Raw genomic sequence first — 121896 nt, 5'->3', positions numbered from 1 at the left:
GATGTCAGCCAGGGGTCCAATGAGCAATGCAGGCAGTCAAGGTTGGGAACAGCCAACCCTGCACAGAGGAGGTAGGTACAGAGGCAACAGAGAGACAGAAAGGCATTCCAGGTTCAGTGAAGGCAGCAATGGAGGCTGTTTGTTTATTTACTAAGTCCTATCTGACTCTTTTGCAACCCTATGGACTGTAGCTCACCAGGCTCCTCTGTCCATGGGATTTCCCAAGCAAGAATACTGAAGTGGGTTGCCATTTCCTTCTCCAGGGAATCTTCCTGACCCAGGGATTGAACCCATGTCTTCTGCTTTGGCAGGCGGATTCTTTACCAGCAGAGCCGCCATCAGACCTGCTCTAAATTGGGCTCATACTTTGAGTAACCTGAAGTCATGAAAATTAACAGTCCACTGCCCCTGGGGTGATGACAGAAAAGGCAGTGGGTAAGAGACCTCCGACTGGGTTCTCTCCTGTGGGCCCACATCCCATTAAACGGTGCGGGGAATCCCGTTCTCCCTCACAGGTCTCACGCCATGTGCAGCTCAGTTTCTCTCTCCACAGGCCAGGCCAGCCTCGAAGCCTCCCCAGAGGCCTCCATCTACAGCTGCTCTGCCTCAAAGGCAGGGCTCACAGACTCTTCCCATCTGCCCAGCTTTCCCTGTCTCTCCTCTTCTGAATCTCCCCCTTCAGCAGCTAATTATCCTGTCCGTCTTAATACAGTTTATTTACTACCCTCCTGCCTGGAATAACATATTTTCCCTCTCCCTATTTTCCCTTTGTCCTGATTGCTTCAGTACTTTGATTATATTGCAGGGTTTGTTTCTTGTTATTTGTTTTTCTAAGTTGCCTTCAGCCCTCTGTGGATCAAGACAAGTGCATGTAAACCCTTTGTTGTTCTGGGCTAGACTCTAAGCTTTTGAAACCCTGTCTGGTAACTACAATCACATTAGGCCCAGTGCCGTGCTGAGTACACAGTAGGTGCCTAATTCTTACTTGACTGGCAGTTTCATTAACATCACTTAACCCACTCCCAGCCAGTCCTCAATTACTGGCCCTTTCACACACAAGCCTGGATTATTGAAATCCTATCCCCCATCCCTTCCACTGACATTGTGACCCACCAGCTCTCAAGAGAGCCCAAGTAATTTGAGGGTTGAGATCCCGAGTCGATGCTTCCTGAGATTCTTGGATACCTTCACACAACCAGAAGTCACAAGACCCTGGACATCTCAACCAGGGCCTGAAGTTCCCGCAGCTCCTAAGGTCACTCTCATAGACTCAGCCATAGCTCACAGAAGACTCTGGGCATCTAGTCCGGAAGTCCAGCCTAAGGATCACAGTTCTGGTGTTGTCGAGGCCACAGGCCCCTGGGCACCGGGAGGCAGCCTCAGGAGAAAGGTCTGCAAGGAACCGGGCCGTGGGAAGCCGGCCTTCTCCCTAAGCAGCCGCCAGGAGCCGCCCTCGATGGCATAGAGCAGGGTGAACACGCGGTTGACTGTATAGACGGTGTCGCCGCGCACCACGGCAGTGAAGAGCGCGCCTTTGCTGTTGACGAACTGGCCGGGCAGCGCTGTCCACTGGCCCGTGGCTAGGTTGAGGCAGTCGATGGCGCAGTGCAGGAAGTCATCCTTAGGTCCGTTACGCACCACGTAGAGGCTGTCGCGGTGGGCCACCATGCAGTGGCCATAGCTCTGCGGGCGCCGCAGCTCGGCCACGGGAAGCCACTCATCAGCCCGCACAGCGTACTCCACTACGGCCGTCGTGTCTGCCGGCTGCCACAGACACACGAAGAGGCGGCCGCGGGCGTGTGCGCAGGGTACGCCGGCAGCTGGCTGCGGCAAGTCGGCCATGAAGCTCCAGCAGCCCGAGGCCGGGTCGTAGCGCTCCACTGAGCTCATAGCTGTCCTCTGGAACTCCCCCCCGATGGCGTAGAGGTGGCCCTCGAAGCCGGCCAGCGCCGTGTCGTAGCGCGGCTGGTGGGGGCTGGGGAACTCGCGCCACGTTCCGCCGTCGGGGTCGTAGCAGAAGCCCAGGTCCACCACCTCCTTGTTGGGGCCCCGCACACCGCCTACAATGTAGAGCTTGTTGCCCAGCGTGGCCACGCCGGCCAGGAGCGTGCTGGCCTCCAGGGGCAGCGCCGCCAGCGTGCGCCAGGTGTCCTCCTCCTCATCCAGGTAGCACATGGTGCGCGAAGGGTCCTCCAGGAAGCCGGGCGCCGGCGCATGTGTGCTCACGGCCACGTAGCTGCTGGGCCGCAGCTCCGCCACATAGGTGCGGGCCTCGGGCAGCGCCAGCTCGGCCGCCAGCTCGCGGGCGCCGTCGCGGATGAAGAGCGCGGCGCTGTGGAAGACGTCGTGCAGGCCGAAGGCTGCGGCCGCGTCGCACAGCAGCGCGCAGTTCTCCGACGTGAGGCTGTGCTCTAGGAAGCGCGCCAGCGCCGGCGCCTGCAGGAAGGCGGCGCACTCCACGGCCTGCAGCAGCTCGTCGGCAGCCGCCAGCGCTGGACGCTCTCCGCGCAGCACCCGCAGCGTGGTGTGGAAGCCGTCCGGGCTCAGCGCGCCCAGGTGCACCTCTGCAGCGCGCGCCTCCCGCATGCCCGAGCGAAAGAGGCCGCGGAAGAAGCCGCAGTGCTCCACTAGCAGGGCCCGGTCTGCCTGGAAGAGTTGGCTGCCCACCCACACCTGCACCAGGGTCTCTGGGCCCTGCGGCATGGCGGGCTCGAGGGGCAGAGGCCACCTCCGGGGGCCTGGACGCAGCGGCCACCCACAGTGGGGCTCCCCCGCAGCGACAGAAACTTCCCCCGGGGGATATAAATATCTCCCTGGCTAAAGATAGTAGGGCTCATGTGATGTGGTGGCCAGCGGGCTGGATGGCCGAGGGCCCGGAGGGCATCTGGACACCTGCCGGTCACTCACTTCCGTGTGATAAATAATAATAATAATAGTGACCATATAGTGTGCACCAACGGGCCTTAGGGCACCGTGAGGACAGTTTACAAAGATATCCCATTTAACCTGCACTAAATCAGCTGTAACCCCTAGTGCAGATACCCTAACTCTGACCCTCTGCTTCCTCAAAATGGGGCCAATAATTAACAACTATTGCATGGTATTTGGACAATATCTAAAAGTGTTCAGAATGAAGGTCAGAGAATTTATATGGCTTTTCAAGGTCATTCAGCTGGGAAAGTGCCAGGACGAGGTTAATACCTGGCCCACGCCTTGGTTGGTGGGGCAGGGGTATTTGGGCACCAGACAGACAGACAGAGGTAGAGTCTGTCCAGGACCAGGCTGGGGTCCAGGGCAGATTCTCCTTTGCCTTGGGCCTCTGCCCCTGAATCCAGCTAGTCCAGTCTCTTTTTGAGCCTTGATTTCCTACTCTGTAAAATGGATGGGTAACGGGTGAACGTTCAGTAAGTCCCTTGAGTGTGGAAGTAGTCTCTGGGGATGGGAATGGGAAGCTGATGTCTATTCCCTACTGGGTACTCCCTACTCATCCATTGCTGTATAGCTCAGATCTTGGGGGAAAAAAAGTGGCGCTGCTTAGGGGACTCTATGTCTGTGGATGGGAAGGGGACAGGCTTCTCCTGTTTAAGTGAAGCCTTAAACTGCACTGCAGGCCTTTTTGTGAGTACTTTAACTTCTATAATCCTTACAACAATCTGATGAGTAGACACTGTTATTTTCCCTCAGTTGATAGATGTTATCCATTTATTGCTTATAGCATGCATGAGTCAAATATTATTAAACTCATAGATGAGGAGATAGAGTCACCAAGAGGTTTGCTCACCTGGCCGAGGTGACGTGGCCAGAGAGCAGCACAGCTAGGACTGGAGTGCACCCAGTGTGACCCCAGAGCCTATACCCCTAACCGTTGTACTCTCTGTCCTCTCTGTGCTACAAATGCTGGGCAGTCACTTTGTGCCAGGAGGTCACAGTTGGAAGGAATTTCGGTCTCCTATGATTCAACCCCTTCATTTATAGTGTGAAAGTGAAAGTGTTAGTTGCTGAGTGGTGTCCGACCCTTTGCAACAACAGCCTGGACTATAGGCCATCAAACTCCTCTGTTCATGGAATTCTCCAGGCAAGAATACTGGAGTGGGTTGCCATTTCCTCCTGAAAGGGATCTTCCTGACCCAGGGATCCAACTCGGGTCTCCTGCATTGCAGGCAGATTCTTTACCACCTGAGCCACCAGGGAAACCTCAGAAAGGGAATTGCCCAGGGTTGCGTAGCTGGTAGCAGAGAGCCCCAGGCCTCCTGCTATCCATCTTACCTGGAACTTTCCTGGGTTACCAGCTAAGACTCTGGGTTCTAAAATGTCAGCCAAAGGGAGCTTAGTGGTTAACTTCTCTGCTACTTTGTGCTACAAGTGGGTTAACTGAGGCCCAGCCCTGTGTAGGATGTATCTTCCCCTGATACATCTGATGTATTTTCAGCTGCAGGTCTTCAGGAAGATGGAGTGGCTCAGTGGCTCATAGTGATAAAGCTGTAGTTGGGAGGGGAGCTGGGGAGCTTCCCTCCCCCCAAGACACACGCATGCATAGATCCTCACGTATCAATCTGTAGATCCAACACCAGTGTGCCTTTCTTGCCAGGGAACTCTCAGCCAGTTCATCCCATCAAAGCAGGGCTGGGGTGTGGGGACCACTTGTGTGAGCCTGGGAAGCCTGAAGCCTGGAGGCAGCAGCCAGAAATAGCCAAGACTCTCTGCCCCAGAGACCTGACAGGAAGAGGAGGAGGAGATAGAAGGGGTGGGCCAGAGTCCCCATGGATACCATACCAGGCCCTTTGTCAGCTTTTCTCCTTCCCCGGGGCTAGATGTTGGCTATAGGCATGACAGTCCCCCTCTTAAAGGAAAGTGGGCTCTGCAGTGCCCAGGCCTGACTCTGACCTTGCTGGTGGCCTCAAGGACAGGGAGAATGTCTCTGTTCCCATTTCATGGATGAGGAAAGGGAGGCCTAGAGATGGAATGGGACTTTCCTTGGTTATGATTGAAGATGTAGGATGGATTGAAGCCTGTCCACTTGACTCCAGGCCCCGGCCCAACTGCCCCTCCTCACCTGCAGTAGCCTTGTCTTTGGGAAGGGTAACTACTGCCTCCTGCCAGGCTCAAACAAAGGATCACAGTTCCCTCCCCAAATGGCTGATTCCTGGCACCTAGTAACTGGCAGACAGGCGGAACCCCACTTGTACCTCTCCGGAGAGCACAAGCCCCTCCAGGCTGAAGTTTGCCCACAAGCCCAGTTTTCCCACAAGTCCAGCCCCGGTCCAGTGAGTTGGCACTAGCACACACACCCAACCCCCACCCTTACAGCCAAGAGGGGAAGTGAGGAGGAGGTCACCCAAGGTGGGGGGTCTTGATTCTGAGACTAGATCCAGGATCTGCACTCTGGCTCTGTGCCCGAGGCCCCACTGGGGTGTTTTCTGCAGCTGGTGGGAGTTTCCTCCACCCAGACAAATGTCCCTTTGGGACTTGGAGAGGACAAGGAACTGTCATGGCTGTGGACAGCCCACGGAATTCCCAGGCCCTGCACGACCCCACACCAACCTCCCTCTCTACTTTGTGAGGTTGGGGGTGGGAGCAAGGAATGGGGCTCCGTGTCAGACTCTGAGCTTTTCCAGAGCGCACCCTGCCTTGTTTATCTCTTTCTCTGCAGTGACTGGGCCCTAACTTGAGGAGGAGTCCCCAGTCTGGTGGAGGAGACACAACCCCTGACCCAGGAGATCCTGCAGGCTGGTGGAGGACTGGGCTCAGCTCCTGTGCTGGGCAATTCCTTTTGATCCTCCACTATAAATGAAGGGGTTGAACCATATGAGACTGAAGTCGTTTCCAGTTGTATCCTCATGGCCTTCCTGCCTGATGAGTGACTCCTGGCCTTTCCCACCCATAGTGATGTTTCTGCACACAGGGTAGTGATGTGCTTGCCTGTACCTGAAGAAGAGCACTGTACTAGGAGTCAGGATTCCTACTGGGTTTTGCTGCTGGTATTATCTCTGACTTGCAAAAGCTACCCAAGTTGTCCAGGCCTCAGTTCTTTGTCTGTAAAGTGGAGCTTGTATCTGACTTCTAAGGTTTTGTTCAGTTTTCACATTTGACTTTATAATTGAAAAATCACAGAAGAGGTTATCATATTGTGCCTCCAGGGACTGCAGTGACATCTCAAAGGGAGCCAAAAATGTTAGCTTTATATATGGAATGGCTTCTGGGGCAGGGGGGGCGGGGTGGTGAGTAGCAAGGGCAAGACTTAGTCCTACCTGTCCAGACCTGTCTAGATGGGACTCATGCACTCTGGAGACATCTACTGAGCATCTCTTGAGCCCATTGCTGGGCGAGGAGCCAAATCCTCTGCATTTTGAGTGCCCGAGGGCCCCTTATAAGAGCCTCAAAGGTGATAAGGAGGGGTTGGATACTAGTTCTAGTAGAATCACCTCTCTCTTGACCTAAAGTGCCCAAACTTCTGGTCATTATACAGTTTTGACTTCTTGGTAGTTGGGTAAGAAGTGTGAGCTATTTGTGTTCTGGGTGAGTTCAGGAAGCTATCATTTGCTGTTTGGGGCTATGGGCCAAGCTCTGGGTGGAACATTCTCATGTTATCTCATCTAATACTTAATATTATCCCTGTTTTAAAGATGAGGTGTTTCTGTAATTCTTCCACTATGAAATGGGTGTGATAACCATCTCTTAGGATGATAATAAGGAACAGATGGATAAAAACAGAAAGTGTATTGTGAATAATTATAGGAGATTATTAACATATTGGCTTAGTCTAATAGATATTTAATTATATTGCAGCTCTGGGAATTCTAAATGAGTTTTGGGGTCTTTGAAAAATAGACCAAGAAGGCCATCTGAAAATCAATGATAATTTATCATTGATTTCCAAACACGTGTATTTCAAATCCTTTAACTCAAAGAGTCCTTTTAGTTCAACACTGTTCATAGATTTTTACAAAATCCCCAAGATAATTACTTAATTGGTTAATAATTTGGTGATGGTATTTGCATATACAAATAGTGAATATTCCTATTCAATAAATTCTACCCTCCAGGGAATGACATACGTGGAAAATGTTGAAATTTTTATATTTCAACCTGATAGGTTGGATCCAGTACTTCGTATTTCCTGTGTCAAATTTCCATAATTACTTGACGGTATTTTTGGTTGTTTTGTTTTGTTTGGTTGTTTTGTTTTGGCCACGAGATGTCACACTCTAGTTCCTCAATCAGGGATCGAACATGTGCCTCCGGGCAGTGGAAGTGCAGAGTCTTGGCCACTGGACCACCAGGGAAGTCCCTTGACTGTATTTTTGGATAGATTTTGGAACTGCTGGTAGTGTTTGAGAAAATACTGATGTGTGAGAAAAAACATGCAGAGAGTAATGTTCTTTAAAAAAAAAAAAAAAAGATAATGAACTGAGGCCCAGCTTATTCCATGGTTCGACAGTAAATGATGATTCCAAGGGCCTTTCTGGTCCAAGTGGGCACTTCTGGGTGCTGGACAAGCAGCCCACAGACGAAGAGGCTGAGGATGGAGAATGGGAGTGGTTGCAGCTGTGAGGTGGGCAACTGTTTTCCTCCTAAACCTCCTATGAGGGGCAGACTTAGCAGTCATTGCTGAGGGCCTGAGCAACCAGCTGGCAACCAGTTCAAATAATCTCTGAACTAGAAGGGGATTAAGGATCATCTCATCCCATCTTGCAAATCATTGTGGTATCTTCTTACAACAGCAGTCCCCAATATTTTTGGCATCAGGGACCAGTTTTGTGGAAGACAATTTTTTTCCACAGACCCGGGGGTGGGGATGGTTTTAGGATGATTCAAATGTACTACATTTACTGTGCAGTTTATTTCTATTATGATTACATCAGCTCCACATCAGATCATCAGGCATTAGATCCCAGAGGTTGGGGACCCCTGCCTTATAACACCTTGAAATCTCACCCCCATTTGCCTTTAGTGTCAGGAGGTTCATTTCCTCCAAAGACAGTAGTCCCTTCTAACTATGGACAGCTCAGGTGGTTAGAGTTCACAAAATCACTGAGCTGGAACCTGCCACCTTGAAGCTCTCATCTACTAGTTGGTCTGAGTCTTAAAGATAAGGAAAGTAATTCCTCCAAAATCCCATACGTAGAGAAGTAGCAGAGCCAAAGTTTATTCCCTGTTGTGCCTCTGGGGGTCCACAGCTTGCCCTCTCTCCAGCAGTCCTCCCGTGAGACCGAGTCTCCCCATAGCCCCACCCAGAACAAGTCTGTCCTCCCTGGACTCGGGCCAGCCCAGGGATGTGGCCAGAACTTGCCTCCCACTTTTTCTCCTTCTACAACTCAAAGGCCACTAGCTGTGTGAGCGATTCTGGCCTGTGGGTGTAATCTAAACAAATTCCTCCCAACACCTTAGAGTCTTCATAACACAGCTGCTTTACCATGATCTCCCAGAAACAATTAGGCTGAGTTGTTTATGTCCTGTCCTGGAAAATAATTTTCTCTCTTGGTTGAGAAGTTATTACCATCAGGCTCTGACTCCAGTCCCTCCATCTGCTGACCTGGACTTTCCTGGTTTCTTTTGTGCGTAGGTGGGTAGATTAGCTGTGGGAGGATAGGGGGGTTAGGGTGGGGGTTGGAGGGGGACAGATTGCAGTGAGAAGTCTCTTGAGACGCCCACATCTTTCCCCACTCTGGTCTGGGGTGTATTTCAAAAGAGAGATCCCACAGGGTTCTAGAAAGTACTTAGACCTGGAACCCAGGGTGGATTTTTGTCACTCTCCATTGGGCCTAAACCACTCATGGAATTTTGGATTCATTTCTGCCTTCCTTTAGCATTATAGATGGGAATGTGTGTGTGTGTGTGTGTGTGTGTGTGTGTGTGCACGCGCACGCATGTGTGTGTGTGTGTGTGTGAGTGTGAGTGTGAGTCACTTAGGTCGTGTCTGACTCTTTGCAACCCTATGGACTGTAGCCCATCAGGCTCCTCTGTCCTTGAGATTCTCCAGGCAAGACTACTGGAGTGGGTTGCCATGCACTCCTCCAGGGAATCTTCCCAACCCAGGGATCTAACTGCTGAGACTCCGGCATTGCGGGCGGATTCTTTACCACTAAGCTACCAGAGAAGCCCATAGATGGGGTCACCAAAGCCCAAAGAAGTGAGATGACTTGCCTAAGGTCACCCATTTAAGATCTAGCACTAGATCCTAAATGTCCAGATTCCTCATGTTGGTCCTTTGCCCTTTCTCCAGCAGGTCCAGATTTCCCCCTGGGTTTCAAGGGCAATGACAGGTGATCCCTGCCAGGTTCATTCATCAGTCCCAGAATCGTAAGCAAGAGGGAGTGCCAAGTTTTAGAACCAATAAATGCCCCTTTTGCATGCTAGGCCACTCATAAGCTCCCATCAGGAAGAAAACCGTAATCCCGGTTGGGTTAGGTCTCTTGAAGCTGGGCCCAGGTTGGCCATGAAATCTTAGTAAGGAGATCTTCCCTCGCCCCCTTCCCAGAAGCCAGGGTCCTTTATGGGTTCTGCAGGTCCCACATCGAAGGGGAGGGTAATGTGGTTGGGGAAGTTGAGTGCAAAGGCTGGGGGGGCTTGCGATCCAGAGAAAGCACATGGCTTGGAGTTGAACCCGGTAGGCTTCCTGGAGGAGGAGGCGGGGCCGATGGGTTAGACAAAGGGAGGGGTGGATCTTCTTGCTGATGGGAAAGGACTAACTGGAGATTCAGACCAGGCTGGAAACATCCTTCCCCCCAGTCCCTATACCCCGTTCTTCCCTCTCTCTGGTCCTTGCCCTTTCCCGTCGGGTCCTGGGGGGCGCTGCGGGCGGTGACGGCTCCTAACCTTCGAGGCCCAGCGCAGCCGTGGGGCGCGCGGCAGGCGGGGAGCTGGGTGAGCGCGCCCCGCAGGGGTCTTCTCGGCCCTTACAAGGAGTCGGCGGCGCTCGGGGCGGCCCCGCCCGCCGGCAGCCCCCGCCCTGGCCCCTCCTCCCCGCCGGGTCTGGCGGGGCCGCGGGAACGCCGCCCGCTGGGCGCCGGGCCCGGGAAGCGGACGCCGACGCCGCCGGGCCCGCGAGTGCCAGGGGGCCCGCCACTCGCTCCCGAGGCCCCGACGGGCTGGCACGCTGCTCGGGGCCCTGAGGCGGGACCCGCGTCTCTCTCCGCAGCGTCGCCATGGCCTCGGTGTTCGGGAAGCCCCGCGCGGGCGGCGGGCCGCAGAACGCGCCCCTCGAGGTCAACTTGGCCATTCTGGGGCGCCGCGGGGCGGGCAAGTCCGGTGAGTGGGGTGCGGGCGGAAGGGAAGGGGTTCTGCGGGTACGGGAGACACGGGGAGCGGTGGAGAGAAGCGGGAGCTCGGGGTGTGCAGGCAGGCTCTCCCACTGTCTTTAGGGGCTTTCTGCGCCCAGGTGAGCTGGCTGAGACACCGTGATTTTCCTCTTTGCCTCAGTTTCTCTGTTGCTTGGTTCTCCCTCTTGTTTTGTTTCCAGCTCCTCCGTGTCTCAGCTGTCTTGGGTTCCTGGCCTGTCTGTCCCTCTGTGTCTCCCCACTGACTGTGTCCTCCTTGTCTGTGATCCCAGCTGTCTCCTCTCGTGTCTCCGGTCCCCTGCTGGTCTCCTCCGTGCCCTGTACCACCCTGTATCTCCTCCTCCCGGCCAGCAGACAGCCCCAAAGGGATCTCTGAGGCACTGATTCCCAGCCCCGTGCCCCTATTAGCTTAGTCGCAGGGGTGAAGGGGCCCCAGACTCCTGAAGGGAGGTGATACTGACTTTGGGGATTTCCCAGGCGGAGAGTGCCACTCCCCACTCCCCACCTCAGTGCCCTAGAATTCTGGAACAAAGTGTGAATTCTTTTCAAATGTATTTGTTTCAAGCCAGACCCTTCTCCTGACTTTCTGGAAACACGTTGGACTGTAATCTCAGGTGCCTTGGACTGAGCCTGCTGGGGTCCAGCCCTGGTTGGATCCAGGGATTCCCTCGGGAGGATGGCGTTGATGAACAAAGCTCTTGGATTTCTACTTAGGCCATTTCTAGCAACACTGAACAGCCTTCATCACTTCTGGTAGCTATCACCCAGCTGGAGCTCAGGTGGTAGGGGTGTCACCGTAGGCAAAGATCCAGAAAAAGGATCTTTGCCTTAGCCACTCTCAGTCCCAGGCAGCTGAAGGTGGGAGGGCAAGGGGGCTCTTCCACTGTCAGTTTTCCAGTTACAGCCATTAGTGAATGGCCATCATGGACTCTGCTATGAGTTTCCTTCTTTGAGAGTCACCGGGGGCCTCCTTTCCACTTTTAAAGCCAGCCCCCTGACTCAGAGTGGGGATTCTGAATCATGCTGTCCTACAGAAAAGACTTCCCCTCGTCCCTTAGAAAATCAAACTGTTATCTGCAGCTCAGTCACTGGTACATTAGCCAGTGACTACATGAATGAAGGAATTTAAATGTTAAAATATGTGTTCCCTGGATAATTAGTTTGCAAACTGACGCTGTTAGGAATCCTGGGATAGAATTTTAAGGATTTTCTTTAAAATATTGTGCTTCTTTTTAAGAGTCCAGTATAGTAGTGGGCTGGTTCTTGGCTTTACGTGGCTAAAGTGAAATAGCTCAGTCGTGTCCGACTCTTTGCAACCCCATGGACTGTAGCCTACCAGGCTCCTCCCTCCATGGGATTTTCCAGGCAAGAATACTGAAGTGGGTTGCCATTTCCTTCTCCAGGAGATCTTCTCGACCCAGGGTTTGAACCCGGGTCTCCCGCATTGTAGGCAGACGCTTTACCATCTGAGCCACCAGGGAAGTCCAGGTGGCTAAAGTTCTGAACAAAATCAGTCTTGTGAATGCATTCCACCTGGAACCACTTCCCTGGGTTTTAAGTTCTGTGAGACTTGCATGATGAGTGTGGAGGACTTAGAGGCGAGACTTGAGGACTAAGGACTAGAGTGTGTGTACTTGGGACTCAGAGGGTTCCTAACCCTCCCAGAGATTACCCACTGATCAGCTCAACTTGTACTCTCTCTTTGGCTTATAGCCAAGACTGGGATAAATGCCCCCATACTTCAGAATCTCTGTGCCTCATCTCTGAAGGGGATGTCTCTCTTCAGTTTCAGTCTCACTAGGCTGACCCTATGGTAACTGGTTGCATGGGTCCAGACCCCTTAATTAGGGTCTTCATAAACACAAACACCCCTTAGACTTGCCTCTCATTTCTTTTCTTGCTGTCTCCCCCCCCCAAAAAATGCAACTGGGAAGGACGTGTTCTCCATATTTCTGGTTTCATCTGAGCCTCTCAAACCAGCTCCCCAGCCACATTCCCCAAGAGAGCAAAGGGGTTACATCACCTAGAAAAGTCTTCTCTAAAATGAGAGGAGCAGCCTCCAGTGTCCAGCAGCCAGACACAATGGGGATACTAAGCCAACTTCTTTCTACTTCTTGCAGCCCTGACCGTGAAGTTTCTGACCAGGAGGTTTATCAGCGAATATGACCCCAACTTAGGTAAGGACCCACCCACTCCTCCCCGTTCCTCTGGCTGTGTCCCATTGGACTCTCCCCTGCACACCCACATACACTGTGGTAGGTCCAGGCCTGACCAGAACCACGCATCTGGGGGCCAAGGGGAGGAGCCATCAGCATAACCCAGGCCATGGGCAAAATATTTTAGGTTCCAGCAATGTACCCTTCTACAGCACACCCCAGATGGCTTAGGGGTTAACCCAATTAAGAGAACTGAGAGAAGTTGATTTGCCCTAAAATATTAGGTATGATGAGACTTGAAAAAAAAAAAAAATCAAACATTGCAGAACATCCACCTCCATGAAGTGTTATTCTTCCAGATCGTCATTCAGTGTACTTTTCCAGATAAGCTGGACATTTGGAAAATTCCCTAGTGATACTGGGTTCTAAACCAGTTTTTTAACCACACAAGAAAACTAGTCTTGTTTGCTGGCTCTCTCATGGTATATTGGGAAAAGGGATGCCCTGGTGTCAATCAGAACTGAGTTTGAATCCTGGCTCTGTCACTTACTGGCTGTGCACCTTTGAAGCAGTCACCTAACCTCTCTGAACTTTTGTTTCCTTATCTGTAAAATGGGCATAAAAATAGCTATCTCAGAGAATTACTGTGAGGATTAAAGAAATAACATATGTAAAAGATCTAGCCTAAGGCTTGACCCACAGGAGACACTAAATGCATATTTTCTTCTCCTTCCTTCTTCCTTCTCAGATGGCTTCCCATCTGTGGTGGCTGAGATTCGCCCAAGTTAATCAAATCAGTGTTTCTGAAAATTAATTTTAGCAGCAGAATGCTTTCCTCAAGTAACTGCTTAATGGACCCCCAATATCTAAATAAATACAGAATTTTATTAGTATAAACATAATTTAAAGCTCACATTTATAGCATTTCTTATGGTCAACTTTCCACAGAGAAAAATGGGATGTCTGGATGCTCTCTGCTTTTTGGAAATGGGGACTGCAGTCTTAGATTATTTTCCCCATTCATGAGAATTGAATAAGCTTTTGTGGAACCCCCAAAGGCCCTCTGAGGAAATCCAAGGCTCTGGGAGGACCCTTGGGGTCCCACAGTGAAGCAGCACCCACAGCAGGCCTTTGATGGAATGTCCCTGTGACACCAAAAGGAAAGAGCTCTTTAGCCCCTAGGTGTCCATCAGCCCCTCAGTCCAGGCTGGGATATTTAATCCCAGTGTCAGACCAGGAAGGGGACGTCATGGCTATTTGGTCCAATGGCTTTTAGAATTTATTCCTTAATCAGCAGAATCTCTTCTTTCAAGGAGGTCTTACACAAAGCCCTAGGGTGTCAAACAGAGAAAGCAAAAGGGGTCCCTGGCTAAGTCAGGAGTGCAGGGCAGGCAACTCGCTGACAGTCCCTAAGGGGTGGCAGGGGGTGGTGTTGGGAGAGGCCAGACTTGAAGTTGGTCACTGAGGGGAGTGGGAGGGAGAAAAGTCACACAGCAGGGATGTCTGGGAAGGAAAAATGGAGATCCCCAAGGACAGTGCCTCAGAAGACAGATTCTGGCTGCCTCAATATAAGTATGGGGCATACTTATAACTATTAGCTGTTTATCTGAAATTCAAATTTAACTGGTCATCTTGTATTTTATTTGACAACCCACCTCCAGTGTCTCTCCTTCCTGTCCCCCAATTCATACACTTCAGGCAGGGTACCACCAGGGGCGCCTAGTACAGTGATAGTTTGAGCCTCCTGATTGAGCAATTTTGGAGTTCTGAGCGAGTGGAGGAATTTGAAGTCAGACGGCTGAGGGGGCGGCAGCTGCGCAGTGGTTAGTCACCTCAGCCTTTGGTCTCTTACCCCGCCCTCAGAGCTTCTGAGCTGGAGAGACAGCCGGACGCTCTCCTGTCAGCCATTGGGAGGCCAGCGCTGCTCTTTGGGGCGCCTGTCCACTGTCTAAACATTCCAACCACTATCCCATGGCTAGTTCCAGCAACAGCGGGGACTCTCTGACCAGATCCTCTTCTGTGCAGAAAGGTCTGAGCATCTAAGGGAGAGGTAGCCATGTGGAGATGTAAAACCACCCTTTCATCCTCTGGAGAAGGAAATGGCAACCCACTCCAGTACTCTTGCCTGGAGAATCCCATGGAGGGAGGAGCCTGGTAGGGATCGAAAAGTCGGACACGACTGAGCAACGTCACTTCACGTCACTTCACTTCTAAGAGCTTGAGCCCAAAGAAGCCTTTTGGGGGTGGAGACCTCCAGCTTGGAGTGCAGTGTAGGCACAACATGCTGCTGCTGCTAAGTCGCTTCAGTCGTGTCCGACTCTGTGCGACCCCATAGACGGCAGCCCATCAGGCTCCCCCGTCCCTGGGATTCTCCAGGCAAGAACACTGGAGTGGGTTGCCATTTCCTTCTCCAATGCATGGAAGTGAAAAGTGAAAGTGAAGTCGCTCAGTCATGTCTGACTCTTAACAACCCTATGGACTGCAGCCTACCAGGCTCCTCTGTCCGTGGGATTCTTCAGGCAAGAATACTGGAGTGGGTTGTCATTCCCTTCTCCAGGGGATCTTCCTGACCCAGGAATCAAACTAGGTCTCCCGCTTTGCAGGCAGATTCTTTACCATTTGAACCACCAGAGAAGTCCAGACCTCCTATTATTATCCCCATTTTACAGGTAAAGAAACTGAGGCAGAGAGGGCTCAGTGTTTTGCCTAAGATCATGGAGAATTTCAGGTGTGAAGGAAGATAAGACACCGCTCCAGTTGTCCTCCATTAAGGGTAGCCTTATGCTATTGAGGACTTCCCAGGTGGCTCAGTATGTAAAGAGATATGGGTTTGATTCCTGGGTTGGGAAGATCCCCTGGAGGAGGACATGGCAACCCACTCCAGTATCCTTGCCTAGAGAATCCCCATGGACAGAGAAACCTGGCAGGCTACAGTCCAGACTGAGCATGCATGAGTGGTATGCTACCGAGGGCCTGAAGTCAGAAGCCTGTGGGATCTCTGAGCCTCAGTTTTCCCATCTGGAAGATAGGACTAATAGACTGTGCTCTGTGTGTGAGCTGTGCCTTGTTATGGGTTGGGAGCTACTGGAACCAAGAGATTCAGTGCCTATGTGCCTGTGCTGAGTACTCCAGGAAGGGATCAGGGTCTCCAGAACACCCTCTTCTCACAGAGGGACTGGGGGAATCTTAGCTGGTTCGCCTAGGGCAGAATGACAGCTTCTTACCTCTCTTCCCCCACAACCTGCTCCAATAAGGATACAGGTACCATTTCGGAAGCATCATCCTATACTTACTCTGACAACAGCTCCTTTGGTGGTGCTTTAAAAATTATTAGTGTAAATGAGAGAAAAACACTTTGGGGAAAGAAACTTCTCTCAGCATTAAAGTCCTCAGAAATTCATTTAGAACTAGGAGTTGTGCTGTGTGCTCAGTCACTTCAGTCGTGTCGGACTCTGTGACCCCTTGGACTGTAGCTCACCAGGCTCCTCTATCCATGGGATTCTCCAGGCAAGAACACTGGAGTGGATTGCTATTTCCTTCTCCAGGGGAATCTTCCTGACTTGGGGATTGAAGCCGCGTCGCTTATGTGGCTTATTTCTCCTGCAGTGGCAGGCAGGTTCTTTACCACTAGTGCCACCTGGGGAGCCCTAGGAGTTATGAAGCCCCTATTTATTAAGGGACTCCAGAATGTCCTGAGGGCAGGGAATTTGTGACAGGAAGGCAGGACGTGACTACATCTCGAAAAGGAGCCCCTACCGCCCCCCCAGCCCCTGGAGTCACCTCACTTGCAAGGGAGCGAGGGAGCTGGGTGAGATGATCTCATGACCTCTGAGCCTTCTGCACTCCCCCACGTATGTTCCACAGTTGCGGTTGGATGGGCAGCTTCTGCTCTGCCCAGTCAGAGCTGGAGGACTGGCAGGTCCACTGAACAGAGGGCGTGAGAGGGTCTCACTGTGGAGCCCTGAGTTCACGTTCTTTCTGGTAGGGTGCTGCGTGCCTGTGACCGAGGTCTCTTCTCTGGGTCTCAGCTCCTTGTCATCTCTCTTCAGCAGAGCTAACAGGAATCTCAGAAGGCTATCGTGTTGTACGGGGCTACAGTAGACCAAGCCTGGGCTAATATTTCCCCCCAGGCTGGGCACAGCAACGGTGCCTCCTTGGGCCCAGGACTTGGGAAGCACCTAAAAGGCATGCATCAGACAACTCTGGCAGGAAAATAAAGACAAATCTGAACGAGACGTAGGCATCCACTCTTCTTGCACCAAATATAGTTAAACATTTGGGGCATATTTTCCATTAGATTTTTTTTTTTTTGTCTTTGAATAAGAGCGGCTATTTATCCAAGTCCCCACAGCAGGCTGGGGATGGGAGCTGTCTGCGATTTCTGCTGGCTGCTAGTGGGCCTGGCGTGTGTCCAGGCCTGGCTTGTCTGCCAGTGACCCTCAGAGAGAAGTGTTTGTGAATTCCGCCAGAGTTGGGGGGGACTATTCTCACAGTGGATTCTGCCAGCAAGGCAGAGAGGACCCCAGTTCTGCCCAGAGGGTTCTTCTTTGGGGTCATCTGGGGGCCCAGGGCCCCCCCAGGGAAAGGTGAGGGCCAAGTGCACCCCACATGTGGGCCAGTGGCACAGGGGAAATTTGGGGGTGGGGAGAGCAATTGTCTGTGACAGTGAGGTCCTCTTTGCAGGCTCGGCCACTTGACTCTTTCTCAGGTTTGAGGTCATGAGAACTTTGGGGAAAAAAAAAAAAAACAAACGAATTTGAAATCCAAATAAGATCAGTGGTTCAGCTCATAGTATGGCACCAAAGTCAGTTTCCTAGTTTTGATCCTTGTACTATGGTTACGTAAGGGGCTAACACTGCGGGGAGAGGTGGGGGATAGGGTACACAGGAACTCTGTGTACTGTTTTGCAACTTCTACATGAGTCAAAAATTATTTCAAAATAAAAAGTAAAAAAAAACATCACCTAGGAATGTGAACCTGCCCTGGAAACTTTGGAGCATCATGTCCCCAGCATCCTTTCCCAGGCATTTGTGGAGGGCCAGGTATGTGCCTAGGGGCCCATCCAGTCCTCCCACAGCCCTTTGAGATGGCATAGGGACAAGCCTTTACCACAGTGCCTGACACAGAGTTAAAACTTGAAAACTGTTAGCCAGTGTTATCATGTTATCCCTGCTGCTGCTGCTGCTGCTGCTGCTAAGTCACTTCAGTCGTGTCCAACTCTGTGTGACCCCATAGATGGCAGCCCACCAGGCTCCCCCGTCCCTGGGATTCTCCAGGCAAGAATACTGGAGTGGGTTGCCATTTCCTTCTCCGATGCATGAAAGTGAAAAGCGAAAGGGAAGTCGCTCAGTCATGTCCGACTCTTCGAGACCCCATGAACTGCAGCCCACCAGGCTCCTCTGTCCATGGGATTCTCTAGGCAAGAGTACTGGAGTGGGGTGCCATCACCTTCTCCGTCATGTTATCCCTATTTACTTTTAAATTTTTTTATTTGGCAGAGCCAGGTGTTAGATGTGGCATGTGGGATCTAGTTTCCTGACCAAGGGTCAAACCCAGGCCCCCTAGCCACTGGACTACCAGGGAAGTCCCATGTTATCCTTATTTTAAAATTAGAAAACAGCCTCAAAATGTTGAAAAGACTTGGCCAAGCCACACAGCTTAAAAGTAGCTGACACTGGGTTTGATTTCCATATCTCCAACCTAAAACTTTCAACTCTGCTAGATTCCTCTGCATTTATTTTGACAAAGATTATGTGTAAAACTTCCTTGGAACTTCTAAACAAGATCTGACTCCCCAGCCTCAATCAGGTTGTGTGTTTCTCCTTTCATGTCCCTTCCCCTACTGAGTGCGAGAGGATTGTCCTGACCGTCCCTGAGGGGCTTCCTGTGGGCAAGATACTGTGCTAGGAGAAGAGGGTGGAGAAGCTTGGGGATCAGGAGGAAGGGGCTAGCAGTGTAGTTCCCGAGGCCTCTGCCGCTCACTGGGCCCAGGAGCGCACACCTCCTTCTGCAGGCGTGGTGGGTGGGCCCAGCACACAGTCCCGTCCTCTGTGGCATGTTCTGTGAGTGACCTCTGATGCTCTGAGCCCTGACAGGTGCAGCAGCATCTCCTTGGTGGGAGGTTCTGCCCGTGTCCTCTATGTGGGTGAGAGCCAAGGTCTTCTCCTGTGGTCCCAGCTCAGCCAGCCCCAGAGCCAGCCCCCCAGGGGTGCACAAGGTCTAGCAGAAAGGCAAGCTGGGAGTCAAACCTAGCTCCCCCTGGAGTGGCCGGCCTGCCTCTGACTGGGCTGACCGTCTGTTACAGAGGACACCTACAGCTCCGAGGAGACCGTGGACCACCAGCCTGTCCACCTGAGGGTCATGGACACTGCAGACCTGGTAACATTACCCCCCCGTTACCCCTGAGGAGCTGAGAGCCCATGCAGCCTCTGGAGGAATCCTGCTTCCAGAGTGGGAGCCTCGGATGGGAATCTGTAAACCTTTTCAGCCCCAATCTGTTGTGTGTCCCTGAGGTGCTGACCTCTCTGGGCCTGAATCCATTGATCTGCCAAATGAGAAGGGATAGGACAGGGCCTGGGGAGAACTGATGATTGCAGGTGTCAGTTCTGAGATCCTGTGCTCCAGGGTTTGGTGCCTGTGTTCACAGGTGCACACATGTGTTTACAGATGCCCCTCTGACCCCAACTCCCACTCCCCACCCAGTACATACATCTTCCTATGTTCTCACCACCCCCTACCAAGGCCCGATGCCAGTTCTTCTCAGAATCTAAAGGGGCACCATGAACCTGACCCCAAATCAGCAGTGCCCAGGCACAGCCAGGTCTCAGTAAGGGCCATGCCAGAATCTTGGCTCTATGCCCCAGAGGCCAAGGTCTCCCAGTCTGTGGTTGGGTGGTGGGAGTGAGGCTCAGAGACAATGTCTCCTTTCACATCAAGCCAAATCCACACTCAAGTGCCCCTTTGAAAAGGGCCCTGCTGGGGAACAATGTACAAAGACCCGGGGAGCAGGGAGGCGGGGAGAGGCAGCTTCAGGTGAAGTCCTTTACCCACGTCTGTTCTGCCCCTGACTGAGGCTGCCTGCTTTGTCCCAGGACACCCCCAGGAACTGTGAGCGCTACCTGAACTGGGCCCACGCCTTTCTGGTGGTGTACAGCGTCGACAGCCGCCAGAGCTTTGAGGGCAGCAGCAGCTACCTGGAGCTGCTAGCTTTGCACGCAAAGGAGACGCAACGCAGCTTCCCGGCTCTGCTGCTGGGCAACAAGCTGGACATGGCCCAGTACAGGTGAGCACGCACTTTGTCCCACAGCCTGGAGCTCACTTTCTTCATCTAGGAGGTGTCATCTTCAGGGATTATTTGGCTGCTAAGAAGAGTGATCCCCTCTCATGTAGGTGGAAGGGAGGGGGCGTGTCGTAAGGGTACAGCGTGGGCAGGTCTTCCAGGCAGTGCCGGGCAGGAAGGGAAAGGCATCCAGGCTGCACAGGGGCTGGACCCTGAAGGTTGGAAGAGAGGCCACTCCTTCCATCTTCCCAGGCCTCTGAGGTTTCTCTTGGCTTCACCCTTTCTTGCCTGAGACTATATGACCTTCTGTTTCCACACCCTGCAGCTGGCTGGTCATCCAGGGCCCAATTCCAGTTCTGGAGAGAGAGGCTCTGATAGGCAGCCTGAGTCAGGCCTGTCTGCTCTGGTTCAGCCAGCTCTCACCTACCCCAAGTGAGGTCCCCAGGCTCACTCCCACCGTTGGCTGTGCCGAGGGCAGGAGTCTCTTAGAAGGGCTGGACTTCAATCAAAGGCCACAGACTGGGCCAGGGGGCAGATGACCACTGAGTACTGCAGTCATATTTTGTTTGGCCAGCACAGTGTTTTAAAAGACCTGGAACTGGAATGCTTTAGGGCGGGGTGTGCTCCCTCCAGCTGACCACAGGCCTCACAGTCCCCATGGCTTACCCCTCCCCACACATCCAAGTTGCCTGCCTGGCCCCTGAGGTGTTTGAGACTATGATGCCTTCACCTGATAAGTGACCCCATTGGCCCTCTCCAGCACAGATGTCCATCCCTTGTGGCCGGTCTACCTGGGAGGTGGGGCAGCCTTCCTCCACCCCTCCCTCCTCAAGGCCAGTCACCCCTGCTTCCCAGATGCCAAAGGCCCATTGACTGGTGTTAGAAAGGCGGGGATGCTTAATATAGACCAGAGCTGATGGGCAGTGGGGAAAAGAGATGTGGTCTCATGAAAGAGATTCACAGGAGGAGCCTTCAAAGGCAGGCATGCCCTCACATCCAGACAAATTCCATCTCAGGGAATGAGGGAAGTTGTGTGAACTTAAAGCCAAAAGGTAGTCTTTGTGGAGTCAAAGAGCCCCCAGAACCTAGAGGAGGAATCAGAAGACTGTATTGAGAATAAACCAGTTTTAAATATGAAGGAAAAAACTAGGCCACTATTTTGGTCCCAATATTTGCCCAAGGGATTGTCTGAAAGTGGTTTGGGAGCAAAGAGCAAAGCAGCATCAGTTCCCTAAGAAGGAGTCATGATGATTTGTCCCCATTTCCTTCTTTGGTTGAGTCCCGAGGTTGGTAGGTCAGGATTTGACAGGCACAGTCAATCTAACTTTTGCTGAGCAGTGGCCAGTGTCTCCCATGATTGTCTTGCAGCTGAAGGGTAAAATGTGGGTTAGGGCAGTGGTTCCCAAACCACTGATACCATTTTTGCTAGGCTATGCCAAAATAAGCAAAAAGGGTAATAATGTTACATGCTGGGTCAGCCATTCACACACCTGCATGGGCACGTCCTTGTTTCTGAAAGCTCATTATTCAAGCCCCACAATGACAAAGTTTCAGATTCAAGTTCATCACAGATGCATGTAATACAAAGTATTCTTTCAAAAGGAGCTCCTCAGGAAACTGAACTGACAGGACACCAGCCTTGGGTGGGGAATGGATTCTGTGCTCTGCCCTGACCCTTTTTGTCCTAGATGCTCTCCCTGTCTGATGGGCTAACCTGCTTCTAGCCCTTGCTTCTGCTAGATTACCCTTGGCTCAGAAATCTTTTCCCTCCATACTTGCCCTGGGGTCTCCTCTAACCTCACAGGCTGTGTCCTCATGGATGGTGGGTGAGGCCACTCAGCAGTGGGATTTGGCCATTGAAACTTTAATCTCCAGCCTTTAGGGATTGCCCCTACCGCATCTCTTCTGGACATCTGGTCTACCAAAGGGCCAGTATTTTTCTCTCATCTGATGTCCATGCTCTCAGGACCTTCCTGAAAGTTACAAATACTTGATCCCACCATCAAGAGAGGTGGTTACAAATACTTGATTCCACTGTTATGAGTTGTTGTTCAGTCATCCAGTTGTGTCTGACTCTTTGAGACCCCATGAACTGCAGCACGCCAGGCCTCCCTGTCCCTCACCATCTCCTGGAGTTTGCCCAAGTTCATGTTCATTGCATCGGTGATGCCGTCCAGCCATCTCATCCTCTGAAACCTTCTTCTCCTGCCCTCATTCTTTCCTACCATCAGGGACTTTTCCAGTGAGTTGTCTGTTCACAACAGATGACCAAAATACTGGAGCTTCAGCATCAGTCTTTTTTTTTTTCTATTTTATTTTTTTAAAATTTTTTTATCATCATATAGCTTTTTTTTTAAATTTTATTTTATTTTTAAACTTTACAATATTGTATTGGTTTTGCCAAATATCGAAATGAATCCGCCACAGGTATACATGTGTTCCCCATCCTGAACCCTCCTCCCTCCTACCTCCCCAATATTCAGGGTTGATCTCCCTTAAGATTGACTGGTTTGATCTCCTTGCTGTCCACGGGACTTTCAGGAGGCTTCTCCAGCCCCACAGTTTGAAGGCATCAATTCTTTGGTGTTCTTCTTTCTTTACGGTCCAGCTCTCACAACTGTATGTGACAACTGGGAAGACCATAGCCTTGATAAAAGACCTATCGGACCTTTGTTGGCAGAGTAATATCTCTGCTTTTCAACATACTGTCTAGGTTTGTCATAGCTTTCCTGCCAAGAAGCAGTCATTTTCTGATTTCATGGCTGCAGTCACCATCCACAGTGATTTTGGAGCCCAAGAAGAGGAAATCTGTGACTACTTCACCTTTTCCCCTTCTATTTGCCATGCAGTAATGGGGGCGGATGCCATGATCTTAGTGTTTTTAATATTAATCTCAAGCCGGCTCTTTCACTGTCCTCCTTCACCCTCATCAAGAGGCTCTTTAGTTCCTCTTCGCTTTTTGCCGTTAGAGTGGTATCATCTGCATATCTGAGGCTGTTGATGTTTCCCTCTCCTATCTTGATTCTTTGGGCAGAAAACTCCCTTGATGTTTCCAGTTTTCCTGTAGAGATCTCTCATCTTTCCCCTTTTGTTGTTTTCTTCAATTGTTAAACACTGTTCATTGAAGAAGGCCTTCTTGTCCCTTCTAGCTATTCTTTGAAACTCTGAGTTTAATTGGATATACCTCTCTCCCTTGCTTTTTGCTTCTCTTCATTCTTCCGCTATTCCTAAATCCTCCTCAAATAATCACTTTGCCTTCTTGCTTTTCTTTTTCTTTGGAATGGTTTTGTTCACTGCCTCCTGTACAATATTATGGACCTCTGTCCATAGTTCTTCAGGCACACTGTTATCTAGATCTAGTTCCTTGAATCTGTTCATTACCTCTACTGCAAATTCATATAGGATTTGATTTAAGTCATATCTGGCTGGCCTGGTGTTTTTCCCAGTTTTCTTTAGTTTAAGCCTGAAGTTTGCTATAAAAAGCTGGTGATCTGAGCCACAGTTAGCTCCAGGTCTTGTTTTTTGCTGACTGTATACAGCTTCTCCATCTTCGGCTACAAAGAATATAATTGATTTGATTTTGGTATTGACCATTTGGTGATGTTCATGTGTAAAGTCATCTCTTGTGTTGTTGAAAAAGTATTTGCTATGACTGATGCATTCTCTTGGGCAGAATTCAGTTAACCTTTGCCCTGCTTCATTTTGTTCTCCAAGGCCAAACTTGCCTGTTACTCCAGGTATATCTTGACTACCTAGTTTTGCATTCCAATCCCTGATGATGAATAGAACATATTTTTTAGGTGTTAGTTCGAGGAGGTCTTCTAGGTCTTCATAGAAATGATCAACTTCAGCTTCTTCGGCATCGGTGGTAGGGGCATAGACTTGGATTATTGTGATGTTGAATGGCTTGCCTTGAAATGAACTGAGACCATTCTGTCATTTTTGAGGTTGCACCCAAGTACTGTATTTCAGACTCTTTTGTTGATTATGAGGGCTACTCCATTTCTTTTATGGGATTCTTGCCAACAGTAGTAGATACAATGGTTATCTGAATTTGCCCATTCCCATCCATTTTAGTTTGCTGATTCCTAGGATGTAAATGTTTATTCTTACCATCTCCTGCTTGACCACGTCCAATTTTCCATGATTCATGGACCTAACTAACATTCCAGGTTCCTATATAATACTGTTCTTTGCATCATCGGATTTTACTTTCATCACCAGACACATTCACAACTGAGTCATTCACAACTGAGTGTCATATCTGCTTTGTCCCAGTCACTTCATTCATTCTGGGGATATTGGTGAGTCTTTTTCACTCTTCCCCAGTAGCATATTGGGCACTTTAAGACCTGAGGGACTCATCTTGTGGCATCATAATTTTTTGACCTTTTATACAGTTCATGAGAGGTGGTTGCAAATACTTGATCCCACCGTCATGAGCTGCTGCTGCTGCTGCTGCTAAGTCATGAGAGGTGGTTACAAATACACGATCCCACCATCATGGGAGGTGGTTACAAATACACGATCCCACCATCATGGGAGGTGGTTACAAATACACGATCCCACCATCATGGGAGGTGGTTACAAATACACGATCCCACCATCATGGGAGGGGGTTACAAATACACGATCCCACCATCATGGGAGGTGGTTACAAATGCATGATCCCACCATCATGGGAGGTGGTTACAAATACACGATCCCACCATCATGGGAGGTGGTTACAAATACACGATCCCACCATCATGGGAGGTGGTTACAAATACACGATCCCACCATCATGGGAGGGGGTTACAAATACACGATCCCACCATCATGGGAGGGGGTTACAAATACACGATCCCACCATCATGGGAGGGGGTTACAAATACACGATCCCACCATCATGGGAGGTGGTTACAAATACACGATCCCACCATCATGGGAGGTGGTTACAAATACACGATCCCACCATCATGGGAGGTGGTTACAAATACATGATCCCACCATCATGGGAGGTGGTTACAAATACACGATCCCACCATCATGGGAGGTGGTTACAAATACACGATCCCACCATCATGGGAGGGGGTACAGGATAAAGTGGGAATAGGTGCTGCTCCCTCTCTTGTGTTGTCACCCTTGCTGTCTCTGGCATGGCAGACAAAAGTTCCCATGAGCCATGAGAGCTCTGCCGACCACAGGCGTCCTGAGTCATGACCATAGCCCACCAGGCCTCTGTAGACACCGTGGTCTCACATCCTTCTGACCAAACCACCACCTCGCTCCAGAGCTTAATCCACACCCCAGGGCTGAGGGCGGCTCATTTCCTGACCAAGGAAATGAGCTGAGGAGACATGGGGCTGAGAGTGGCCATCTTCCTCTGGCCACTGGCAGGGTCTAGCCAGGGACTTTGGGCCAGCTTCTCCCTTCCCCTGAGCCTCGTTCTGACATTCTGGCTTAGGTGACATCAGCTGCCATTTAGTGAGCAGGGACTGTGCTCGGCCCTTGACACAAATCGTCTTTCTTAATCTGAACAACCCTGAGAGGCAGCTGTCATTCTCCCATTTTACTAATGAGTAAAACTGAGCCTCAGAGCGATGAAGATGGCTCCAGGTCATGGAGCTGGTAAGTGAGGAGCCAGGAGTAGGGCCAGGCCTGCCTGACTCGGATGCTCCTGACCCTGACTCCCCCTGCTTCCTCGCCAGGCAGGTCACCCAGGCAGAGGGCGCCGCCTTGGCGGGCAGGTTCGGGTGCCTGTTTTTCGAGGTCTCTGCCTGCCTGGACTTTGAGCATGTGCAGCACGTCTTCCATGAGGCAGTACGGGAGGCGCGGCGGGAGCTGGAGAAGAACTCCCTGGCCAGGCCGCTCTTCATCTCGGAGGAGAGAGCTGTGCATCACCAGGCCCCACTCACAGCCCGCCACGGGCTGGCCAGCTGCACCTTCAACACACTTTCTACCACCAGCCTGAAGGAGATGCCTGCTGTGGCACAGGCCAAGCTGGTCACTGTGAAGTCATCCCGGGCTCAGAGCAAGCGCAAGGCACCCACCCTGACACTATTGAAGGGCTTCAAGATCTTCTGAGGCCCCTGCTCAGGATCCCAAGCTCGGCATTGGGAGGTCTGCCAGGCAGGGGCTGGCTTTTCACCACCGGCTTTCCTTCTGATGGAATAGTAGCCCTCACCGTCCGGCAGACAGCTGACCCCTCCTCCAGCGCCAGACAGTGTCCCTGACACCCAGATCACTGTAGGAGCCGTAGGGACAGACAGGAATGCTGCTCCTGTTCCCTCCAGGCCTTAGTTTCCATGGTAACCACTGTATCCCTCACCCTGAAGGAAACACCACTGTGACAACGTGGAGACCTGGGGTCAGCCGGAAATGGAAGAAAATGGCAACATCCGTCATGGTGCCATCATCCCCTTTCCTGCTCCAGCTACAGCCAGGCCTGATGTGGCCCCTAGGGGATGGCTCTGGGTGGACAGCTTCATGAGGCCTTCATGAGGCTTGAGAGCAGCCCACCCTGAAGTCCCAGCACCTCCTGGTGGATGGGCAGGGCAGGGCAGGGGCAGGTTTTGCAGGGCTGGAGCCTGACCCTCCCCTTGTCTTCTGACCTCGCAGAACCCCCAGGCCACAAACCCCACAGTTTACTCAAGTAAAATCTAGTTGAGAAATCCTACTCAGCCTGTGAGAAGCAAAGCTGTCTGGGGAAGGGCTATTTCCAGTGCTCTGCCTCTCAGTGAAGGTGGAGGGAAAGTGCTGCAGGCTGGCCAGTGCGGGGAGCCTCCGGGGTATTTCTCCGGGAGGCAGGGCCCCTGTATTTTCCAACCTTAAATCAAGGACTCTGTCCACAGACCCTCAGGATCAGGCTTCTCAAGGTGACTGATCAAAACTGCAGAACAAAGTCATCTCCAATGACAATCACCCAGGACTCCAGGGACCCCACACTGGGTGTACCAGGCATCCAGTAAGGAGAAACAGTGTTCTGCGTATTCTGTCTCTAGTCTGGGATGGCAGGACCTAGGATCTTTGGCAACGGGTCTGTGTGTTCAAAGTCCCCTTTTGGAAGATAGAACCTACAGCATTTTGGGTTCATAAATTTTGCATAAATTATTTGGGGTTGCCATCCCAGTTTGTACTGCAGCATGGTGGCTCACACACAGGATCCTTTGGGATCCCATGGTTAGTAAGAGAAAGGTCTCAGAGGCAGGGGCTTTCATAGTTTTCTAGCTCTGTTTACCGCAGGGCCCCTGGCCCAGAGGAAGTCTTTCATGGACCCTCGGCAGATCAGCAGGTAAAGGAGAGGGCTGCAGTGGAGGGAAGGGAGTGTATACATGCTAAGTCACTTTAGTCGTGCCCGACTCTGTGCGACTGTAGCTACTGTAGCCCACCAGGCTCCTCTGTCCAGGGCTTCCCTGGTGGATCAGATGGAGGGAAGGGAGGGGAAAGGAATTCTGAGCCCAGAACCCTGCCCCTTCCTTACTCAGCCCTTCCAGGAGCTTGGATTGAAAACAGGAGCTCCAGCCCAGGCTTCAGCCACATTCTACAGATGGAGAAGCCGAGGTCAGAGGGAGGCTGGGAACTCCTCAAGACCATGTGAGGAGTCTGACCAGGCTTCCTGACCCACAAGCTGGCTCTGGATTTCGCACTTTCACTCCAAGCCACTTCTGTGTGGCCCACCGCCATTTGAACAAACTATGCAATTCCAACTGCCCACATCCAGAAGCATTTTAATAAAAAGATTTTGTTCATTTTTTTCAAAACAGGGTTTTAGTTTGATTGCAGTTCACTCACTCTGTCTGCGAACACTCCAGGGGCACTGCCCTGCACCCTGACTAGCTTTCAGGTTCTTGTGGGTCTGGAAGATGGACCCGCGGCACATCACTGCATTTTGCCTCCATTTCTCCCTGGGCCAAAGTTGGCTTTTCAGAGAGCAAAGTCTCTGTTAGGCTGGTCAGGTTCTTGTCATCTTTGTTTCCACCCTCAGCCAAGTACAGGACTTCTGGAGTTTGTTTTTCCGGTGGCAGCTTCTTTTGATTTCTGGGAGGAGAGAAACACTATTGATTGTGGGTTCCCTGTATGGGGGTATCTAGTGGTTGGAGCAGTGGTTGGGGCTCCCAAGTGGGTTAGCAAGTTTGAGGCGGTAGATCCAGTACACAGTTCTGGAAACAGTCTGGGGAGAAAGCTGAAATGGTTTGATAGGTTTTCAGCAGAGAAACATCTTAGACTTCTCCATGCATCATCTTACCAAACCCGCAGTGCCATCCGTGAACTCAGCTACTGTTGCTTCTCTTGCAAGTGACATATCTCAGAGGGGCCTGAGGAGCATGTGCCTGGGTCATGCATTTCTCTCCTGACTCCCAGTCCTGTGTTCTTTTCACCAAGCTATACTCTCATCCTGCTTAGTATAGTCCTTATACCCCATCCCTACCCTCACTCCACTCCATCCCTAGATGGAAATTCCTACCTAATCCTTCTGCCTCTAGGTGCTTATGTCTCCAAACCGGCCCACACACACCAGCCATGATTCCAGAGTCCTCAGCTCAAGTACCTTCACTGGCTCCCCACTGCCCACTTCTGGAACCTGGCATCCAAGATCCAGCCTTCCTACCAGTAACTTACCCAAACATCTTCCCTCTGAGGTGGTTCTACTCCAAGTCCCCACCCCTAGATCTCCTAGTGGAGAGACCCCGCCAGGGTTTGAGCTGACTGCCCAGACAATCTGTTTGGGTCACAGTCAGATGGGGAACATCTGACTGTCTGCTGCTCCTGAGGACAGCTGCCTTGTCTCCGAGGTGACTTTGCCGAGGCGGATGCTTCCTGACAGTCTGAGAGAGGAAAATTCACTTTCTCAGAGGCACTACCCCTCTGGGTCCTTCTAGCAGACTGATCTCACTAAAACATAAACCTTTCATGTCCCTGTACAAAGCTCTTCTCTGGCTCCCCAGTGCCCATGAGCTAGAACCTGAAAACTCCTTAGGGATCCCCCAGGGCGTGTACACTCTGGGCCCTGCTGCCTCTTGACCTCCCTTTCCTCCCGCCCCCAGAGTCCACACTACAGCCCCCTGGGCCCTCCTGCTCCTCCCTTGAGCTTGGGGTGTGCTGTCCCTTGGTCAGCACAGCCTCCATCTCTTTTTTGCCCTCAAGTCCCTAGATCCCACCTCTGTATATCCCACAGTTATCACCTGTCATTCTCAACTACAGTTGTCTCCGTACCAAACTGTCAACTCCATAAGACCGAGGCTGAATCTATCTTGTCTAGCCCTGTGGTCCCCATTCTCGGCATAGAACCTGGCCCACAGCAGTGCTCGGCTTATTCTGTGGAATGAATGATGACTGAGCTGTAGCAGTTCATAACGACTAGTTACTGATGTGAACGAAATAACTGAGTTCTTTCTTTCTGGCTTTATATCAAAACTATGAGGAGGATTCATAGATGACATAAGATACAGCATAGGAAGAAGAGCTTGGACGTTGGCCAATCCTTCCATGGATCCTCAGTGAGCTTAATCTGTACAGTGGGACTAAGTAACTTGTGCCAGCCCCACTTTACAGGGCTGGTTTGATCAAGTGAGAGAATGTGCAGGTGCCTTCAAAATTGCAAACCATGATACAGATCTGAGGAGGGATTCTCAGTATTACTGTTTAAAAGTTACTGCTAGTTACTGCTGCTGCTGCTGCTAAGTCGCTTCAGTCGTGTCCGACTCTGTGAGACCCATAGACTGCAGCCTACCAGGCTTCTCCGTCCATGGGATTCTCCAGGCAAGAACACTGGAGTGGGTTGCCATTTCCTTCTCCAATGCATGAAAGTGGAAAGTGAAAGTGAAATCCCTCAGTCATGTCTGACTCTTAGCGACCCCATGGACTGCAGCCTACCAGGCTCCTCCATCCATGGGATTTTCTGGGCAACAGTACTGGAGTGGGGTGCCATTGCCTTCTCCCACTGCTAGTTACTAGGATATAGTAATTATTGAATGAATGAAGGAATGAGTGAACCAATTATTTGTTGAATAACTTCTAGAATCTGACACTGAGCCAGTTGCTTGGGGAAGCAAAGTTGAGTCAAATGTAGTTCCCACCCTCAAGGAGCTTTCAAAAGTTAGTCCTGGACTCATCCAGAGAGTTTAACAAAATGCCAGTGCCCAGGTCCCCTCCCCCACAGACCCTCTGCATCAGAATCTTGTGTTTAACATTCTTCCGCAGGTGATTTGTTTGTTCATCCAGGGTTAAGGAGTATTGTTGTCATAAAAATGTCAGAATTACCCAGGAGTCCCAAGTAATCTCAGGTCTCTATCCATGCCCTGCATTTGGCCTTGGAGTAGCACAAGGTTTTCCCATGTAACCACATCCCTAATTCTGCAAAAGCCCCCACTGAGCACTCCCCACAATCCTACAAGGAAAGAATCCATCACGGTTGCCATTTATAGAAGGAGAAGCCAGCCTGGAGGTACTGCGTGTCTTGCCCAGCTAGTGAGTGGCAGAACTGGAATCTGAACCCAGCCTGTATGACTCCAGAGCCAGGGATCCTGATTTCTGAGACACACCAGCCCCCGCCCTGCTTGCTGGCCAGGGAATGGTCATCGGGGATAGCTGCTAGTTTTTCTGCAGCTTTGGGTTCTCAAACAAACAAAACCCTGCAGGCTGCATTTTGTTGACCCAAAGGGTGGACAGCCAAGGTCTCTAGATGACCCCTCTTTAGATTTCCCCACCCTTCAGAGACCACCCCTAGACCAGCTCCTCACCTGTTTGCCTGGATGTTCCTTCCCAAGAGGATGAAGCTTATTATGGCCACCAAGGCTGCCAGGACGAACATGGAACAAGTCCAAGGAGTTGCTGGGGAGGGACATGCAGGATGGAGCCTTGAGGACAGGCCGGGTGCCCCTCAGGCCCCTAACAGACCAACTCACAGCATCAGCTTCCCCCTGCTGTGGGCCACATATTGTAGAGAGAGACTAACCAAGCTGAAGATGAGCCAGGGAACTCCTGATCCAAAGTAGGGGATAGGGGGAGAAGAGATCTCTGCTCCAAAGAAGTTCTCATCTACCTGGGGGAGACAGCACTGCAGTGGGATAATAATAGTGGGGAAAGGAGGTGTGTAGTGAAGATAAACTTCACCATCTTCAGAGTTTTGCTAGGGGCTGGCCAAGTGCAGTACAAGGGAAAGGAAGGGAGGGAGGAAGGGAAGAAGGAAGCAAGGGAGGGAGGAAAGAAGTGAGGGAGGGAGGGAAGAAAGGGTGGCAGTTAAATTAGATTTGACAAGCTGCCTGCAGATAATATATAAAGTAGCTCATCTGAGTTTGGAGAATCAGGATCTGTCCATACCATACCCAGATGAGGCAGCATCTAGCTTCAGAGCTTTTGCATTTACTGTTCACTCTACCAGGAATGCCTTTCCCCACATAATCTGCATGGCTAATTCTGTCACCTCCTGAAAGCCTTTATTCAAACATCAGCTTCTGAGGGAGGCCTTCCTTGACCACATTACATTCCATGGCTGCACACTTCCTATTCCTTTCTTGGCTTAAATTTTCTCCTTATTACTCATTTCACCAGCACGCTATGCATTTTAGACATTTGCTGGTTTTCCTCTTTCACTAGAAGGAATGCTCTATGAGGGCAGAGATTTTTGTGTTTCCACTTCTGTAACCCCCATGCTGAGAACAGTCCGTGGTGCACAGAAGGAACTTAATAAATATTTGTGAATGACAGGATGGATGAGTAAATGAGCGACCGGACCCGAGGAAAGGAGAGCGCAGTTTAGCCAGGCCCCTCTGGGTAGTGCGACCCTCAGCCTCAGTTCTTGCCCTGGAGGAAACGTGCAGCCTGCCGTGGAGGAGAGGACCATGATGGGGGCTTCAGCCAGGAGAGCGCACCCCCACCACTCATCCCCGCCGCTTACCGTCCTCTACTCGGAAAAACCAAAGCATTTCTTCCAGCAGCTCCAGAGGCACCTCGGTCATGGGTGGGGCTCCGGTTAGCTTCTCACTGTAGTTCATGCCCCTGCTCCTGGTTGGGATATGTTTCTGACAAGGAAGTTCTCAGACCCCTTCGCTCCCAGCTGCTTTCCTGGCCTACTAAGGTTATGACCCTTGGCAAAGGCCTGAAGACTCCTGGAAACGAAGAACGGAGCATGAATGGATATCCCACCCCAACTTACTCTCCCCTCCCTGCCCAAACCCTGGGCCCAAACTCTGCCTCTCCCTGGGCCCAAAGTTACAGGACTGAAATAGCTGGAACTCCCGGAGCAGGTGGGGCCTGAGCAGAGACCATAGAAGTGGGAGCCACTCAAATCTTTATTAAAACTCATTACACGTGGGGAGGAGCACTGACGCGGGTGTGGGAAGGACTGAGCCACTGATGGGCTGTGGGACCGACTCTTGCAGGGTCTCTCCAGTCTCGCCTGCCGAGCATCCCCTCCAGCGTCTGCAGTCCACCCACTCCTTCACCAAGTTTCCTTAGCAGCGGATTTTCCTGTGCTGGCCAATCACAGTGCCTGTCTCCCCCACGTGATGAAGGCTGGGCCTATCACCGTCTCTCTCCTGGATATCAAAATACCCAGGACCCAGAGTGGAGAACGGTAAAGTGCCAGACAAAGGTAGCTGCTGGTTAAATTTGGACCATTACAGTTTAATATAGTCCTAGAGATCGGAGGAGCATGGTAGGCTGCAGTCCATGAGGTCGCTAAGAGTCGGACACGACTGAGCGACTTCACTTTCACTTTTCACTTTCATGCATTGGAGAAGGAAATGGCAACCCACTCTGGTATTCTTGCCTGGAGAATCCCAGGGACTGCGGAGCCTGGTGGGCTGCCGTCTGTGGGGTCGCACAGAGTCGGACACGACTGAAGCGACTTAGCAGCAGCAGCAGCAGAGGTCCTAACAAGTGCTATAAGGAAAGAAAAGGAAGTGTAAAACTTGATAAGAAAGAGTTAAAACTCATAATTTTCAGATGACAAGATCATCTATTAATATCTAGAAAAATAAACAATAGAACTAATAGACGCATTCACTGAAGTTGCTGTATACAAGCTCAAAATAGTATTTCTCCCATTATTAGTGAAACTGGAAAATTAAATAAAAATAAGATCATTCACAGTAGCATCCCAGCATCCCACAGTAGCACAGTAGCATATGAAGAATTTTTGGGAGGTGGGGGCTGTGCTGCAGGGCATGTAGGATCTTAGTTACCCAAACAGAGATTGAACCTGTGACCCCTGCAATGGAAGCATGGAGTTCTTAACTCCTGGACCACCAGGGAAGTCCCTTGAAGAACATTTTTTAACTCTAGAACAAGATAATAATAATAAATGATCTGAATAGAGTGGGATTTATGTTTTCAGACAGGATAAACTTACTAAGATATCAGTTATCCCCAACTAAATCTATAAATTCAATGCAATCTCAGCCAAAATTCTAACTGGATGTTTTTTGAGGACCTTGATACACTTATTCTAGTATTTATATAGACAAAGTAAACTGCAGAGTCAGACAGAACTGAGCACCTAAACATCGAAAAAAAGACTAAGAGGGGAGACTGGCCCCATCAGATGTTGAGATGTATTATAATAAAAAATGTGGTTTTGACATAAAACCAAGTCATTATACCAAGGCATGGGAACAGAGATTTCATAGAGACCTATATTCATGTAGAAACTTAATATTTCCAAGGTAAGGATAGCTCTGCTGACCAGTAGGGAAAGGAGGAATTGTTTAGTAGATGGTGTCAGGAAAACTGGCTCACTCTATGGAGAAAGGAAGACCAGTTGCACATCTAGGGGTTTCCCAGATGGCTCCAATCCACCTGCCCATGCAGGAGATGCAGGTTCAATTCCTGCGTTGGGACGATCCCCTGGGGGTGTAAATGGCAACCCATGCTAGTATTCTTGCCTGGGAAATCCAAGGACAGAGGAGCCTGGAGTCCATGGGGTCACAAGAGTTGGACACAACTAGCACACATCACGCACAGATGCACATCTAATGAACAACACACACAAAAACAGACTCCAATATTAAAGGCCTAAATGCAAGAGGAAAAAGTGCAAAGTTAATAGAAGTATGCTGCTGCTGCTGCTAAGTCACTTCAGTCGTGTCCGACTCTGTGCGACCCCTCAGACAGCAGCCCACCAGGCTCCCCCGTCCCTGGGATTCTCCAGGCAATAACACTGGAGTGGGTTGTCATTTCCTTCTCCAATGCATGAAAGGGAAAAGTGAAAGTGAAGTCGCTCAGTCATGTCCGACCCTCAGCGACCCCATGGACTGCAGCCTTCCAGGCTCCTCCGTCCATGGGATTTTCTAGGCAAGAGTTCTGTAGTGGGGTGCCATTGCCTTCTCCGAGAAGTAGGGTAGCACTTCTTAAAACCATACAAGCTTAAGTCACTGGATAACAACAGAAAACTGTTGAATTTGATTACATCAAAATAAGATGATCTGTTCAATGAAGAATACTATCAATACAGTAGTAAACACATTTCTGATTGGGATAAGATACTTGTGATGCTTAAAACCCAGAAGAAACTGATATCTAAAATGTACAAAGAATTCTAACAACAGGAAAAAGACTAGAATCCTAATAGATAATATAAACAGGCAGTTTACAAAATAGGAAACTCAAAAGGCTAACAAGCATATGAAAATATGCTTAAACTCTTTGGAAATCAGAAGAATGACAATTAAAATGAAATGAAACACCACTTGACATCTATTAGACTGGCGTAGTTTGGAAGGTGGATAATGCCAGGTGTTGGTGTGGTTCTGGGGCTGTAGCCTTATGCACTGCCAGGGCGTGTAGACTGGGGCAGCCATCTAGAGAGCACATTAGTCAAAGTAAGTGTACACATGATCCAGCAGTTCTTCTCCTGAGTGTATTCATATCCTGAAAGTATCCCCAAGGATCATAAGGGAGCATGCAACACCGTTTATGAAAATTCAAAATACGTGCATACAAAACAACAATACACATTTTACAAAGACATATTTTTAAAAAGAGACATTCAACACATTAGATAATTATCTCTGGTTCGGGGATGGGCATGGGAGGGAGAGGGGAGGAAAAGGGGTCAGAAGTGGAGATCAAAGTAAAGGGTTTTGAACAAACCAATCATGAAAACATGTCATAGGGCTAAGAGGACAACAAGGCAAAGAGAGGCCAGAGGCCATCTCAGAATCCCCCCAACTCTTGATGTCCAATCCAAAATAGCCTTTGCAGGCTCAGCCAGGAACATCCAAAAACAACTGGATGGCAAGCAGCCAAACAAAAAAACAAGGTACTAATAAAAAGACTGACGTCAGAGTTTTCTCCAACTCTAAATGCTCTGAGAAAACTGAACAAACATCTACAGATTTTGAAGGAAAATATTTTGATACAAATATAATACTGAGCCAAGTTTTCCATATATGAGTCATCATTCACATGCCAAGGGCTTCCTGGGTGGCTCAGTAGTGAAGAATCTGCCTGTAATGCAGGAGATGCGGATCTGATCCCTGGGTCAGGAAGATCCCCTGGAGAAGGAAATGGCAACCCATTCCAATATTCTTGTCTGGGAAATTCCATGGACAGAGGAGCCTGGAGGGCTACAGTCCATGGGGCTGTACATGAATCAGATACAACTTAGCAACAAAAGCGTCACTACACTACTAATGTGCCAAGACAGAGATGGAAGTCAGGGAAAAAGAAAGATTTTTTTTTTAAAGAGTTTCACAGACTCAGATGCCCACTACCTACTTACACATTTGAAGGAGATATATATATATATATATATATATATATATATATATATATATACACACACATATATATACACTGAATAATGGAAAGACAAATTACAGGGATGGCCAATCGATGTGATCTTGTATTCCAGCTCCAACTTCTCCAGAGCACTTGTTAAGGGTTGTGATCTTCTGTCTAGTCTCAGATGCAGGAATACCTGGATTAATTGGTAATATTGGCCACAGACCCTTGTTGCATATGCGGAACATGCACCCCCTCCCCCGATATACACCCACAGAGAAAAGAACACGGAGGTCAAAATGTCAACACCAGCTCCCTCTAGGGAAGTGGGCTGGGGTGTAGACCCATGGGACATCCACTTTGAACACTTCTGTACTGTATACCGGAGAAGGCAATGGCACCCCACTCCAGTACTCTTGCCTGGAAAATCCCATGGACGGAGGAAGCTGGTAGGCTGTGGTCCTTGGGGTCGCTAAGAGTTGGACACGACTGAGCGACTTCACTTTCACTTTTCACTTTCATGCATTGGAGAAGGAAATGGCAACCCACTCCAATGTTCTTGCGTGGAGAATCCCAGGGTGGGGGGAGCCTGGTTTGCTGCCATCGCAGGGGTCGCACAGAGTCGGACGCGACTGAAGCGACTTAGCAGCAGCAGTACTGTATACATTTCTCCTGAGTACCTACTACCTTTGTGAAAATGATACATGTAATTACATTTTTAAATGTATATATTTTGTATGTATATTCTAAAAACACATATTTTATATATTTGTGTGTATTTTAAATGTATGCAAATATTAGCCAAAGAAAATGAAAACACCAATTCAAATGATACATTCACTCCGATGTTCATAGTAGCATTATTTACAATAGTCAAGATATGGAAGCCACCTAAATGTCCATTGACAGATATGGATAAAGATGTGGTACACCTGTACAATGGACTCAGTCATAAAAAAGAATGAAATCTTGCCATTTGCAACAGCATGGATGACTTGGAGGTATGAGGCTAAGTGGAATAAGTCAGGCAAAGAAAGACAAATACTGTATGGTGTCACTTGTATATGGAATCTAAAAAACAAACTAGTGACTATAACAGAAAAGAAAGAGACTCACAGATACATAGAGAACAAACTAGTGGTTACTAGTGGGAAGAAGGCAAGGGAGGGACAAGAGGGGGTAGGGGATTCAGAGATACAGACTACTGTGTATAAAATAAAGAAGCTACAAGGATATATTGTACAGCACAAGGAATGCAGGCAATAGTTTATAATAACTATAAACAGAGTATAACATTTCAGAACTGTGAATCACTATGTTATACGCCTGAAACATATAATATTGAAATCAACTATACCTCAATTAAAAAAAAAGTATGTATCAATTGTATTTATACCTTTCTGGACCAAAATTCCAATTTTGGATGTTAAATTAGTGGAACTAATCAACATGTCAGTTCTTCCCAATGTGATCTAAAGATACAGGCAGCCCAAATCAAAATCCCAGCAAGTTATTTTATGGATATTGACAAACTGAATTTCAAGTTTATAAGGAGAAGCAAAAGGCCCAGGATACTCAACACAGGATTGAAGGAGAAGAACAAAGTTAGAGCACTGATGCTACCCAACTTCCAGACTCACTTTAAAACTCCAGTAATCAAGACAGTGTGGTACTGGAACTAATCAAAAAATGTACACATCTGCATGTGGACTGATGCCCACAGTGGAATGTATGTTTTTAAACATGCATAGTATTGTTATAATAAAAATATAGCAACACATGAAACAAAATGATAAGATGGATACACGTTGGCCCTCTCTATGTTAATGCTACAGAAACAAAGGCCACATTCCCCTCAAAGCACTTATCCAGTTTTTTCTACAGAGTATAGCAGTAATATCTCTGAATTTTTAAAAAATTATTAGCTAAATGTCATGATTTATTTGCATTTCACTTTTCTGTTATTGTCTTTTTCCTGCTTCTGGTTCCCATCCAAGATATCGTATTGCATTTAGTCGTCATGTGCTCTTAGGCCCCTCCAGGAGATTCCTGCTTTATTTATATTTTTATCTTTCTTTTTTATTTTTCTTTTGAACTTTTAATTTTGTATTGGCGTATAGCTGATTAACAATGTTGTGACGGTTTCAGGTGAACAGAGAAGGAACTCAGCCATACATATACATGTATCCACTCTCCCCCAAACATCCAGGCTGCCACATAACATTGAGCAGAGTTCCCTGTGCTATACAGTAGGGCTTTGTTGGTTATCCATTTAAACATAGCAGTGTGTACAGTGTCCATCCCAAACTCCCTAACGATCCCTCCCCTGGGCAACCATAAGTTCTGTTTTCTCAGTCTGTGAGTCTGTTTATTTTGTAAGTAAGTTCATTTGTATCATTTCTTTTTAGATTCCACAGATAAGGGATATCACAGGGTATTTCTCCTTCTCTGTCTGACTTACTTCACTCAGTATGAGATGCCTGCATTTTAATCAGAGCTTAACCACCTGCCCCTGGACATGATTCCTGCCAAACACCTGGCACCCGCCACCCCATTCCCGCGGCAGGCTGAAGACACTCACCCTGGGTCCCGGGTTCTGAGGACTCGTCTGGTCTGCTGGCGGGAGCAGCACTGATTTCTCTCTTCCTCCTCCTCCTTTCAGGGGACACTGGTTGGTCTCTGCACCGGAGCTTCCTGCATAGCTGTCACCTGGGGGGCAGTGCGGCAGAGCCTGTGGCAGCCAGGCCCATTTGGGAGCTCTGCATTTAGCACACGCCCATGCCTGGAGCCTCCTTTGTCACTCCGGGGTGACTGACCTCTTGAATGAGTGGCCGCTGATGGCAAACAGGCTCCATCTGACTTTCACAGTCAGCAAGAACCAGGAGCCCGATACTTTCCTTCTTATCTGTTGGCCTCAGGTAACAGGAAAACATCCAAACCCTCCTGCCAGCCCAGAGGAACGGGCTGGGGAGGACCCTCTGTCCGGAGCGCCATCATTGCAGGGGGATGTGTGCTATGCCCACGCTGGGGCTCTATTTCCTGGTGTTAGCAATATTTAACCACCGAGCAGGGAGCCAAGGCTGGCCTTTTACAGCCTCTGCTTTCTCACAGCGAGGGTCATGGCCTCATGTGATATCCTCACAGGAAGCTATAAAATAAGACCTTTGGAGGGCTGGGGGTGGGGAGACAAGACACGTGAGGCTGTGTGGGTGACCCAGAGAGGAGGAAGCAGGTCAACGCTGTGTAGCAAGGGCTTGGTGGGGAGGTAGGAGCGAGGTGTCCCCCAGCCAAGCCAGACACATTCAATTCTGATCATCAGTGGGCTTTTCTACCTACCAGCTCCTTGCATCTCCAAAAATCCTTAGAGCTGGCTTAGCAAAGAGTAGGGTTCCCATTTCCCACATGACAAAAGAGGTTGAAAGAAGTCACATGACAGGTGCAAGCTCCTCTACGAGTTAATACTGGCCAGCGGTGTGGACAACAGAGAAAAGGAGGTGCAATGGGGACCTAGGGCCTGAATGGAACTCCAGCTCCTCCTCATTCCGTCACTCATTCATTCAATAAATATTACTCGAACACCTACTGTGGACACAAGGTAAGCAAGACAGGCAAGGTATCTAGTCTCCTGAAGCTCATACTCTAGGGGACAGACAGCCCACAAAAAAGTAAGTAAAACAAATAATTTCAACTAGTGACAATTTCTGTGAATAATTTCAACAGCAAAATGATGCAGAAATAGATGGGGGCTGTGATTACTGAATTACGTTACTAAAAACTGAATGATGAAGAATTAACTATGCAAAGACTTGGGGCAGCAGGTGCAAAGGTGCTGAAGAAATAATGAAGTTCACGAGTCTGAGAAATGCACAACAAAGGGCAATGCAGCTGAAGCACAGAGGTGGTTGGAGGTGGCACAGTAGTTACAGGGTAGGCAGAAGCAGCTCATGCCACAAAACAGGATAAGGGATATGGATGTAGAGCGAAATCACTGGAGGGTGACATCCTTGGACTGACATTTATCCAGGATCAATTGGCCTGCTGGGTGGACAGTGGTTTGTCAGGGAGCAAGAGAGGCGATGGTAGCCTGTTGCATTCATCCAGGCAAGAGACAGTGGTGGTTTGGACCAGGTTAATGCAGCGGAGATGGTGAGAAGTGCTCAGGTTCAGGATGTATTTTGGAGAGAAAGGCAGCTCATAGATTTCAAAAAAAGGACCGCAATTCTAACTTTCTTAAGCACAAAAGGAATTTAAAAGGAATTCATTGGCTCGTATAATTGGGAAGAGCAGAGTGGAGTCGACCTTAGGGATAGCTGGAATCAGGAGCCTGAAGATCCTTCGCTCTTTCTCTCTCTTGGTCTCTCCCTGTTCTCTCTGGATATCACATTCTTTCCTACAGGCAGGCCATCTCCTGGCAGCTGGACCAGACTGTGGGAAATCCAGGCTCACACTGTCACAGCCAGAGGGGGAAGGAATCTCTTTTCTTAACTCCAGTTTGACAATTCCTGGGACGGGACCCTAATTATCCAGGTCTGGGTCACAAACCCACATTTTGGATCAGTTATTGTGGTCAGGGGTGAAGTACTATGAATGCTGGCTCAAATCTCATGCCCACTGAGTAGCCAAGAGAGAAAGGCTGTGAGCTGGATGGGCATGTCAGTGTGGGTCCCTAAAGTGACCCTTGACCACAGTCATCTGAATCTGCCCTGGGGGCTGTCCCTGAGATTGTGTCCCCTTCAAGATGTGCCTTCCCCAGCCAAGGCTTTCCACTCTCCTGCCTGTGTCTCTTTACTTCCTCCTCTCATTCAATTCTTTCTGCTATAACTTATCCAATAACTATTATTCCATGTCTGCCCTGTGCCAGGATTTATGCTACTAATAAACAATCACAGGCATTGTCCCTGACCTCATGGAGACTACAGTCTTGTGGTCACACCAGGGATCATGCAATTGATAGCTGTGTGATAAGTGCCATGAAGTACACACAGAGATGTGAGTTCATTACCAAGCCCTCCCTTCTGCATAGCGTCAAATGTACCTCTGGACAAATCAATCTTACCTTGAACTCTCTTGACCTCTCCAGTCCCTAGTCTCCCTGCCTGGAAGACGGTGGGCAATTAGTGGTGGAAGGCAATTGAAAGGGCTTTGGACTTTCCCCTGCTACTCTATCTGCCACCTCATAATCTGTCTAGTCTCAGCTTAAACATTATCTTGTCAGGGAAGCTTTCCATATCAGTTAAGAATTGTGATTGGTTCCGGGTAGCAAAGACCCAATTTCAATGGTTTAAATACATAAGGGCTTATTTTTTCATATAGAATTTGAGAAGTAGCCAATTACTAATTTAACTGCTCAAAAGCTCAAAGAAATCAGTGCTTAGATTTCTGAGATTTCCCTCATGGCTAATGCAGCTCTTGCTATGATGTTCAAGTTCCAAGGAGAAAAAGAAAAAGGGGAAAAAGAAAAAAAAAAGTGGCTATCAAGTATCATGGACAAATAATCTGACAAAGAGTAAATCCAGACAACACAGAGAATTACAGATGATGATGGCATTCCCACAGCAGGCTAACCAGGGAACTTTATTGCCAGGGGAACCTCACAGGTCATGCCCAGCGGGATAACGGTCATGGACCAGTGATGGCTGCACAGACTGTAACGGAGCCTTCTAACCGTCTCTAGAATACATTGTTACCTTCTTCCTTTTCATAAAAGAACCCTCTGAATTTCAGAGTCATATGGCCACCCAGCTAGAGACCACATTTCCCAGATCCTTTGCAGTTTGGGGTGCTCCTTTGATTCGGTTTTGGACAAGAGGTGAAAGACAGTAGTGTAGTACTTTTGAATTACTCTTTTTCTGCAACCTTCTAATTGATGTGTAACCTATACACAGGAAGGCAAACACATATTAAGCTGTGGTTTAGTGGGTTTTCATGTGTGAACCTACCCACGTGTGGGAACTTACATCCTCCAGATCAGAATATTGTCAGAAGCTAGAAGCCTTCTTGTGTCTACTTCTGGTTCCTGACCCCAGCCCTTCGAAGGCAACCACTACCCTGACTTTTAATATGTTAGCTTGCCTGTTTTTATATTTTCCATAAATGGAATTAATCAATATGTAATCTTTTGTGTCTGGCTTCTTTTGCTTAACATTATATTGTGGTATTCATCCATGTTGTGTGTGGTTGTGGTTCATTTATTCTTATTTTCAGAATATGCCATTGTGTGACTATGCCACACTATTTTTAATTTATGGATTTTGTTTTTATAAGAGAAATTTCAACCCATCCACTTCCTTTCTCTGTCTGGAACATGAGTATGATGGTGGAAAGAACATCTAAAGGCAGGAGTCATTAAATTACAACCCATGGACCAAGTCTAACCTGCTTTTGTAAATACAGTTTCATTGGAACACGGCCATTCCCCTTTGCTTATGTAATGCCTATGGCTGCTTTGGGGCTTTGAGGGGGCTCAGTGGTAAAGAATCCCCCTGTAATGCAGGAGACTTAGGTTTGATCTGTGGGTTGGGAAGATCCCTTGGGGAAGGAAATGGCAACCCCCTCCAGTATTCTTGCCTGGAAAATCCCATGGACAGAGGAGCCTGGTGGGCTACAGTCCATGGGGTCACAAAAGAGTTGGACACAACCTTAGTGACTAAACAACGATATGGATGCTTTTGCATCACATTAGCAGAATTGGGCAGTTGTGACAAAGATTGCACAGCCTGCAAAGCCTAAAATATTTACCATTTGGATCTTTACAGGAAATGTTTGTGGACCCAGACAACAAGTCAGAAGGACCTGGGTCCCTGGATGACCTCATGGAAAAGAGCAGCCTATCTACCCTGGATCAGTTGCCCACCTCTGGAGTGTTATGTGTGAGAGAGGCACACTTTGGTATGATTTGAGGTGCTGTGTTTGAGATTTCTTTGTTACAGAATCTTAGTCTATACTGTAACTAATACATACATTATTTATGCTCAGTAACTGTTTAATTAGTGAATGCAATGGCATCAGAAGAACTCAGTACTAGTCCAGTTCACTTTTACTAGGACCAGGCATATGTCCTTGGACCTTGGACTTCTTTTTCTTATCAAACCATATAAACTTCAAAGAGGAGTAAAAAGGAAAGGTTAGACATTATTACCATGACAAAACCCAGACCCTTTAAACTCAGGAGGTTTTTTACCTGGGGCTAACCAGTTAGCTTTTCCACTTAATAAATAAACAGGTAAAACCCAATATGAAGAGGGGAACCCTTTGCCTAAGAATGAGGGTAGTGAAGGTAGGGTAACACCAACTGAGCTGTCCAGGGTCCTGATCCCTCAGTTCAGGGCACTTCAATATTCGCCCAGGATTAAAGTGTCAGGTAGGGTCCTCCCCTGAGCTCCAGGGACTTAGGGGTAAGCATCTTTCTGCTTCTCAACCTCCTTCCTCCTTCCTCCCCACATAAAGATGTGATGCTTGCCAAGGCTGACAGCAAAGGCTTCAAGGTGGTGGAGACTGCTCTATATTTTCAGAGCAGACTGTTCTGTTCTTTGGGGTGAGCCGAAGAATTGATGCTTTTGAACTGTGGTGTTGGAGAAGACGCTTGAGAGTCCCTTGGAATGCAAGGAGATCCAACCAGTCCATTCTGAAGGACATCAGCCCTGGGATTTCTTTGGAAGGAATGATGCTGAAGCTGAAACTCCAGTACTTTGGCCACCTCATGCGAAGAGCTGACTCATTGAAAAAGACTCTGATGCTGGGAGGGATTGGGGGCAGGAGGAGAAGGGGACGACAGAGATGAGATGGCTGGATGGCATCACTGACTCGATGGATGTGAGTCTGAGTGAACTCTGAGAGTTGGTGATGGACAGGGAGGCCTGGCATTCTGCAATTCATGGGGTTGCAAAGAGTCAGACACGACTGAGCGACTGATCTGATCTGATCTGATCTGATTCATTATCAGCTGAAGCCAAACGAGATGGTCATGCCCTTGACTAGCTGTTTGTTCTTTCCTTCATTTTCACAAATATCGCTTACACTCAGAAGCCAATTTAGTCATTAAAACAATACTTTTTCCAAGTCCCCCAAAGCAGCACATTCTCTTCTCAGTACACCTCACAGAAAATGAAATGAAATCCGGAGGGAAATGACAACACACACGATCATGCAGTAGGGATACATGTACAAAGATGTTCACTGCAGCATCGTTTAAAGAGGTTTTTAAAAATCTAAATGTCCAAGAACAAGGGAGAGGTTAAATTATGGTACAATTGGAACCAATATTTCTTCTAAGGGCCAATTTTTATATTAAACTCAGAGGAGGGAAACATGTAGTAGATTTAGTGAGGAGATTTTCTGAAAAGACACTGCAATTAAATGTCCAAAACTATCGGTGTTTAATCACTGACCTGATGCCTCCATCTGCAATAGGGTGATTGAGAAAAAAGATCAGTATCCAAACGGAAGCCACCATTACACTGAAATAAAATCATCTCAGTGATTAAATGCTTTTTCAACAGACATAGGTTTTGCTGAAAGTATTTCAGGAACATTTGCAAAGTATTGGAAGTTTGGGCAGAAACTGGTGTGAAACAATGGCACAAAGTTTATGCTTTCTCCAAGAAAGGACATTCTGTAGCCAGCACTTTTACCTTAGCTATAACACTGGAAACTTTCTATGTCATTGACCCTTAATTCTATGTCATTGACCCCTTGCTCCTGGTTATAGTATAACCAGATATCTTCTTCAGTCTCTGACTAAATCAAAGTCCAAGAGTAGAATAAAGCCAAAGTCTCTCAGCCTTTCATTTTAATCATATGAGGTACTTGAAGTTTAATCATTCCCCTGCACAGAACACTGAGTAGTTTTATCCTGAAGAAAGGATAAAATAATCTGTTCGAGAAATGTCTAACAACTTGGTCAATAAGCATTGTGTGTTACTTTGTCTGAATTTTGTGGTTCTCACCTTCACAAGCAGGTAAGCATTCTTTCAGGAAACTAAGTAGAATATAGTTGAGAACTCTTGAGACTGCTTAGTTAGGACTATAGTTAAAGTTTTATCACCATCTTGCTGTCAGGGGAAAGGCCTCTGGTAGTCCCAGTTTGGAGAAGGCAATGGCAGCCCACTCCAGTACTCTTGCCTGGAGAATCCCATGGATGGAGGAGCCTGGTAGGCTGCAGTCTATGGGGTTGCTAAGAGTCGGACGCAACTGAGTGACTTCATTTTCACTTTCATGCACTGGAGAAGAAAATGGCAATCCACTCCAGTGTTCTTGCCTGGAGAATCCCAGGGACGGGGGAGCCTGGTGGGCTGCCGTCTATGGGGTCGCACAGAGCCGGACATGACTGCAGTGACTTAGCAGCAGCAGTCTCAGTTTAGAGGTGTACTTTCGGTGAGTAATTAGATAATCATTGTGAAACTAGATTTAAAACCAAAACCAAAACCATGTTCAATTAGAAAGTCACTAAGACTCTTGACTGATGTCAATTGTGTGGATAACTGACTAGGGTTTCCAGAATAAGTCTTAATCCCCCTAAGTTTATCAGAAAAATTTCTAATTTTTTTAATCAGAAAATTTAATTTATTTCCAGAAGGAAGTTATGAATTAAATCATTCAAAAAGAAAAAAATTCTATCCTGGACCATATTTGGGACAATTTTTCTCTTGCACAACTCCTCCTTTGGGCTCAGATAAGTTTTAAAGATCTGCCTTGGTTAAAAAAAAAAAAAGACTCTATGTCCATTAAGTTTCTTATCTAGTTGATCACGTTTTACTTTTTTGAGAAAATGGAGGCAAGTAGTCATATAAAAACATAATCATTGATGGAAATATTTGTATCCACATTAATATTATTCTTTTAAACCAGCTTCCTATCTTTGGAAGGAATTTCTTTTTATTTTTTTTTTCTTGAAATGTAGTTGATTTACAATGTTGTGTTAATTTCTGCTGTATCACAAAGCGATTATATATATACATATGTTATTTTTCATATCTTTTCCATTATAGCTTATCACAGAGTACTGAATATAGTTCCTGTGCTTATGCCGTAGGACCTCATTGCTTATCCATCATGTAACACTAGTATGCAGCTGATAACCCTAAACTCCCTCTTGACTCCTCCCCCAAACCTCTACCCGGCTTGGGAATCCAAGTGTCCTTTATGTCTGTGAGGCTGTTTCTGTTTCACAGATCAGTTCATCTGGGTCATATATTAGATCCCACATATAAGTGATATTATACGATATTTGTCTCTCTCTCTCTCTGACTTACTTCACTTACTGTGAAAATCTCTAGGTCCATCCATATTGTTGCAAATGGATGCAACATCCATTCAGTTCTTTTTCATGGCTGAATAGTTTTCCATTATATATTTGTATCACATTTTCCTTATCCATTCCTCTGTTTGTTGGCAGACACTTAAATTGTTTCCACATTTTGGCTATTGTTCATAGTGCTTCTATGAACATAGGGGTTCGCATATCTTTTTGAATTCTAATTTTATCTGGGTATATAGATATGCCCAGGAGTGGGATTGCTGGATAATATGGAAACTCTATTTTTAAAATTTTGAAGAATTTCCACTGTTTCCATAATGACTGCACCAACAGTGTAGGAGGGTTGAGAGGAATTTCTAAACAAATATGGTATGGTGTTTCATTCAGTCTGGTGGTAGCTGTCTAATGCAGTTTATGAACCTGAATTACATAAATATTATTCTACATGTCATGTTTTAAATCAGGAGTGCAACAAGAGATATCTATAAATGGGCAAAGCCTCCTCGCTGAGTGGTCAACAAAATCAGAGCCATAAGATTAGAAGCAGAAAGTTAACTTTTGCCTGTAAATGGTTACAAAGCTGTAGAGTTGAGTTTCCGTTTCTTCCACCAGAAGTGCTTGATACTGACCTTCTCAGTGTGTTTGCTCTGAGAACAGAAACCAAGCACCCTCTAATTCCCCTCGCCAGGTTTGGTCATCAGTTTCCACATCTCTTTTGCAGCCCAAGTTCCTCAATGTTTCTGGCCTGCCTAGTAGTGGCAGCCTGTATGACATGTAAGTTTGTGACTCTGTAAGTCATTTTCCCAAAAGGTTTTGTAGCATCATTTCCGTATATAAAATGCAGTGCTTGTTTCTTATCCATGGGAAGCTTTAAAACTCATAAAAAGACATTAATCTCTAAATATGACCCTCCTGACTGGATTTACATGTGTGGATCTTCCAATCATACTTTGGTGAGAAGGAGAACCAATTCTAATTGAACTTACGACGGGAAAGCAAGGGCCTTCCAGACGTCTCTTCTGGATGGTGCTGCAGAGAAGGACACTTTGTACATCCTAGTCTCTAATACAGTGTGATGGTGGGGCACGTATTCTGAGGCAACCAGTCCCTGGCTTCTGAAAACTGGATGATCTGAAGTATACAATATTATTTCTTTCACGAATTTTGATGGGTCAAAATAGGAATAGGATTTATCTGGAAAGTAATTAAAATGTTCTAAAATTGACTGAAATAAAACACAAACTTATAGAAGGATTCACAAAACTAATAATCAGGGAGATTTAGGGTAATAGTTCCTTTAACTATGTATGTTAAGGGAGAGCATTCCTGGACTTCCTGGTTAGTCCAGTCGTTGACTGTGCTCCTAATGCAGGGAGCACAGATTCCAGCTCTGTTCAGAGAATTAAGATCCTGCATGGTGCAATCTGAAAAACAAATGAGTATATCTTTCAGTTTGAACAGTTAAAGCCTGCTAAACTGAAGGTTAGAGATGCAATAAAAATGCCCTTAATCGTCATATGTATAGCAGAGTACAGAACAGCAACATTCCAAGACAATGCCATCCACATTCCATCACTGGTTTCATTCAGTCCTACATGATGAATTCTCTGTAGGCAACTATGGGATCAGCTGTCCAAATTTACAGATTTATCTGCTTCTAGATTAAGGAGTTTCAGAAGTTTTGATATTTAAGTGCTCTGGTACATCCTGCCAGGCAAAGTCAACTCACACCAAAAGGCCAGAGCTCATGAGTTAATGCTCTGTAGTATTAATAGTTAAAATTGCTGGCACACCATCGTACACTGCTGGTGGGAATATAAAACAGTGCAGCTACTTTAGGAGACATCTGACAGTTCTTCTAAAAGAAGACTGTGAAACTATCATATGACCCAGCAGTTCCACTCCTAGGTCTGTACCCAAGAAAACTGAAAACATACGTTCACACCAAAATTCGCACATGAATGTTCACAGCAGTATTATTCGTAATAATTAACAAGTAGAAACAACCCAAATGTCCCCCAGCTGATGAATGAGTGAGCAATGGAATATTCACCAGCTATTAAAAGCAATGAAGTACTGATACTTACAACAGATGAACCTTTAAAACTATGTAGTGAAAGAAGCCAGTCACACAAGACTATATCTGATATGACTCCATTTACATGAAATGTCCAGAACAGGCAAATATATGGAGACAGGAAATCAATTAGTGGTTGCCTAGGGGCAATGGAGGGGTTGAATAGGGGTAATGGAATAAGATTTATATAGGAAGTAACTAAAATGTTCTAAAAGTGACTGAAGTAGTTGGTGCACAACTCTGTAAATATACCAAAAGCCACCAACTTGTACACTTTAAATGAGTGAATTCAATAATATGTGAATTATATCTCAATAAAACTGTTAAAAATAATGAGTATCTGATACAGTCCTTGGGCTTCCCTTTGTGGCTCAGTGGTAACGAATCTGCCTGCCAATGCAGGAGACACAGGTTCGAACCCCGGGTCGGGAGGATCCTCTGAGAAGGAAATGGCAACCCACTGCAGTGTTCTTGCCTGGAGAATCCCATGGACAGAGGAGCCTAGTGGGCTACAGTCCATGGGTCGCAACGAGTCAGACACGACTTAGCAACTGAGCACATATGCATGATACAGTCCTTACGACCAAGGTTATAAGATTTTCCTTTGACATTTCTTGCAGAAGATCTCTGACTTATGTACAAGGGCATTTAGAGAAATGTGAAGAGAGAGCAAAACCCACATGTTGATGACAAGCCTACATATTAATAGCTCTGCTTTCACTTATTATTACAGTGTCAACTAAATACATCAGAACGAAAGAGAATGGAATTCCCTACTGGAGAGTAGGACGGAAGCAAGGGGCTTTTCCATAACTCTTACATAAAGACTTAATTGATCATCAGTCCCAGCAGGAAAGATGTATTAGACAGCGAAGGCTTTGACAGATCTCCAGGATATGACCCTCTGACTGTAAAGTGTAGAGTGGATATCACAATCACCTCCAACTGACAAAGTTATTATCATTCTAAGAGAAACCTTCTTAGAAATAAATTTATTGACAACCTTTATTCATGAACAGAAATATGCTACTATCCAACACAGGCTCTGTAATAATATAGCCACAGTGATACTTTACCTGTAGAAACTAATAGGGTAGTAGCTTGTGCTTCTCTTTTTAATTAGGCAGCTTTCTCCATATTCTGAATCCAATAAATAGAGAAGCATGCTATTGAGGTAACGGAAAACTATGGAGTGTAACTCCATATGCAACTGATTTCTAGCATCTCTCTTCTCTGTGAGTGATATCTGAGGGTAAAAGGTGAAAGAGGCTTTGGTGCTGTCTGGTAGCTGTCTAGGAAATAAAAAAGATGGGTTTGGGTGTAAAATCAGGCTAGCTATTTTATTACTTCAGATGTGGGGCCCAATTTCAGGGAAGAGCAATGTCAAAAAGAACCCAAGTGTCCAAGAACAAGAAATGGCCATTGCTTTAGTTATTTTACTAACCAGAGTTTTGCAATGCTTTAAACATTACAGCAGAAGGCAACACAACAAACAGGAATTCCAGCAGCTCAAGAAGCAAGGAATCTTTACAGTTCTGTTTGTTTGCTTACAGTCATTCATAGATTTTATATTCCCAAAAGTTTCGTGAAAGTTAATAGACTCCTTTAGGATTTCCCCAGTGGTGCGGTGGATGGGAATCCTCCTACCGATGCAGGGGACACAGGTTTGATCCTGGGTCCAGGCAGATTCCACATGCCATGGAACAACTAAGCCTGCGTGCCTAGAGTCCATGCTGTGTAACAAGAGAAGCTACCACAATCAGAGGCCTGATCAGGGCAACTAAAGTGTAGCCCCTGCTTGCTGCAACTAGAAAAAGGGCAGAAACAAAGGAACAAATTCTCCAAGCCAGGCTTCAACAGAACGTGAACCAAGAACTTCCAGATGTTCAAGCTGGATTTAGAAAAGGCCAAGGAACCAGAGATCAAATTGACAACATCTGTTGGAGCGTAGAAAAAGCAAGAGAGTTCCAGAAAAACACCTACTTCTGCTTTATTGACTATGCTAAAGCCTTTGACTGAGTGGGTCACAATAAACTGTGGAAAATTCTTAAAGAGATGGGAATACCAGACCACCTGACCTGCCTCCTGAGAAATCTGTATGCAGGTCAACAAGTAACAGTTAGAACTGGACATGGGACAACAGACTGGTTCCTAATCGGGAAAGGAGTACATCAAGGCTGTACATTGTCACCCTGCTTATTTAACTTATATACAGAGTACATCATGAGAAATGCTGGGCTGGATGAAGCACAAGCTGGAATTGGGATTGCCGGGAGAAATATCAATAACTTCAGATGTGCAGATGACAGCATCCTATGCCAGAAAGTGAAGAAGAACTAAAGAGCCTCTTGATGAAAGTGAAAGAGGAGAGTGAAAAAGTTCGCTTAAAACTCAACATTCAAAAAACGATCATGACATCTAGTCCCATCACTTCATGGCAAATAGATGGGGAAACAGTGGGAACAGTGAGAGAGTTTATTTTCGGGGGCTCCAAAATCACTGCAGATGGTGACTGCAGCCACGAAATTAAAAGATGCTTGCTCCTTAGAAGAAAAGCTATGACAAACTTAGACAGCATATTAAAAGCAGAGACATTACTTTGCCAACAAAGGTCTGTCTAGTCAAAGCCATGGTTTTCCCAGTAGTCATGTATGGATGTGAGAGCTGGACTATAAAGAAAGCTGAGCACTGAAGAATTGATGCTTTTGAACTGTGGTGTTGGAGAAGACTCTTGAGAATCCCTTGGACTGCAAGGAGATCCAACCAGTCCATCCTAAAGGAAATTAGTCCTGAATATTCATTGGAAGGACTGATGCTGAAGCTCAAACTCCAATACTTTGGCCATCTGATGCAAATAACTGACTCTTTGGAGAAGACCCTGATGCTGGGAAAGATTGAAGGCAGGAGGAGAAGGGGATGACAGAGGATGAGATGGTTGGATGGCATCACCGACTCAATGGATATGAGTTTGAGCAAACTCCAGGAGGTGGTGAGGGCCAACAAAGCCTGGTGTGCTGCAGTGCACGGGGTTTCAAAGAGTCGGACACGACTGAGTGACTGAATTGAGCAACAAAGACCCAGGGAAGCCATAAACAAACACTTTTAAAAAATAGACTCTTTTAATAGTATACATTTGGGAAGTTACACCAAAAACCTTCTAAAAGCTATGCAAAAGAAAAATACAGGCAGATTTCACTACTTCACATCAAGGACAGACCATATACTCACCACCAGGTATGTGGTTCCTATGTCAAGCTAGATTTTTAGTACTTTATTATACGTGTGTGTGCACGTGCACTCACTCAGCCTCATCCAACTCTTTGCGACCCTGTGGACCGTGGCCCACCAGGCTCCTCTCTCCATGGGATTTCCCAGGCAAAAATTGTAATGTGTTGCTACTTCCTTCTCCAGGGGATCTTTCTGGCCCAGGGATCCAACCCACATCTCCCGCATCTGCTGCATTGCAGGCAGATTCTTTACCTCTGAGCCATCAGGAAAGCCCATTTATTATACATAAGCTTACCAATATAAGCGTTTAATATAGCTCTATACATATATATTTTGAATGTGCAGCCTAAATGATAGGTACAATGTTATTTAAAGTTTAAAATTTTGGCTTTAAAAATAAAATTAGCCTAATAAACATACTTTAGCACATTTTTTACTGCATTGATTTTATTCTAACAATTTGAATCTAATGAAAAATTACATTCCATACAGACCAGAGTATGTTAAAAACATGTTTTAATAATTTTATTGAAATATAATTGATGTACCACATGATTCATTGATTTAAAATGTGTGCAAGTCAATGACTTCTAGTAAGTTCAAAGAGCTGTGTCACCATTTCTGTCTCTACATATCTGTCTATTTTGGACATTTGTATACATGGAATTGTACACTTCTTTGGTCTTTTGTGATTTTTTTTGTGACTGGTTGTAAAAGGGATTGTGTAACCTTCAAGAATTTGGATGCTGTCTATTCTTTTTAATTTCTTTAGTTTATTTCAGATAACCAAAAATAACTTATTAATTACTTTAATATGTCTAAGCTCTTAAAGTTAACTAGTGATCTGGGAATTACTATTTAAACTGACATTAAATAATGAATTAATCACTGTTGATATTAAATACACATCCTAACTTTTACTGAGGTATTACAAGCAGAGCAATTCTGTGGTTTCACATGGTTTGCAGTGTTGTCTAAATTTTACATATCACACTAGTCATTATAACTGCATTCAGTTGAGATGCCATGTTTATGTCTACATAATTTTACGTTCTTGGTGTAAAGAATAATTAGTTATGTAATCTATAAGATAAGCATGAGGAACTTAGAAAATTCCAATTAATTAGGCTTATCAGAATATAAATCCAAGCCTCCCATGAATTAAAATGCTATGTTGGCATTTTACCCACATTGTGATTAAATCTGAGTCTTTAAAAAAATTGAATTCCAGCACACACAGAACCCATTAATCATAAAAATAGAACTTGATGAATTGTCACAAACTAATCACACCTGCATCATCAGTCCCAGATAAAGAAATGAAGCCTGACCAAATACCTAGAAGCCGCTCTGTGCTCCTTCCCCAGTCACCACCACCAAACCCCCTCCAAGAGCAACAACTATCTTGAGTCTTTTTTTTTTTTGATGAGCATGCACTTGGCCAGCTTTAGTCTCCAAGCTTAGTCTTTTAAAAAAAATATTTATTTTTGGCTGCACTGGGTCTTCTTTGATGCTTGTGGGCTTTCTCTCATTGGGGTGAGTGGGGGCTACTCACAGTGGTGGTTTCTCTTATTGCTCTAGGCACAAGGGCTCAGTAGTTGTGGCACATGGGCTCAGTTGCCCCTTGGCATGTGGGAATCTTACTTCCTGGACCAGGGATTGAACCAGTGTCCCCTGCACTGGCAGGTGGATTCTTAACCACAGCCCCCTGGGAAGTTCACAACTATCTTGATTCTAACACTATGGGGTCGCAAAGAGTCGGACACGACTGAGCAACTGAACTGAACTGAAATGGCTTTAGTGTCTTGTCAGTTTCCTTGTGGCTAGGCAAGAGTAGTTTATGAAAAGACATTATATTCTCCCTTTGTTAATATTACACAGTTGTTTTGCTTGGGGGCAGGGGCTGAGAAACAAACCAAAGATTTTATGATTTGATTTATTTAAGCCTGTTTCAATATTTCTCTTGGTTTCCTAGGTTGACTGTGGGCAGCACAGAGAAACTTTCTTAGCCCTCTCTCTTATCCCTAAGCTGCGTCTCATTCCTGTAACATCTCATCTGGCTTCCCTCCCTGGGACTGTGACATTCTTCAGCTGTCGTGTGACCTCTCCAGTCTCGCTCCTCCAGGGCCCTCAGTCCTGTGGGTCCACGATGCTTCTTAAGCTCTCTCCCAAGGTGGAAAGGCACACAGATGTTGCATAGAATAGCCTCTTCAATATTTGTGGATCATCTGTAAGAGCTGAGGGCTTCCCTGGTGGCTCAGATGGTAAAGAATTTGGCTGCAATGCAGGGGACCTGGGTTCGATCCCTGGCTCGGGAAAATACCCTGGAGAAGGGAATGGCAACCCACTCCAGTATTCTTGCCTGGAGAATTCAGGCAAGGAGCCTGAGGAGCTACAGAGGAGCCTGGCCGGCTACAGTCCATGGGGTCGCACAGAGTGGGACACAACCGAGAGACTAACACTTGTAAGAGCTGGGGCGGGTGTAGGGATGTGGGGTGGTCAGCAGGTCCCGGTCCTTCCCCAGCGGGTGGCCTTGCAGACCCAACCCTGCTTTACAGAGCGGCTAGACAGATTAGGAAGTGACATCTGCTGAGAGTACGGATGGCAGTAAGAACAAAGCCGAAAGGGAGTCAGAAGCACGTTCAGGTATGGGAAATTAGTGCGCAGCGCCCCCTCGCGGACTTCTGATGCAATCACAGGCAGTAGATGGTAGGGTACCAATCTTCGCTCTAAGGGGCTGCATCCCAAAAGGCACCACTGGGCTGCGTCCCTCGGTTCAGTTCCCCGCGCTGACAGTGGCGCGATGCTTATATGTGGCAAACCTCTCCCTGGTTACATAAGCACGGCCTCCCGGGCCACAGATTCTTGTGCAATAAAGCATTGGTCACCTTGCTAACCAGAGCTCTGACCATTTTCCACTTGTGCCTCAGCTCCATCTTTCCCAGGGCTCTGACTGTTCCTCGTTAAACTCTCAATGCCAACGGGCTAATTTTATACACAGACACACACACACACACTCCCACAGTCTGTGGCAGGTCTCCTGACTCCTCAAAAATCACGTACGCATAGGTTTAGGTGGGATGATGGGGAACAAGGGACATTTCCTTAAACTCCTGGATCACCTCTCTCAACAGCTTCTCATGGAAGCCAGTCCCACATGCTAGGTTTCTACCAAACATCTCTGCTTGCTGGTCTCATCACTTCAGTTTCAAAGCATTCAAAGCTGAAATGTTGTCATGGTTACCACCAGGCAGTTCTTCCTCTGTCAACCACACTGCTCTTGTCTTGTCACCCAGACTCAGAACTTGGAGTAATTTCATTGATTCAAATGCACACATACTCCATTCATCAGGGGAGAGAAATTTCTGGAAACTGAAGCACCAGCCAAATTAGCACTATCTCGGTTCTATAATTGGAGAAGGCAATGGCACCCCACTCCAGTACTCTTGCCTGGAAAATCCCATGGATGGAGGAGCCTGGTGGGCTGCAGTCCATGGGGTCGCTAAGAGTTGGACACGACTAAGTGACTTCACTTTCACTTTTCACTTTCATGCACTGGAGAAGGAAATGGCAACCCACTCCAGTGTTCTTGCCTGGAGAATCCCAGGGACGGGGGAGCCTGGTGGGCTGCCGTCTATGGGGTCGCACAGAGTCGGACAGGACTGAAGTGACTTAGCAGCAGGTTCTATAATAGCCCAGAGTCCTCTTGGATATGCTTTCTGAATGTCTTAATTTATTACCTAAAACTGCTTGCCATTGGGGGCTGATGTCTTCATCTTTGTGTGCTCCAGCCATGGATTTGTCTGGGCTTGGAAATAGATTTCACCCCACTCCCACCCCGATACATCCCCAGTTTACCATCAAGAGTTTCAGAAAGATTTCCATGTTAGCATCCTGGGAAAATGTCAGTTGCTATAATAACATCATGTTCAGATTTTTTTTTTAAGAAATTTGCTAAAAATGAAAAGAATGCCTGCTAGAAACTTAGATGTCAGTGGTTCAGTTCAGTTCAGTTCATTTGCTCAGTTGTGTTTGACTCTTTGTGACCCCATGGACTGCAGCACGCCAGGCTTCCGTCTCCATCACCAACTCCCGGAGCTTGCTCAAATTCATGTCCATTGAGTCAGTGATGCCATCCAACCATCTCATCCTCTGTTGTCCCCTTCTCTTCCTGCCTTCAATCTTTCCATCAGGGTCTTTTCCAATGAGTCAGTTCTTTGCATCAGGTGGCCAAAGTATTGGAGTTTCAGCTTCAGCATCAGTCCTTCCAATGGATATTCAGGACTGACTTCCTTTAAGATGGACTGGTTGGATCTCCTTGCAGTCCAAGGGACTCTCAAGAGTCTTCTCCAACACTACAATTCAAAAGCATCAGTTCTTTGGCACTCAGCTTTCTTTATAGCCCAACTCTCACATCCATACATGACTGCTGGAAAAGTCATAGCTTTGACTAGACGGACCTTTGTTGGCAAACTAATGTCTCTGCTTTTTAATATGCTGTCTAGGTTGGTCATAACTTTTCTTCCAAGGAGCAAGCGTCTTTTAATTTCATGGCTGCACTCACCATCTGCAGTGATTTTTGAGCCCTCAAAAATAAAGTCTGCCACTGTTTCCACTGTTTCTCCATCTATTTGCCATGAAGTGATGGGACCAGATGCCATGATCTTAATTTTTTGAATGCTGAGTTTTAAGCCAACTTTTTCACTCTCCTCTTTCACTTTCATCAAGAGGCTCTTTAGTTCTTCTTTACTTTCTGCCATAAGGGTGGTGTCATCCGCATATCTGAGGTTATTGATATTTCTCCTGGCAATCTTGATTCCAGCTTGTGCTTCATCCAGCCTGGCATTTCTCATGATGTACTCTGCATATAAGTTAAATAAGCAGGGTGACAATATACAGCCTTGATGTACTCCTTTCCCGATTAGGAACCAGTCCGTTGTTCCATGTCCAGTTCTAACTGTTGCTTGTTGACCTGCATACAGATTTCTCAGGAGGCAGGTCAGGTGGTCTGGTATTCCCATCTCTTTAAGAATTTTCCACAGTTTCTTGTGATCCACACAGTCAAAGGCTTCAGCATAGTCAATGAAAGCAGATGTTTTTCTGAAATTCTCTTGCTTTTTCTATGCTCCAACAGATGTTGGCAATTTGGTCTCTGGTTCCTCTGCCTTTTCTAAATTCAGTTTGAACATCTGGAAGTTCTCTGTTCACGTACTGTTGAAGCCTAACTTGGAGAATTTTGAGCATTACTTTACTAATGTGTGAGATAAGTGCAATTGTGCAGTAGTTTGAACATTCTTTGGCATTGCCTTTATTTGGGATTGGAATGAAAACTGACCTTTTCCAGCCTGTGGCCACTGCTGAGTTTTCCAAATTTGCTGGCTTATTGAGTGCGGCACTTTAACAGCATCAACTTTTAGGATTTGAAATAGCTCAGCTGGAATTCTATAGCTTTATTGGTAGTGACACTTTCTAAGGCCCACTTGACTTTGCATTCCAGGATGTGTGGCTCTAGGTGAGTGATCATACCATTGTGGCTATCTGGGTCATTAAGAGATTTTTGGATAGTTCTTCTGTGTATTCTTGCCACCTCTTCTTAATTATCTTCTGCTTCTTTTAGGCCCATACCGTTTCTGTCCTTCATTGTGCCCATTTTTGCATGAAATATTCCCTCGGTATCTCTAATTTTCTTAAAGGGATCTCTAATCTTTCCCATTCTATTGTTTTCCTCTATTTATTTTCATTTATCAATGAGGAAGGCTTTCTTATCTCTCCTTGCTATTCTTTGGAACTCTGCACTCAGATGGGTATATCTTTCCTTTTCTCCCTTGCTTTTCGCTTTTCTTCTTTTCTCAGATATCTGTAAGGCCTCCTCAGACAACCATTTTGCCTTTTTGCATTTCTTTTTCTTGGGGATGGTTTTGATCACCATTTCCTGTACAATGTCACAAACCTCCAGCATAGTTCTTCAGGTACTCTATCTATCAAATCTAATCCTTTGAATCTATTTGTCACTTCCGTTGTATAATTATAAGGGATTTGATTTATGTCATACCTGAATGGTCTAGTAGTTTTCCTTCAGTTCAGTTCAGTCACTCAGTTGTGTCCAACTCTTTGAAACCCCGTGGACTGCAGCACGCCTCCCTGTCCATCACCAACTTCCGGAGTTTACTCAAACTCATGTCCATTGAGTCAGTGATGCCATCCAACCATCTCATCCTCTGTTGTCCCCTTCTCTTCCTGCCTTCAATCTTTCCCAGCATCAGGGTCTTTTCAAATGAGTCAGCTCTTCGCATCAGGTGGCCAAAGTATTGGAGTTTCAGCTTCAACATCAGTCCTTCTGGTGAATATTCAGGACTGATTTCCTTTAGGATGGACTGGTTGGATCTCCTTGCAGTCCAAAGGACTGTCAAGAGTCTTCTCCAATACCACAGTTCAAAAGCATCAATTCTTTGGTGCTCAGCTTTCTTTATACTCCAACTCTCACATCCATACATGACTACTGGAAAAACCATAGCCTTGACTAGACAGACCTTTGTTGGCAAAGTAATGTCTCTGCTTTTTAATATGCTGTCTAGGTTGGTCATAACTTTCCTTCCAAGGAGTAAGCATCTTTTAATTTCATGGCTGCAGTCACCATCTGCAGTGATTTTTGAGCCCCCCAAAATAAAGTCAGCCACTGTTTCCACTGTTTCTCCATCTATTTGCCATGAAGTGATGGGACCGGATGCCATGATCTTAATTTTTTGAATGTTGAGTTTTAAGCCAACTTTTTCACTCTCCTCTTTCACTTTCATCAAGAGGCTCTTTAGTTCTTCTTCACTTTCTGCCATAGGGTGGTGTCATCTGCATATCTGAGGTTATTGATATTTCTCCCAGCAATCCTGATTCCACCTTATGCTTCATCCAGCCCAGCATTTCTTATGATGTACTCTGCATATAAGTTAAATAAGCAGGGTGACAATATACAGCCTTGATGTACTCCTTTTCCTATTTGGAACCAATCTGTTGTTCCATGTCCAGTTCTAACTGTTGCTTGTTGACCTGCATACAGATTTCTCAAGAGGCAGGTCAAGAGGCGGTAGTTTTCCCTACTTTCTTCAGTTTAACTCTGTGGAGGAAAGCCAAGGGATTGGAAAGACTCTTCAGACTGAGCAGTTGCTGTGTGATCAGCAGAGGGGGCTGTGAGCAACTCAAGGCAGCTCAGTGGGGCGGGGCTATCAGAGGTGAATTTGGGTTGCTGAAAATTGGATCATAATGCAGTCTCTCTAATTCAAGGAGAAAAATTACATAAACACAAATATGAAGAGTCACACTCTAGACAGCAGCCAGATTCTAAGGTGAAAACCCAAATGACTATTTGACTTGTATTTATAGGTCATGTTGTATGGGAAAAGACCATTAAATAATAGTAGAGGAAATTCCCTGGGGGTCCAGTGGCTAAGACTCTGTGCTCTCACTGCCCAGAATGCAGATTCAATTCCTGGTTGGAGAACTTAGATCCAGCAAGCCCTGCAGTGTGGCCAAAAAGAAAAAAAAAATCACATTCCACTTACCATGAGAGGATATTAGAAGATAACTTGACCAAAGGAATAGAAGGTTGAGATCGTATCTTCATCCCTTTCTCATAGACAATCAGATGAGCAGAATCACTGGAAATACAGTCCCTCCCTTCCTCTTTGCCTATCTCTTTCTATTCAACACACAGGTGAATTTGTCAATGTCTAAGCATACATCAGACAACTTCCCTCAGTAATTCCAAACTGTGAGAAGCAGAGGTCCCCACAGAGCATTAAAAGGATACATAGAGGTACTTCCCTGGTGGGCCTGTAGTTAAGATTCCACCCATCTACTCCAGGGGACACCAGTTCAATCCTTAGTCGGGGAAATAAAATGTCACACAACCAAAAAGTAAAAAATAAAAATAAATAAATTAGGCCAAGATATTAAAAAAATACTATTAAAAAGGGAACATAGAGAAAAACACTAAATCCATACAGGCAGGAGCTCAAGGCTTCAGGGAGGATGTCTGACCTTGGCATTAAAGAATGGATAGTATTCAGAGAGGAAGTGGGGAGGGGAGCATAAGCTAAGGCACTGAAGCAGGGATGTGCAGAGCTCATAATTTCGGAAAAAGGACTGGCCCAGGGTCACTGAGCCTGAGGTTGTGTGATGGGGAGAGGTGGTGACAGTAAGTCTAGGAAGGAATCTGGTCTTCACTCTACAGTCAGGTTGCATAGGCCACTCAAGGACCTCAGAAATACAGAATCTAAGCACTAAAAGCTTTTAGATTCTTCTGAGGACAGCTTCCCCTGCCCATATCCTTGAGAATCTCTTCTGTGTTATCCCTCTGTGCGGAAAGGTACCCACAAGGAATGGAAAAAGTGGGCCTTTGAGTCACTAAAGTGACTCCAAACAAGAATTGGGGACACTGACTTCCCTAGTACTTGGGATTGCTGTGAAGGTTAGGATAACAGACTTTGGACCCACGTGGGGCTAGCCGTGAGGACCTTACATAGGTAACTCCCCTAACTTCACGTAGTCTCAGATCCTCTTCAGTAAAATGGCTGTAATATCTACCTGGTATGGGTGATATGAAGATTAACTAAACAAAGGGGATCTAGTAAATATTAGTTATAATGGCTGAGAAAATGGTACAGAAATAAATACATAAATAGAGATTTCGTCATCAGAAAACATGTATGATTTGTTTCTAAAAAGAGTTGTTTGGGGAGATTGGCTAAATCGTGCAAACAAATGCAACAAAAGTCATGAGCACTTCTGAACCTGCAAATTCCTTTTCCAGCTCCAACACTGATGGGGCACGCCTCCAATCAGGCAAGCCACGCCCCAGTCGCGGAAAGGCCTCGCGGGACGAGTTTCCTGCCCGGCCCCGCCCCTCCGGCCTGGCGCCGGCTCCCGCACCGCTACGCGCCTGCGCAGGGTAGGCCGCCCGCGGAAGAGATGAGGGTGCTGCTGCGGTGCTGCTGCGGGCACCTGCCAGTCGGGGGCGGCGCGGGCCGGAGGTCGAACCCACGCTGGCGAGCGCTGGCCAGGCTGAGCGCGTCCCCTGGCTGGGAGGACGGCCAGGGCGCTCGAGTCCGCGAGAAGCCGCCTTGGAGGGTGCTCTTTTTCGGCAATGACCAGTTCGCCCGCGAAACGCTGCGGGCGCTGCACGCCGCCAGGTACCGGGGCCGGGGATTGGGAGGCCCGGGTGTTGAGGGCGCGGCTATGGAAACTCTGCGGCAGGCCTCGAGGATTTGGGCTTCTCGTCGGGAAAAGCAGATGAGCGGGAGGAGCGTGAGCCCAGATCCCGGCGTCTCGGGCGCCCGGAAGGTGCGCCGCCCCCCTCGGCAGTCCTTGGGTGCCCGCCTGGTCCCGCCCAGCCGATCTACACGCCCCCGACTCTTAACGCGCTCTGAGCTCTACATGGCACTCCATGGTGTCGAGACCTTGCTGCCTGCTTTACCTGCATCACCTGTCTTGTCCCACCACCTCCCTGCCCCCTTTGCATGGAAACCGTGGCCCAGAGAGGTTAAGAGATTGTCCAAGGTCATCAGCTGAGTAGGCTGGGACTAAGATGGGGTCCGACTTCAAAGACCTCCCCTTTCCACTCGCTCCTACTCCTACTCAATATTATTTGTACCCTCTAATCCTTTGGGCTTCTTACTAGACACAGGCATCTCTCTGCACACGCTTGCCTTACACTTTGACTACCCATCTCCTCCCTGTATACAACCGGATCCAGTTTTCTGGGACTGAAACGAAGACATAGTCCAAAAGCGAACTGCTTTTCCAATGAATAAATTTATAAACCAGAACTCTTAGTTATACATTTAATATTTATTCCGCAGGGGGATCCTACTTCCCCGGCCAGGAATCAAGCCTGGGCTTGATTCAATCAAGCCTAGGAAATTCCCTACATTTAGTATTTCTAAAATTCAACAAATTGTGATTCCTAGGGGGGAGAATTATTTGAGATCTAGCCTGTCCGGAAGGTCCATGGTATGTGGTGGCTGTCCCCACATACACTGCTTTGCCTCCTTTCCCCTAGTCTGCATGTTTTGTTTCCCCATTCCTTGTTTTCCCCATGCACCCCAGACTCAGTTCTGTCATCTCCCTCCATCACGTCTTCCCTGCAAGTACTTCCCAGCAGACCCTCACGTTGACTCCTTCACGAATGCCCTTGTATTCCCGGTCCGCACACTCCGCTCTGTAACACACCCTGACACACTCCCTTCACACGTGCTCCCTTTGGACACTGTCTGTAACGCACTCTCTGCATGCGGCTTTCCTTGTGTGGTCTCCTGCGGCTCTCACTGCATGTGTCCTGATGCTTCTGCTGGTGCTTCACTTGGCGGCCCCAGTACTCCTGCACTTTCTGTTCTGGGCCCTCCTGTCTACTTCTTTTCTCATAACTCCTTAACATTTGATGCAATACCTGCCAAGTAAATGAACAGCCCCTGGCACTGGAATACTATGCAGCAGGTGGTGCTACATACAGTGTCATGGAATGATGCCCATGGGGTGTGTGTGTATGTACATAGAAATATATATATACATACATATATATTTTTAAAATATTGTTTGAATAATGTGGTTATAGTGAAAAAAGAAAATTCAAAAAATTTAGAAGACACACAATGAAAAGTCAGTTCCTTCCTTCTCGTTCTCTTCAGTTCCCAATTCTTCTCTTCAGTTTCTTATTCTAGAAATGTTTGATGCATACATAAGCAAATGTATGCTTAACCATTTTTTTAAAAAAGACTCACATAATATCATACAGTGTTAGAGAAAAAAACAAAATACAGGACAGTATATATAATATTCCAGTTGTGTAAAATGTCTACTGTATGTGTTTCAGTGTGCACAGGAAATTTCTAGAACCGTAACAGTCCAAACAGTAGCCAGTAGCCACTTGCGGCTCTTTGAATTTAAACAATTAAAATTAAATAAATAAACCAAACTTTAGTCTCTCAGTTGCACTAGTTTTAACCTTTACCCTTGAGTGCTTCGTGAATTAATCAGAAAAATGCCTTAGAAATGTATGAAGTAGTTTAACATTCCGTCATTGTCTTAACCCTGTCATATTTTCTTCTAATCTTTCCACCTTAGGGAAAACAAAGAGGAAGAGTTAATTGAGAAGTTGGAGGTGGTCACAGTGCCCTCCCCATCACCAAAAGGACTGCCAGTGAAGCAATATGCTGTCCAGTCTCAGCTTCCAGTGTATGAGTGGCCAGATGTGGGATCTGGAGAATACGATGTTGGCGTGGTAGCATCATTTGGCCGACTTTTGAGTGAGGCTTTTATTCTTAAATTTCCCTAGTAAGTTTTATTTGTAAGGAAATACAGTGCACAGACCTTGGCCTTTGTATATTGGACCTGGTATCTAAAGTGCAGTACAGTGTGACTTGAACTCTAATTCTGCTTGGTTCAGTATTTTCTTATCAAGTACAAGATTTCATTAGTGGCCTGAATTGTTTTGTTTTGTGGCTCAAAACGACACAAGTTTATTGCCTGGTAGTTCTGTAGGTTGGGAGTCTACCTATGGCTCAGGAGGTTAAAATCAGAGTGTTAGCAGGGCTTCATTCTTTTCTGGAATCTCTAGCGGAGAATCCACTCCTTTGCCCCTTCCAGCTTCTAGAGGCCACCAACTTTCTTTGGCCCGTGGTGCCCTTCCTCTATCTTCAAAGCCAGCGATGGAAGATCAAGTCTTTTTCACTTCACATCTCTCCATTCCATTATCACTTTCTGACCTTCAGCTAGGGAAGGTTCCCTGCTTTTAAGAATTCATGTGATTAGATTGGACCCACTGGATAATCCAGGATAATCTCTCTATCTCGAGGTCTTTACCTTAACTGTATCTACAAAATGGGTAAGGTAACATATTCACAGGTTCTGGGGATTAGGACATAAACATCCTTGGAGATCCATTATTCAGCTAACACTGGAGGAGATGCTATGATTGGTTTCATGAGTCAGTAAGCACTGGCTCCAAACACCCCTGAAATCCTCTCTGTGTTCCCATATTTTTAAGATACACTGCACAGTAATTTGATCAGTTCAGTTCAGTCGCTCAGTAATGTCCAACTTTTTGCAACCCCATGGACTGCAGCACACTGGGCTTCCCTGTCCTTCACTGTCTCCCAGAGTTTGCTCAGACTCATGTCTGAGTCAGTGATGCCATCCAACCATCTCATCCTCTGTCGTCCCCTTCTCCTCCCCTCTTCAATCCTTCCTAGCATCAGGGTTTTTTTTTTTCCAGTGAGTCAGTTCTTTGCAATACTTTGCATCAGGTGGCCAAGTATTGGAGCTTCAGTTTCAGCATCAGTCCTTCCAATGAATATTCAGGACTGATTTCCTTTAGGATGGACTGGTTGGATCTCCTTTCAGTCCAAGGGACTCTCAAGAGTCTTCTCCAACACCACAGTTCAAAGAAGCATCAATTCTTCAGTGCTCAGCTTTCTTTATGGTCCAGCTGTCACATACATACGTGACTGCTGGAAAAGCCATAGCTTTGACTAGACAGACCTTTGTTGGCAAGGTAATGTCTCTGCTTTTTAATATGCTGTCTAGGTTGGTCATAGCTTTTTTTCCAAGGAGTAGGCATCTTTGAATTTCATGGCTGCAGTCACCATCTGCAGTGATTTTGGAGCTCCCCAAAATAAAGTCTGTCTCTGTTTCCATTGTTTCCCCATCTATTTGCCATGAAGTGATAGGACTGGATATCCTGATCTTCGTTTTTTTAATGTTGAGTTTTAAGCCAACTTTTTCACTCTCCTCTTTCACTTTCATCAAGAGGCTCTTTAGTTCTTCGCTTTCTGCCATGAAGGTGGTGTCTTCTGCTTATCAGCTTATTGATATTTCTCCTGGCAATCTTGATTCCAGTTTGTGCTTCATCCAGCCTGGCATTTCTCATGGTGTACTCTGCATATAAGTTAAATAAGCAGGGTGACAACTATAGCCTTGTCATACTCCTTTCCCGATTTGGAACCAGTCCATTCCATTTCCAGTTCAGTTCAGTTGCTCAGTTGTGTCCATCTCAATTATGAAGTATGCAGTCATTGAGATTTCAATATTTGCACAAAGCCAAATGGCAAAAAAAGCCAAGTCAAATGCACAGCTGAAAATGAAAAACATGCCATAGTAATCTAAATTGTCTTACATGTCAGTTCTCATACTGACATTTCAAGTCACATGGGAAGATTAATTAACATTACTGGCATGAAGTGTTAAAATGTATGATGCCCTTTATCACTGTCTATGGGCTCTCACCCACCCTCATTTAAGTTCTGTATATATGCCGACAGTTCCTAAATTTGTCCCTCCAATTCAGATCTCTGTCTGAACTCGAGGCCCCTGGTACACACTGCCTTCTCTGCAGCTCTGCTGGATGTCTGAGAGGCACCTTACACTTAAGGTATCCTGAACCTTTCACCCCAAAGCCTGATCCTTCCCAAAATCTTCATTTCAGCACATGGCAACTCCAGCCTTCAAGACCCAAAACCTCGGCATTATTGTTAATTCCTTATCTCACACCACACATCCAATTCGTCGGGAAGTTCTGTCAGCTCTGCCTTTGAAATCTGCCTAGAATGACGGCCTCTCATCACTTCTGTGGCCACCACTCTTGGCTCTTGTACTGCATAACCTCCTAAGTGGTCTTCACTTCTGTCTTGGGCCCTCTCAGTCTTTGACCACCCAACACCACACGATCCTTTTAAAGTGTAAGTCAGTCATGTCACTCTGCTCAAAGTTCTCCGGTGGTTTTCCATCTTGCTCATAGTAAAAATCCAGTCTTTTTTTTTTTTCTTCCTGTTGGATTCATTATTGCTTATATCCCCAGTACTTAGTGCCAGGACATGAGTTGTACTTAGTAAATATTTGATGGATGAATGAGACTGGGCTGAACAGTGGAATTTAGAATATAGGAGGCTCATATATATAGGGGCTTCCCTGGTGGCTCAGTTGGTAAAGAGTCTGCCTGCAATGCAGGAGACCTGGGTTCAATCCCTGGGTTGGGAAGATCCCCTGGAGAACGGAATGGCTATCCTCTCTAGTATTCTGGCTTGGAGAATTCCATGGAGTATTCCATGTGGTTACAAAGAGTCCGACACAGCTGAGTGACGTTCACTTTCACTTTATATATATATGTGTATATATGTGCGTGTATATATATGGACAGGGAGGCCTGGCGTGCTGTGATTCATGGGGTTGCAAAGAGTCGGACACGACTGAGCGACTGAACTGAACTGAACTGATATATATATACACACACATACTCTCAAGTGCATACTCATGCTGATGGAAACATCATTAAACTAATGGCTGCTGCTGCTGCTGCTGCTAAGTTGCTTCAGTCGTGTCCGACTCTGTGCGACCCCATAGACGGCAGCCCAACAGGCTCCCCCGTCCCTGGGATTCTCCAGGCAAGAACACTGGAGTGGGTTGCCATTTCCTTCTCCAATGCATGAAAGTGAAAAGTAAAAGTGAAGTCGCTCAGTCGTGTCTGACTCTTAGCGACCCCATGGACTGCAGCCCACCAGGCTCCTCCATCCATGGGATTTTCCAGGCAAGAGTACAGGAGTGGGGTGCCATTGCCTTCTCCAAACTAATGGCAGATTAGTAAATTATTAAAATTGCTTATTTATGGGTGAAAAGCGTATTGGGATACACACCAATGGTGAATAAATCATTCAGTGGGGATCTAAGAAGCTTGTTTTAGGAACTCTATATAAAAATTTAGTAAATTGAGGGTAATTATGTAATTTGACTAAAAATATAATTTTACATTGTCCATGAGATGCACAGCTGGTTTGAGTGGTTCTTCTCATATAGTAAGAAAACACATTATATATGTTTATTTAAAAACTCCCAGATGTCACAAGCTGTTGTGGAACATCTTTGGAACAATGAATAGTTCTTGCTCTGTTATTGAGTTTCATGGGTCTCTTATGGCAAGAGAGTGTACTTAGCTCTGACTCCTGCTTTAGTTGGTTTGAGACTAGATTTAACTGTTTTTCAAATTTTCTGGCAACATTTAATGATGAAAAATAGCATATTAGTTTAGGTAGCAGTAAACTAAGGGGCTTCCCCGGTGGCCCAGCGGTAAAGAATTCGCCTGCAGTGCAGAAGCTGCACGTTTGATCCCTGGGTCGGGAAGATCCCCTGGAGGAGGGCACAGCAACCCACTCCAGTATTCTTATGTGGAGAATCCCATGGACAGAGGAGCCTGATGGGCTATAGTCCACGGGGTCTCACAGAGTCCGAAACACTGAAGCGATTGAGCCCACATATATGCAGCAGTAAACTAAATGGTGAAAAAGCCCACTTTCACACTAATTTCTGTCTTTTCTAACTCAGCGGCATCTTGAATGTCCATCCCAGTTGCCTTCCGAGGTGGCGTGGTCCAGCCCCTATAATCCACACCATCCTGCATGGAGACACAATTGCTGGAGTAACGATTATGCAAATTAAACCCAGAAGGTAGAGCATATTTTCTTGTCCTGAGACTTTTTGTGAGTTTTGGATGTTGATGTCATTCTGCCTGAGGGAAAGGGGAGGTGGATAAGTGGGTGCTAATCACTAATTTCTCTAACTCCAGGATGCTTTTTTCTTCTGTTTCTTCCTGGTTTGTAACATAAAACATATGTGTTTTAGAATTTACACAGTGTCTCTTTATACTTGTTAATGAAATAATGTTATTAACAGCTGGATTTCTGTAAATGACATTTATAAGTGAAAGATGGATTTTTGCATATTGGTTGTCACAATCTCAGTTTTCTGCTGACCTTGGTCTTTATGGTCAAAATTTTTTTGGAATCTGAAGTAATACGTTGTATACCAATGTGTTATATAATTGTCTTTAATATTTAATTTCTTAAATCATACCTACAATCTAAAAAACAGTTATTTTAAATTGTACCAGGAGAGTATCTTAATACTCTGCCTGTTATCACCTAATGTCTTCAGAGAAAAGAAAAATTCACAAGTTCACAAGTTCACAAGAATAAGTCAATATCTGGGATTTGCTTTAACTTCCAAAAAAAAAAAAAAAGAGGGAAGGGTCAGATGAAACAAGAGTGGTGAAACTTTGGTAGTTCTCAAATCTGAGTGATGGTGTGTATGGGGATTCCTTAGACTCTTCATTCTGTTTTTGGAATGTTTGTAACTTTTCATAATAAGCATTTTACTAAAGCTTATAGGTAAAAAAGAGTTTAACAGACTACAGAGTTACATATTTAAAACAAAATATATTTCTAATAGAAGTTGATAGCCAATATTTGCAGAGCTTGATATAAAATTCAAGACTTGTGGCAATGCAAATACATTTGCACCCACTTGTAATCACTATTGATTATAATTCAGGCAAAACTCCTGTCCTTTGAGAAAGGAAATATTGAAAGGAATGATTATAAATTCCTTAATTATACTTCCTTGGGAAATAAATTCTTTGCTTTGTGCTTTCATTATATAAATAGAGACTTTCTCATACTATTTATTACTAATGGTAGAATTATTTGTGGTTTTAATTAAATCCCTGATGTGCAACTTTATACTTTTTTCCTTTGGGAAAAAATAAAATCTAAATATAGGCCAGATTTGCTCTCCCTTCTTTCTTTCTTTTTTAATTTTATGGATTTTAATAGTTTAGTAAAATGACTATATTAGAATTTAATTTTGTTAAGCTCAAATATTGACTCCATATATGGCCTATATGACCAGAAAATGGTACTTAAGAGTAAAGCAGATGAAAACACAGAAAATGGTGAAAAGTTAATAGGCTTAAACTCTCTAGTTAATAATAAACTCAAGTGATATTAGTAACATGCTAATGTTGCTCACCCTTCTTTCAAACTCACATTTCTCACTTGCCGATGGCTAACAGTCATATTCATGGCCATGGTTAAACTACTTCCCTGGCAGTCCAGTGGTTAGGGTTCTGTGCTTCCACCACAGGGGGCCCAGGTTCAGTCCCTGGTCAGGGAACTAAGATCCCACAAGTCATACATGTGGCCTAAAAAATAAACAAAAACTATCCTTGTGGTATGTAAACACTCATGTAGATAGACATATTGATCTTAAGAAATAGTCAGTGATCATGTTACTATTTGCTTTTAATTTTCTTGGTAGGTTTGATGTAGGTCCAATCCTCAAACAGGAGACGGTTCCTGTGCCACCCAAGAGCACCTCAAAGGAATTGGAAGCAGTGCTGTCAAGACTGGGTGCCAACATGGTACACAATATCCCCCTGCTTGTTTCCAAAGTGTTTATGATGAAAAGAACACTTTTATGATATATAATTTTAGACTTATTTAAAAAAAATGATTTTTATCCCTGGCTTCCTAAAAATCAGCTTAGAAGTCTTTGAAAATTTACACAAAGGAGGTACTTAATCAAGGCTTTTGAATGAAATATGTGAGTTTATATGATCTACCGCATTCCATGGAGAGGCTTTTAGACTATTCCTCCAGTTTCACTCTTAGTCTCAGGGACATACCATTCATCCCTGTCAAACTGGACCAGGAGCATTTCCTCAGTGAGTCACAGCTTTCCTCCCACTTTTGCACCTATGTTCCAGTCGTCTGCATCCATGTGTTTTGGAATTCTGCTGACCCCCTTGCTGTAAATGAACTCTGGGACTTTTTCATTCAATCTGTCTGAGTAACTGCTTAATGACCCAATTAGTGATTTTCATCTGAACTAAACTTTCTGTAGAGAAAAACGTTCTCCCCTGGTTTATAGATGGTGCTCTCCATTCTAGGCAGTCCCCTCGGAAATGCTGTTATGGTAGTGTCTGTCATTTATGGAGCACTGGCTTGTGTGCCAAGGACTGTATTAGATACTGTTGTTGTATACTATTATAGATGCTCTTATGTCCTTTTTTTTTTACCTTTCCAACAAACCTTTTTCAACTGTTTTATAGATGATGACCTTGAAGGTCACAGACACGTGAAACAGTTTTTCCACAGAGACACAGCTAGTAGGCAGTGGAACTGGGATTTGATCCAGAACTCTGTGACTCCAGAGTACACTCTGTTTAAATCTCCACAGCTTTCCTTCATATAGAGTGGGAGTGTGGTTAGCTGAGCTCAGGCTGTTCTAATGGCCGGTCAGGGCTCAGCATTCTCAGAAAGGAAATCGGTGGCCTGTAGCCTGCAGAGAAGCAAGAGCTCCACTGAGACCTCACCAAGTAGATGGCTCCTCACGGCTTAAGCCGATTTATTGCCTGACCCCAATTTCATGGTACTGAGTTGTAATGTATTTCTGTTTTTGTTCTTTTCATCTTGAATATATTTCTCTCTCTTTTTTTTAAAGCTTATTTCAGTTTTGAAAAATTTGCCTGAAAGTTTGAATAATGGAAGACAGCAGCCAGCCGAGGGGGTGACACACGGTAAGTGCAGATGGCCCAGACTCTTACATCTTTCCTGAGGTTTTGCTTGTCGTGATTGGCATCTGAGCCCTCTGACTTCCTCACTGTACATTTCCCTTAATTTGACTAAGATCAAGTGACCACTGGCAGGTCTGTTTCCAGAGAATGATCGGTAAGGGATCTTTCTCCCTCTTCACATGTAGCCTTCAGTTCAGTTCAGTCTCTCAGTGTCCGACTCTTTGCGACCCCATGGACTGCAGCACGCCAGGCCTCCCTGTCCATCACCAACTCCCAGAGTTGACCCAAACTCATGTCCATTGAGCCGGTGATGCCATCCAGCCATCTCATTGTCTGTCGTCCCCTTCTCCTGCCCCCAATCCCTCCCAGCATCACAGTCTTTTCCAATGAGTCAACTCTTCGCATGAGGCGGCCAAAGTATTGGAGTTTCAGCTTTAGTATCAGTCCTTCCAATGAACACCCAGGACTGATCTCCTTTAGGATGGACTGGTTGGATCTCCTTGCAGTCCAAGGGACTCTCAAAGTCTTCTCCAACACCACAGTTCAAAAGCATCAGTTCTTCAGTGCTCAGCTTTCTTCATAGTCCAACTCTCACATCCATACACGACCACTGGAAAAACCATAGCCTTGACTAGATGGACCTTTGTTGGCAAAGTAATGTCTCTGCTTTTGAATATGCTATCTAGGTTGGTCATAACTGTCCTTCCCAGGAGTAAGCATCTTTTAATTTCATGGCTGCAGTCACCATTTGCAGTGATTTTGGAGCCCCCCAAAATAAAGTCTGACACTGTTTCCACTGTTTCCCCATCTATTTGCCATGAAGTGATGGGACCAGATGCCATGATCTTAGTTTTCTGAATGTTGAGCTTTAAGCCAACTTTTTCACTCTCCTCTTTCACTCTCATCAAGAGGCTTTTTAGTCCCTCTTCACTTTCTGCCATTAGGGCAGTGTCATCTGCATATCTGACGTTATTGATATTTCTCCCAGCAATCTTGATTCCAGCTTGTGCTTCTTCCAGCCCAGCGTTTCTCATGATGTACTCTTCATAGAAGTTAAATAAGCAGGGTGACAATATACAGCCCTGACATACTCCTTTTCCTATTTGGAACCAGTCTGTTGTTCCATGTCCAGTTCTAACTGTTGCTTCCTGACCTGCATATAGGTTTCTCAAGAGGCAGGTCAGGTGGTCTGGTATTCCTGTTTCTTTCAGAATTTTCCACAGTTTCTTGTGATCCACACAGTCAAAGGCTTTGGTATAGTCAATAAAGCAGAAATAGATGTTTTTCTGGAACTCTCTTGCTTTTTCAATGATCCAGCAGATGTTGGCAATTTGATCTCTGGTTCCTCTACCTTTTCTAAAACCAGCTTGAACATCTGGAAGTTTATAGTTCACGTATTGCTGAAGCCTGGCTTAGAGAATTTTGGGCATTACTTTACTAGCGTGTGAGATGAGTGCAGTTGTGTGGTAGTTTGAGCATTCTTTGGCATTGCCTTTCTTTGGGATTGGAATGAAAACTGACCTTTTCCAGTCCTGTGGCCACTGCTGAGTTTTCCAAATTTGCTGGCATATTGAGTACAGCACTTTCGTAGCATCATCTTTCAGGATTTGAAATAGCTCAACTGGAATTCCATCACCTCTACTAGCTTTGTTCGTAGTGATGCTTTCTAAGGCCCACTTGACTTCACATTCCAGGATGTCTGGCTCTAGATCATACCATTGTGATTATCTGGGTTGTGAAGATCTTTTTTGTACAGTTCTTCTGTGTATTCTTGCCACCTCTTCTTAATATCTTCTGCTTCTGTTAGGTCCATACCATTTCTGTCCTTTATCGAGCCCATCTTTGCATGAAATGTTCCCTTGGTATCTCTAATTTTCTTGAAGAGATCTCTAGTCTTTCCCATTCTGTTGTTTTCCTCTATTTCTTTGCATTGATCGCTGAGGAAGGCTTTCTTATCTCTTCTTGCTGTTCTTTGGAACTCTGCATTCAGATGCTTATATCTTTCCTTTTCTCCTTTGCTTTTCACTTCTTTTCTTTTCACAGCTATTTGTAAGGGCTCCCCATACAGCCATTTTGCTTTTTTGCATTTCTTTTCCGTGGGGATGATCTTGATCCCTGTCTCCTGTACAATGTCACGAACCTCAGTCCATAGTTCATCAGGCACTCTATCAGATCTAGTCCCTTAAATCTATTTCTCACTTCCACTGTATAATCATAAGGGATTTGATTTAGATCATACTTGAATGGTCTAGTGGTTTTCCCTACTTTCTTCAATTTCAGTCTGAATTTGGCAATAAGGATTTCAGGATCTGAGCCACAGTCAGCTCCCGGTCTTGTTTTTGCTGACTGTATAGGGCTTCTCCATCTTTGGCTGCAAAGAATATAATCAGTCTGATTTCACTGTTGACCATCTGCTGATGTCCATGTGTAGAGTCTTCTCTTGTGTTGTTGGAAGAGGGTGTTTGCTATGACCAGTGTGTTCTCTTGGCAAAACTCCATTAGCCTTTGTCCTGCTTCATTCCATACTCCAAGGCCAAATTTGCCTGTTACCCCAGGTGTTTCTTGACTTCCTACTTTTGCATTCCAGTCCCCTATAATGAAAAGGACACGTTTTTGGGGTGTTAGTTCTAAAAGGTCTTGTAGGTCTTCATAGAACCGTTCAACTTCAGCTTCTTCAGCGTTACTGGTTGCCTTATGAAAGATTAAAACAATTTCTTCTATTCTTTTTATTGAAAAGTACCAAACATAGAGGTAAGTTGAAAGACAGTGAATACCTGTTTAACCCAGAGTCAACAATTACTAATGTTTGTTCACCTTGTAAAGTCTCTGTCTCTCGTCATATTTTCTTCATATATATGTGTATATGTTTATATAGTATATATATTTTAATTTCTGCTATACCATTTGGGGTCTTCCCAGGTGGCACTGGTGGTAAAGAACCTGCCTGCCAAAGTAGGAGAAGTGAAAAAACATGGGTTCAATCCCTGGGTTTGGAAGATCCCCTGGAGGAGGGTATGGCAACCCACTCCAGTATTCTTGCCTGAAGAGCCCCATGGACAGAGGAGCCTGGTTGGCTGTGGTCCATAGGGTCACGAAGAGTTGGACATGACTGAAGCGACTTAGCACATACCATTTGGAAGTATGCATTATAACTTTTCATCCCTCAATATTTTAACATACATCTCCTAGGAAAAGTGAACATAGCCAATCCATATTTAAATTTTTCTGTCTAAAAACATATTTTATAGCTGTATTTTTTTCAGACTAGGATCCAGTTACGGTGAGTTGTGTGTCTCTTTAGTTTCTTTAGAGTAATTCCTCCACTGCTTTTTTTCTATGTCATTAACTTTTTGAAGAGACCAGGCCAGTTGTCTGTTCCCTTTCAGGATTTAGTTCAGTGTTTAGTTTTTCTAGCCCTGAAAGTTCCTGTAAATCAGAAGTTCTCAACACTTGATTAGATTCAGGCTTAAAGTTATGGAAAGAGAATTTCATAGATGATACTGTGTTCCAGTGATATTTGTTTCAGTTTGTTTTTAACCTTGTGTTGCTTTTTATTTTAACTTGTGATTTAATTTTATTTCTTGAATATGTGAGACATTTTCATGACTCAGAATTTAAAACTGTTTGGAGGATGTACTTGGGGAAGTCTCTGGAATTGAACATGACTGAGCACATACATGCACGTGGGGAAGTCTCTGCCTCTGTCGCTGCAGTTGTAGCATGTCGAATACCAGGTTGCATCAAAGCTAGTGAAGCTAAGTTTGATCACTTGGTTGAGATGGTGACCACCAGATCTTTCTACTGTAAAGCCATGTTTCTCCCTTTGCAAATGACAGGTAATCTGTGGGGTAATACTTTGATAACCGTGCAGATATCTGGTTTCCTAGAGGCTCAGCAGTAAAGAATCTGCCTACAGTGCAGGAGATGCAGAGACACGGGTTCGATCCCTGGGTCAGGAAGATCCCCTGGAGGAGAAAATGGTAAACCACTCCTGTATTCTTGCCTGGAAAATTCCGTGGACAGAGGAGCTTGGCAGGCTGCAGTACATGGGGCTGCAACAAGTTGAACGTGAATGAGCAACTAAACAGCAACAACCTTTCACAATTTCAGCAGGGATTGATGCGCCTTCCTTCAATGAATTATTTCAATGAAAACCAAAATGGTTATTTTCCAGTTCCTTTTATATTTAATGGTTGGCATTATTCTGTAAAGAGCTTTTCCTCATTAATTGGGGGTGAATTTTAATTCATCCTAGAAGGGCAGGATAATTTCTTAATTCTTTCTGTAATTATCAATTTTTAAAATAGGGAGTTGGCACCATAATCACCTTCAGTTATGATGGCAAGTGAATTTTTGTATCATTTGATTCGTGGATTTTTATTTATTGTGTTTTATAGTTAATCACATTCCTAATGCTTTGTGCTGCTCAAGCTGTCCCAAATTTGGCCAATGGTAGCCTCTTAAAGTTGGCTCCTGCATCCTTTTGATAACTCCCCACCCTCAAAATAGTTTTTGAGTGCTTCCTTGTTTTTTCACAAGATGCCCCAGGCTCACCTTATAAATTCTGTGCCCCATGTTGGAATCAGCCATCTCTCCCTTGTTCATTTTAGCTGGGGAGCAGTATTTAGAAGCCATCTGATACCATGATGTGTTCCAAAATGAGGTATCAGAAAAGGCTAGGTGTTATATATTTTTTAAAATATTTGAGTTGATACTGCTTCTAATTCAAATTTTAAAGTACAGGATTTTTCTTGTATTTTCTCTTACACACAAAAAAACTTTCAAAATCAATTCTGTACCATTTTTTTTTTGCCGTGCATAAAATAATTTCAAAATTGCAACAACAATATTACTGTGAAAAATTTAAGTACTAAGTAAGAGTTAAGATCTACAATTTTTTTTTTTTCGGTCCTTAAAATATATCCTTCTAAAGTATATAGTCAGAGTACTGGGTTCAAAACTTACTGGAGATAATTATTTTTTCCATGTGGCTTTGTTATCTAGGTTGATATTAGATTATATAGTTAAGTTTCTTTGTTTCAGTTTGGTTTTATTTTTCAGGGTTGCCTTTTTCCTTTTTACAACTAAATCTTAGTTTTGAATATTTGAAACATTTACATGATTCAGAGTTAAAAGCATTTGGAAAGGTTACACAGAGAAGTCTTCCATCCCATTCCTATCTCCTTGGATCCTGTTTCTCTCCCTCTAGAACTGTTAGTTTCTGATTTAGCCTGTTAGTTGTTTCCTTTATAAAAATAAGCAAAAATACATACTTTAAAACTGATTTTTTTTCTTTTTTATTCCACAAAGGATGGCTTAAAATATACACTCTTCTGATTCTTTCTTTTTTTCACTTTACAGTGTATGCTGGTGATCATCTATCAATAAGAAGTTTTCGTGTTATTTATGGCAGTATAGTTCTCTTTGTTTGGAAAAATTATAGTGTTATCAACAGACCCCCTTATTGGTGGACATTTGGATTTTAATCATTTGCTATTTCCAGTAATGCTACTATGAATAACTTTATGCATAGTTACCTCCTAATCTAAGAGATAAGAAATTGTGTCTTGGAGTAGTTTTAATTCACATTACTCCTTGAGTAAGGGTGAGGAACTTTTCGTGTTTAAGGACTATTTGCATTTTTTTTTTTTTTCTGAGAAGGGTCTATTATATCTTTTGCCATTTTTCAATCCAATTTTTGGTTTCTTTTGTCTCAGTTTTTGGGAGTACTTTGTATAATAGATAGAAATAAATCTATATAATAGATACAAAGTACTCCTAAATATAATTTAAATATAAGTAACACATATATATATATAATACTTATATGTAAATACTTATATTTATTAAATAGATACATCTCTCATTCAATATATGTAAATATAAAATACTATGATATAAATTGCAAATACCTTGTTTGTCATTTGTCTCCTGGCTTTATTTGTGGCATTTCATTTTGTCTTACAAAAGTTTTTTATGTAGTCACATTTATCATTCTTTAATTGCTTCTGGACTTTGAATCATAAAAGAACTTTTTCTGTTCCTACGTTATAAAGAAATTTACCCATGCTTTCTTCTGTGCTTAGTCACTCAGTTGGGTCCAACTCTTTGCCACCCCATGGACTGTAGCCTGCCAGGTTCATCTGTCCATGGGGATTCTCCAGATAAGAATACTGGAGTGGGTTGCCATGCTTTCCTCCAGGGAATCTTCCCAACCCAGGGAATGTTTTCTTCTAGTACTTTTATTTATTATGTATATACGTGTATGTATATATATACACATATGTATGTGTATATATGTGGAAAATGTAAAACATACAGAAGTTGAGAAAATAATATGATGAATTTTCTATCATTCAGATCATTCTCTCTGTCATTCTGTATCAATAATTACCAATTTATGGTCATTGACCTGATACTCATTCTTGCCATTGGTTTTCTCTCACAGCCCCTAAGATTTCTGCTGCTACCAGCTGTATAAAATGGGAGGAACAAACTTCAGAGCAGATATTCAGACTTTATCGTGCTGTTGGAAATATAGTAAGTTGGAAGTCAAATTGCAGTTTTACCTAATTGTGTGTGTGTGTTGTAATTCACTTTTAAAGTATTTTTATTTAGGAATAAATCTCATAAACAAAACCTAAGGATCCTGAAATTCATTTTTTCATTTAATTAAGTATTTTATTTTTGACTGCATGGGCTTCTCATCGCAGTGGCTTCTCTCGTTGTAGAGCTTGGGCTCTAGGTGCACGGACTAAAGTAGTTGAAGCATGTGAGCTTGGTAGTTGCGGCTTGCAGGCTCAGCTGCTCCTCAGCGTGTGGGATCTTCCTGGACCGGGGACGGAACCTGTGTCCCCTGCATTGGCAGGCAGATTTTTAATCACTGGACTACCAGGGAGGTCCCTGAAATTAATTTCTAAATGAACTTTTTCTTCATCTCAAACTGAAACTCTATAACCATTAAATAACAACTCCCCATTCTACCCATCCCGCCATCCCTGGTAATCACTATTCCACTTTCTGTTTGTGAATATGCCTATCATGCTGCTGCTGCTGCTGCTAAGTCGCTTCAGTCATGTCCATAGTCGTGTCCGTGCTGTCTGTGTGACCCCATAGACGGCAGCCCACCAGGCTCCCCCGTCCGTGGGATTCTCCAGGCAAGAACAGTGGAGTGGATTGCCATTTCCTTCTCCAATGCATGAAAGTGAAAAGTGAAAGTGAAGTCGCTCAGTCGTGTCCAACTCTTCGCAACCCCATGGACTGCAGCCTACCAGGCTCCTCCATCCATGGGATTTTCCAGGCAAGAGTACTGGAGTGGGGTGCCATTGCGTTCTCCGATGCCTATCATAGGCACCTCATATAAGTAGAATCATACAATATGTGTCCGTTTGTGCCTGGCTTATCTCACTTAGCATAATGTTTTCATTATGTTGTTTCATTCATGTTGTACCATGTATCAAAATGTCATTCTTTTTAGGGCTGAATAACATTCCATTGTATATATATGTAGCACATTTTGTCTATCCATTCGTCTCTTGATGGCCATTTGAGTTGTTTCCACGTTTTAGCTAATGTGAATAATGCAGGTATGAATGTGGATGTACAAATATCTGTTTGAGTCCCTGTTTTAATTCTTTTCTATATCCGACATTCATTTTTTAATAGAATCTTTTTTAACTTTTTTATTTTTTAGTTTATTTTTTGGCTTCACTGAGTCTTTGTTGCTGTGCATGGGCTTTCTTACTTGAGGCGAACAGGGTCTCCTCTCTAGTTGAGGCTTCTCATTGTGGTGGCTTCTCTTGTTGCATGGCACAGGCTCTAGGGCACGTGGGCTTCAGGAGTTGCTACACTCAGGCTCAGTAGTCCCAGGTCCTGGGCTCTGGAGAGTGGGCTCCATAGTTACGGGGCATGGGGCTAGTTGCCCTGGAGCGTGTGGGATCTTCCTGGACCAGGGATTGAACCTGTGTCTCCTGCATTGGCAAGCAGATTCTCAACCACTGGACCACCAGGGAAGTCCCAAGTTTGGGGTTTTTAATGGACTACTTTTGTTGGTTAAAATGGAGAACTCCTTTGAATATCTGTAACATGCCCAGTTCTTCAGTGAGGATTACAACCTTATGTTATGGGTATTATCCCATTTTAAGTTGACAAATTGAGGCTTAAAGTAGATGCTCAATGAATGGCTATTGAATGGTGCTGACGGTCACATTGTTAGTGAGAGTCAGGTTTTGAACTGAAGTCAGATCTGCCTGACTTCAAACCCTGTACTTTTCCCACTGTAATAGAATGGCATTAGGGAAAGGAACATTGACTTTAGAACCAGACAGAGCTGGATTCCAGCTTCTCTCTGCTACTTCCTAGCTTTGTAGACTTGAGAAAGTTATTTCTGAGATTTAGTTAGTTCATTTGAAAATTAGAATGACATATTGTATATAAAGCATCTAGTACAGTATCTGATACCTACTATTATTCATTCATTAAAAAAAAAAATTTATTGAAATCCTATTATGTGCCAGGCATTGTTCTAGGTGTTAGAGGTGATGTGGGAAAGCAAAAACAAATAAGCAAATAAATAAGGATAATATCAGATAGTGTGATAAGCTCTTCAGTGAAAATTAATGGAAGATAATGTGATAGATTCACTGGTGGCTATTTTAGGTTGGATATCTGTTTGGGGAAGGCCACTCTGAACTGACATTTAAGCTGAGGTCTGAAAGACAATAAGGAGAAAGTCATGCCCAGATCAGGAAAAGAGCATTCCAGGCAGAGGGAGCAGCTAGTACAAAACTCAAGTAAGCTAAATCAGATAAAGATTTACCAAAAAAGAAAACTACAGATCAATAGCCCTTATTAACATAGAGGCAAAAATCCTTAATAGAATTAACCAACTGAGTCAAACAACATGTAGAAAAGGATTATACACCATGGTTACGTGCAATGTAGCCCAGGAATACAAGGTCGGTTCAGCATAGAAAAATCAACGTAATACACCATATTAATAGAGTAAAGGACAAAAACCACGTAACTGTCTGCGTAGATATAGAAAAGGCATTTGAAAAATCCAATATCTTTTCATGATAAAAATATTCAACAGACTAAGAATAAATAGGAACTTCCTCAAACTGGTAAAGAACATCTACCAAAAAAAAAAACAACCCAAAGTCAACATCATATTTAATGGCAGAAGATTGAAATTGTTCCCTCTAAGATCAGGAACAAGATAAAGATCTCCACTCTCACTGCTTTTTAAAAAATTTTTGTTTTTAATTGGAGGATAATTGCTTTACAGTGTTGTGTTGGTTTCTGCCTTACAACAACTCACCACTTGTATTCAATATTGTACTGGAGGTTATAGCCAGAGTAATTAGACAAGAAAAAAAAGGAACAATGTAAAACTATGTCTATAATATTATATATAGAAAATTATAAAGACTCTGCCCTCCAACGGAGAAGGCAATGGCAACCCACTCCAGTACTTTTGCCTGGAAAATCCCATGGACGGAGGAGCCTGGTAGGCTGCAGTCCATGGGGTTGCTGGGAGTCGGACACCTGAGTGTGACTTCACTTTTCACTTTCATGCATTGGAGAAGGAAATGGCAACCCACTCCAGTGTTCTTGCCTGGAGAATCCCAGGGACAGGGGAGCCTGGTGGGCTGCTGTCTATGGGGTTGCACAGAGTCGGACACGACCGAAGTGACTTAGCAGCAGCAGCAGCAAACAACCCCCCTCCAAAACAAATAGAGCTAATAAACAGCAAAGAATTCCTAAGTAAATGGAAAGACCTCTGTGTTTGCGAATAAGAAGATTTAATATTGTTAAGATGGCACTGTTGCCCAAATTGATCTACAAACTCAACACATTTCCTATAGAAATCCTACTTGACTTCTTTGCAAAAATGGACAAGTTTATCCTAAAACTCATATGGAATCCCAAGAGGTCCAGAATAGACAGAAAATCTTGAAAAAGAACAAAATTGAAGGACTAATAGTTCCTGATTTTACAACTTACTACAAAGCTACAAAAATCAAGGCAATGTGATACTGAAAAAGATAGACATAAAGCTCAATGGGATAGAATTGAGAGTCTAGAAATAAACCCATACATATATGGTCACGTGATTTGTGATAAGGATTCCAAGACAATTTGATGGGGAAAGAATAGTCTTTTTACCACATGGTGCTTGGACAACTGGATATTCAGAATAAAATGGATTTGGATCCCTACCTCACACTACATATAAAAATGAGCTCAGTATGGATCAGAAACCTAAATGTAAGAGCTAAAACTATGAAAACTCTTAGAAGAAGATATATTAGTATATCTTCATGACCTTGAAGTATGCAGTGGTTCTTAGATATAATGCCTGAAGAATAAGCAACAAACTAAAAACAGAGAAATTGGATTTCAAAATTTAAAAGAACACTAACAAGAAAATGAAAAGACAGCCTACATAATAAAAGAAAATATGTGCAAATCATATATCTGATGAGAGTCTAGTAACCAGTATATATAAAGAACAAAGAACTCTCATAGCAAAAAGGTTAAGATTATTAGCAAAGATCTAATAACATGATAAGAAAATCAGCAAAGGATCTACATAGACATTTATCCTAAGAAAATATATAATTGGCCACTAAGCATATGAAGAGATAGTCAATGTCATTAGTCATTAGGGAAATGCAAATCAAAACTATACTGAGACACCACTTCACACTTACTAGAATTGCTGTAATTTTTTTAAAAAAACAAACATAATCAGGGTTGATGAGGATGTGGAGAAATTTGGAACCCTCATTCATTGTTGGTGGAAATGTAAAATGGGGCAGCTGCTTTAGAGAACAGTTTGACAGCTCCCCCAAAAGTTAAAACAGTTAAACACTACATAATAATGCTTATCTTCTGCAATTCACCTTTCCTCCCTGTAACAGAAGGTTGCTTATCTTGCAACCAGAAAGTGAAATTTGATTCCTAGAGCTGCTGTGTATTAATGAAGAGCAAGATTCTTAACTTCTCTGAGCTTCTGCATTTTACCTGTAAAATGAGGTTAATGAGCAGGTCCACAGCTGTCAAGATGAAAGGAGATAAACTGTCAATTTAAATCCATGCCAACGTATGATTTTGACAGTAATGATAGTGAACACAGAAGTGACTGTATTCTTACTATCCCTTTCCTTTCTGTAGTGCTCTGATGCTAAGGTGAAGATGAGCTTTACCTCCCCAAGAACAAGTACTGTATATTCTAATTCTGTACCTATATTGTATTTGTAGCCCTCTGTAAATATAAACGATTTTCAGTCAGTAAACGTGTTTCAGAAGTCTTTATAGAGTTCTTTGAAAGAGAAAAGGTTACACACATGAAAATCATTTCATGACTTACTGGAAGCTGGTGAAAGAAGAATCAGTCAGCAAATTATAGAAGAGGATATTATACCAAAATATGACATAGATAAAGTTGTGAATACTTTTCTTCAAATGTGTTTAATTCTCTGATTTAACCGTTCACATCTTTGAAACAGCCTATCTTATTCTGAAAGTTAAATGTCCTGTTGAGGTGGCCATGAAAAGAGCCCTGAGCTGAGAATGAGAAAATGTAGATTCTGGTCCTTGGCTCTGCCATTAACCAACTGTGTCTAAACGTGGGGAAACGGGTGCATTTCTCTGGGCCTCACTTTCCTCATCTATGAAATAGAGGACTGAACTGCAGTCTGCAAATTAGTTTATTTACTTCAGAAATTAGAAAGAACTTATTTTCCTGGTGTATGTTAATTTCTGTTAGCCTATTTAAATCAAAGTCTAATAAAAGTAGCATCTCACTGTGGGGAAAGGCAAGATGATGGATTATCCAATATATAGTGTTGGGATGGCTGGTTAGCCAAAAGAAAGGGAGCCTTCAAGTCTCATCTTTTAAAATCAGAATAAAATCTAAATGGATCAAAATGAAACCAAAAAGAACTGGGAAAAAGCATAGTTGGATAATTTTGTAATATTTGATAAATGTGGATAGGCCTTTTTAAGCATGATATGTACCAATGAAGTCATGAGAGAAAAGGCTAATAAATACAACTTAATAAAATAAAAAACTTATGCATGGGAAAAATTACCCAATATTAACAGTCAACAAACTAGAAAAATATTCATAATACATCTGAGAACTAAAGAGCTAATTTCCTAAAAATATAAAAGTGTTTCATGAATTAATGAGATGAACAACTCAGTTTTTTTTTTAATGAGCAAAGGGCATAAACAGGCCTAAGAAATAAAATGTGCAAGTGCAAGTAGATATGCACTACCCCTTAGGCTCATTAATAATAAACAGAAATAGACTGTCATTTTTTTCTCTTATGAAGATTGTTTAACAGTAAAATGTTGATGTTTTTTAAGTGGTCCACTTAAAAAAACAGCTATTGGGACTTCCCTGGTGGTCCAGTGGGAGCCCTGGGCTCAAACCCTGCTTGGGGAACTAGCTCCCACATGCCGCAACTAAGAGTTCATATGCTACAACTACAGACCCAGTGCAGCCAAATGAATAAATCTATTAAACAACAACAACAGACTATTCTCCAGAAATATAAAAGTCCTCAAAGATATATATGCCAGGCTACTTATCACATTTAAAGTTTTTTTGTAATTTTGTAATATGTTACGAAATGTCTATCATAAAGGCATTGGTTGCATAAATTATGGTACATTTTATAAAATGGAATATTGTCCAGCAGATAAAAGAGTGAAATAGATAAGTGTGTACTGATGAAAATTTGTCCAGTTTATGGTTAAGTAGAAAAAAAAATCCTTGTCAAACACTATGTTTTAGATTTTTGTGATAATTATATGTGTAGAAAAAATACAAGGACATACACATCAGGCTACTAACTGTGGTTACCTCTCCGGATGGGAGGTAACCTCTGGGCCTCACTTTCCTTGTCTATGAATGCGAGGACTGAACTGCAGTCAGTCCTTGAAAAACCCGATGAGACTGAACTGCTCATCATTTATGTTACTTAGTGCCATTTGCAGCCTGGATTTAGTGAAAAAAATTTTTTTTTCCTGTGATAAAAGTTTTATAAGCAAAAATTTACCACCAGTTTTGCCAGCACTGCATTTTCACTGTTTTTCTTCTGCCTTGTAGGATGACTGGATTGGTGTTTGATCAGTGATGCTTAAGAAAATTATTCATTTTCTAATTTTTTAACATTAATGGTTGTAACGCTTGCATTTTTATAATGAGCATGATTTTTAACTAGAAATATTAATAAAGATATACATTGATTAAAAATGGTGTTTAATTTTAAGATCTTGTAAATCCCTAGGGCTGATGCAGAGGGTCATGTTAAGTTCTGTTTCATAAGGTTTAGAGACTGAGTTCCCAGTTCCACTGTAATTGGGAGAGAAGTCAGGCCAGATTAACACAAAATAATAATTGAAAAGTGTTGGGGATTGAGTGTTTTTTTTAATTCTTCTTTCATTTTATTTGCAGATTCCGTTGCAGACACTCTGGATGGATAATACCATTAAACTTCTGGATTTGGTAGAAGTTGATAATTCAATCCTCAGTGGTACTTACTTTTGAATAGCTGTCATGGAAAATGTTTTCAGTATAGTCCGTTTGAAAATGTGTCTCTTTTACCATGAGTCACATTTACTAAAAATAAGGATTCTTTCAGTTTGTTTCAGCTCAGTAATTGTAATACTTTACATTCATTTGTAATGTTATTCTTTGCAGTGTCCATTCACATGTATTTCCTCTCTTAACCATTGTAAGAAACTGAGAAGTAGATACCAGTGTTACTATCCCATATTAAGCTCTGTGATTTCCTCTCTTAAGGTTTTCAGGGAATGCAGAATGATTAGGTTAATTTCATTCTGATGAATATCATAATGAAAATCTCTGGGCAGCTCGGTGAGAATCTTAGGCCAGGGTGGAGCATTTCATGATCTGGTCCATTCAGAGGCCCGTTCGTGTCCTCCCATCCTGGTAGATTGAAGGAATGTGAGCCACAGAGGGAGCTGGTGTAGTTCAGAGGGTGTCAGAGTTACCCAGGGATCTAGGAATTGGGATTTGTTTGGTCATGGATAGAGGGCCCAGCTTAGATCCTAAGTTTCCTTGTATATCTCTCCACTGCAAACTAGTTATTTCACCCAAATGGTCAAAACTTCTAGGTTCAACATTTTAGGTTGATCTCCGGGACACTGAGTAAAGGACTAATAGCTGCTTATGTGTATGGAAAGGTTCCCGTTGGGTTCAAGATACACAGAGCACCATGACTCTCTTGTAAGCTTTGGGTTACAGTCAGGGCATCAGCAGATGTGTGCTCTCCAGTATTAGTACTGTCTTGCAGAATGTTTCCTTTGATTTTTAAGAAGCACTATGAAGTTGTCTAATTATTTATTCTCTCTCTCATATCCCTGTTTTCCTCCTTCTCTTTCTTTAGATTCAAAATTAACAGGACAAGCTGTTATTCCAGGATCAGTAGTATACCACAAACAGTCACAAATACTGCTGGTTTGTTGCAAGGTACACTTTTCCTTTAGTTTCACGTTATTACACTTCTTTTGAGTTTATAGTTTATATCATTTGTCATTTTTGGTTAGGTCATCACTCAACTAACCGACTGTCCATCAGATTGTGATGAAGTTTTACCAAGGTGTTACTATTGCTCAGACAATGAAAAATGATTCAGTAACTGTGTTGTTGTTCAGTTGCTAAGTCGTGTCCAACTCTTTTGCGACCCCATGGACTAGAGCCTGCCAGGCTCCTCTGTCCATGGGATTTCCAGGCAAGAATACTGGAGTGGGGTGCCATTTCCTTCTCCAGGGGATCTTCCCAACCCAGGGATGGAACAGCATCTCCTGCATTGGCAGGTGGATTCTTTACCACTGAGCCACCAGGAAAGCCCATCATTTATGTTATTAGTGCCATTTGCAGCCTGGATGTTGAAAGATTTGTTTGTTTGTTTTTTGTGTGTGTGTTAAGAGTTTTATAAGTCAAACTTTACCACCAGTTTTGCCAGCACTGCATTTTCACTGTTGGCCTTTTGCCCTTTAGGATGACTGGATTGGTGTTCGATCAGTGATGCTCAAGAAAACACTAACAGCTACTGACTTCTACAATGGATATTTGCACCCCTGGTACCAGAAAAATTCCCAAGCTCAACCAAGCCAATGCAGATTTCAGACTCTCAGACTTCCACCAAAGAAGAAGCAGAAAAAAAAAAATTGTTGCTATGCAATAGTGCACCAAGTACTTTGGAAGAAGATGGACAAGAACCTACTATATACTTGTAATTTGTTAGAAGCCTTATTTACAAGGAATTATCTTGACTTTCAAAGAATTTGATGCCGTTGAAAGGGAAGATTATTGTCAAAAAGATGAATTACCTCACTTTGCATTTTCCGTCTAACACTTAAAAATAGCTTTTTCTGTTTGAATAAAAAGAGAAGTTTTAAATTAAATTTTTATTTATATCAGACTCATCAGACTGTATCTTTACCTGACAGTGAGTACGACTAACTGGTATGTGTATATACTGAAGAGAGTTTCTTTTAAAAAAGTGCATCTATTAAATTTTTAAAATCATACGTCCCCTCTGACCGTGTTAGCATTTCAGCAGTATTCAGTCTACATTTCGGATTTTTAACAGGGAGTAAAGTCAGATCTTTACATTTATCTACCATCTAGTTCCTACCAACTCATTAACATTCATAATATGTTATAATCTCTGTAAATTCACATTTTACACCTAGATTTCCTTAAAGTAGGAATATAGTAACATTCTTCAACATGCTTGTGCAGTAAAAGTTGTTGATCAGCTGGCCTGTGCAGACTCATCTTCTCTGTGTCCAGGAGAGTCAGGCACTTCTCTGGAGGAAGGGAGGTGAGGTGGCCAGCTGTTGAATTTTTTTAAGCCTTTATATTATCAGCTTTTCCTGCCTAGATTCTATCAGTTAAAATTCTTCTGCAGTCATTAATTCAGCAACACTTATTGATAGCATGATCAGATAATTGGTCATCTCTATTAGGACATGTTTATAACTAAAAGGAAGCACTTAGTTACCCCTGGATGACAGGTATCAACAGGACTCTCCGAAGCAAACCAGGTTGTGTAAACATTGTAGTTTTTAAAGAGTTTTTTAAAAACGTGAACCATTTTTAAAGTTTTTATTGAATTTGTTATAGTATTGCTTCTGTGTTACGTTTTGGTTTTTTTGGCCACGAGGCATGTGGGATCTTAGCTCTCCAATCAGGGATTGAACCCACGCTTCCTGCATTGGAAGGTGAAGTCCTAACCACTAGACTGACAGAGAAGTCCTTAAACATCCTCTTTATTGAACACTTGCAGTGTAAGCTAGATTTTATGCTGATTACTGGAGACTAAGAGATTAAATATATGTTTAATCTATTGGGGACACAAGCATAAGCAAATAGAATACTGTTTAAATGCCATAATGGAGATATTGTGGAAGCACTAAGTCTCCCCTCAAGGGAGTCAGTGGAGGCAAAGCTGAATCTGAGCTTCCGAATGATGAGTTCATTACGCAGACAAAGATCTGGAAGAACATTCTACTGTGTGCAGAGGAACAGAGACATAAAGAGAACACTATCTTACAGGGGGTTTGGGAACGTTCTTAAGCTGAGTGATGGGAACACGATTGCCTTTTATTATCATTCTTTATAAATTTGCTATGCACACTCTTAAGTGTATGAGCTAGTTATAGTTACATATGTGTGTATATAGCTGGCTGGGAGAGAGCTAATGGTGGATCATGGAAGAGAAACAAACGGCATGTTAAACAAATGGCAGGAAGAAAGTGTTTTAAAGGAACTGGAAGAATTGATACAAGTGGAGTAGAGTGATGGAGATGAGACTGGAGAAACCAGATCATGGAGGACTTGAAGACCATGAGAATCTGGACCTTTGTCTTGAATGCAATAGACAGTCAAGGAAGTGACACAACTACAGGCTTGCATTTTGGTAAGTTAACTGGTGGTGGCGTGAAAGGTAGGTTGGAGGTAAAACCTGGTGCAGGAAGATGTGTTAGGAGGTTACAAACATGATCTACACTATGGCAGCAGTTAATGGCGGTGGGTGAAATGGTTTAAAAGATTTTTGCTGTAGAAGTAAGAACTCGGGCTATCAGTTGGGTGTTTTACAGAGTTTTGGCTTCACCTGGGCTTCCTTTGTGGCTCAGCTGGTAAAGAATCTATCTGCCTGCAATGTGGACGATCTGGGTTCGATCCCTGGGTTGGGAAGATCCTCTGGAGAAGGGAAAGGCTACCCACTCCAGTATTCTGGCCTGGAGAATTCCATGGACTGTATAGTCCATGGGATCACAAAGAGTCACACATGACTAAGTGACTTTCATTTAATATCTGTTAATCCCATACTCAAAATAGTTTGAGAATCAGTGACTGTGAAAGAGCATTTTTGTTGTTTTTCAGTTAACATGTATTGAGAACTTACTTCTCCCTCTAGACACTAAGCTCATGTTACGGAATTCAGTGAGAAAGAGAATCACTGTCCTTTGGGGGCTTATGGGCAAGCATTATTGGTGATTTTTGCAGCAGATCTCAAGAGGTACCCACTCAGACACTGCCGTGGGGAGTGGGGAGCCTTACTGAGGGCACAGACTTATTCTTATAAGTTCTAATCTCTTACTACATGGTGGTGAGTGGTCTCAGGTCCACCATTCTGCATTCTGGGTGAAGCCTGTCTGCTTGTTTTGCGTATTACCATTCCCCTTGCTGGTAATCTTTTGTGCCAGACCATCTCTAGCCCATGAGGCAAGGCCCACCCCAGTCCAGTGAGTTCATCTGCATAAACAGTACAACCTAACGCCAAGTAGTGTGCTGTGGGTGAGGCCACATGAGCTGGACAGGAAAACTGGCCATTGTGATTGACATGGTTGCCATATTTAGGACAATTTTGTTGTTCAGCCAACTCTTTGCAACCCCATGGACTGCAGCACGCCAGGCTCCCCTGTCCTTCACTATCTCCCAGAGACTTAGGACAATATGGAATACCTTTTACACATGAAATCTTAAGGCATGAGTTCAGGGCCCATCTCACTGAGGGCAGTTTCCCATCCAGGGACCTCAAGCCCATCATGGGACTGGAGGACAAACCCCAGGTTTAGAATGCCAGCTCTATGTTGACAGCCCATTCTTTGAAAAATTAAATGGTGCACATCCCAAGTAGCCTTCAGGAAAGGAGATGACCCATTCTTTCAACCTCCGATAGAGACCGCAGCCCAGTATGATTGAGCAGTTTCTCATCTGAAGCAGAATCACTTGGAATACTTGTTTAAAATGGAGATTCCTGGGCCTTACTCCAGAGCTTGAATCAGAATCTCTGGATATGGGACTCTGCATTTTATTACAACTTGACAAATAATTTGTATGCTAGAGCAGTCGCAGCTGTAACTAGCTTAAGAGGTACACATGGAGCCACATGCAGGGCCTTAGGTCTGGGGTCCTCCCAGAATGGGTGGAACACAGCCTATTCTGCATTCTGGACGAAAGGGTGAATTTGCAAACACATTGCCTCCTTATGCAAGATACTTCTTTGATTCTTGTCATTGCTGAAAACACATCAGACTCAACAGAATTCAGTTACTTGTTGGTAGATGGGTGTCCCAGGACAAATGTTGAAAAGTTTAAATTCTGGGAATGTCCTGGTGGTCCAGTGGTTAGGACTCCATGCTTCCATTCCAGGGGGCATGGGTTTGATCCCTGGTTGGACCACATACTTCTCAATGGTCCAAAAAACAAAAATTTAATTCTGATTTCTCAGTTTAAAAACATGGGTAATACCTACGTTGCAGAATACAAATATATATAGAATATGCCCAGGGAAGCACATAGCACATAGTAGGGAATAAAAGGTAGTTATTTTTGTCACTGCAGTCTAACACTGCTAGGATGCCTCCTTGGGCCTGCAACAATATTTTCTCCTCTGGATGGCAGCAACAGCTTGCTGAGATGCTTTTAGACTAACAGAAGGAAAAGAATTTTAGAGTGGGAAAGGCTCTATGTTTTAGTACTCAAAATTCAGTTTGGAAATGATGAAATGGTGATCCAGCAAGCTAGCTAGTGACAATATTAGAAACTGAAGCCTACAGTAGCTTCTATTAAAAAAAAGATTTTATTCTTGGCTTGATTTGAGGAATGAAAGAAATGTTTCTGAGCACAAAATTGAACTCTTGAGAAAGGCTGCTGAAAGAATGCTTATTGCTTTTGAACTGTTTTAAAGGTGATACAACATATTTCCAGTTTTTCTTTATCAAGCAATTTCAAGACAAAGAGATACGATTTTGAAATTCAACCAAGGTGGCATGAGTCCTGCCACTGACCTTAAGCCTAGAATGATTACTCATCCTTTCTGAATCTGTTCCCTTATCTACGAAATGAAAAATGTACCTACTGTGCAAGGATTTGCATGAGGAATAAAAATAGTCTATGTAATGCATCTAGCACAGTGCTTGGAACACTGCAGGTTCACAGCACCGTTCTTATCAGCCCACACTTACTGATTGCTAGTCTCCTTTCTAAGGACCCAACCTGAGCTTTCTCATTTTATCTTTACAATAACCCTATGAGGTGGATAGTGTTATTGATCCTCCTTTTTCCATACTGTTAGATAGCTAATAAGCGGTAGAGCTAGAATTCATACTTGAGTAGTCTGACACCAGACTGTGGGACTGACCACTTTACTTCCCTGCCTCTATTACAAATGTTTTCTATCTGTGATCAAGGAATTAATGTACTAGGCCTTGGAGCTCAGAAATTAAGAAGTAGGAGCACATGTTAAATTGGCTGTCATATGCAGGCACTAGGCTAGACATTTCAAAAAGATTTTCCCATTTTAGTTACTATTTTTTTTTTTCAAATTTTTTTCAATTTAGTTACTATTTAATCACTGTCTTTATCACCTCTAAAAATTCATGAAATTTTCTAGAACCCTACAGATAGAAGCTGCTTTATTTTGAATTATAATAGTGCAGCTCTTGTTTCCCAGGATTTTTTAACTGCAGCTCTCCTTCCAGAAGGTAGGTTATCACATGGTTATTTATGGAAGAAACACTAATGAGATGCTAGGTTGACAGATGATACAAGATATGTGGTACCTTTGCTTCAGTTCAGTTCAGTTCAGTTGCTCAGTAGTGTACGACTCTTTGCGACCCAATGGACTGCAGCATGCCAGGCCTCCCTGTCCATCACCAACTCCCATAGCCTACTCAACTCATGTCCGTCGTGTTGGTGATGCCATCCAACCATCTCATCCTCTGTTGTCCCCTTCTCTTCCCGCCTTCAGTCTTCCTCAGCATCAGGGTCTTTTCAAATGAGTCAGTTCTTCGCATCAGGTGGCCAAAATATTGGAGTTTCAGCTTCTGCATCAGTCCTTCCAATGAACACCCAGGACTGATTTCCTTTAGGATAGACTGGTTGGATCTCCTTGCAGTCCAAGGGACTCTCAAAAATCTTCTCCAACACCACAGTTCAAAAACATCAATTCTTCAGCACTCAGCTTTCTTTACAGTTCAACTCTCACATCCATACATGACCATTGGAAAAACCATAGCTTTGACTAGATGGACCTTTGTCAGCAAAGTAATGTCTCTGCTTTTTAACATGCTGTCTAGGTTGGTCATTGGTTTTTTTCCAAGGAGCAAGCGTCTTGTAATTTCATGGCTGCAGTCACCATCTGCAGTGATTTTGGAGCCCCCCAAAATAAGGTCTCACTGTTTCCATTGTTTCCCCATCTATTTGCCATGAAGTGATGGGACCGGATGCCATGATCTTAGTTTTCTGAATGTTGAGCTTTAAGCCAACTTTTTCACTCTCCTCTTTCACTTTCATCAAGAGGCTCTTTAGTTCTTCACTTTCTGCCATGAGGGTGGTGTCATCTGCATATCTGAAGTTATTGATATTTCTTGCGGCAATCTTGATTCCAGCTTGTGCTTCTTCCAGCCTAGCGTTTCTCATGATGTACTCTGCATAGAAGTTAAATAAGCAGGGTGACAATATACAGCCTTGATGTACTCCTTTTCCTATTTGGAACCAGTCTGTTTTTCCATGTCCAGTTCTAACTGTTGCTTCTTGACCTGCATACAGATTTCTCAGGAGGCAGATAAGGTGGTCTGGTATTCCCGTCTCTAATAATTTTCCAATTTGTTGTGATCCACACAGTCAAAGGCTTTGGTGTAGTAATGACCAAACACTAACTTGTCTGAGAAGTTGAAATACTGTTTCCATAAAGAGCAGTTTTGTGTGCAGCCTACTTTTTTAAAAGTTTGATTGAAGGGAAGTAATGGTGGGGGGGTTATCAGAGAAGAGCAGCTTTGAGGAAAGGCTATTGTGAAGATTCTATAATATGGCTCTCATAATTACATGGAATCTAAAATCTTAGAATTGGAAAGAACTTGGAGATCATTTAGGGCTTCCCTGGTGGCTCAGAGGTTAAAGTGTCTGCCTGGAATGCAGGAGACCCGGGTTCGATCCCTGGGTTGGGAAGATCCCCTGGAGAAGGAAATGGCAACCCACACCAGTACTCTTGCTTGGAGAATCCCATGGAGGGAGGAGCCTGGTGGGCTACAGTCCATGGGGTCGCAAAGAGTTGGACACAACTGAGCGACTTCACTTAGAGATGATTTATTCTAACTTTGGACTCATTCTACAGAGAAGAAAACAGCACCCAGAGAGAGGAAGTGTCTTTCCCAAAGATAGAACTCGGGTTTCTTAACTCCCCTACTCTGTGGCCAATCCCTGTAATCCAGTATAAAATATGTATGTCACAGACTGGATCTGGCAATGAGGAAACAGTATTCTTTTTCAAACTTGGTTCTCAGCATAATTTGATATGTAACGCTGCAGTCAGTTGTACCCTGAAAAACTTGAAAGGATGGTATTCCAAGAATTGGTATTGTTTTGCTCCTCTTTTACTTTTTCACACATGTTTCCCAGGGGCAAAATAAGGGAAATTCAGTCTGGTGGGTAAAGTGGGGTGGGGCAGGTTTGAGACCCCGTGAGAAAGTCAGACCCCGCTGTAGTCCATACAGCTTGTATTTTAACTTGAAGGCAACGAGGAGCTATTGAAGGATTTAGAGCAGCATTTAAAGCATGAATATAGTTGCTTTTAAGTATTTTTTTTTTAATCACAATAACATATGGATTGTTGTGTGAATTCAGATGCTACGTCTAAAGCCAAGTTCTCCTTGTATTTCCAGTCTCCCCTCAGAGGTAACCACCACCACTCTGGTGTGTATACATGCATATGAGATATAGCTAGGATTATTTTGCACATGTGTTTTAAAACAAATATTATCCTGTCGAAAAAATCAATTTGAGGAAAAGAGCTTGGCTTTGGGCAGTTTTGAGAAGCAGCTGGCCACCTGTTTACTTTGCTTGGTGTTCACAGAGTATTTTGTGAACATTCCAGTTTGTAAGTGAGATTCTCACACAGGGACTGGTGCTGTGGGAACCATCTGGCAGACCCCAACCATGACAGCTGCAAACCCTCCAGCCACACCCACCAGGCCTGCTTGCCCCTTGGCTCGCCCTGGCTCCAGAGTTTGCTTCCTGCACTTGTGCGATTGTAGGGCAGCTGGAATCCACAGATATTAACTGTTCCTTGTTCACAGATTAGGGAAAGGACAATGTGCTTGCCATGTGTTATGGAACAACTGAAGGTCCAAATATGACCATGAGTTCCTTTTCTAAGGGAAACAAAAGATTCATGATTTGGGGTTTGATCTTTTAACAAAAGTATAAATATAACAAAATGTATCTATTTAATAAAATGGCTTTCCTTTATCAACAGTCAAATTAAAAGTTATTATTACCAAAGTAACCAAAATATCCTTATTACCAGAATAAGGATTTTTAATACATTGGAGCAAATCCATAATTCATGTCTCTTTAGTGTAGATACTCAAGTGAGGTCTGGGAGTGTGGGATATAAGCAATACAGCTTTAGGAATACAAGCAGATAGATTTATTTATTCACTAATTAATTCATTCAATACACATTTAGTGCTTATTATGAACCAGGTCATAATAATTAATGCACTGGTTAAATCACTGTTTGATTTTCTAAATTAAAACTCCCAACCCATTGCAGGAGACAGATAAACAATGTAATGAGTACCTATAATGGGTTTTACATACAACCAGTGATTTGCCAGTTATTCTATTCATTAAACTTCTCTAAATTTTTAAGAAAAACATCCAAGGTTAAAATTCTTCCACAAAAACATTCAGAACCGATGTGGTGCAAAAAACAGAAGACCACTTTCTGTTGTTGTATACTCAGTCGAGTCTGACTCTTTGTGACCCCATGGACTGTAGCCCACCAGGCTTCTCTGTCCATGGAATTTTCCAGTCAAGAATATTGGAGTGCGTTGCCATTTCCTTCTCCAGGGGATCTTCCCATCCCAGGAATGGTCTCTTGTGTCTTCTGCATTGGCAGGCAGATTTTTTAACCACTGTGCCACTTGAAAAGCCCACTTTCTGTTACTGATTTGAAATTCTGAACAGGTGATTTGGCAGGGGTTTAGGGGGGTGGATATGTTACTGTGTTCTTGGGAAATGTATCTGGGATTTGTCCCAATCCTAGACTGGGATCCAAGGCTCCTAAGCAGGAAGGCAGAGCTCATTACTTAGGATGCAGTTTACTCTGATTCTTTCCTGCCCCTAATCCCCAAAAAACATTTGCCAGGATAAAGGCAAAGGCCTTTAATCAGGTACAAGTTTTCCCTGAAACAGATTAGGTAGAGGTTTTTTTCAGCAGGATCTTACTGCGAGACTACTAAAAAGCTTTAAACAAGGAGCTTTATATGTTATTCAGCATTTTCATACCTCCAAATATTTTAATGAAAAGGAGAGTCATGTACTTTGCAAAATCTTACATAAGTGATTATAAATATATTCAGTTCAGTCGCTCAGTTGTGTCTGACTCTTTGTGACTCCATGGACTGCAGCACGCCAGGCCTCCCTGTCCATCACCAACTCCCAGATTTACTCAAATTCATGTCCATCACATGGGTGATGCTGTCCAACCATCTCATCCTCTGTTGTCCCTTTCTCCCGCCTTCAGTCTTTCCCAGTATCAGGGTCTTTTCAAATGAGTTAGTTCTTTGCATCAGGTGGCCAAAGTATTAGAGTTTCAGCTTCAGCATCAGTCTTTCCAATGAACATTCAGGACTGATTTCCTTTACTATGGATTGGTTGTATCTCCTTGCAGTTCAAGTAACTCTCAAGAGTCTTGTCCAGCACCACAGTTCAAAAGCATCAATTCTCTGGCTCTCAGCTTTCTTTATGGTCCAACTCTCACATCCATACATGACTACTGGGATGGATCTTTGTTGGTGAAGTAATGTCTCTGGTTTTTAATATGCTGTCTAGGTTGGGCATAACTTTTCTTCCAAGGAGCAAGCATTTTTTAATTTCATGGTTGCAGTCACCATCTGCAGTGATTTTGGAGCCCAAAAAAGTAAGGTCTCTCACTGTTTCCATTGTTTCCCCATCTATTTGCCAGGAAGTGATGGGACTGGAAGCCATGATCTTAGTTTTCTGACTGTTGAGTCTTAAGCCAACCTTTTCACTCTCCTCTTTCACTTTCATTAAGAGGCTCTTTAGTTCTTCTTCACTTTCTGCCATAAGGGTGGTGTCATCTGCATATCTGAGGTTATTGATATTTCTCCTGGCAATCTTGATTCCAGCTTCTGCTTCATCCAGCCTGGCATTTCACATGATGTACTCTGCATGTAAGTTAAATAAGTAGGGTGACAATATACAGCCTTGACCTACTCCTTTCCTGATTTGGAACCAGTCTGTTGTTCCATGTTCAGTTCTAACTGTTGCTTCTTGACCTGCATACAGACTTCTCAAGAAATCTGTAGGTAAGATTTCTGTAGGTAAGGTGGTCTACTATTCCCATCTCTTTAAGAATTTTCCTGTTTGTTGTGATCCACACATTCAAAGGCTTTGGCATAGTCAATAAATCAGAAGTAGATGTTTTTGTGGAATTCTCTCGCTTTTCCCATGATCCAGCAGTTGTTGGCAATTTGATCTCTGGTTCCTTTGCCTTTTCTAAATCTAGCTTGAACATCTGGAATTTCACCGTTCACGTACTGTTGAACCGTGTTAATAATGTTAATAAATATATGAACATTCTCTATTCCTATAAGGGAAAGTGATGAAGGAGCTGGCCGGTCAGCGGGAGCTGTTCCTGGAAATTCCCAAGACCTCAGCACAAGTCTGGAAAGGGAGGTGGAGGTGTTATGGTGGAGGATTATGGGGGGCATTTGTGACCGTGCCAAAGGAAAAAAAAATCTTGTCAAGAAAAGACAGTATACAAAGACTTGTTCATCAAAGCCTGTAACCCAAAGGAGTTCGCTCAAAGCTTTATGCCGAGAATTGCAGGCGAGGCAGGTCCCAAGGGTCAGGCGCCCCTTTCTTCCAGTCCCACAACCTTTCCCTCGGTGCTCACGTCATATGAGTGACCTAGAACTGACCCTTGAGTCTCTCTGGGCCTCCTCCCGGCGCCCCCGCCCCCGCCAGAGCGGATGCCAACTCTGCAGCCGGCAGGATGTACGGAGAAAGCCGGAGTCTCTCTCACTCTGTGGTCCAACCCGCCCCGTCGCCATGGTGACCGCCGGAGTCACGCAGCTCCACCCCTTCCTCGCGACGTGGCCCCACCCCTCCGAACCCGGAAGCTCGCGGCTCGCGCCCGCTGCGCGAACAATTCCGGAGGAGGGAGGGCGGCGGTCCGGTCTCGCTCGGTCGCGCGCCCCGCCCCTCGGAGGCCGGCCCTCCAGCGCGCCCCCACGGCTAGCAGCGCTTACGGATACTGAGCGCTCAGGCCTCCAGCCCCAACCCGGGCCCCAGCAGCCTCCGAGGCCGGCCCCCTTTCTGGAGGGAAGAGCCGCCTTGGGAGGAGGGACAGGGACCTGGGGGCGGCCACGGCAGGTGAGGGGTGGGAGGGGTCCTGGGAAGCCTGGGATGTGGGTGTATGATGTGTTTGTGGCCGCAGGTGAGAGTGGTTTGTAGTGATCACGGCTGCCTCTGTCGGTGTGACTTTGTGAGTGTGGCCCTTAGTGGGTCGGCTCATGTGACCATGCACGTGATTGTACGTCCCTGTGTGTGTGTCTAAGGTCGTGTCTGAGTTCATGGGGGTGATCGGTGTGCCTGTGACCCTGCCTTTGTGTAGCTGTCACCAGTGGGACTGGAAGAAGGTGGAGATCTGTGTGTGTTTCGCCTCGGGTTGGGGGTCGGGTACTTGACCTGGACATACTCCTGTTATCCCATATTGGGGCTACACTGCTGCAGCCCAGGAACGCATTTTTCCTGTAAACTTTGAAGAACTCTGAGCAGACTAGTTATTTTGGAGATTGCACCTCAGCCTGAAAGTGATAAATGCCTTTGTCATTGCTGAGCACGGGCCAGGTGTGAGGAAAGTGGCAGGGCTAAGCTGTCTCACTTTCCTCTTCTCCTTGTCCTCGGGAGTCCTAAATTCTGCATTTATGCTGCTTCTTTGTCTCCACCTACAATGTTCCAGCTCCTCTTGGCACCGAGCTTCAAGAGACTGAGGGGTAATTGAATAGCTGTGTGCAAATTTCCAAAAGCTTTAATACTAAGACAGGGTACAAGATGAGATGTGACCGTCAAAATGTCAAGTAGTCAGCTTTTCCTCCTATGAGGTTTAGAAGATAATAGAGTAAGCTTCTGAAGATGAGGATAAATCTTCCCCCCAGGAAACCTAAAAAAAGAATAGCTCTGTACTGGTGTGGTGAGGTATGGAGACTTGCATTAAAAAGCCAAGGGCATCCTCCAGAGACTCTTAGGTTCTAATATTTTGCTATTGCTTGTGTCAGTAAGAATCATAGATTGTCTGTATGTAGAGCATATGATTGAGGAAAAGGATCAGAAAATCTCTGACTAGTTGAACTGGTTAGATGACTTAAACATTTGTAAAGGTGATTTCATTGGCTGTGAATTGGCAGGGTCTGTTGAAATCCTGAGGGATAAGTGGACTGTAAAGTGGCTGGTTTTGGTGAAACCTTGATGGAGAAGTGCATGTAATTCTTGCACACTCAAAACTGGCAGTTTTATCCTGGAGCAGCACAAGGGCCAGAGAGGACTGGGTGTCTAGAGCACTCTCTGAGAAGGGGGTTTCCCTAAGCAAGACGAAGGGAAAATTCCTGCCACCCATTTCCCAGCAGCATGAACAGGTGCTTTTGTTTTTGTGAAGAATTGTGAGAGATCAAATCAGCGTTGAGCTCCTGGTCCACATTCTTTCTTATTTAATACCGATCAGTTGGATCACAGTCTCAGTGAACCTTTTTTTTTTTTTTTTTTACCATATGCAGAATGTTCCCCTTGTGACTTGGAAAAGTATTCCCTTGTAGTGGATGAAAGAGAGCTAGGAGAACAAAATTCCTTTTCATACCACTCACAGCCGCTTTCCCTTTGCAGCAGTTTTTTTCCCTCTTAAATGTCAGTTGGTCATATGCAACATTTGGTATCTAACTTACGTTTCATGTACTGCCAAACTAGCACAAGTGTTCACATCACTTGCTTCTATAAAAATGTAGTCACCGTTCAGTGGAATCTCCAACCAGTGAGATTAGTTATAAAATAAATGTTATAATATTGAGTGGTTGTGGATAATACTGAAGACTGTGGTAAGGAACCTTGTTCTACTTACTCCTGAGGGAAGAAGTGAATGACAGTGAGTGTGTGAGCCTGTGTACAATGTGTGTGTGTATATTTGTATGATAGTTTGGTTTGGATGTTGCAACTGATTCCAAACTATGAATCATTTATTTTATCCCAAGTTTGGTGAATATAGAAGCAAAATTTCTGACTTTAGTCAGACAAAGTGTTTTGAGTAGGTGTTTTGTTCTGATCTGTTGAGTAGGGATTTTTTTCTAAACATGTTTTTGATATTTCCTCCTGTAGAATAGTGATTGTTTATAGTAATGGTATACTAGAAAATGTCTTGATTAGGCAATAGTTAGATGACATAGGAATAGTTCAAGTCTGTCCAGGTAGAAAGTTTTCCAGAATTAACTATACTTACCAGTTGCTTTCAGTTAAAAGCAGTGACCAGCTTAGAGAAGGGCTATAGTTCAAATGGCTTCAGTTTTTTAACATGTTAATATTTGTTAAGAGAAAATGGATATGCAAAGAATGATTTTCTTTATTTCAGTATGAATAAGAACTACATCCATGCACATTGATTGTCTGTATAATACTGGCTGATGATTTTCTTCATATTTTAGAACCACTGAAGATTTCAATAAACTTTTCTAAGAACCATCCCAGCCTTGAAAGAAAAGGCCAGTTATTACAGTGTTAAGGTTGTAAACCTAGTTTAATATTGGATGTCTACATTTACCATCTCCTTGGGGTTCAGTTTAGTAGCCCCCAAGGCTAGAGGTAACAGTTGAGATTGCTGAGTGCCCTTTTTTTTTGAGGGAGCAGATGTGGAGGGCCAAAGAGGAAGATTCATTGGCTTAACAATCCCTGGCACCTGACCAGCCCAGAAAAGCCCCTCTAAGTTTCTCAGTTCACAGTCAAGCCTAAGACTTAAGTCCTAGGGTCTCAAACTCATCCTAGCCCTGCTAGGAAAGTCCAGGCTTGTGCTGCAGTAGAGGACATGATGCAAAGGAGCATTTGAGTCCTTCCAAACCAATGGGTAGAATTTCGTCATTTGGCAATAAGAATCTGCAACAAGGAACTATAATTTTCAAGTTCCTGTTATGAAACAACATAGATTTTTAAGCAAACAGGGGCAGCTTTAAGTTGAGGATGCCCGGCCAATGTAACACTAATAGGTACCCAGGTTAAAAGGGATTCTAGGATTGACTAGTTCGGCCTGCTTAGGATGCAGTCATTTCATTTAGTCGACAGATAATGCCTGCTGTGTACGAAGCACTATGCTGCACTTTAGGGAGAGAGTAGTGAAACAATCCTAGATGAGAAAACAAGCCCCCAAAGGGTCAGTGACTTTTCCCAGGTCATAGAACTATAACAGCTGGAAATCATTAATCTCACAATAGAAGACCACCTGTTTTTTAAAGGCCACATGTTTTATTTTTTTGCAAGTTATTGTGCCTTCAGGAATGTTCTGGTACTTTATCATGGATCTTCAGCGTGCATTATATCACTTTTACCACATCCATATGAACAGCAAGTTTTTCCTGTATTTTGCATTAAAATCTATGTGTGTTTCTGAAGCTGTCTTCTCCTAGAGTTAGATTTATGGCATTTTATGAATTTATGAGGAAGCAGACTTAGCAGCAGCAGCAGGCTTACATGAACTCCTTTTTCTAGTGTGGACTGTTTCCTAGAATTCTGTCAGACAGGAACATCTTTATTAACATAGATTCTTAAGGTTTTGTTGAAAGACAGGCTATTCTACTGCATTTGGAGTCATGTAACTAGGACAGGCAGTCAGGGGTCAGAAAAGACTGTCCTGTGGTCCTGGTTTTGCAATAGCCATGGGATCTTGGGTAAGTCATTAACATTTTCTAGACCAGATTCCTCTTTTGGAGGAACTAAGGGGGTTGGAATAATTCTCTCTCAGGGTACTTCTTGCTTGCTCCATGATTATAGGATTTCACCAATTGTTTTCTGTTGACAAGGTAAAACAGCCCATTTCCTCGGTTTTACCTTTTAAAGTATTGTTGGTAGAACCAGACCAGATTCTACATTTAGTTCTGATGTAAACATGAATTCTTGACGTGAAACATCACATGCTTTTATTTCAGGGTTAACCTCCATTTCAGCTAACCATGGGAGAGATTAAAGTCTCTCCTGATTATAACTGGTTTAGAAGTACAGTCCCCCTTAAAAAGGTATGTATGGTTTTACTACACCTCTTATTTGCAAAATCTTGTATTGTTTTTCATGTGTGATTTAGACATTATGTCTTAGTAGTGTTTGAGAGTAAAGGTTATTGCCAAATATCACGACTGGATTGCAGAACATAATGTTCAACCCCTTCCCTGTCAAGTATAATCAACTTTTGAGACTCATTCAAGAGTAAAAGTCAGAATAACTGTACTCATTATTTTGCAGTTGTTTTTACATATTCAAGCAAGCAGGAATACGTGTACGCCTCTGTATAGTTTGGTGGAAAGTGTAAGCAACAGCACCTGTACAGTAAGTGCAGTTAGATTCTGTTAGAAACCATTTTCCTGTTCTTCAAGATTGAAGATTTACATTATAGATCCTCTGTTTGCCATAATCTGTACTCATTCTGTCATAGTCATCTTTTAGAAACTTTATTTGCCTGGGTTGTCCAAAAACCCTAAACACTTACGTTGAAGTCTGTTGACTGTGAGTCTCAAATTAATCCCAAATGCTTGGGGATCACACTGACAAAAGTTGTGTCAGAATAAAATCTTTGCTGATCCCCTTACAGAAGTATTAGAGTACTATGATCTGAAGATCATCTATGTTGCTGTTAAAATTATTTTGTCAGGGTAGATAGCTGTGGAAGTAGCATGCAAGTTTGAATTAATAACAGAGTTACTCTTCCTATAGAAATTTGAGGTACAGTTTCTACATAGAGACAGAATACCTTCCACTATTGTAGGAAGTCCCCAAATACAGTTTAACAAAGTGGGTAGTGGTGTGCCCATTTTACAGATGAGAAAACCAAGGTTCATGGAGGTTAACATGTTAAAGTCACATAGTCTAGTAGAGTTTGGGTTAAAATCAAATTATCTGGCTTCAAAGCAGCTTGGCAAAGGGAACCTGCCTTTCTTCTTGCTACCCCAGGAACTACTGTCTGTGCTAGAAGAATTGCCACTGGAGTCCCTCTGCCTTGTCCCATCCCCTCAAGTAATTAACATGGGCTCCTCTTGATGAACTCACTCAGCAAGCTAATCACTAGACCCAAAGCAACACAAACTTACCGAAATATACTTGGAAGTAGTTGTAGGAAGTAGTTTCACTGATATAGTGTTCTCCTTTGGTCAGTTTGGTCCATAAGTGATGAAGAGTTTGCTTGAAATTTCATAGTGCTAGATTTTAATTTTAGAAATCTGAATATCGTATCTCATGTTTTATTATTAGAAGGTTGGAATTTACTGGATGCACTATCAATGGTCACTAAGATTTTTCACTACAATCACAGCAAAAAGAAACATGAAAAGCAAAAATGTGAGTGGCAGAATCCAAAGAGCAAAAACATAATCATGAGATATACCGTCACTTGTGGAAGTCTGGAAAGTATTGGATAGGGCCCTCTAGACTTTGCCCTGCCCTGTTCATCTGCTAAGTGACTCCGGTTAGCATGCTGCCACCCACATTGACACCATAGGCCCCACAGCACTGCCAACTTGGAGCTCTCAGAAGATGGAACTTGGGGCTTCCCTGGTGGTCCAGTGGTTAAGACTCCGTGCTCCTAATGCAGGGGAAAACAAGATCCAGCATGCCACATGGCATGGCCAAAGAAGAAAAAAATAGAACCTTGAACCTTTTAATATAAAAGTAGGATAAGTATTGATTTGCATTGGCATAAGTTCAAGCAGTTAATGTACTTTTCCAAATAGCACCAAAAAGTCAGCCAAAGAGAACGAAAATCACCTATCATGCAGTGCATACTGTAGCGAACATTTTTGCCACTATTGAACAGTCAGTATCTGCCAGACTCTGTGCTGAACACCTGATTTGTCTCAGCTCATGTAATGCTCATCTTTTTCCCTTACTGGGTCAAAAGCCACTAAATGAGGAAGGTTTCTGATGACCTTCCTCCTTCTCATCCCCCTTTCCCCCAAAATCCAGTTTCTCCCTGAGCCCATTCCCCACACCTGACCGAATGGTTTGAAATACTCTCTGGGGACAGTGACACCTATACCTGCCTCATCCCTCCTCTCTAGCAGAGGTCTCTGTCTCAGAGGCTTGGGCTAGATCAGGCTCCTGAAGCATCTCACTCATGGTCCCATCTCTACCCAGCTTCTCCCCAGAGCCCGGAGTCTTTTCTATCTCTCGTCTCCCCTTTCACACACTAACCCTGCTGATCCCAGCCAGCCCTCTGGGCCAGCACTGGAGAATGACTCTGCAAATTGTCCTCCTCCTACATGCGCGCATGCACACACACAGCCAGAAATATGGGGGAGAGTTAAGATGCCATGTGCAGAGTCTACTGTTTAATGGTGAACAAAATAAACTTCAAATAATCATGACTGGAGAGGAAAATTCCAAGCTGAGAGAAAAAGAAGCTCTCGGGAAAAGTATAAAGCAGTTCCATGGACTGTGTCAGTTCTGAAGAAGGAAAAGGAGACAAAGCTGTTTATTATATGTACTGTTCTGGTGTGATCCCCACGTTAGTGTGTAAACCACCAAGACAGTGGTATTAAAATTGTCAGCGAAGTTACGGTGTCGAAATAACTATTAATATGTAAAATCAAATCCATGAGATTTTTCATTTTCTTCTTATAACTTTCCCTCCAGATTATTGTGGACGATGATGATAGTAAGATCTGGTCGCTCTACGATGCAGGCCCCAGAAATATCAGGTGTCCTCTCATATTTCTCCCTCCCGTCAGCGGAACTGCGGATGTATTTTTCCGGCAGATTTTGGCTTTGACTGGATGGGGTTACCGGGTTATAGCTGTAAGTATTGTTGATTTAGGATAACAGTGCAGGTCCACATTTTCTGATTTTGTGTGTGTGTGTGTGTGTGTGTTTCTATTTCTGAGTATAGTAATAGGCATGTTTCTTATTGTAAAATACTGTTTTTCATTTTTAAAATGTGAAAGGGAGTTTTTTGATGAAGGTGGTATGGTTTGAAAACAAACGGAGGCGCAGAGGAGACAAACCTTTATCGAAGCTTTCTCTACCCTCAGCTTGAACGTGCATTTCCTGAATAAGTCTGACTGGTAGGAAGCATTGTTGTTGTTTATAGATGAGGCTGAGGTCTGGACATTTTAGAGATGGCTGAGGGTCACACAGCCAGTAGGCAGCAGAGGGAGAACCCAGCTCAATCTTCTGACCCCATTTCCTCCCCCCTTTTATTCCATCACTGCTTGTGAGCAGCAAAGGGGACCGAAAGCTTGCTTTACTGTGAGTCTTTGACAGGTGAGGTGAGGTTCATTAATTAGCTCATATCCTTCACATTTGGTTAAAAAGTATGTTGTTTCTAATTGTTATCACTGCTGCTGCTGCTGCTAAGTCGCTTCAGTTGTGTCCGACTCTGTGCGACCCCAGAGATGGCAGCCCAACAGGCTCCCCAGTCCCTGGGGTTCTCCAGGCAAGAACGCTGGAGTGGGTTGCCATTGCCTTCTCCAATGCATGAAAGTGAAAAATGAAAGTGAAGTCGCTCAGTCGTGTCCAACTCTTGGCACCCCCATGGACTGCAGCCTACCAGGCTCCTCTGTCCATGGGATTTTCCAAGCAAGAGTACTGGAGTGGGGTGCCATTGCCTTCTCCGTGTTATTGCTGAGTTTGGTCTAAATCTAGTTTTGCATTGGTCATTCTTTAATCTCCCTCTCTGGGAGGAGGGCGTAGGCGGGAAGGCGCCGTTGCTCACCATAGAGTGTTCGGCACGCCTTGACTAGGTCAGGATGGTGGACTTCGGTTTCCTAACTTCCCCGAAGCAGAGGCCCTGGCTTTGGAGCTGGCGGTTGTTTTCTGGGACCTAGAATGTTAACATGTAAATGGTACTCCTCATGGGAGTACTGCTGTTAGTATACATTTTATTTACTGCCTAGAGGAGAGAAAATGTGGACCAGGGCTCTTCTCTTAGAAGGAAACTGAAAATTCCACTGGGGCTACCACCAACTGGGGTCACAGGAGACAAATGCAGTTCCTCTTCCTCTTGACAGCCCTGCTTTTTCTTGGAAAAACTTGTTACTTTCGGCCGCCTACTTTCCCCCCAGGTCTTGTCTTCTCCAGGTAAATCTCTCCGGAGTCTTTAACCATTCCTCGTATGGTGTGTTGGAAGCCCTGCCATGCAATCCTCCCTTGTTCTGGGTTTTCAGTAATCCCTCTCTGCACAGCATTCCAGGAGAGGAGGGTGGTGGCCGCCCTCCTCCTAGTCCTTTGCAGCTGAAGTGGTGACACTTTCTGTCTAGGTGATCGCTGTTGGTCAGCCAGGGAAGGGGAAACTGAGCAGCCCCCCAGCTGTCTGTCTCACTTTTGAGCGTTCTTCAAAGCAGACAGCATGTTTTTGGTTCTAAACTGACAGGGCACACAGCCTTGCCTTTTGCCTGGATATTTCTTCTTGCCCTCAAGCTTCCTGATGTGGGCATTCCCTATTTCTTAGCTAGATAAAGAATCAAGGAAAAAGACAGCAGTGTCTTCAAAATCACTTTGTCCTTAAGATTTGATCAAAGTGCCAGGAGATTTCTGAAATTTTACTAGACATCTGTTAGTATCCAGCAGTTAAAAATGCATGGGTCCTTTTTTCATTTACATTTTTATTGAAATAATTATAGATTCACATGCAGTTGTAAGAAATAATAGATACCCCTTATATACTTTGCCCATTTTCTCCCAATAGTAACGTTTTATAAAACTGTAGTAGAATATCACAGCCAACATTGATGTTAATATAATCCACCAACCTTGTTCACATTTCCAGTTTTACTCGTACTCATTTTGTCAAGAGATTTTTCTGCATCTGTTGAGGTGATCATGCGGTTTTTCTTCAATTTGTTAATATGAGGTATCACACTGATTGATTTGTGAATATAGAAAAATCCTTGAACCCCTGAGATAAACCCCACTTGATCATGGTAGATGATCTTTTACTATATTGTTGGATTCAGTAGTATTTTGAGGATTTTTGCATCTATGTTTATCTGTGATATTGGCCTGTAATTTTCTTATTTTGTGAAATCTTTGTCTGGTTTTGGTATCAGGGTGATGGGGGCCTCATAGAATGAGTTTGAGAGTGTTCCTTCCTCTGCAATTTTTTGGAATAGTTTTAAAAGGATAGGTGTTAACTCTCCTCTAAATGCTTGATAGAATCACCTGTGAAGCCATCTGATCCTGGACTATTGTTTGTTAGAAGTTTCTAAATCATAGTTTCAATCTCTTGTAATAGGTCTATTCATGTTTTCTATTTCTTCGTGGTGCGTGTTCCTACTGATTTCTCCTTTAAGCAATTGCCTGTATATTGAGGTGCTCTTACATCGGGTGCATATTTATTTACAATTGTTATATCTTCTTGGATTAACTCCTCGATCATTATGTAGTGTCCTTCTTTGTCTCTTGTAACAGTCTTTATTTTCAAGTCTATTTTGTCTGATAAGAGTATCGCTCCTCCAGATTTCTTTGATTTCCATTTGCTTGGAATACCTTTTTCCATCCTTTTAGTTGCAGTCTGTATGTGTCCCTAGATGTGGGTGTATCTCTTATAGACAGCGTTCAGTTCAGTTCAGTCGCTCAGTTGTGTCCGACTCTTTGTGACCCCATGAATCGCAGCGCGCCAGGCCTCCCTGTCCATCACCATCTCCTGGAGTTCACTCAGACTCACGTCCATCGAGTCAGTGATGCCATCCAGCCATCTCATCCTCTGTCGTCCCCTTCTCCTCCTGCCCCCAATCCCTGCCAGCATCAGAGTCTTTTCCAATGAGTCAACTCTTTGCATGAGGTGGCCAAAGTACTGGAGTTTCAGCTTCAGCATCATTCCCTCCAAAGAAATCCCAGGGCTGATCTCCTTCAGAATGGACTGGTTGGATCTCCTTGCAGTCCAAGGGACTCTCAAATATATGGGTATTTATTATTATTAACTTGTTTATTTTGGGCTGTGCTGGGTCTTCATTGCTGCATGGGCTTTTCTGTAGTTGCAGCAAGCAGGGGGTACTCTCTAGTGTGGTTCATGGGCTGCTGATTGTGGTGGTAGCCCTAGATCTTGTTTTTTGATCCATTCAGCTAGTCTGTGTCTTTTGGGTGGAGCATTGATCTATTTACATTTAAGGTAATTATCAATATGTATGTTCTTAATTGCTGTTTTGTTAATTGTTTTGGATTTGGTTTTATAGGTCATTTTTTCCTCTCCCTCTTTTTTTCTCTTCTAACCACTCCAGTATTCTTGCCTGGAGAATTCCATAGACAGAGATGTCTGGGGCTACAGTCACAAAGAGTCGGACATGACCAAGTGGCTAACATACTTTCACTTGCAATTTGATGACTATCTTTAGTGTTTTGTTTGGATCAATTTTTCTTTTCTATGTGTATCTATTGCAGATTTTTGGTTTGCAGTTACCCTGAGGTTTTGATATAGTGTGCTGTCTCTGTCTCTCTCTCTCTGTCTCTCTCTCTCTCTCTGTCTCTCTCTTTCTATACACACACACACACACACACACACACACACACACGATTGTTCTAAGTGCTGGTCTCTTAATTTCAAATGTATTTCTAATGTCTTGCATTCGTACTCTCCTTTTCTCATGATTGCTGGGTTTGATATCATATTTGTGTGTGGATGATTTCCTACCTTTTACTGTATATTTGCCTTTACTAGTGAGCTTTCTCATTTGTAATTTTCTTGTTTCTAGATGCGGCCTTTCTTTTTTGTCTAGAGAAATTCTTTTAGCATTCATGTAAAGCTGGTTTGGTGGCGCTGAATGGAACCTTGCTGAGTAGAGTATTCTTGGTCGTAGGTTTTGCCTGTCATCACTTGAAATATATTGTGCCACTCCCTTTGGGCCTGGAGTAGCATCATTACTCCGAATTCTTTTTCAGGTAGAGTGCCTGTCTCCACTTCATTTGTTCTTCTCGGGTTTTATCTTGGAACACATTTCTTTGCATATCATTTTGTCTAGTTTTCTGTGTTTGTGGCCTCTGTTCCTCAGGTGTCTCATTATGGTTTCTTCTTTGGGTATAGGCTTTTTTTTGGTAGGCTTAAGCCTTTTTTGTTATGGTTGTTCAGCAATTAGTTGTGATTTTGGTGTTTTCATGAGAGGAGGGTAAGCTCAAGTCCTTCTACTCCACCATCTTGTCTCCAGCTTTTTTTTTTCCCCTATGCTTATAGTCTCTCTTGCTCAGAGTGTCAGATGCAGAGGCCTTCCACCTGGCACTTTAGGCCAGACACCTCAGCTCTGGGACACTCCTTAGGGCACAGACATTTTTAAATTAAAGGATTCATAAAAATGTCATCTCCTTTCTTTTAGGCTATCATCTGACTCAAACTCTCAAATTTTTGCTAGGAAGAGTCTGTTCTCCATCCTGCCTCAGAAAAGTGGAATCGTATCCACGAATGGAATTTTAATAGTAAAACTAACATATTACATCATATCTGAAATTATCCCATAATTTACATGGTGGTATCTATCCCAATGATTTGTCATTAGCCAAATAAATCTAAGTGCTTAAAACAGCAAGCCTTTAAGATGAATCTTACGTGTATTAAAGGGCACCCTTAGGTGACAAACCTGAGTCCCCTAGAAAGGAATTAGTGACTTGTGTTTCTTTTTCTTCATTATTGTCGACGTTAAGGGGTTACCTGGGGTCAAGCACCTGAAATGTTTAATCACAAACAAAAGTACTACAAGAAGTCAGATAGAATGACTAAGTCAGTAAACGTAGAGGAACAATTTTATTGAATACTCCCTTAAAGAAATGCTACCAAAAAGAGAGGAAACTCTCCTTAGAAGGATTTCTAGTTCTGAGCCATAATTCAGAATGAAATTGGTTTAAGGGGAAAACAAAATTTTCTTACTTGAATAGGTTCTGCTCTGTTCACCCTTGAACCTCAGAGTTTCTAAGCTATTTGGAAAGGAAATTGATGTGAATTGAAATTGTTGTATACGTAGTATCACTAGAGTGTGGTTTTTATTTTTATTTTTTTAATTGTTCTGTTAGATAAAATTGGAATTTTGAAGTCTAGGATAAGATGAGAGCTTATTTTCCTATGTTTTGAAAAAGGAGCAGAGATTGAGCAAATGAGAAACACTGTTGTGAGAGCCCTAAATTTTTCAGATACATATGAGTTGTATTTTACTTTTACAATTTTTAAAATAAATTTAAAACTTGTTATATTCTAGTTGCAGTATCCAGTTTATTGGGACCACCTTGAATTCTGTGATGGATTCAGAAAACTTTTAGACCATTTACAATTGGATAAAGTGAGTACCTTGAAACTAGTTACTCACATGTGATTTTAATGCAACATTTACGTCATTGTCTGGTGTTGTCTTTTTTTTTTAATAACAGCTCTTTAGAGCTAGAATTCACATACCATACAGTTTACCCTTTTAAAGTGTATAATTCACTGTTTTTTAATATATTCAGAGATATGTGCAACCATCACAACAGTCAATTTTCGAACATTTTTTCCACCCCAAAAAGAAACCCCATACTTAGCAGTCACCACCCTTCTTCCTCCCTGGAGCCCTGTCTGTGGATTTGCCTGTTATGGATATTTTATATAAATACAAAAATGTAATTTGTGGTCTTTTGTGACTGGCTTTTTTCACTTCGCACGAGATTTTCAAGGTTCATCGATGTTGCAAATTCTATCAATAACTCATTCCTTTTAATTGTTAAATAAAATCCCATTGTATGGATGAAACACATTTTATTTACCCATTCATCACTTGATTTGTTTCCACTGGTTAGTTATTATGAGTGATGTTGCTATGAACATTCTTACACAAATTTCGTTTTCAGTTCTCTTGAGTACATGTCTAGGAGTGGAAATACTGAATTACTGAATTAAAATTTCTGTTTTCTTAAACAGAAACTGTAAAGTAGATTCATTTTCTAATATAATCTGTGAATAATATTTTTTAACTAATATAACATATACACCATTGTATTTTTTCTTGACAGGGTATAGACATTGCATTTAAATACAGTATTTCCTAAACTTCTAACTGCTGTAAATATTTCAGTCTAATGACTGGTGATAACATTATATTCTGTGGTTGGTGATAATTAAAACAGTTTTTTGATACTTCAAGATTAGTCATTGTTTTTAGGATCCTTGTGTTTGTTTCTAATTAGGTTCATCTCTTTGGGGCTTCTTTGGGAGGCTTTTTGGCCCAAAAGTTTGCTGAATACACTCACAAATCTCCCCGAGTCCATTCCCTCATCCTTTGCAATTCCTTCAGTGACACCTCTATCTTCAACCAAACATGGACCGCAAGCAGGTAAGAATGTAAACATGTGACCAACAGTTTTGTTATTTTTAGTGGAATTGAAAATGTTGATGTTTGGTTTTTTTGAAGCATTAGAGAGGGAGGGGCCATATATACTTTTGTCTTCTGAAACCATCCTGGCTTTTAGCATTAGAAACAGTCATCCTTGCAAAGGAAAAGAATTGAGAGAATTCTAACTTCAGTGTTTCCCATTATTTTAAATCATCGTCTGGCTTTATTATAGTTCACATGCCTTTACGGTTTCCCTTCAGTGCATATCTCACTGATACTGTATTCTGCTTGCTCCACTTAGTATTTTGTGTACAGAGTCCTGTGTAATGACTGTTACAGTTTTTTTAAGGCCTTCGGCTTCTCTCAATTTTTCATCAGGTTCTACTGTAAATCTTTGTGTGTAAATTACTTTGTTCCTCTCTTTCTGGGTTATTTCCTTGAGATAGGTTCCCCGAAATGGAGAGACTGTTTAGTTCGCTGGCACTTTTACAACATTAGTCTGCTTTTTAGAAAGATGGAGAGGGCATAATGCTTTGCAAGGCAACCAGTGGGGTACCTGCTTTATTGGAGCCATCCCTTCGTTGATTTTATCGTTTGAATTAGTTTTATAGATGTCTAATGGTACCTTAAAACTGACTTCACTATATTTCTTTCATTGCTAACAAGGCTAGGCTCTACCCCCCAAAAGTAGCCTATTGACTTAACTTACCTGAGTGATCAGATTGGTTTTCACAAAATGTTCTAGGTAAACATTGTTTTCATGGTTTTCACAACTATTTACTATTGCATTCTGATTTTTTAAAAAATGTTTCCTGATGTTTTCTCACTTATTTACTCAGCATTTGTGCAGCAATTTCTTGTATGCATTAGACAGATACTTCATGTCCAGATGATGCACCAAAAGTCATTCTTTTTGATGATTTTTTCATGTTGTTTTGATTGTCAGAAGTCAAGACTTCCCTACTTAGTGCTCTTGCATATCAGTAATTTTTTATCAAATGTCTGAATACTTACTATGTGTCACACAGAGGCTTCAGGGATGAACAGAGCCAAGAGGATGACCCCCCGCCCCTCACTCAAACACAGAAAGCACCCAGGCAGCATCCCCTTTAGAAGTTAAGAAGCTGTTGGGATGGGTTGGAGTAGAGAACTTAGATCATTGAAGGTGACTGAAAGATGGCTAACTGGTCCTTATAAGGGACGTTTACTGAGAATGTATATCAGAAGGTGGTCTGTACCTTTTATAAGTCATTTTCAGCATAGGTTTAAAAAAATTCATGTTTACCCTATATAAGGGCTCCCAATGTAATTAATGGAGTAAACTCTAACTAAAGATCACATATAGAAATACATGAAGATTGAATTGCCTTGAATTAGCCCAAGAATCCCCTAGTAGCAATAGTAGGTATAATAACTGTGATTTTACTATTTTGAAATCTATCCTTTAATGTTAATCAAAAGGTGATATAAACCTTAAGATTGATATGGTAAGTGTTCAGTTTTCCACAAGTAGCTTAAGCCATTGAAAATAAGGCCAACTAGAAAATAAAATCTTGGAATTATCAGAATGTTTATCTCAATAAAGGCATTTTGAAATATTGCTTATAATTATTCCCAATCCTCAAAGGTTTGATCATATGAAACCATAACTCTTTGGGAACTTGAGAAAGCATTTATAAAAACTGGATGCTTCAAAACTAGCTATTTGAAGGAAGAGACTAGGTTTTTTAAATCTCTAAATCCCAAATGCCTAGCTATACAGAGCTTCAATATTGAATGAATACTTGCCACTCATGTATTGTCTTGTAAGTTTAAATGTCAGTTTTTTTGTTTGTTTGTTTTTTACAGCTTTTGGCTGATGCCATCATTTATGCTTAAAAAAATAGTTCTTGGGAACTTTTCCTCTGGCCCAGTGGACCCTATGATGGCTGATGCCATTGATTTCATGGTAGACAGGGTAAGGATCATGACCTTGGGGAGGGGACACCTTGACCTGGGAATTTTCATGTCTTCTTGGTTCCTGAGAAATACCTGTCTCATTCAGTGTGTATTAGAGGTGTTTGTTAAGTATTTTTCCATATTAACTTTAATACATTCTAGATGGATATTACGGCTACTGAATAATTTATCAGAATCATTTGGGGAAATTTAAAAAACACAGACTCTAAGGCCTCACACTAGGCCTTGAACTGGAATCCCTGGCCGAGGGCTCTGGGAATCTGTTTTTACCTCACTCCTCCACTTCTGCCTCCCCAGGTCAGTGTGATGGAGCAGGTTTGTAGATGTGCAGGTAGAAACTACTGGATAGATGATTTTTTCTGAGGCCTCTTCCAGCTCTAAGATCACTGAAATGTTTCTCTGTCTTCATTAAGCTTCTGGAATGGGCTTGCTGCCCACAGGCACCTGGTTGAAGAGGCAGCTCAGGTTGAGGGTTGTGGAAGGCCAGGTGCCCAGAACAGAAAAGCATCACCACTTCCAGGGCCCAGTTATGGTCTCAAATACATTTTGTCTCCTCAGTGGTTAACTTACTGGCCCCACCACACATAATGCCACCTTTATAAATAGAATATTATCTGTGGATATAATGTAAATGTGAAAAAAATTTTTTTGAAAAATCTTTACCTGTGTTTTTTCCTGCAGCTGGAAAGTTTGGGTCAGAGTGAACTGGCTTCAAGACTTACCCTGAATTGTCAAAATTCTTATGTGGAACCTCATAAAATTCGGGATATCCCTGTAACCATTATGGATGTAAGTTTTCTTTAAGTAAAACAGATGCTTTACCTTTTTTATATGTATATGTCAAGATCCACCTTACAAATCATTTTACGATTTTTCAGTGTTGCTTCAAACACTGCATTGAATTTGTTTTTACCACCTGCCCCCCACACAGCTTTCTCAATTTCAAAAAAAATCTTTTATTGCTTATCCTGTATTTTTCCTGGAAGGAATGACACCATTGAAATAAAAATAAATTTAAACAAACATGGTAGTCCTTACCCATTTTGGTTTGCTTTGCTGTTCTTTTTAAGCTGTTACAAATCTGGGCAGCAAAACGAAGGTGCCAGAATCCCATAAAGTCCAGTTAACACAAAAGCTTGCTTCTTACATGTTTTTTTGATTATAGTAAAATACACATAAAAAAATTCACATAACAAAATTTAAACTACTTTTAAGTGTACAGTTCAGTACCATTAAGTATATTTATAGTGTGGTCCAGCTGCCACTGTTAGCCATCTCCAGAACTTTCCATCATCCCAAACTGAAACTCTGTACCCATTAAACAATAACTCTTCCTTCACCATTACCCCTAGAGACCCTAGTAACTTTTGTCCTGCTTTTTGTCTCTATGAATTTACCTGTTCTAGGTACCTCATGTAAGTGGAATCATATAAATATCCTTATGTATCTGGCTTGTTTCACTTAGCATATTTCTAAGCTTTATCCATGTTAAAGCACATGTTAAAAATATCCAGTTATCCTCCAATTAAAAATAAATTTAAAATTTTAAAAATCATTCCCTTTTACGGTTGGATAATACTGCGTTGTATGTATATACCGCAGTTTGTTTATCCTTTCATCTGTGGATAGACATTTGAGTTGTTTCCACCTTTTGGCTACTGTGAATAATGCTGCTGTAAATGTTTGTGTGCAAATACACATTCAAGGTTCTATTTTCAGTTCTTTTGGGTGGTGCATACCTAGAAATGGAATTGCTGAATCATTTGATAATTCTGTTTAACTCCTAGAGGGACTGCCTTACTGTCTTCCACAGGGGCCATACCATTTTACATTCCCATTAGCAGTGCATAAGGTCTCCAATTTCTCCATATCGTCGCCAATATCCTTGTTATTTTCTTTATTTTTTTCTAATAGTGGCCACCCTAATGGATGTGAAGTGGTATTTCACTGTGGCTTTGACTTTTTATTTTAATCATATAACTGTTCTGTCTCACAATAGATTTATTCCTAAATGCAAGTAATATGGTATTTAAATTAAAAACTGATTTTTATCAGGTTATTATGAACATGTACAATAACTTACTATTTTCTATTGTAATTGCTACATTCCAACATTTACCACGACACAGAGTAAGCTTGTCAATACTCTCAAAGAAATATATGGTCCTCACAGTGCATTTGCTCTGCCTGCACTTTCAAAGTTATGGTCACCACTTAAGTACATGGTCACTTAAAATGTCTAGAAGTTTTAGCAAGGTGGAGACGCACCTGTCTTTATTTTCATGGGTTTTTTTTTTTGTCTTTTATATTATTTGAATAATTTTTGCATGAGTTTGAACATAAATTTGTGTATTATGATTCTTGAGTCATATATTGCAAACTTCCAACAGTGGCTCCCCCAGGAAAGGGCCTGGACTTTTTATCTAATATTCTTAATTTTTTAGATAATTATTTTCACAGAGTATATCACACATATAACTGCTTTTACATTAATACTAAGTTCTTTTGGGGTTTCATGATCTTTTTGAAATTGGTGTTTTCAGTGATTGCTTGCTATTAATGTTCTGTTAATTTAATTAACTATCTTTGAGGACAAATGAAATTCATGGTATAGTTTTTTTCCCCTAAACAATGCAAAAGACATTTGGCAGTAAAATCTGTGTGTTTTACTTTGGAGTTAGAGTCACTAGGGATGAGCAGAAGGTGGTGGCCCAGACTTCAGAAAGGTTCAACCATGTCTCCTGTAAGGAGTGCTTGGGGGGACACTTTGCTTAATGTGAAAAGAACACATTGAAATAACAGTTTTGTCCTCATATTCTTCTAAAGGTGTTTGACCAGAGTGCACTTTCAACTGAAGCTAAAGAAGAAATGTACAAACTGTATCCTAATGCCCGGAGGGCTCACCTTAAAACAGGAGGCAATTTCCCATACCTGTGCAGAAGTGCAGAGGTGAATCTCTATGTACAGGTAGGCCCTTGGATGGAACCCAGAGTCTATCGTTTGAAACATAAAGCTTTTTGGTGGTGGAGAGAGAGAACTATAAAATTCTCTGTAGGAATGAAGCACTAACTTGATAAAGGTGGTCTCCATGAGTAATTTATAGAATTCAAGCATAGTAGAGACACCTGGGTGCCTGTCCGCCCACTCTCCCTTCTCTATGAACCACAGGCCTGAACTCACACACTGAGGAGCCATTTGGTACCATGGAACCTTGGCTCCCAGATTCAAGGAATTCAGTCAGGACACCAGACTTAAATGGAGTCAGTCTGAGTCCCATGAAGTGACTTCTTGGTCGAATTTTAATGCATTAAAACGTACACACAATCTAACACACACCACCTCTTCAAACACCTGCCTAAACTGATATTAGAACAGTGTGAGAAACAGCTGCTTTGCAGTTTGGCAAATAGTGTCATGACTTAAAAAACCAATCATGTTCTTTGATCCTGTCTGATTCCCAGAGACAGTCATTATGATATTAGAACAGCAGAGGATGGGAAGGACCTGATTCATAGCAGCAGAGGAGAAGGGTAAACACCTGCTTGAGAAGCAGCGTGCTGCAATTTAAAATGTTAGTAAGAAAATGTAGTTGCCCAGAAAGACTGGTTACATAATGATTTTTGACTTTTTGTTTTCTAATTTTCCTCTAGTTAGTATATATTACTCTAGTTTTTTAGTGTTTGTATGTTTATTTTTATTGAGGTATAATTGGTTTTTTGGGCTTCCCTGGTGGCTCAGACGGTAAAGCATCTGCCTGCAATGCAGGAGACCCAGGTTCAATCCCTGGGTCTTGATGATTCCCTAGAAAAGGGAATAGCAACCCACTCCAGTATTATTCCCTGGAGAATTACATGGACAGAAGAGCCTGGCAGGCTATCGTCCACAGAGTCTCAGTCAGACACAACTGAGCGACTAACACATACGTAGTTGGTTTATAATGTTAGTTTCACGTGTTCTACGTAGTGATTCAACATTTTTAGATTAGAGATTATGTTCCATTTAAAGTTATTGTAAGATATTGGCTATATACCCTGTGATGTACAGTATCTCCTTGTGGCCTATTTTATACGAGGTAGTTTTTACCTTTTAACCCCGTACCCCCATCTTGCTCCTTCCCTGAGTACTCTATAATTTAGAAGTAGAAATTATTAATATGCGACAGTGATGTTTAAAATAATCATTCTGCATTTCTGCAGATACATTTGCTTCAATTCCATGGAACCAAATACGCAGCTATTGACCCGTCGATGGTCAGTGCCGAGGAACTCGAGGTGCAGAAAGGCAGCCTTGGCATCAGTCAGGAGGAGCAGTAGCTGTTAGTGACGAATGGTCCAGCGTGTTTGTACAATCAGTGACGTCAGTGCCCGCCAGTCGGCCTCTCTTCGGTTGGTCAGGTTCACCGGTTATCACTGTGTTTGGAACTAGGACTGACGGTCATCTTCGTGACAGGCAGCAGCTCTTCTAAGCCAGTGTAACTATTTCCTCTTCAGTTTTTTTAGCTTTTGAACTTAAGTACTTTTGGAGACTCCCATTTTAAGAACTGTGAAAATTTTGCTACCGAAAGTATTTACCCACTATGTTCTTAATTATTAATTTCTTAGTTTGGGGGTTTTGTAGATTTTTTTCCTTTTCTTTCTGTCTTCCTTTCTTCCAGTTATTTGCTGTAAATGCTGCATAGCCACGTTATGTATAGCACATTTGTTTTTTTATGCTCTCTTGGTTATAACAGTTATTAGAGTGCCAAGGCCGTCACCCACTGTTTGCTCTCCTGCAAATCAACTACTTCTAATTTCCAGTTAAGCCAGTTGTTTTTAATTTTGGCTGTTGTCTTTCTACCCATACAGTCTTTGGAATAAAAATTCAATTTCAATGAGTTGAATTTTATGATTTTATGATTTTTTTGGCTTTTATGATTATCGCAGCTGCCAAATGGGCTGCCTACACATAGGACTCTGAGAAGCAGAGCATGGTGTTTGCCAAACCTGTGTGACTTTTGGTAAGTGACTTAATCTCTCTAAAGCACACTTGGCTCATTGTTAGATTACAAAAACAGTCATTTACTGAGCGGCTGTGCTGGCAAGGTACTTTTCATACCTGCTTTTCACCACCTCAGTGGAAAAATTTAAACACACATAGAGAAAATAGTATAATGAACTAAATCCCCATCAGCTTCAAAAATTATCACCTCATTGATGGTGTTGCATCATCTCTTACTCCACCCTCACTTTTTCTACATATACTCGTATCACTGGGTTATTTTAAGGCAATTTCTGATATCTTATTTCATCTGTAAATATTTTTCTATATACCTCCAAGAGATAATGCCATTATCACACTTTAAAAAATTCAGCAATAATTCTTTCATACTAATATCCAGTCAGTGTTCCTATTTGTGATTCTCTCATAAATTATCTTTTTACAGTTGACGTGTTCTACTTAGCTTCCAAAGTTCACACTTTGGAAGGACCAGAACCGACCAAAAAGATCCTCCATGACAAAAGATATTAAGAAGAAATCACAACCAGATGGGTAGGAGGGGCACAGTTACAATATAGCCAAGTCCCATACCCCCAGGTTGGGGACCCACATACAGGAGAATTATAATTGCAGAGGTTCTCCCAAAGAGGGTTCCGAGCCCCAAGTCAGGCTCCCCAGCCCAAAGGTCCTGCACTGGCAAGATGAGCCCCCAGAGCATTTGGCTTTGAAAAGCAAGCAGGGCTTACTTTCAGGAGTCCCAGAGAGCTGGGGAGGTAGACACTCCTCTCTCAAAGGGTGCACACAAAACATCACATGTTCTGGGTTTCAGGGCAGGAGCAGTAATTTGATAGGAGCCTGGGTCAGACCTACCTGCGTTTTAAAGTTTCCTGGAGAGTCAGGAGGCAACTGCAGCTCACGCTAAGGGTATAGACACTGCTGGCAGCCAATCTTGGGAGCTCATTCTACCATGTGGACACTGGTGCTGGCAAGTGCCATCATGGAATCCTCCCTCTAGCCTGGCTCTGGCTCAACAGCCTGCATGCATCACTGCTGGGATGCCTCAGGCCAAGAGTTGAAAAATATACTAGAAGAAATCAACAGTAGAGTTAATGCTACAGAGGAATGGATCAATGAGCTGGAAGATGAAGAAGTGGAAATCACTGAAGCCAAACAGAAAAATAATGAAGAGACAAAGAGACCTCTGCAGCAACATCGAGTTCACTAATATTCACATTATAGAGGTTCAAGAAGGAGAAAAGAGAGCTGAGAACATGCTTGAAGGCATAAAAGCTGAAAAAGTCCCTAACCTAGGAAATGAAACAACCAACCAATCTAGGAATTGCAGAGTCCTTACAGGATTAACCCAAAGAGAAACACACTAAGACACATTGTAGTCAAAATGGCAGAAATTAGAATATTAACCCATTACTGACTGGAGGATTTTTGCAGAAACTTATACCGGGGGCTATAATATGTCTCTGGTCCGTAATGTGTTAAAAGCAGCAAGCGAAAAATAAAAGGAAGTCCTATAAAGCTATCAGCTAACTTTTCAGCAGAAACTCCACAGGCCAGAAGAGAGTGGCATAATATACTTAAAAGTGATGAAAAGGGAAAACCTACCACAACCAAGAATACTCTACCCAGCAATGCTGTCATTTAGATTTGATGGAGAGATAAAAGCCTTACAGAAAAATAAAAGCAAAAAGAGTTTATACCACCAAACCACCTTTACAAGAAGTGTTAAAGGAACTTCTCTAAGCAAAAAAGAAAAGACCACAACAAGAAACACAAAAATTATGAAAGGAAAAATCTCATCAGTAAAGGCAAATGGTAGAAGTAGGAACTCATCCTCACAGAAAGCTAGTAGGAAGGTTAAATCACAAAAGTAGTAAAATCATCTACATCCACAATAAAGCTGTAAAGGGATACACAGAAAAATTAGATGTAAACATGATATCAAAAACAATAAATGAGAGGAGAGTACAAATGCAGAGTTGTTAAAAGGCACTGAAATTAAGAGATCAGCAACTTAAAACAGGGCTTTCCTGGTGGCTCAGGTTATAAAGAATCTGATCCCCTGGAGAAGGGAATGGCTACCCACTCTAGTATTCTTGCCTGGAGAATTCCATAGACAGGGAAGCCTGGTGAGCCACAGTCCCTGGGGTTGCAAAGAGTCAGATACATCTGAGTGACTAACCCTTTCACCTTATAACAATCATATATATGTGTGTGTGTATGTGTGTGTGTATATACATACATACATATATATATATGTGTGTGTGTGTATATATGTATAATAATTGCTATATAAAATCCTCATGGTAGTCACATATGAAATCTATAATAGGGCTTCCCTGGTAGCTCAGTGGTAAGGAATCCACCTGCCAATGCAGGAGACACAGGTTTGATCCCTGTGCCATGGAGCAGCTAAGCTGGTGTGCCACAACTACTGAGCCTGTGCTCTGGAGCCCAGGAGCTGCAACTGCTGAGCCCACATGCTGCACCTCCTGAAGCCTGCATGCCCTAGAGCCAGTGCGCGCAACAAGAGAAGCCACTGAATGAGAAGCCTGCAGCCCTAACTAGAGAGTAGCCCCTGCTCCCTGCAGCTCAGGAAAAGCCAAAGACCCAACACAGCCAAAAATACATATTTTTTTAAAAATCTATAATAGATACACAAGAAAAAGGAATTCAGAACATAACACTAGTCATCAAATCACAAGAGGACAAAAGAAAGGAACAAGAAAGAACTATATAAACAACCCAGAACAGTTACCAAAATGGCATAAGAACATGTGTATCGGTAATTACTTGAAATGTAAATGGACTTAATACTCCAATCAAAAGGCAGAGTAGCTGAATGGATTAAAAAAAAAAAGACCCATATATATGCTGCCTATAAGAGACTTACTTCAGACCCAACAACATACACAGACAGAAAGTGAGGGGATGGAAAAAGATATTCCTGCAAATGAAAATCAAAAGAAAGCCAAGGTAGCAATAGTCATATCAGACAAAATAGACTAAAATAAAGACTCTTACAAGAAATAAAGAAGGACATTACATAATGATCAAGGAATCAATTCAAGAAAAAGATATAACAATGCACCCAATATAGGAGCACCTAAATACATAAAACAAATATAAATGGACATAAAGGGAGAAATTGATAGTAACAGAATAATAATAGGAGACCTTACCACACTTAGATCAATGGATAGAACATCCAGAGAATCAATTAGGAAACATTGGTTGACATGTTAGGCAAAATGAACTTAGTAGGTATATGGACAGAATATCCCATACAAAAACAGAATACACATTCTTTTCAAGTGTAAATGGAACATTCTTGAGGGTAGATCATGTGCTAGACCAGAAAACAATCCTTGGTAAACCTAAGGATACTGAAATCATATCAAGCATCTTCTCTGACTACAATGCTATGACACTAGAAATCAAGGGGAAAAAAAACTTGCCAAAAAAGAAAATGTGGAGGCTAAACAAAATGCTACTAAACAATCAATAGATCACAGAATAAATCAAAGAGGAAATAAAATACCTAGAGACAAAATGAAAGCACAACTATCCAGAAGTCTATGGGATGGAGCAAAAGCAACTCTAAGTTGACAGCAATACAAGCTTACCTCAGGAAATAAGGGAAATCTCAGCCTGACTTTACACCTAAAGGAACAGCAAACAAAACCCAAAGTCAATCGAAGAAAAGGAATTGTAAAGATCAGAGCAGAAATAAATGAAATAGAGACCAAAAAATCAATGAAATTAAGACCTGTTCTTTGAAAGGGATAATATTGATAAACCTGTGTGTGTGTGTGTATGTGTGCTCAGTTGTGTCCAACTCTTTGTAACCCTATGGACTGTAGCCCACCAGGCTCCTTTGTTCATGGAGCTTTCCAGGCAAGAATACTGCAGTGGGTTGCCATTTTCTACTCCTGAGGATCTTCCCAACCCAGGGATCCAACTCAATCTCTTGTGTCTCTTGCATTGGCAGGTGGGGTCTTTACCACTGTGCCACCTGGGAAGCCCTGATAAACTTTTACCCAAACTAATCAAGAAAAAAAGAGACAAGACCCACAGCAATAAAATCAGAAATGAAAAGGAGAAGTTGCAACAGATACCACAGACATACAAATGATCATACAAATAACTGAATGCTAATAAAATGAACAACCTGGAAAAAATGGACAAATTTCTAGAAATATACAATGTCCCAAGACTGAACCAAGAATAAACAGAAAATATGAACAGATAAATTATCCATAATGAAATTCAATCAGGGATTTTTAAAAAACCCCAACAAATAAATTCCAGGATCAGGTGGCTTCACAGGAGAATTCTACCAAAGATTTTGAGAAGAGTTAACACCTATCCTTCTGAAACTATTCCAAAAAAATCACAGAGGGAGGAACACTTCCAAACTCATCCTGTGACCCAACCTCACCCTGATATCAAAACCAGACAAAGATGCCACACACAAGAAAGGAAAATTATAGGACAGTATCACTGATGAATATAAATACGAAAATCCTCAACAAAATATTAGCAAACCAATTCCAATGATACATATAAAGAATCATACAACATGATCAAGTGGGATTTATCCCAGGGCTGCAAAAATTTTTCACTACTCACAAATCAACGTGAGACAGCACATTAACAAATTGAAGACTAAAAACCATAGGTCATCTCAATAGATTCAGAAAAAGTTTTTGATAAAAATGCAATATCCATCTATGATTTAAAAAAACTCTCCAGAAAGTGGGTAGAGAGGGAAACGTACCTCAACATAATAAAGGCCATATATGACAAGCCCACTACTAATATCATGCTCAACAGTGAGAAGCTGAAAGTATTTCCTCTAAGATGAGGAATAACACAGGCATGCCCACTCTCATCACTTTTATTCAATATAGAATTCGAAGTCCTAGCCATAGCAGTCAGACTAGAAAAGAAAATAACAATAATCCAAATCGGAAAGGAAGAAGTAAAACTGACACTGTTTGTAGAAAACATGATACTATACATTGAAAATCCTAAAGATGCCACCAGGAAACTACCAGGGCTCATCAATGAATTTGCTAAATTTGAGGATGCAAAATTAATATTCAGAAATCTGTTGCATTTCTATACAGTAAGAACAAACTATTAGAAAGGATATTAAGGAAACAATATCATTTACCATCACATCAAACAGAGTAAATAGGAATAAACCTACCTAAGAGGGTAAAGGAACTATACTCATAAAACTATAAGATATGGATGAAAGAACCTGAAGATGACACAAACAGATGGAAAGACAGACTATATTCATGTATTAGAAGAATTAATACTGTTAAAATGACCAAACTCTGCAAGCAATCTACAGATTCAATGCAAACCCTATCAAAATACCAGGGCATTTTTCATGGAACTAGAATGATTTTAAAATCTATATGGAAACACAAAAAGACCCCCAAAAGCCAAAACAATCTTGACAAAGAAGAACAGAGCTCATACAGCTCAATATCAAAAAACACAATTGAAAAATGGGCAGAAGACCTGAATAGACATTTTTCTAAAGAAGACATGCAGATGACCAACAAGCACATGAAAAGATGCTCAACATAATGATTAGAGAAATGCAAATCAAAACAACAATGAGATATCACCTTGCTGCTGCTGCTGCTAAGTCACTTCAGTCATGTCCGACTCTGTGCAACCCCATAGATGGCAACCCACCAGGCTCCCCCAACCCTGGAATTCTCCAGACAAGAATACTGGAGTGGGTTGCCATTTCCTTCTCCAATGCATGAAAGTGAAAAGTGAAACTGAAGTTGCTCAGCCGTGTCCGACTCTTAGCAACCCCGTGGACTGTAGCCTACCAGGCTCCTCCGTCCATGGGATTTTCTAGGCAAGAGTACTGGAGTAGGGTGCCATTGCCTTCTCCGGAGATAATGCTTTACACCTGTTATAATAGCTATCATCAAAAAGTCTACAAATAATAAATGTTGGAAAGGATGTGGAGAAAAGGGAACCCCAGTATACTGTTGGGGGGAATGTAAATTGTTCAGCCACTATGGAAAACAGTATGGAGTTTCCTTAAAAAACTAAAAATAAAGCTGCTATGTGATCCAGCAATTCCACTCCTGGGTGTGTATACAAAAAAGTTGAAAACTCTAATTTGAAGACACATGAACCCCAATGTGTCCCCCAAATTCTCCAAGCCAGGCTTCAGCAATATGTGAACTGTGAACTTCCAGATGTTCAAGCTGGTTTTAGAAAAGGCAGAGGAGGCAAATTGCCAACATTCTCTGCATCACTGAAAAAGCAAGAGAGTTCCAGAAAAACATCTATTTCTGCTTTATTGACTATGCCAAAGCCTTTGGCTGTGTGGCATCACAATAAACTGTGGAAAATTCAAAAAGAGGTGGGAATACCAGACCACTTGACCTGCCTCTTGAGAAACCGGTATGCAGGTCAGGAAGCAACAGTT

General features: G+C 43.5%; 5 protein-coding genes and 1 non-coding gene across 10 annotated transcripts; 4 read left to right on the top strand and 2 right to left on the bottom strand.

Annotated features, from left to right (window-relative positions):
* Nucleotides 1-264: 264 nt before the first annotated feature.
* Nucleotides 265-2781, bottom strand: KBTBD13 (kelch repeat and BTB domain containing 13). The gene has a single exon (XM_027552754.1). It carries the CDS (start codon nt 2701-2703, stop codon nt 1327-1329), a length of 1377 nt encoding a protein of 458 aa, XP_027408555.1. The 5' UTR covers nt 2704-2781; the 3' UTR covers nt 265-1326.
* A 7183-nt stretch (nt 2782-9964) lies between these two features.
* RASL12 (RAS like family 12) lies at nt 9965-27454 on the top strand. Its single transcript, XM_027552982.1, has 5 exons — nt 9965-10248; nt 12398-12454; nt 18738-18811; nt 19525-19715; nt 25403-27454. The coding sequence occupies exons 1-5, from the start codon at nt 10146-10148 to the stop codon at nt 25776-25778; spliced, it is 801 nt and encodes a 266-aa protein (XP_027408783.1). The 5' UTR covers nt 9965-10145; the 3' UTR covers nt 25779-27454.
* On the bottom strand, nt 27405-40686 carry SLC51B (solute carrier family 51 beta subunit). 3 transcript variants are annotated; one of them, XM_027552984.1, is made up of 6 exons: nt 40474-40686; nt 37999-38126; nt 32464-32576; nt 31591-31801; nt 30434-30524; nt 27405-27731 (listed from the first exon to the last, which is right to left on the bottom strand). In XM_027552984.1, the coding sequence occupies exons 4-6, from the start codon at nt 31685-31687 to the stop codon at nt 27527-27529; spliced, it is 393 nt and encodes a 130-aa protein (XP_027408785.1). In that variant the 5' UTR covers nt 31688-31801; nt 32464-32576; nt 37999-38126; nt 40474-40686; the 3' UTR covers nt 27405-27526. The 3 variants fall into 3 exon arrangements, with proteins under 3 accessions (XP_027408785.1, XP_027408784.1, XP_027408786.1); XM_027552983.1 differs by lacking the exon at nt 40474-40686 and having other exon boundaries at nt 32450-32576; nt 37999-38463; XM_027552985.1 differs by lacking the exons at nt 32464-32576; nt 40474-40686 and having other exon boundaries at nt 37999-38217.
* Nucleotides 40687-59877: 19191 nt separating this feature from the next.
* Nucleotides 59878-84830, top strand: MTFMT (mitochondrial methionyl-tRNA formyltransferase). The gene is made up of 9 exons (XM_027552981.1): nt 59878-60159; nt 62090-62299; nt 66338-66460; nt 68108-68210; nt 69293-69368; nt 75814-75905; nt 82840-82918; nt 83795-83877; nt 84409-84830. The coding sequence occupies exons 1-9, from the start codon at nt 59939-59941 to the stop codon at nt 84697-84699; spliced, it is 1278 nt and encodes a 425-aa protein (XP_027408782.1). The 5' UTR covers nt 59878-59938; the 3' UTR covers nt 84700-84830.
* A 5971-nt stretch (nt 84831-90801) lies between these two features.
* On the top strand, nt 90802-90873 carry TRNAS-GGA. Its single transcript has one exon. It is a non-coding gene; the product is annotated as a tRNA-Ser (tRNA).
* Nucleotides 90874-94989: 4116 nt separating this feature from the next.
* On the top strand, nt 94990-115311 carry SPG21 (SPG21, maspardin). Of its 3 annotated transcripts, none has more exons than XM_027552979.1 (9): nt 95050-95328; nt 99135-99221; nt 101827-101988; nt 107367-107447; nt 108328-108473; nt 110322-110430; nt 111114-111221; nt 113259-113399; nt 114629-115305. In XM_027552979.1, the coding sequence occupies exons 2-9, from the start codon at nt 99159-99161 to the stop codon at nt 114743-114745; spliced, it is 927 nt and encodes a 308-aa protein (XP_027408780.1). In that variant the 5' UTR covers nt 95050-95328; nt 99135-99158; the 3' UTR covers nt 114746-115305. The 3 variants fall into 3 exon arrangements, with proteins under 3 accessions (XP_027408779.1, XP_027408780.1, XP_027408781.1); XM_027552980.1 differs by lacking the exon at nt 95050-95328 and adding an exon at nt 96939-97043 and having other exon boundaries at nt 114629-115302; XM_027552978.1 differs by lacking the exon at nt 99135-99221 and having other exon boundaries at nt 94990-95328; nt 114629-115311.
* Nucleotides 115312-121896: the final 6585 nt, after the last annotated feature.

This window comes from Bos indicus x Bos taurus, chromosome 10 (genome assembly GCF_003369695.1).
Source record: "Bos indicus x Bos taurus breed Angus x Brahman F1 hybrid chromosome 10, Bos_hybrid_MaternalHap_v2.0, whole genome shotgun sequence".
Classification (NCBI taxonomy): Eukaryota; Metazoa; Chordata; class Mammalia; order Artiodactyla; family Bovidae; genus Bos; species Bos indicus x Bos taurus.
Note: the sequence above shows the minus strand (reverse complement) of the source record. Positions and strands in the feature narration are given on the sequence as shown.

What these genes read in the sequence shown, in the direction of transcription:
- RASL12 (XM_027552982.1), top strand. Translation starts at nt 10,146, where the DNA reads ATGGCCTCGGTGTTCGGGAAGCCCCGCGCGGGCGGCGGGCCGCAGAAC. An exon ending in CGAATATGACCCCAACTTAG is followed by an intron (nt 12,455 to 18,737) that starts GTAAGGACCCAC and finishes CGTCTGTTACAG; the next exon opens with AGGACACCTACAGCTCCGAG. An exon ending in TCATGGACACTGCAGACCTG is followed by an intron (nt 18,812 to 19,524) that starts GTAACATTACCC and finishes GCTTTGTCCCAG; the next exon opens with GACACCCCCAGGAACTGTGA.
- SPG21 (XM_027552978.1), top strand. Translation starts at nt 95,005, where the DNA reads ATGGTGACCGCCGGAGTCACGCAGCTCCACCCCTTCCTCGCGACGTGG. An exon ending in CAAACATGGACCGCAAGCAG is followed by an intron (nt 108,474 to 110,321) that starts GTAAGAATGTAA and finishes TGTTTTTTACAG; the next exon opens with CTTTTGGCTGATGCCATCAT. An exon ending in TCCCTGTAACCATTATGGAT is followed by an intron (nt 111,222 to 113,258) that starts GTAAGTTTTCTT and finishes ATTCTTCTAAAG; the next exon opens with GTGTTTGACCAGAGTGCACT.
- KBTBD13 (XM_027552754.1), bottom strand. Translation starts at nt 2,703, where the DNA reads ATGCCGCAGGGCCCAGAGACCCTGGTGCAGGTGTGGGTGGGCAGCCAA.
- SLC51B (XM_027552984.1), bottom strand. Translation starts at nt 31,687, where the DNA reads ATGAACTACAGTGAGAAGCTAACCGGAGCCCCACCCATGACCGAGGTG. An exon ending in GTTTTTCCGAGTAGAGGACG is followed by an intron (nt 30,525 to 31,590) that starts GTAAGCGGCGGG and finishes GTCCCTCCCCAG; the next exon opens with CAACTCCTTGGACTTGTTCC. An exon ending in AGGAACATCCAGGCAAACAG is followed by an intron (nt 27,732 to 30,433) that starts GTGAGGAGCTGG and finishes CTCTCCTCCCAG; the next exon opens with AAATCAAAAGAAGCTGCCAC.
- MTFMT (XM_027552981.1), top strand. Translation starts at nt 59,939, where the DNA reads ATGAGGGTGCTGCTGCGGTGCTGCTGCGGGCACCTGCCAGTCGGGGGC. An exon ending in AGCCGAGGGGGTGACACACG is followed by an intron (nt 69,369 to 75,813) that starts GTAAGTGCAGAT and finishes TTTCTCTCACAG; the next exon opens with CCCCTAAGATTTCTGCTGCT. An exon ending in ATCGTGCTGTTGGAAATATA is followed by an intron (nt 75,906 to 82,839) that starts GTAAGTTGGAAG and finishes TTTTATTTGCAG; the next exon opens with ATTCCGTTGCAGACACTCTG.